At 42.4% G+C, this 125,230-nt stretch overlaps 2 protein-coding genes across 3 annotated transcripts; both read right to left on the bottom strand.

Annotated features, from left to right (window-relative positions):
• Nucleotides 1-10,076: 10,076 nt before the first annotated feature.
• FABP7 (fatty acid binding protein 7) lies at nucleotides 10,077-15,196 on the bottom strand. Its single transcript, XM_060238769.1, has 4 exons — nucleotides 15,072-15,196; nucleotides 13,353-13,525; nucleotides 12,121-12,222; nucleotides 10,077-10,321 (listed from the first exon to the last, which is right to left on the bottom strand). Exons 1-4 carry the CDS (start codon nucleotides 15,142-15,144, stop codon nucleotides 10,271-10,273), a joined length of 399 nt encoding a protein of 132 aa, XP_060094752.1. The 5' UTR covers nucleotides 15,145-15,196; the 3' UTR covers nucleotides 10,077-10,270.
• A 14,288-nt stretch (nucleotides 15,197-29,484) lies between these two features.
• PKIB (cAMP-dependent protein kinase inhibitor beta) lies at nucleotides 29,485-107,929 on the bottom strand. Of its 2 annotated transcripts, XM_060258682.1 has the most exons (4): nucleotides 107,670-107,929; nucleotides 79,077-79,161; nucleotides 30,784-30,961; nucleotides 29,485-29,656 (listed from the first exon to the last, which is right to left on the bottom strand). In XM_060258682.1, the coding sequence occupies exons 3-4, from the start codon at nucleotides 30,932-30,934 to the stop codon at nucleotides 29,574-29,576; spliced, it is 234 nt and encodes a 77-aa protein (XP_060114665.1). In that variant the 5' UTR covers nucleotides 30,935-30,961; nucleotides 79,077-79,161; nucleotides 107,670-107,929; the 3' UTR covers nucleotides 29,485-29,573. The 2 variants fall into 2 exon arrangements, with proteins under 2 accessions (XP_060114665.1, XP_060114664.1); XM_060258681.1 differs by lacking the exon at nucleotides 79,077-79,161 and having other exon boundaries at nucleotides 107,670-107,927.
• Nucleotides 107,930-125,230: the final 17,301 nt, after the last annotated feature.

Genomic DNA, 125,230 nt, shown 5'->3' with positions numbered 1-125,230 from the left:
ATGAAAGAGACGCAGTAATAGCGAACATAGCTCTCTGTTAGTTACAGCATGGAAACGGCTGCACTCAAATAAGACTGCTCTACTGGGCCAAGGGGGCCAACTATATACAGTTCAAGGTTCCCGCGCAAGGACTTCATTGGCTCATTTAAACCAGCAGGGGACCTGTGATTGGAGCAGGGCGGCAGGTATTTGGATCCTGCTGCCCATTGATCCTGGTTCCCCAAGCTCAAGCCTAAAGGCTCCAATAAGCCAGGCAGGAACGCAGTAGTCTATCAGTGCACATACATAACAATACAATTTAAGCTTTCATATAAGACTTGGAGAAGTCTTTGTCTCCTTGAGCAGCTTGGCGAATGCATTTGAAATTAAAATAGTTTTCTTTCCACCTCTCGCTTCCTCCTCCCTCCCCCATCTGTTTCCTTCTTTCCTGTCTTGCAGCTCTCAAACATCTGATGTTCATGTCTTGCAGCTCTTGAACATCTGACATGTATTCTGTGTGGCTCTTACTTTAAGCAAGTTTGGCCACCACTGTTCTGGCTATTTTAGACTCAAAGAATTATACTCTTCCCAACTAATTCATTCTGATAAAACGATGAGACCCTGTATGTGGGTACAGCTCTAGGGCTTCTAAATTACTCCCAATAACATTCCCTCCCAAAAAACACCCCTTGAAAAGTTCAAATTTAGAACACTGTAGATGTATACTCCACCCTTCTCTCTGAATCAGAGGTTGTTTTCGCACTTACCTTATTCCGGAGTGATGTCCCTCTTCACCGCGCAGCGTCTGCACGGATTTCGCACTACTTGCTCCGCAGAAGCTGGAAGTCCCGCGGCTTTTGCGTCGCAAATGTAAACTGCCAAAAACCAGTTTACATTTGCGACGCAAAAGCCGTGGGACTTCCGGCTTCTGCGGAGCAAGTAGTGCAAAATCCGCGCAGACGCTGCACGGTGAAGAGGGACGTCGCTCCAGAATAAGGTAAGTGCGAAAACAACCAGAGTCTCAGAGTGGCTTACAATCCCCTTTATCTTTTCCCCCTACAGCAGACACCCTGTGAGGTGGGTGAGGCTGAGAGAGCTTTCACAGAAGTTGCCCTTTCAAGGACATCTCTTGCGAGAGCTATGGCTAACCCAAGACCATTCCAGCAGCTGCAAGTGGAGGAGTGGGGAATCAAACCCAGTTCTCCTAGATAAGAATCCGCACACTTAACCACTACACCAAATTGGCTCTCTTTAGCAGTAAGCAATATTTAGCTTTTCATCAATTCACTAGATACGTTATTCAACTTAATCAGCATCTCAATATATTTTAAAGTGTAGTTCACTTTATGCCTTTGCATATAGAAGATACCACACTAAGTAGTTATGCACATATACATACAAAGAGATAAATATAATATGGCTTGCATATATGGGACAAAGGATCTTGTCAGGTCTTGGAAGCTAAACAGGACTGGTTAGTATTTGGATGGGAGACCACCAGGAATTACACACACATAGGACAAATATCAAATAGCAGAATACAAGCATTTTGGAAGCAAAGCAACCTCAAGGGTGAAAAGGGACTTTCTACAGGTCACAACCATTGATTATCTTAATGTTCTGTTTATTTTTGTAACTTATCAGCTTCTGTGGGGGAGGGGGAGAGTTGGACTCTTCTGTCCTTAACAGCTGCACAACAGACAGTAATGTAGCAAGTGAAGCTGCTCCTGACACTTCCTCACCAATGTCCAGTAAAACTTCATCAGATAATATTTTACATACAGATTCTACTTTTAAAGATGTAGCAACCCTTCCAGAAAGTTGACAACTAAACTGAAGTGCTGGGAGTAGTTCTGATGCAATGTAAGAAATTTAGAAGTTAGTCAGATCAGTAGTGTTGCTTAATTCTTATAAGTGTTAATTTTTTTGTGTGCAATATATAACTTTCCATGCAACAGATGTAGTATCCCTTGTCTTGTTTATAGAAGTTTATGCATCTTCAAATGTAAATCAGTTGGACTAAGTTTTCTCTGCCATAAAATATTCCGAAAGACAGCACAAGTAGCAATATTCCTCGTCCCTTGATGGTCAGGGTTGTTGTTTACATTTGAGGAGATGTCAGTTATTTTGTTGGATTGTTGCTATATGTGACGTATGTAGGTAAAAAAAGAAGAGAACAATTTAAGTATGTTTACAATATGTATGAAAAATATCAAATAATAGAAGAGTATGTACTGTCAAATATTTATTTGTTTAATCTCAGTATATATGTCACAGTCTATTCCAACCATTTTTTCTCTCTTTCCCAAATTCCCACCTTGAAAGTATTGTCTTTTTCTTCCACTTGGTATCACGATAAATCAGTTACCATGGAAATTAACACCACTCGAATGATGGCTTTTCCATGGAGATGAAGTTTTTTTAAAAAAAAAAAGTTGTTCTCACATCTTTCAGAATGGGAAGTCTGGGAAAGGCAGTCATCCACAAACCAGACAGCAGTGATGTGTGCTGTATTAATGGATTACAGACACAATGTGTGTTACTATACTGCAGCCATGAAACATTGCAAGCTCTGTAGAGAAGTATTATGGGGTTACACAAATAGGCTACAGTCTTGCAAATATTCACACACATACATCACACTTCTACATTTGTACCAATGCAGCAGCTTCTGAAAGCAAGTGTTGGCAGGGCTTTCTGCACCACCATTGTGCATAGTTTCTGGGCACTTAAGTGCTGATCCCCAAGAATGCTTTCCCACTGCATCAGCACTAGTCCAGCTCCCAGGGCACATCTTTCTTCAAATATGGCACTGGTTGGGCTGAGTTAGGGGAGTAGTTTGAGAAGGCTTATGGCAAATCTCTTGCATGTAAAAAGCGTTCCTATAGCACCTCAGAATGATGAAAGTGCCTTATCTCAGAAATCTTTACAACTTAGGTAGTATTATTATCCCCATGTTGCAGATGGGGAAGGAAATGAAACTGGCCATTAGAGTTACCAGGTGAGTTAGCTGAGGTGAAATTTGAAGCAGAATCTTCCTAGCTGATAGAACTTAAGTATAAGCAATCTGCACAATACAGTTAACTGTGTGACACATGATAGACCCATCTTACACTTGTGAGATTAAACCTATTTAATTGGTGTAGTGAGAAGTACACTCAAGTCACAGTCAACTTATGGTAAACCCCACAGGGTTTTCAAGGCAACATTCAGAGGTGGTTTGCCATTGCCTGTTGCAGCAACCCTGAACTTCCTTTAATTGGTAGACTAACTTAAGTGTTTTAAACTTAGAAGTGTAAGCAAACTTCCTTGAGTTCAAATATTGCCAAAGAACTCTATTTATTTTGAAATCTTACTTGAGCGTAATATCTTTGTAAGGGAGCTGTGTACTGCCTTTCCCACCCCCCCACCCCACTTTTCTTTTCCTTCTACCCACCCTCCTCAGCCACGCAATGTGGCGGCGGTGGCAGCTGTGTTAAGTTGGCTGTGGCAGCCAGCCAGCAAAGAACCTCCCTTTACATGCAGTGGCCTCTTTAGCTTTCTTTACGTATGACTGTGCGTGAAAGCAGTAGGGGCCACTGCATATATTGAGATCCATGTACATCTTTCATATCAACAACTAGACTTTTTCCTTGTATTGAAATGGCAGGCTGCACGGAGATAGGGAAGCCTATATGGCTTGGGACCTGTCTACCTGAAGGACCGTCTTTCCCCGCACGTTCCCCAGAGAGTACTGAGGTCGGGAACACAAAATCTCCTTACTATCCCTGGGCCGAAGGAAGCCCGTTTGAAATCCACCAGAGAAAGGGCTTTCTCTGTTATGGCCCCTACATGGTGGAATCAGCTGCCGGAAGAGGTGAGGGCCCTGCGGGACCTTGTACAGTTCCGCAGGGCCTGTAAGACGACCCTCTTCCGGCTAGCCTATACCTAGCTTGAGAATTTTAATGTAACTTGCCGGATTTCTTTCTTTTATATACAGTTGAAATATTTATTAATATTTATTAATATTTATTGATAACCATGGTTTTATCTGTTTTTATCTGTTTTAAATGCTGATCCCTTTATATGTTTAAATACTGTAATTTTGTTGGATCTATCACTGGAAGCCGCCCTCAGCCACTTGTGGGAAGGGCGGGATATAAATCCCAAATAAATAAAAAATAAATAAATAAATAAATAAATAAATACATAAACCTAATAGACTCCTATGCCATATGTATACACACCTATATGAATAAGTGGAACAGGACTCTGGTAATGCTCTGGTGGTGGGCAGGACTGGGCCCTTTACCAGGCAGGACTGGGCCCTTAATCTGTAGAAAACCCATGGCAAAAATTCATTGCCTTGTTAAAAAAAAGACTTACTGAAAATTTAAAATCTCAGATTGATTCATATGGTAACCTCTGTACATTATTATATGGATCACCTGTGTTTTTCACAGTTGTAAATACAGTACTATGTATCTTATTTTGTTCACGTTTTGTAGGCCTTAGAATGTGACTTAAGTTTAGCAAATATATATTATTACTGGTTTGTAGGTTCCTGAATATTTCATGGCTGTTTTATGTCAGCTTTCCAAAACAATCCCTTTGCTTAAGTTTAGAAAAAAGAATCAGAAAAAACTAGGAAAGTTTTCTGACAGAATTTTTGTTAAATTTTAGGACTTCTAAATATGTCCAGTAGATGGCCAATGAAAAAGCAGAGACCAGATACAATAAGTTTACCATTCTACCATCAATGAAGGTTCTACAAAGTTTGGCAGTCCTACTCATTATTAAAGAATGTAAAGACACAGAGCAAGACTACTTGTTCCTTCTATGACAGGAGCTCACAATTTCCTTTAACAGTGAAAACTAACTGTGAGAAGGGGAAGAGAGGGTTGACTTCAGATTGGGGCACAGGGGGAAATAAAATTCTCTGAACTCACACACACACACACACACAAACACATTTGAAAAGAGTAAGAGTTCAGTAGCACCTTGAAGACTAACAAAATTTGTGGTAGGGTATGAGCTTTGTGAATTAGGGTAATTTCTGGTAGGGTATGAGTTTATTTAATTTATATGCAGAGTACATCATGCGGAATGCTGGCACAAACTGGAATTAAGATTGTTGGGAAAAACATCAACAATCTCAGATATGCAGATGACACAACTCTAATGGCAGAAAGTGAGGAGGACCTAAAGAACTTCTTGTTGAGGGTGAAAGAGGAGAGCACAAAACTAGGTAGGCTTCCCAACCCCCCAACCCCCGCTTTGCCGGGAGACTTCTGGGTTCGCAGCTTCATCCCCCGGTCTCCAGAAATCGGGAAGCGGGGGTGGGTGGGGGGGGGGGGGAGAACATACCTGTAGGGTTCATGTTGGTGTAGAGCTCCTGAGCAGTTTGTAAAATGTCTGCCCCTTTAAGTCTGGGCAGGAAGGAGGAAACAGGAAGGGCTTCGGAGAACGGCCCCTCCCTTTCTTTGCTTTCGTTTTCACAGCAAGAGTTCTCCAGAAGAAGATCTGTTAAGTATTTGTGTGTGTGAGAGAGGGAGGGGGGATTCCCTGGTATGGAGGCCCTCCCCCCCTTTAGAAAGCGTGTGGGGGGGAGGGAAATGTCTACTAGGCACTCTATTATTCCCTATGGAGAACAATTCCCATAGGGAATAATAGGGAATTGATCCATGGGTATTGGGGGCTCTGGGGGGGCTATTTTTTGAGGTAGAGGCACCAAATTTTTAGTATAGCATCTAGTGCCTCTCCCCAAAATACCCCCCAAGTTTCAAAACGATTGGACCAGAGGGTCCAATTCTATGAGCCCCAAAAGATGGTGTCCCTATCCTTAATTATTTCCTATGGAAGAAAGGCATTTAAAAAGGTGAGCTGTCCCTTTAAATGTGATGGCCAGAACTCCCTTGGAGTTCAATTATGCTTGTCACATCCTTGTTCCTGGCTCCACCTTCAATGTCTCCTGGCTCCACCCCCTAAGTCTCCTGGCTCTGCCCCCAAAGTCCCCAGATTTTTCTTTAATTGGACTTGGCAACCCTAAAACTAGGCTTGAAACTCAACATCAAAAAAACTAAGATCATGGCATCCGGCCCCTCACACCTTGAAGGGGAAGACATGTAAGTAGTGATAGACTTCATATTTCTGGGATCCAAGATCACTGCAGATGGTGAATGTAGCCATGAAATTAAAAGACATTTGCTCCTTGGGAGGACAGCTATGGCAAACCTGAGCAGTATAATAAAAAGTAGAGACATCACCCTGCCATCAAAAGTCCATATAGTCAAAGCGATGGTATTCCCAGTAGTAATGTATGACTGTGAGAGCTGGACCATAAGGAAGGCCGAACGCAGAAGAATAGATTCTTTCGAGCTGTGGTGCTGGAGAAGAATCTTGAGAGTCCCTTGGACTGCAAGAAGATCAAATCAGTCAGTCCTAAGGGAAATCAACCCTGACTGTTCCCTGGAAGGTCAGATGCTGAAGCTGAAGCTCAAATATTTTGGCCACCAAATGAGAAGGGAGCACTCTCTGGAGAAGATCCTGATGCTAGGAAAGACAGAAGGCAAAAGTGGAAAGCGACAGCAAAAGATGAGATGGCTGGACAGCGTTACTGATGTAACTAACACAAATTTGAGCAGGCTTCAGCGGATGGTGGAAGACAGGAGTGTCTGGCGTGACTTTGTCCTTGAGGTCGCAAAGAGTCAACTCGACTGTGTGACTGAACAACAACAAAAATGAGCTTTTGTGAGTTAGTGACTCATGAAAAGCTCATACTCATGAAAAGCTCTTGCCCATTAGTGACTCACAAACTCATACCCTACCACAAACTTTGTTAGTCTTTAAGGTGCTTCTGGATGCTTACTCTTTTCTACAACTACAGACACACTAACACAATGACCCAGCTTGATCTACACACAAACACAATTATACAGCATGGTGCCTTCTGGGACCATTAGTAGTAGTTGTGGCTGAAGTGTGGGATTGTACTATACCTATATTTTCTGGAATTAACAATTCAAGGCAGGGGGAGGTGTCCTTCCAGGGAAATGTTAGGGAAATGAGATAACCCAAATTTGGGGGACCTCGGGACTGTTAATTTAAAGAAAATATTGGGAGAAGTATTCATGAATCTTCCACATAACATGTAATTGGGCCCACAGATTTCACAGTCATATATATCTTTGCAGAGTCTGTGACTGCAGTTGGATTTTTCTCCTCCTATAATCACAGAGAGGGCTATAGGTTCCCCTAGTCTATACAGTTCAGGTTACATTATCTCAATATGGTTGTGCAGCCACAAACAAAACCAGATGGAAGAATTTGACAGCATATGGTATTGGTAATGGCTTTTAGAACTGAATTTATTTTTTCCTTATATTTTGAATTGTATTAGCATTTTGTTTCCAAAGATGAGTTATGAATATAAGTAAGTTCCAACATTTAATTTTAATATGAATCCCATATAAATAATTTGTCATAATCAATCTGTTATGTATTATCTGTTCATGGAGTCATTTGATGAATATCTTATACCCGAGAGCCCAATCAGAAATAATGATGTCACTTAAGATATATGAGAATAAAATAACAAACTGTAAAATCAGTAATTTATATGTGGTTTGTTGACTTTGGCATAAGGCTGCCAATCCCAATAGGGGGAAAGGGATCCCCTGGTTTGGATGCCCTCCTCCTACTTCAGTGTTATCGGAAAGCAGGGAGAGGGGGGATGTCTTCTGGGCACTCCATTATTCTCTATAGAGATCTATCTATCTATCTATCTATCTATCTATCTATCTATCTATCTATCTATCTATCTATCTATCTATCTATCTATCTATCTATCTATCTATCTATCTACTATCATCTGTCTATTTATCTATCATCCTCTGTCTGTCTGTCTATCAGCTATAAAAGCAAGTGTCCTGATTGACTCACCAATGGCCAGCCCAAACCCCTGGTTGCAGAAACCCAAAATTTGGGGAGTGCTTTCCTTCTGTGATGTAAGCACCCATTAAGAAGGGGTTTTTAGAAATTCTACCCCTAAAGGGATGAAAAGAGGTAAAATTTCTTTTTGCATAGCAGTGAAGATGTGTTTTGTGGCTGGCAGGCTGCTGCCTGCTTGCACACCCTCTCTTTGATTGCTCAGCTGTGGAGCTGTGTGTTCTGAAGTAAAAATTAGTTAACAGAGACTGTAGACAGTTGAACAGGTGTCCTGACTGACTCATCAACACCCAGCCCAAACCCCTGGACCTACGCAATAACATTGCTACTGCTGCTGCGAAGGAAATATGGATGCCAATTCCAGTTTGGGAAATTCCTGGAGATTTGAGGGGTGTAGCATGGAGATGGTGGGGTTTGCAGAGGGGTGGGACCTTAGACAGATACAGTGCCATAATCTCCAACCTCCAAACCAGCCACTTCCTCCTGGGGAACCATTGTTGCCACTCCAGGTAAGGGCTGGAGATCACTCAGAATTACAACTGCTCTCCAGATGACAGAGATCAGCTTCCCTGGAGAAAATAGCTGCTTTGCAGGCTGGTCTCCTTGTCATTATACCCTGCTGAGGCTGCTTCCCTCCTGCTTTGGTCCACACTGTGATTTCAGACTACTCAGACTTTCAGCCTAACATACTTCACAGGGATGTTGTGCAGACCAAAAGGGGAAGTCAGCTCTAAAGGCATTTTTCATAACAGTCAGTATGGTGATTGAGTTTATAAATCTTCCAAAAACAAAATGCCCTTCCTACCTAAAACAAACACAAAATTTTAAAGGTAGTTAAATGCCATAGCAAATCATGGGTTTCAGGCTAGTAGAGTGTAATGGAGAATCAATCCATGGGGATCTGGGGCTCTGAGAAGGTTGTTTTTTGAGGGAGACACACCAAATTTACAGCATCACATCTGGTGCCACTCCTCAAAAAAACATCCCAAGTTTCAAAAAGAGGGTCCAATTCTATTAGCCCCAAAAGAAGGTACCCCATCCTCCATTGTTTCCAACAGAGAGTAGGCATTTTAAAAGGAGTTTGGTTCCCTTAAATGTGATGGCCAGAACTCCCTTTGGAGCTCAATCATGCTTGTCACAACCTTGGTTCTGGCTCCACCCCCAAAGTCCTCAGATGTTTCCTGAATTGGACCTGGCAGCCCTACTTTGGCATTCCCTAATAATCAATGTTTCTTTTAAAAACAGACATGTCTTTTAGAGGGCAGAGTAAGAGAGGGGTTTTATCAGTGGCAGGATGACCTACCTTTGCAGACACATAGTGGGAATTAAAATGGCTTCTTGTCTCCCCCAAAACCATTGTGAGTGAGGTCTGTGCAAGTGCCTTCCCCATATTATCAAGGAAGCTCCCAGGAAGCAGTATTACATTTATGCATTAGTCCTGGACCTGCCAGAAGAAGAAACTGACTGAAGTTTCCCTTCAGCCAAGACAAAAGGTCTTGTGGATCTCCTTATGTGCTTAGTGTTTTTGCTCAGCCACTGAGGACATACTCTGTAACGATCTATAATCAGTTGTTTCCCTGGAGCAGTCATACAAGAGGACCCTGCAGAGGCTTTCATCATGTTCTCAGCACTTTGGGGGTATGCAGCAGCCTATACATGTTTCATCTGCTGGATGCTTCCTAGGAGCTACCAAGTATGAAGATTCTAGGACAGTCATGGATGTCAGTGCTTCTGTTAGCATAATTGTTGCTACCACCTGCCAGTACAGGGAGTTATAAGTATAGGGCAGGGTGAGGAGAAAGGCAGGGTGTGGAGAGAAGGAGACAAAGGAAGGGATTGAGGTCTGAGAAAGAGAATGTGTGTAGCATGATGTATGAGGGTCAGGGAGATGTAGGAGTTCATGTATTGTAGGAGTTCATGTGAGAGAATATGTATGCATGAAAGAGATGGATGTGTTGAGGGGAACAGAGAGGGAGAGGTGCTTAACTTGTAGTTAGTTGTTTACTGTGACTACTGCTTATTGAGTATTGAGACAGTTTGTATTGAACCACAGTACCAGTTTGTATTGAACCACAGTACCATTCATACAAACCCAGAATGTTTTAATTTCACTTTGTTTTCAGTTTTGTAAAATGTCAACCATTATTTATGTATATTTAAGCAAACATGGAAGTATTTCAGAGATTTATTGCAAAGTTTTACTTGTCACAATTTACATAAACACAGGTTTGCCAATATGATGGCATAAAACTATCATGCTGTTTTCCTTCCATGTAAGCAATGTTCATTTCAGAGATAGTCAACTGCAGACAACTCTTTACTCCTTCCAGAAGAATTAAAAACCCAGATAGGGTATTGTCAAGTTCTATGCCTTTTCATAGTGGCGGACAGCAACAATATCGCCAAAGGTGAGGGTCTGCAAGTTCAAGAAGAAATTGAATAATTAGGATAATTTTGAGCAATTGGACATGACACAAAGCTCTTTACAGATTCTACAATGCTTCAGTAAGACACTGCTGTGGACTTTAGCTTCTGTTGCACAATCTGGCATGGGCTACAGAATTTATGCAGTATCATGTCAAGTAGCTAAAGTTTGTCAACACTGCAACTGCTATTAGCAGAGCCTGCCTACTATCTACCATTTTTAGCATTCACTGTACATAACTTTGGAATTTTCATATCCAGGTATGACGAGCCCTGAAGCAAGAATAAAGGTGAAGACAGATAGAACTAATTGTTGTTATATCAGTTCTTCAGTTTAGAGCGATCCTGGCTTTGTAGTTTGCCTTATTATATAACAGCAGACTAGTCCTGCAATCAGTCTTGCCCTTTTCTTGTGATTTGTAAATATTTTAGAATATATATAGAATGATGTACATATAAATTTACTGTCACCTTATGAAATATAAGGTTGTTTTTTTAATTGCTCTGGGGATTGGGGGAAATCTGTTGTGGATATCACAAGTGTTTGCCAATAGGCACTCACTACAGCCAGCTTTTCCTCAGTTTAAACTGAACCACCTCACAGTATTTCCCATAGTGTGCTGGGGGCAGAAAAAAAGTATATTCATACTGAATGTATTGAGGTTGTTTTTAACATTGATTTTTACCTTAATGAGAATAAACTTAATTTGCATAAGTTCCTAATTTGCATAATATACTCATTAAGAAATTTTTATAGCTTTTTGGTTATATAATTTTGAAATTTTAGTTCATTATGGATGGGGCACAAAAATTATTTGCAAACATATTCTCATTTACTACTACTGTAGATTACCCATAGCTATCATATATTCATTGTTGGCTGTAACACATTAACACAATTGCATACCTTAAGGCAACTGGAAATTGGCCTGATCATGTACTAAAATGATTGGAAAATGATGTGGATAGGAAAAGCTACCACCTTTTGGTCATTTTTAATAGTAGATATTATGGCTTGGATCCAAAAGAGATTTCTGCAGGTGAAGGGATTTCCATCTGCAGAACAGAACCTCCCTGCCTCTATTCTCCTGCTTCCCAAATGTTGCCCCTGTGGGAAATGGGATGCCTAGAAACAACATGGGTTGGGAGGGGGGGTGTTGTTAGTGAAAATTGCCTTTTGTGTTTGTAGAAATCTCTCTGTTGGATCCAGGCCAATCCACCTGTATTAAAATAAGACACTGAAGTATGTGGAAGCTTTGCTCGTTGTACATTGCATAGTTATTTCATCAGCATAGGGCATAATCAATCAATTGTTAGTATAGTGAAAGACATAGAATTCCTTGAACCAACTGAAGTTTAGATTTTGAAAGAAAATGAGAGACATGTAAGTTTCAAGGGAAACCCAAGGGCAGGAGGGACATATGGAATAAGAGAAAGATACTTTATAGATTTTTCAGGGATATATTATGAAATCTCATTTGTTCATTCATCTTAAGTCTGAAGAATAAAGGATAAGATTGCTGCAAGAGAACCAAGTTAAGATGAAAATGTGGTTGCTTTACAGTATTCCCAAGTATGGCGAGCCTGGCAATCAGAGTTTGCACTTTTCCTGGTTTTGCTAATTTTAACAGAGCAGTGGTGCTGTAAAATAGACTCTTCAGATACTTGTCTTTTTTAATATAGGGGAGAAAATTCTAAAATATTTGTGACAAACCCCATAAATACTTTCTAATGTTATACAGCATGTGTGCATATGACCTCAAAAACAAAACAAAAGCTTTCTGCACATACCATGACCATTTTGCCATCTTTAATTTCTCTAACAAACTTTGTTTCTTTTCCATCCCATTTTTGTACATGAACTAGTTTATCTCCATCCAGGGTCACAACAGACTGTGGGCAGAAAAGCAACAAGTGAACACAAAGACAGTTGCATTTGAAATTTGTTATATAAATATAAACAAATATAAATATAACAAATAAAATCATATATATATATATATAATTATTCTTGTATGGGTAGCCGGATGGAATAAAGTATGTATTGTATTATTAATTCCATTGTCATAGTTGCCGTAGGGTGTTTGAATTCCAGCATCCTGCCATAAACACACTTATTAATAGATTCCATGCTCAGCAATAAACTTTCACACTAGAATTTTGTTAGCTACATAAGGGAGAAGAAGGGGTTCCATAGGGCATGATGAATCATTTGTTAAGGTCTAGTGAAAGACACAGAATTCCTTGAACTGATTAAGGTTTATATTTTGAAAGTAAATGAGCAACACAATATAAGCTTTAAGGGAAACCTGGACCTGAGCCAAGGAATTTCTGGAAGGGACCTAGGACATACTAGTGTACTGAGGATTTTGGAACTATTATGGAAATATAGTGGGCATAGAGGAGTCCAGGTTTTTCCCAGCTGTTGCTGTTTCCACCTCCACCTGGAAGCCTCTGGCACTCTGAAAGTGCAATCCTAAACAGAATTACACTCGTCTAAATCCATTGACTTCAAGGGTCTCAGAAGACTGTAACTCTGCTTACCAAGACAGCTCAAGATACCCAGAGCTTGTAAGCTAAGCTGTATCAGTACTGGTTAATACTTGGATGGGAGACCACTAAGAAACTCCAGGGCCATTCCACAAAGGCAGATAATTGCAAACCAACTGTTAGTCTCTTGCCTTGAAAACTTTATGGAGTCACCATAAATTGGTTGTGACTGGTTGGCACATTACACACACACTCATACACTCATATAACACTGCTTATAATGGCACTCTAAGGGAGTGATCTTAAGCAAATCTAAGAAGTAAGTTCCATATTAGTTAATGGGGTTTATGCCCAAGATTACAAAATTGTTCCTTGAGCATACTGAATAATCTGAAATCAGCCCTTTTCTTCCTTTTCCCCTCTATTTACTTAAGTCCCTCTTCAGTGACAGAAGACAAAATTTTCTCTCACTCAATCACAAACCTGTTATCTTTTCAGTGATACTGCTGCCACATAGGCTGTCACTTACTTACTTTGCAGTTCCTATCATCTGCTGTAGTTTCATCAAATTCTTCACCAAGTTTGAAGCTGATTTCTGTATTCTTGAATGTGCTCTGGGTTCTAATCACCACTTTGTTTTCCTCCTGACTGATGATGACAGTTGGTTTGGTAACATTCCCCACTTGGCGAGTAGCAAAGCCAACTCCTAGTTTTTTAAACAAATAATTATTGCAACTGGCTGATATAATTAATTAATTAAGAATATTTCTATGCTGCTTCTCCAGAGTCCTGCTTGAAGTAGCAAAGACCAGACAGACAGACAGACAGACAGACAGATAGATGATTGATAGATAGATAGATAGATAGATAGATAGATAGATAGATAGATAGATAGATAGATAGATAGATAGTCTTTTGGCTATAAAAGGTAAAGAAAGGTGTTCCTACGCCTATTCAAACAATGGTATTTCATTTAAGAAGAAAGATGGCACTTACGGTAATTTTATTTTATTTACATCCCACCTTTTTATGCACATGCTTAAGGCAACTAAGACAGCAATCCTAAACAGGACTACTCTGAATTCTATTACCATTTATTCAATGTGGCTTACTCCCAGAAAACTGTTGTTAGAATTGCACTGTAAAAGAATCAGCATTCAAAAGAAAAATTATCATAGTAAATGTAACAATGTTACATATGCTCCCTCTCATGGGAGAAAATCTACCTGAACCCAATGGGGCTTGCCTCCACTTGACTATAAAAAGAATCAGGTTATGTCCAATGTTATTCTTTTGCTCAGTCATCTACATGTATACTTTTCTGACCACATGAGATTCCCCTCCTCCTTACTTAAGTAACTCACCCAATTGCAAGTAATGAAGGTACAGAGGCACTGGAGATGCATGCTATTACTTTGTCTTCTGGGGAGTCAGCTACGCTTTTGCTAGTAGTCGACAATTTTGTGTTATTCAGCCCACATTTGTACCTGCCTTTGTTGTTGTGCCGAATATAATTTCTTTCCCATAAACACAAGGGTACAACCATTCCCAGTCACTTACAGAATTGAGGAAAGTGCTATTATTCTCTTTCAGACACCTCCTAAACACACACAGACAGTTCTTTCTATTCTATTATATTGGAAAACTACTTTTATTATATTGGAAAACAACCTGATTTTCAGTTCAGCTGAACTCCAATGCTTGAATTTAAACTGATGGACATTTCAGTCCAATTACTTTCTATGGAAAGTTTCTACAGTGCCTATGAATAAATGAGGTAAGGATCATATTGCCAGACTGTGATTCTTGGAATTATTTTCTGGAAAGAAACTCCGAAATGCTGCAACCTGACCTTAAAATCATTGGCAGGTCAGTCCTAAATGGACTTATCCTGTTCTATTTATCTAAATAGAATCCATGTAAGCACTGATTAAGACCTCAGCCTTAGTTCTATGCTACATTGTTTTAAATTAAACTTGCTTCATAGTAACCACATTTAGGTTCACAACATACATTTGCTCAATTGTAAATGCCTTTATTTAACAGAGTTGTACATCAGCATACACAGATTAAATTACAAAATCTTCTTTGCAACTATATGCACTACTTAACAGATTAAAATGATTTTCTTTTTACTCTCTGTTGCCAATCTGACAACAGTCAGATTAGTCAAACCAACAGAAAATCTCAAACTCTGACCACTGTAACTGCTGAAGAAAAAAACATGATTTTGTGCAGCTCCTTCTACATACCCAGTGCCTTCATGTACTCATCAAAATTCTGGCTTTCAGTCAGCTTCCAGGTAGCACAGAATGCCTCAACCATCTTAGCTGCTGTGAAATAGACAGTGGGAATGAAGCTGGGGAGAGAGAAGTTGCTCCTGGGTTAAAATCCTGCAGCTTCTCACCAGAAAACCTTCTTTAGTGAAAGAAGAGGCAGGCAGTCCAGAAAGAAATTTAAATGGCAAACTCCACCCTAGCCTTTCCATTCCTCCTTTGAAATGAAGGTTGGGGTGTGTGTGAAGATTTTCACTCTGTCTGATGATTGGATCAGGCCACTGGGGTCAACAGAGTGGGTTGGACTAGCTACCCTACTCAGCCTGGGAAATCAGGGGAGGGAGAAGAACAGGCTCTTCTGTGAGTGAGGGGAATGCAAAAATGTGTGAGGGTCTTTTAGGTTCTGTTTGAAAACTTGGCAAGAAACATTGCAGCCTCTAAAGGACAGCTGAACAATGAGACATTCAGATTAGCTTCCGCTGAAACTCTGTGCTGGTGACAATTGCAGAAAGACACTGAAAGTCTTATTATCTGTGTGGGGAAAAATCCAAACTCAAGTATTAACTTCTTATCTCTTAAACAAGAAAGGTATGAAAGAAAAATATAACATTCACAAATCTACCAAAAAAAGTGATATAAATTAATGGGTAGAATTGTATACATTAAATCTAGTTTGTAGAGATGTTTATGGAGATTTATACATTCTGTGTACTCTTATTTGCACTTGTTATGCCATTAAAGGTTTGGAATTCAAATTTGATTTATAATGATTCCTCAGCATCTGCCTCTCTTCCACTCGTGATTCACCAACGGCATTTTTATCATCTGGACCCATGAGAAGAAAGTTTTAAAGAAATTCTGTCAGGACTTCAACAGTTCCCACCCACCAGATGTGTTGGCCATGGCTTTGGAGGCTGTGGCTGGCTGGTTGAAGCAGAGTCAACTGAAACTAAATCCATCAAAGATGGAGGTCCTGTGCCTGAGCTGTGGGGGTTGGTGTTGGGAATGCAACTCCCAATCCTTGAGGGGGAGTTATTAGCACCAACACCAATGGTGAGGAGTTTGAGTGTGATTTTGAATGCCTTGCTTTCAATTAGGGTTGCCAGGTCTGTGTTGGAAAATACCTGGAGACTTTGGGGGTGGATTTTGGAGAGGGCGGGGTTTGGGGAGGGGCCTCAGCATTGCCATGGAGTCCACCCTTCAAAGCAACCATTTTCTCCAGGGGAAATGACCTCTACCAGCTGGAGATTGGTTGTAAAAGCAGATCTCCAGGCCCCACCTGGAGGCTGGCAGACCTACTTTCAATGGAGGCCCAAATTACAAAGGTTGGTAGATCTGCATTTTATCATCTTTGTCAGGTCAGGCATCTGACTCCCTAAGCAGGCTTGTAAGCTTTTAAAATTTTATTTATTTATTTTAGAAAAATTGTGAGGGTACAGAAAAGAAAAGAAGAAAAGGAAAAAATATGGGTTATACAACAAAATTACATTTGCCAAAGACAGTTATGTCGTGCATAATGTATAGGAGACAGAATAATTTCCCTTTCATTCCCTTCATTGTAATTTTAAAGGTATATCTATAAAATCCAGTAATTCTTATTTCTTTTGGGTTATAATTGTTTTGTTTCAAACTTCATAACTAATCTATTTTGATTACACTAGTTTTGTCATTACTTTGTATTCAACATAACATATTTTTGCCACTTCTACATATTCATTACCTTTAACAGATGTAATGTAGTGTGGTGTAAAAGAAAGTCTATTATATAGAGAACCCATTTACCGTATATTCAGGATATTACATTTGGAACAGAGTTTAATTCTGCTTCTATTTCACTGCCATACATTTGTATATAATATTTTTTTCACTTTAAGTTTATCTCCTGCTAGCATAACACATATAATACACACTTCAGCAAATTTATTTTTCCATTCTTCTAAATGTGGACAGATGTCTAGTTTCCATATTGCTTTGTAAATAGTTCTAGCTGCTGCCACCATGTATTTGAATAGTAGCTCTTCTAACATTTTTGGTAATTTGTTAGGCAGAACACCTAACAGCATGCTCTTGGCTTCCGCTGGGAATTTTAATATATTTTTCATTTTTCAAAATGCATTTCTTTCCAATATTTTTTTTGGTTTTTTACAAGTCTGCCACTTATGAAAGGTTTTATCTATTTCTTGATATTTCCAGCATTTTTCTTTGTAATTTTTGTGTGCTTTCTCAATGTCCTTTGGAGTTATATATTATCTGAGAGACATTTTGTGCCAGTTTTCTCTTAGTGTCAGGTTGACTGTAAATTTGATATCTTTTCCCCATCGTCATTTCCATTGTTGCATAGATACCCGTTCTTTAAGGTGTTGTGTCCACTTAATCATACATATTTTTACTTGTTCATCTTCCATTTCTATCTGGAGTAAAATCTATATATCCACTGTAGTAAATACTCTTTTTGTTTTATAATCAGCTGCTCAAATTTAGTTGCATCTCTTAGAATGCCACCTTCAATACTAATGATCTCCTTTAGTCTTGAGACTAATTGACGATATATCAGCCTCTGAATGTTTACACCTTCATCTTTAATATCTTGCCAAGACTTGATTTTCCCCTGAGTATTTATCATTGTTCCATATGTTAAAAAAATCATTTTTATTTCTTGTGTTCTTGTCATAATGAGCTTCTATTGGGGACATAAGCAAAGAGTTTGAGGGGCTCAATAAATTCTGGCATGTAAACCATATTTTCATCACTGATTATGTGACTTCTTTCTTGTGTTATAATCCTTTTAGTAATTACGTAGGCCTTCATCAAGATCTGCTGATTCTAATTTTACTATTTTTTGTCTTGGGCTTGTAATCCAGTTCACTATCCAGAACAAACTTGCTGCTTGGTAATATAATTTTATATTTGGGATTGCTAAACCTCTTCTCTTTTTCTAATCTTGTAATATTTTGAAGCTTATTCTTGGGTCATTGCCATTCCATATAAATTCATTTGTCTTTGCTGCTCTTTCAGTTTTCTGTTTTCTACATATATGGAACAAAAAGTTTTGGTTTTGGCAGCACATTCATTTTGATTACAGAGATTCTTCCCAGCCATGAGATTTTTTTTAGTTTTTTCCATCTTAATAAATCTGCTTTAATTGAATCCCAACTTTTCTAATAGTTATTTTTTTTAAAAAAAATTACAGTTATGCCCAGTCATGTTTATTCTCAAATATTTAATAGTCAGTGGATGTTGAGCACTTTGTGCTCTTTATAGTCTCTTCTTGTTGTTGTGTTAAAAATCTCGGATTCTTGGACTCTCATTTTGAATCTTTGATTCACAGTCTTGGATCCTGATTGTGAAATAACATTGGAACCATTGATGGATGGCCCTGTGGAGCCTTCACCAAGCAAGATATTATCACTTCTACAGAGAACAATTCTCCAGAATGGTCAGATTCCTGGACATTGAGATTACCTGCTCAGTTCCATGATCAAAGGACCCTGTTTTTAGAGTCATGCAGTCAGGGACACCAGGTCTGGTCACATTGTTCTAGAGGTTACTTTGGAACCATGGCTGAAACCAGCTTCCATTCCAGCATCTCAGAACACCCCCCTCCCCCGAGAATATGCATCATATAAATCAGGAGTGTTCATTCTTATTTTCACACCTAACCTCAATTACAGGCCACTGTGTGCAAACTTCTAGATCTCTTTAAAAGGTGTGAAGCACTCCTTCCTGTGTCATCTTTTTATGCCTTTTTGAATTAATGTGTAGGGTGAACAAAGCACATCCCTCAGTTCTAATATGCTACTGCGGAGACCTCATCAAGGTAGAAAGTGATCTTATCAGAGAGTAACTGAGAGCTCACTGCAGGGCAGGAAGGAGTGACTGCACAGAAAACGACTCAATGAACAACACTTACAAGTTAGTGCAACCATATTTTCATTGTCATGGGCACTGTGCAGTCCCACACGTGGGAGAATAGTGAGATACCTTCTTGAGGAAGGTGGGTATGATGCTCTCAATGAAACAATGATTGTAACACCTTTTTTCCAATTGCTTTCTTTACAGCTTCAACCTCCCACAAGCTCTAGTCCAGGCTCTTTACTGGCCCACCCAATCTTGGCACAATGTTTCACAGACATCAAACTTGGAGGACCATGTGGCTGTCCTGCACACTGGTTCAAGGGGTGGGCCTGCCTTCACTGCTGCTGAAAAAGCTTGTACTGGTGGAATGTGCATGTACCTGTATTGGACAAGGAACCTTGGACAGCTCATAGCAGAGCCTGATTAGAGGTACAATCCAAGGAGAAATAGATCTAGAGGAGACTTTGTACCCTTTGTATTCAGAACTGTTTGTAAATGGCCCACTACAAATCCTGTTTGCATAACCATCTGGCCTTGTGAAATTCCTTGAACTCAGTGAAATTCCAGAAGTCTTCATAACATCTTGACACTAGCTGTGTTTACTCCTGAAATATTGGAAGGAAATAGCATTTTCATGAAGAGAGAGAAACATAGATTATTACTCTGATCCAGAGAATGTAATCAATAAATATGTGGATTATTTTAACAGATGGGAGTCATTGGGCATAGAAGGGTGTAACTCTGTTTAGAACTGCACTGTGACCAGAGCCCATCTGATCAATGCAACATGTGCCTTGGTAACATCCAGACTAAAGAGCCCCGTGGCACAGAGTGGTAAAGCTGCAGTACTGCAGTCGGAGCCCTCTGCTCACGACCTGAGTTCGATCCCAGCGGAAGCTGGTTCAGGTAGCCGGCTCCAGGTTGACTCAGCCTTCCATCCTTCTGAGGTTGGTAAAATGAGTACCCAGCTTGCTGGGGGAAAGTGTAGATGACTGGGGAAGGCAATGGCAAACCACCCCGTAAAAAGTCTGCCATGAAAATGTGAAAGCAATGTCACCCCAGCGTTGAAAACGACTAGTGCTTGCACAAGGGACTACCTTTACCTTTTTAACATCCAGATTGAATTACTGCAATGCGCATAACATAGGGCTGTCTTTGAAGACAGTTTATTAAACCCCAGTTTGCTTATTGCACAGAACTGGCTCAACCAGATAGGTGACTTCATTGGGTGCTAGATTTTGAGGCATGCCAAAAAGGCTGGATACTTGCTGAGATGCTTCTCCTGCACAGGCTGCTATGCAGTCAAAGGCTCCAGGCCTCCCTCACTCTTTTGTCAGTATTTTTGAGCCTTGTGACTACAGCAGTAAGCTGAAGGAGAAGGAGAAGGAGGAGGAAGAGAAGAAAGAGGAGGAGAAGGAGGAGGCAGAGAAAGAGGAGGAGGAGGAGGGGCTTGGATTTATACCCTGCCCTTCACTACCCGAAGGAGTCTCTGAGTAGCTTACAATCTTCTTTCCCTTCCTGTTTCCAGAACAGACACCCTGAGAGGTAGATGGGACTGAAAGAGCTCTGACAGAAACTGCTCTTGAGAGAACAGCTTCTGACAGAGTTATGACTGACCTAAGGTCACTCCAGCAGTTGCATGTGGAGGAGTGAGGAATCAAATCCAGTTCTCCCAGCTAAGAGTCCATATACTCAACCACCACACCAAACTGGTTCTCTACAGAGGCCCATGCAATCATTTCCTGTTCCTCTCTTGTAGTTTTCATGAATAGAAGTGCAGGAATACAGAATGGACATGCATCTCTTCCGTCAGACCAACAAGAAGTGGCAGGTCATGGTCAGGCTTGTGTTCATGTGGCACCCACAGCTCTAGTCCAGGCTCTTTACTGGCCAACCCAACCTTCACCAGATCCTGTGCTGCCCTTCCCCGAGGCTCAGTGCTGGGACTGTGGATGGGATTTGTGGTTTGGAGGAACACAGTGCATGGCTGTGCAGAGGGAGCCTTAAGTGAGCTGGGAGCATATTGAAGAGAAGGGGTGAGGTAGAGGCAAGTTGTGAGTAGCTCCAGGCATCTATGCTGGAGGCACATGGCACTGGAGCTGGAATCTGGAGGTACTTGGCATTAAAGCTGCAGCCTGGGTCCCTGTGAGGAAGGCTGGTGGTAAAAGGGACCCAAGGTTGCCAAGAAGAAACCTGGGCAATACAGGCAGAATGTCAGGCAGAGAATCTGGCTGCATGGCGGCTCCTGCTGCTCCCTTCCCTCTCCTGCCACTGAGTAAGTTCCTGCTTGCCTGCCTCCCTTTGGGGGATTTTTTTTTCTTGCCCTGCACAGCTTTTAATACCACATCAATAGCCAGGTTAGTCTGTTGCAGCCAAAAAAAGTCCACTGGCATCTTAAAGACTAACAAATTTATTCTTTGAAAGCCTTTTGTCACTTGGAGCTGCCACCTGAGGAAGGAAGGTCTGACTCACAACAGTTTAATGCTGGAATAATATTTGGAACATTTTTTTTAAGTAATCTTTAGGTATCACCGGACCATAGTTCCTGTAAAGGTAGTCTGGGATGAAGTAAAGAAGCAGGTGATTTAATTTTTTTTTTAAAAAAGAAATGGATATAAAGTGATAGGAAAAGTTTCACTGGGTTACTGTTTGTCAAGAGAGGTTGCCATAATAGGTGTAAGAGCAGGCATAAGAGCAGAGAAATGGCTGGATGGCACATGACCCAGCAACCTTCCTGAAGTTCAGCAGATCTGGTCTAGTAGGTGTCTATTTGGGAGGGTCCCTTCTGTGGGCTGCCTTTATTTACTTGTTGACTACATTTTATCCCATCTTTATTCCAAGGAGCTCAAGACAGCTAGGGACATTTTGGTGTCATTACTTGCCATCCAGTGTTCCCTCTAAGCTGAGTTCATGTGAGCTCACAGTTTTTTAGCCTCTGGCTAATACATTTTTGTCTTAGTTTAGGAAAAAGATCCCAGAGCAAACTAACTTATGCAGTAGCTCACAACATTAATGCCAGTAGCTCATGAAGTAGAATTTTTGTCCATAAGACTCCACAGCTTAGAGGGAGCATTAACATGTGTTAACAGTGCCCTTCTACTATTACATTGGACAAATAGGTTGGTCCCTATGCAAATCTATGAGCACAAATCTGACATCAAATGCAACATTCAGAAACTAGTCAAGGAAACACTGATTTACAAAAAGAAAATTCCAAATAAAGAATGCAATGTGAAAATGCTGACTTAGAACTCATCAAGAAATTAACACTATGTCTTACCCTGGCTTAAACAGAAACTTGGGTTTCCTCAATATAATTTCTAGTAGCTCAACAGAACCTACTTTTTAGAGACTTTAATTGGTTCTTTGTGTGCCTTTACTGATGCTAATTAAGTTCTTTTATGTTTCAGAAGTTCAAATTCCTTCTTTCTTGATTAGTTGCATTTATCCTACTTCATTATACTTTTGTTCATCTATACCCCATGAGAGTGTGGCTGGAACCTCTGACTTCTTTTATCCTCTGTTATGATAGGCTCTGGTGAGCAGCCGTGTTGATCTGAAGCAACAGAAAAAAATTGAGTCCAGTGGCACCTTTTAGACCAACAAAGTTTTATTCAAGGTATAAGCTTTCATGTGCATGCACACTTCTTCAGATACATTGAGCATGCCTGTGGTCTCTGGCTGAAGCCTCCCTTGGGGCCAAGTACAAAATGTTTGGGGTCCCAGACACTCATTAACATCTTGAGCACTCAGATCCAGTTATTGGGAACTAGCCACCACAGACTCCAGGCATTTTGCTTAGCCCATTTCTAAGTAGCCATTCCCCTACTGGATTCACGAGGTAATTACTTCTGTCTGCTGCTGTTCATTCCAGCATCCCCTGCTCTCCATCTCCTCTGCCCTGTGATGCAGCCTACATACCAGCAGTGATCAGGGAAACTGTCAACCCAAAGGAGCTCCCTCCTCCCCTTTGCTAGAGCAGAACAGTGCAGACATTGCAGCCTCAGCCCTCCCAGGTGTGTGGTTAGTAATGGGCAGGAGTGGCCACAGAGCCGCCATCTTCCACAGCGCATTCAAGCAGAGTCCAAACCATGGAACAATCCAAACATTTCATGAATGGGAGTGGCATTCTGAACAAATTCACTCATTCTCTTGTTCTCCTGTGCCTTTGAAAGATGCTCTGACAGGTGGAAGAATTACAGGTACAATGGTCCCTGTCACTAAATGCCCATGCCAGGGACAACTATAGTGTTCAAATGGTTTTCTGTTGAGCAGCCAAGGTACAACAATACAGTTGGCAACCAAATAAGAGAGCAGCTAGATGCACACCAGTCACTGCAGTTGTTGGTCATGTTGTAGACTCAGCTGGTGGTTGGCACTGCTCTGCGAATGGCATCAGTTCTGGTTCTATCCCTGCTGGAGAGCTGTCTGGAAAGAACCAAAGGAGTTGTTGGTGGTGGTGCCAGGGCAATGTGTGAATTGAGGGAGGTGAAGATCCTAAACCCTGCCCCTCCTCTGGAAGGCCCCACCATTTCCCATCCCTGCCTCCTTCACTGGTGCAGCTATTCCACAGCAGGGCTTATCCCCAGAGTAATGTTGGCATATCTCCAATTAAACTGGCATATCTTTGAGATATGCCAACATATCACCACAGAGAATGTGGGTCTTACTGGCTATCTTAAGCTATTTACATACTGTCCTTATAATTGTAAACAGTTGATAGTTATTTTGTCTTCATTTGGTATCTGTTGCTGAGATTATTAAATGAGATGGCGAAGCCAGAAGAAACACTATTAATTGTGCAATTAATACTCCCCCACTCTTCACCAGATCCAGATCCAGTGGGGCAGCCATGCCATCTATAGCAGAAAAACATGAAGGCTTGTGGTACCTTATTAACAGATGTATTGTAGCAGTCAGGTTTCTAGACTTTATTTACCTTTTGAGATTGCAGCCTCACTGTTTGCATTTCCCCATCTATGAACATGTTTGCCTTGACCTGGGTAGTTCAGGCTAGCCCAATCTTGTCAGCTCTTAGCAGCTAAACAGGGTTGGCCCTGGAGAGTATTTGGATGGGAGACCACCAAGGAATAACAGGGTCCTCCCTATGCAGAGGCAGGCAACAGCAAAGCACTTCTGTTGAGCAGCCTGCAGTGGTGATGGAGCCATGCCTCTTGCCTTGAAAACCCTACAAGGTTCCCCTAAATTGGCTGCAATAAAAAAAGGTCTTTATGTCTGTCATCTGATTATATATCTAATTAAGTGGGCTCTAGTCTATGGAAGCCTATGCCACAGTAATCCTGTAAGGTGACACAAGACTCTTGAGTGATTAGAAAGTACTCTGTCCCACAGGGTATTCTGTGCCACATTAAAATTTCTAATAAACTGATAGAATTGGACCTATGGATTATGTGGACAATGAAGCACACTTCTAAAACGAAAAATATAGGGGGGAAATGTTAGAGCCAATTCCTATACAGATCACTGCAAAGGTCAGGAAAAAAATGCATCAGATATTACAAAGGGTCTTTAGGGAGATTTTCCCTTTCTCGTAATAAATTTGAATGACACATGCATATTGTGGCAATTTGAGAGCCAGCATGTTGTATACCCAGCAACTATTACAATTGCTTGGATATTGAAGGTTAAAGTGGGAAAAGATTTAAAGCCTTGAGAATGTTTCCATGATGCAGAACAGAAATTACTTTACAGCCAGAAGCCCTAACCAACAGAATCCCTACTGACCCCAAAAGGTAAAATAATTTCAGTAGTACACACATTCCCCTTTTCCCCAAGCCTATTCCCTCTCTTAAATGTTTGGTTATATCAGAAGAAATTCTTAATGGACTGAGACAAAACTCATTCACAGACAGAAAACTCCCCCACAGTCTTCTCTTTTGCTGGCTCCTGAGAATGTAATCGTTTGCAGAATTATTCCACTTTGAACTTATGGATTTCAGTGAGCATAGACTGGCGTCAGACTGCATAGGATGGCACTAGTAGTTTCTCAGTCCTTCACAGCTACAAGAAAGTTCATCTGTGCTGCACAATTTATTTGTAGGAGGACAATCTTTATCACAGGGCAGGATCTTCATCAGGCCAGGCTACTAGGAACCCAATACCAACAGCTGAAAGGCACAGGTGAAAGTAGAGGACACATACATAGGGGGCAGTCCCCTATACCACCAACTTCACCAAAGGATATTCCCAGTTTCTGACAGTTCATGTTGGCCCCAACAGATGTCTCAATGTTTGATGAAGCTTCTTTTATTGAGCTGAAGAAATGGAATAGTGCATCACAACCATTGGCTTTAATTTACATAGAGTCGCTTTGGGATTTAAACTGTCACCAAAGCAAGCAATTGCTATGAAACATTTATTTATTTATTTAAAACATATTTATGCTGTTATGACAACCTCACTGTCTTAACTTAAACTTCTGAAAATGGCCCACTAGAGGCTTTATAATATTCAAAATTAAAATATTTTATTCAATGTAGAGGGGAAAAGGTCAGGTGAAAGTAGGGATAAAATGTCTGAGGCAAATAACTTAATATTTTCACAAACTGATATAACATAATATTTTCACAAACTACAGTTCATGTTTCCAGAATTTTAAACTTCTCACACAGTCTTAGAATTTTTGAGATGAGATGCTTTGTTTTCAGTGTTTCCTAAACACTCCAATACTTTCTTGAGTTTAACTATCTTTTCAGGTTTCAGAAGGCAGGGTTTCTCTGTCCAGTATCCAAACTCCTTCTCTGAGCATACCAGGAATCACTCCACTCTACAGAGCTATCTCCCTTTCAACTGGGCAGGGAATCTCTTCTGTAACTAGAAGATCTATCCCTTTTCCCTGCCTGAATGGGAATCTTCAGTGATCCACCCACTCCACCTTGCCAGCCTTCCCAGTCCTCTGTCAATATGAAACTGTTTTCAGTCAGAGATGCACTTTGCCCTCAGTCAGAGTTAAACTTTCCACAGTCAGGGCTAAACTCAAACTGAGTTCTCTTCAGCAGTCAGCTCCCAAGTCTTTCTGCATATCTGACACTAACCAATCAATTTCCTTTGAGCAGCCTGTCCCTCAAGGCTCTCTTGCTCTGTAAGACACTAACCCTTTGCAGTCCCATTACATGCTTATAGTCTGCTTATGAGTTTTTAAAGTGCAGCCTGTCACAATTTAGGATGCCCAAGGTGATGAAGAATCAAAACCATTAAAAACAACCTTTTAAATACTTGTGTGTATGAAGTTCCATCCAGTTACAGCTGACTTATGGTGACCCTGTGACATTTTCAAGGCAAGAGACTAACTAAGGTCATTTGCCATTGCCTGCCCTGATTCTCTTGGTGGTCTCCTATCCAAATACTAAGTACCCTGCTTAGCTTCCGAGATCTCATGAGGCCAGGCAAGCCTGGTCCATCCAAGTCAGCAGGCCATCCATGATTAGGTCAACCCCCAACCCAGTCCAGAATGGATTGGTACAAAAGAACATGGGAGATGGCCATATCTACGGTAAAGAAAAAATGAAAAAGGCAAGGGAGGAAGATTTGAGAATGAATTTGAAACTGCACATATCCCAGATCAGATGTCTCTACTGACCTTCAGTCTCCTTGCTGATATACAATGCAAAACTAGGATGTGTCTTACCATATGCCAGTGAGCATACAGTATTGTTATGTTTGTATAAGGCTCTGTGTGGTGCAAGAGGGGGAATGTAGCAGCTATAGTGTTTACACATGTAGCTCCAGTGCAATTCAGTTTCTTAAAGTTCAGCTGTTGAATTCAGCTCCATTCCTTTCAATAGCACTAGCTCTACCGTCTGCCTAATTCACTTCAAATGGGTGCAGTGCCACCTAGTGGCTGCATTAAGCAATATACAGTCTCAGAATGTTTGCTGCAATTGACTGTTTTCATAAGACATACATATACTGTGGAGACAAGAAAATAATGATTATAGTTTTTGTCCAATTATTTCTATATTTTTAGATTTTAAGATCTCATGTCTGTATACTCTGGTTCATAACTTTCAGCATTGAGAAACAGATGCATAAAATATAACTCGGGAGATCAGATGAGCTGGCTAGAGTTTGGCTTTAATTTCTTAGTGTGAAATGCAACCTACTGTTTGCAGTAGGGGCAGCAAGGTGAACTGAATGGACCCACAGCCTGAACACAGCAGTTCTAATGGTATATGGCAAATGGTTTCTGTCCATGTGCATATTGGGGGCAGAATCCATTGCTCAAGCATCACTGTGTAGTGACAGAGAAGAAGGAAGGGCCCCTTGCCACAGGATGGAGCTGGAGGTACGCTGGGGTTGCATGGTGCAGACTTGATATCTGGAGAGGCAACGTGCAGCTGGGGCACAGGCCAGGGCTGTCATAAGGAAGATTCTGCTTCCTTTCCTTCATTTTCAAGCCCAATCATTGTATAATTGCTACATAACCCGTATCTAGGCTTATCCTAGCAGCAGCCAAACTGCCTTTACATCATCACTGGGCAGAGAAGATACGATGTGCCAGGTGTATATACACTGCTGACACACTCCATCTAGTGGCTTTCCCTGGTACAGCCTGTCCTATTTTACCAGCTTGGGAATAAAACCACTGGTAAAAATGATCATTGTGCCCCATCCAAAATATTTTGTTCCTGGGACAATCGCCTCATGGAATAACTATATAAAGCAGATGATAAAAATAATATGTGCAGTGTACTTTAAATTATACAACCTTTATTATAAAACACAGACAGATCAATCCTTTGGTACAGGCAAAATCTATGAGGAAGGAAATGCTTTAACTACAATGACTGTAACAGAACCAGTCATGAATCAGTAACTTCACATTCTACCTCAGATGAAAAACTTGTGTTCTGGGGCCTTGTGAAGAGATAAGTGATTAAAGACACAACTAAGCAAAAGAGATAACAGATTTTTCATGCCAAAATAAACCCAATTTAAAATAATTTACAAATGCCACAACAGTACGTTAAAAACTTCTAGACAAACAAAATACCAAGATCACTTAAGGCTGAATTACACAAAAGCATTGGTGTTGGGGAAGGGGGGGGATATGTCTAAACCTTTATATTTTTCCCTAGCAAAGTACCCTGCCTTTTTTTTTTTAACTCCAAGGAGGAAAATCTCCTCTATGGGGGTAAACAACGTTTTGGGGGCATTTTCATCATTAAAACAGGCCAAGGGAAGGGCTAAATTCTGGCTTCCTCTACTGCATCTCTCCTCCCTGCACCCTGTTCCAGATCAATTTTAAAAAATGGGGAGATTAATCATAGCTATCCTATATAGCATATAGTTTGGCCCAGAAGAGGTAAACTATGAGAAAGGGGAAATCCAGTCATTGCGATTTCATACTCCTAGGTGATCTCAGTGCATCCTGATATTTTGAAAGGATGAGGAAAGAACATTTTTTCATTTTCCTCTGTACACCTTTACATTTCCAGTGAGAGTTCAAGCCTCAGAAGGTCTTCATGAGGTTATAGACAGATGATATTCCATTTCCTTTAAAGATCAAACAACCTGGCCTGGTATAAATACAGTGTGGTCCAGATTCTGTGGAAATAATCTTTGAGGTCTGAGGAAGGGAATAGATAAAAAGAAGTGCCTTTCCAGCCAATAGCATAATAAATGTGCAGTTGGTATGGAAAATCCAGAAGTCTTTCCTCTGTTGCAGGACATCCCATTTTAACAGCTCACAATGTGCAAAATTCTCTTGCTAGGAAGAGATCTCTACCCCCACCCACCCCTCAGCAAGTGCATCTGTCACCACTGTCATTTCTGTGTGGATTGTGGTTAACATGAGAGTCATGGTAACCCACAAGATTCTGCCTATGACATTCCTCCAGCATTAAGCTGGATTCTAACAGTCTTCCCTGCTGGCACATTCCACTGGTGCAAAGAATGGCCTGCTTATGCAAGAGTCTCCTCCACTGGTGTCAGCAGAAAGTTTAAGAGGTAAGCATCCAGCCACAGCAGCGTGGATTGCTATGATCTAGCACACTGCATAATATTCTGGAGTGCTGGGAGGTTTACTGATTGGCATGCTCCTGGTCACTGCACCACTGAAGCAGGGGAGTTCCCATGAAACTCTACATGCAAGTGGTGACCGATACCAAGGCAATGTCCTACCATTCCATGACCTTTTGCCCTTTTTTAAAAAAATTACTTCTTTCTAAAGTGCCTCTTTAAAACTGGAGTTGATGTCTCCCATTATTTATATTTGTTTTTTAAAATGCAGTGAATGTACTCCTCAGCTGCAGCACAGTGAACCGTGCATGCATTTTGGATATTGCCTCTGGATTGGGTTTAATAATGTTTTAAAATCCATTTTTAGTTCTCTTCTGAAAAGGTCCAAGTAGGTGTTTTTTGTTGAGTTGTGCTTATTTATTTACACCATCCAGAAGAATGTGGTGGACAGAAAACAATTCTAAAAACAGATACTTTGCAGATTGTCATTGGCTGCAGTTTGCACACAGATACATTGCTATCTGATGGACTGGGTAACATCATACAGCTTCTCAACCAGTTAATAATATTGAGTCATTCAAAGTCCAGTACAGATTGGGAACGGAATCAGGAGATTGGCACAAGTCAAGCCATCCTTAGACATTAGGAATCCATTCCTTTTCCTTCTGCTTCTTGATTTTTCATTGCAGTGTCAGAGGATGTTTCTCCACCTTCAGCGCCTTCATCTAAAGAGATGTGCATATGAGAAAGAACATATTAAATGCACATGGAATAGCTGGGTCACAACACTCAGATCAACAGTATGGATACAGATAATCTGGGAAGACACATAATAAGGCTCAGATAATGTTAATTTTAGTGCAGGACCACCTCTCTCAAGTATGTTCCAGTGCAGGAGTTGTGTGCCTCTGACCAAAGACTGCTTATAGTGCCCTCATGTAGGCTGGCATGGACTGCCTTAGCCCACTCCCATGCATCCTCCAGGGCAGTGCCCACATTGGTGCAAAAGTTTTCCTGACATAGCCAGAAATGCACCGCTTCATTAGCATTCAGGAAATTAGGTAATGATGAACTTTTCAAGAAGGCTTTTTAGTTGATGTATGATTTTATGTGGAACACCATAACAAACTGCAAGACTATAAAATGTTTGTGTTCTAGTTTCCAATTATTTAAAGTTTTAAATAATTAAACTTTAAACTTGTGTTAGCTGCTTTGAGTCCGCTTGTGGAGGCGAAATGCATCGAGTAAATAATTAAATGTGTAACAGTACAAGTCAAAGCAGAGTCACACCCTTCTAAATCCACTGAAGTCTGCTTAGGATGGCACTGTCAATTATACAATACTTTTGCTGGCCAGAGATATACGGGCTATAAATATATGATCCCTCTTTCCTCCCCAGTGTTTAAACTGCTGTTTTTATCTTTTGTACTTATTTTAAGCTTTGGTTTTAGTTTTAATGATGTATTTTTGTGTTGGCTTAAATGACTTTAAAATATTTTAATTTGTATGTTTTATTAGCCACCTTGGTGGCCCCACGGGGGAAGAAAGGTAAGGTAAAAAATCTTGATAATAATAAATAAATAAATATTAATTAGGCAGTCATTTCACATAATCATAAGTTGGCTGGTAGACTTCATATCAGTGGCGCAATTGCTAAGAAGCATCTTAGCAATCAAAAAGGGCAACTCCTGCTTCTCAAGAATGATCAAGATGGATGAACTAACAAAATTTGTTGTAAGGTATGAGCTTTTGTGACTTGCAAAAACTCATACCCTACCACAAATTTTGTTAGTCTTTAAGGTGCTACTGGACTCTTACTCTTTTTTACTTCACAAGAATGGGTAGGCATTACCTTCTGACATGGATAGTTCAGCTAATTTAAGTGGCAGTTCAGATGTGCCAGCTCCCGCGGCAGAAGAACCCAGGATGTCTGGTAAGGCATTTCGGCGGCCTGCTCTTCCTGATGCTGCAAAATCTGTGATCACAGGCTCCACATCAGTCATTTCTGACTTCTTTCCTCATAGCAACATCTGCCAAAAAGCACACAGAGGTTTTTTTTTTAAAGTCCCCCCATTTCTACAGTCTAGTGTCAGGACATGAAGTAATCCCATTATTTAACAGAATAAGGTAGCTTGTCTTTTGTGCGCTGAAATGTCAGCTGGCGGAGGAAGCGATTAACCAGTTCTTTCTCAGTAAATGTCAGAGGCCTCAATGCACCAATCTTGAAACTTTATCTCAGGAATCTATTTCACCTGTCTTTCTTTACTTCCCCTTTGTATTTTGACCACCAAACATACAAAGTATAATAGAAAAGCCACAACATTAATTAACAGCACAAATAAAGTCACTTGTAGATTTCCCATGAGTCTACTTGGAATGTGCTCTCTCTCTCTCTCTCTCTTACTTTGAGAACAGTTTTGCCAATCCAGAGGGAGGCATTCAACTGTACTGTCTCATCTTAGAGGAGCATTTTCTGCACTGTTTTAGGTTGAAACAAAATCTTCTCAGAATTTAAGATAGCTGCAAAAGAGAGCTTTGTGTTTTTTTTAAAATGCCAAAGATAGTGCTCCAGCTGGGCATTTCAATGCTGAAAAGAAAAAAGTGCACATTTCATGTTACACATATATATAATTAGTGAGATATGGTAGCACATTTTTCAGAAGAAATTTTGAAACAATAATATGAGATACATGTTGCCCTACAACCTAGAAAGTACATTTAAATCATTCAGAACTGGGAAAGAAATTAATACTGTTCTTTTATCACGTAACTGCAGAAAGGATTCCTCCACCACTTTAGGAGGCTGTCACATCACTGCTAGGCTACAAAAGCTCTTCCACAAAGAACCAATAATGCTCAATTGTAGAAACAAAGCTGTGTCAATCAGATCCCATAAAATGCAGCAAAGGATAGAAGGGAGACCAAGTGGAAAACTAGGCATGTGGGTCTGTATGATGGAGGACATGTTGTGAATCTAGGTAATAAATACAAAACTAGATTACTTCTTGCCATTTAACTAGTTTGCTTCCTGTCATTTAACTGATTTAACTGAACCTTTAAAAGGCACTCTCTGCATGTGCCATGCTGTTTCTAATGTTTAATGTCTCATGGGAGAAAGGAACTGAGAGGCTGTAAACAGGATCAGGAAACAGCACAACTCTAATCAGGATTTTCCTTTGCTGGAATGCTGTTAACATTTGTTTGCTGGTGTCATAGTATGCCCCCCCCCCCCGCTTCTGCTTGTCATCTTGTAGTCATGATCTGTTCATTCAATTTGTGGCAGTACTTGTTTCAGTCTTCCTAGTTTTGTCAGCTTAGTTCTTCAGGGTGTTAATTGCTATTTTAACAGATGATTGTTGTTTCACATAATCACTGCCCAATTATGCTGAAAACAAAGTTGCCATCTTTAAATGAATCAAATCAGTCATCACAAGAAAATCTGGTGCACACAGAAGTCACAGTTTCATTTGTTTGGCACTGCAAGGGGCTTCCGCTTTGCCTCATGACCACTAAGAACTTTCTTTTAAAATGGAAACAAAGATTTTCACTGCCAAACTATGTCACAAAAAGTAGACAGTAATGCACCTTTAGTTTTAAGAATGATCAGCTTTTCCATGATATTTTAAAATTATTGTTATTAACAGAGTTATCTTTTGCAGAATATCAAGATTGACATAAACTTTAAAATGACAGGATGCAGCAAAATAAGGAAAAGAATTTTTAAGTCACAGTGTAAGATCTGAAAGCTAGCTTCTGATACTTAATCATGATAAATATCAGAACCTACTTTTCAAATTCTTTTCCCAGTGTGGCAGTTTTTCTTCATTCACTCTCCCTTCCTGCTGTTAATTATTCTTAGAAGTCATAAAGTCCTATTCTATCAAATGCAATTTCATTTTGACCCAGCTGTGGCTCAAATACTTAGGTCAAATACTGGCAGGGCTACAATAAGGGGAGTGAGATCACTTGTTCTTTTTTAGAGATATTGGACGATCTGTCAGCAACTTGTCCTGGCAGCCAGCCTAATTGTGGAAAATGAATCACACTCAGAGCTGAGTTCATTTTATGTAAGTAACACGAGAAACTATGTCTCTTGAGCATCATCATTATGGTACTATCTCAGGATCAAACTCTGTTCATAGTAGATTGAAGTGAAAAAGTTCTTTGATGAAATTTTTGATATATCAGTGCACCAGCTCTCCTTCATTTCAGTGTATTCTTTTTCCCCCCCTCCCTCCCTTCCCTTCCCAGCTCATGGGTATGCAACTGAACTCACAGATGTGCATCAGGGGAACTCACCTAAAAGTGCTCAATCACTCTGTATTGCAAGAGGGGAGAAGGAGCTTCCAGTTTCCCTCACAACCCACTTTCACCAGCAGAAACAGAGGTGGGGAAGGGGATTTCCCCCTTTTCTCTAGCTCTATGTGTCCTTCCTAGGTCACATGGAGACAGGTAACAGAGGCAAAAAGCCCCCCCCCCCTTCATAAACCACAGGCAAAAGCAATGTGGGAGGCAAAGTGGAAGCCCCTTGCAGTGCCAACAAATGAATGCTTTTAAAGTTGAATGCAAGTCCAGTCGTGCATCTGTGACTTTGGATGTGTTGGGTATATTATGTAGATATGTAGGTAAGCTGCAAGTTTAAAGTCCACACACACAAGAATATTTTTCTGTTGGTGGGGGGAGATTTCTGGAGATGCACATTAATAGCTCATTTGGAAAAGGAAATAGTTCCGTTGGAAATGTCATACAGCTCAGTTGCTTTGCCTTTACACAGGATGTGGAATGGAACAGTATTACTACTTGCCATTTTTAGACTGGTCCTTTCTGAAACTTTGCCTCTTTTTTGTAAAGATGTATTTTTCCATGATGCCTCAAAGATAGGTTTAGTTTACATAAGCCAAAGGTAGCTATGCAAGGGCACCATTTCAGCTTTGACTAGGGGTGAGGACAAAGTCTAAAGGCTCATGCTTGGATATATTTGAAATCAAATTGCAATACTTGTTTGGATTGTTTACAGCTCAAAATTATTTCATAATTTAAGCAATCCAAGTCAAACTGTCACCCCTCCCTTATTTTTCCTAACATATTTCTAATATTTCGTATGTATAATAAAGCGCGAAATAGGACTACTTGCTTATAACAATCGCAGCCAGTGCTTACCATCAGTGATATGGCTTCTCTTAATGAATAATCACATTTTGAATATTTTGTTTTACATTGTTTTTAAATATTTTATTGTTGAGTTATTTTTACTTTATTAGCCCTGCTTTGTACAGTTCTAAGAACCAACAGGATTATAGAAACAGCAGTCCTTTTCTGGGACAAACTGTTAGGGTACATGCATAATAATCCACAGCAAACTGGAAACTATGGAGCACAAGTCCAAGCCAAGTCTATCAAATCCTAGCTAGGAAGCCACCTCCTTTTCTAATTTGAGCAATTGCATTTCCTTAAGGCAACACATGCTCACCCCAGAAGATCAAGGAAAATAAGTTTACATGTGGCTTCCTGTCTTGATCCAATAACCCAGTGGGACAATGCCGTTTCCTACCACCTGTTCTAGTCACAGAAACACTGTCATGTTGGCGCTACATATTGTGGAACAGTGACAGCATTGGTAACTGCACAGCAGTATCTCAGTAATTCCTAAGCATTATTGGGCAATATGGCTCAGAAGAGCACAATTATGTACAACATGTTTAGGTGCATTCAGGTGGGCAGCTATGTTGGTCTGAAAAGTAGAACAAAGTTTGAGTCCAGTGGCACCTTTAAGACCAACAAAAATTTTATTCATTTATTTATTATTATTTATTAATTTCATTTATATCCCGCCCTCCCCCACCTCGGCAGGCTCAGGGCGGCTAACAACATTTTATAAAAACATACAGCCACCACCTGCCTTTCCACCTCTTGAGGCTTCAGACTCCACTTGGAAAGGCTTCCTCTTGGGATGGTGTGCCTGTGTCTTTAAGGCTGAATGGGGGCAGGGGGGGAGGAGACAGAACAACATGGCTGCTCCCAGTGGCTGTGAAAGCAGCCCAGACTCTCTGTTGGTTGCACAATCTTTTCAAAGGTCATTTGCATAGGTAAACTTGAACCTTTGGTGGCTCTGTATTTGAAGAAGTTGGAAGTTCAGCAACTTGTGAGTAGAGATGCCGATCCCCAGGTGGGAACACAAAGAGTAACGTGGAAAGGAAAAGAGAAAACAAGCCCTAAGGCATCCACAAAAAACTAGCCTCAATTATGAAAATATAAAGTTTATCAAACAGTTTAAGTAAAAGTGCAAAACATCACCCGGAAACCCAATGTCTTTTCAATTCATAATAGAAGTTCATAGTCTTTATGGTGGAGATCCGGGAAAGAAGTTGGCAAAGCCTTGAATGGAGAGTCCAACGATCCAGAGGTTTCTTTCAACACATGCCGGCGTAGGGACAACTGGCAGCCCAGCACGAGAACGCAACAGGGAGGCACGTATTGCCCTGTTTCACTGAAGGCTTTTACAAACTTCAAAATACATGCAAAAATTTACAAGAGGCACAAAACTCAAACATTCTGCAGAGTACCAATAATCTGGTCTTCATGCCATATTTGTACAAAAGAGCCTTCCATCATGCAAGCTTTGCTTTGAAGTCATATGAAAATGCTGTTTCAGTAATATCTCTATTCCTTTTGGTTAGTTGATTTGATCAGAAAACAGTGACAAGAGCCTGTTGAGACATCTCTGTATAAACAGAGCAACTCAACAAACAGCTACATCCTGCAGGCACAAAACCTTTGTTAAAATGAACAACCCCACAGCAGCCATTCAAGACTGTTTAAATCAGAGCAGATATTAACAAAGACTCTTTTTTTTGTGCTAAATTTCATGATTTGGTTTCTCACATATAGCATGGGTAGTCATCTGATACAATATTACCATATATTCTTCCAATACACAACAGTAATAGTATCTCTGTGCTGTCCTGCTTTAATGGTTTAAATGAAATTATCAACAGAAAAATCTGTCTCACAGCAGGGTGACTCACCATAAAATCTGATTTGAAATGCAACTCTGATTCAAAGTAACCTTATCATTAATGTGTCTATTTGAAGTCTGCCAATTAGACTTAACCATGTCCAGATACACTGATTCTATAAACCTCCTTTGCATCTGGATATTTCTGGGTAGCCTGCGTTACCTATTGCAGCATACTGTGCAAGAGAGGCAGCTCAGACTTGGACTGCTTGCCTTTGAAAGATCAGTTTGCCTTGGAAACATCAGGTTAGCTGGCATTACGTTTCTGCCGGAATTAGGAGCTGAGGGGTAGAAGGGGCCAACTGCAGTCTTTCCCACTCTCCATCATCTCCACCCTCTTCCCATTCCCAAAAATAGCATTGAATCAGGATTTGCCCTGCACTGAAGCAACGCCATATGCATTCTTCATATTCACAGATGAATTCATATTCAATGGGGTAAATTACTTCATTGCTATATATTATATGTTCCAGTAGCAGAAGTTGGAACACTCTGATTATCTTATGAGATTTTATTTAATAATAATATAATAATAATAACGTTTTATTTATATCCCGCCCTCCCCGCCGAGGCAGGCTCAGGGTGGCTAACAACATATCAATACAATAAATTATACAATAGGTATTAAAAACAGCATTTAACCTTAAAACATTCCAGTTTAAATTTAAACATTAAATATTTCTGGTGCTATTTCATCAGTAGATATGATGGCAGATCTCTCTTAAGGCGAATCCATCAATCGTTCAGTCAGGCAAAGGCCATCCTAAAAGGGATGGTCTTGCAGGCCCTGTGAAACTGTTCGAGGCTCTGCAGGGCCCGCGCTTCTTCCGAGAGCTGGTTCCATAGGTGTGGGGCTGTAATAGAGAAGGCTCGTATACGGGTGTTCTGTAGTTTTGCCTTCTTTGGCCCAGGGATGGTCAGTTGGTTCTTCCCCGCTGACCTCAGTGCTCTCTGGGGTTCATATGGGGAGAGACGGTCCCTCAGATAGGCAGGTCCTCGACCATATAGGGCTTTAAAGGTAATAACCAGCACTTTGTAATGAACCCGGTATGTGACCGGCAGCCAGTGCAGTCTGTGCAGCCCCGGCTGTATGTACTCCCACTTCGGGAGCCCTAATAGTAGCCTAGCAACTGCGTTCTGCACCAGCTGCAGCTTCCGGGTTCGGCGCAGAGGCAGCCCCATGTAGAGGGCATTACAGTAATCCAGTCTTGAGGTGACCGCTGCATGAATCACTGTTGCTAGGTCCCGACACTCTAGGAAGGGAGCCAACTGCCTTGCCCGCCTCAGATGAAAGAACGCCGACTTGGCAGTGGCTGCTATCTGGGTCTCCATTGATAGTGAAGGCTCCAGTAGAACTCCCAAGCTCCTGACCCGATGTGCCGCTTTCAGTGGCACTCCGTCAAAAACCGGGAGAGGAATTTCTCTCCCCAGAGCACTGCGACCCATGCAAATGACCTCTGTCTTCATTGGATTCAGCTTCAGCCCACTCAGCCTGAGCCAACTTGCCACAGCCTGCAATGCCAGGTCCAAATTCCCTGGGATGAAGTCAGGCCGGCCATCCATTAGCAGATAGAGCTGGGTGTCATCTGCATATTGATGACACCCAAGCCCATACCTCCGGGCAATCTGGGCAAGGGGGTGCATGTAGATGTTAAATAACATCGGAGAGAGAACTGCTCCCTGAGGCACCCCACAATCTAGTGTGCGCCTCTGGGATAGCTCACTCCCGATTGCCACCCTTTGTCCCCGTCCCTTGAGGAAGGAGGAAAGCCATTGTAAGGCCGACCCCCTAACCCCTACATCAGTGAGGCGGCGGGTCAGTAACTGATGGTTGACCGTATCAAATGCAGCCGACAGGTTTAACAGCATCAGCACCGCCATACCACCTCGATCCAGATGCTGCTGGAGGTCATCTACCAAGGCGACCAGCACTGTCTCCGTCCCACGACCTGGGCGAAAGCCGGACTGGCAAGGGTCAAGGACGGAAGTGTCATCCAGAAAGCTCTGCAACTGCAACGCCACTGCCCTCTCAATAATTTTACCTAAAAACGGTAAATTAGAGACCGGTCAGTAATTTGCCAATTGGCCGGGTCTGCTGTACTTTTTTTCAGGAGGGGACGGACCATCGCCTCTTTCAAGGGTGTTGGAAAACATCCCTCCAAGAGGGATCTATTTATGATGTCCCGTAAAGGACATCTAAGCTCCCTTTGACAAGATTTAATCAGCCAGGAGGGGCAAGGGTCCAAATCGCAAGTTGTTGGGCGTACAGTAGAGAGAATTCCGTTAACTTCCTCCAGGCTGAGTGGGTTGAAGTGATCCAGAACTAAACCAGAAGACAGGCGCGGAGCCTCAAGTTCATGTACTGTATCCAATGTGATAGGCAAGTCCTGGCGGAGCGACAAGATCTTATCTGCAAAAAATCTTGCAAAAGCCTCACAGCCTATCTCTAATTCTCTCACATTTGGTCTGCCTTGAGGCAATGTAGTTAGGTTTCCAATTATTCTAAACAATAGTGCCGGGCACAAATTTGCAGATGCAATCCTAGCCGCAAAGTAATCTTTCTTTGCGGCCTTGACTGCCATCTCATAAGACCTCATAAACATTCTATAGGATATTCTCGTCGCTTCGTCATGAGTATGCCGCCACTGCTGCTCTAGTCGTCTGAGCCCTTGTTTCAGCTGTCGTAACTCCAAGGTGTACCATGGAGCCAGCCTCACACGAGGGCGTCGAGGTGCGATCTCATTGATAGCCCTGGATAGCCGGTTTTGCCAGGCCTCGACCAAGTTATCAAGGGAATCACTAGGGGGCCAGGGATCCTCCAGAGCCATTTGGAACCGTTCCGGGTCCATCAGGCTTTGCGGGCGAGCCAAAATAGGCTCTCCGCCCATACAGGGTTGAGGCGGCATCTCCATATGGGCCTTGAGGGCTAGATGATCCAACCATGGCATCGCTTCTACCGCAATATCATTCACCAAAATCCCGGATGCAAAGATCAGATCTAACATGTGCCCTGCCTGATGCGTAGGAGTTGTAACAAATTGAGAGAGTCCCAGTGTCGCCATGGAAGACACTAGACCCATCACCTGGTTGGAGGCCATGTCATCGGCATGGACATTGAAATCACTCAGGACCATAAGCCCTGGGTATTCCAACGCCCAGCCTGCCACTGCCTCCATCAGGGATGGTAAGGCGCTGGCTGGTGCATTAGGCGGACGGTACACCAGCCAGATCGCCAACCCCTCTCCGACATCCCACGCCAGACTGACACACTCAATGCCATCGATCACTGGGGCCGGGAGAGCCCGGAAGGAGTAACCCTCCTGTATGAATAACGCCACCCACCCGCCCGCTAGTCTGCGATTGGTGGAAGACCGAGTAACCCGGGGGGGGGGTCATCTGGGAGAGAGCCACCATCTCCCCATCTCGCACCCAGGTCTCGGTCACGCAAGCCAGGTCCACGTCCTGCCAAAGCAGGAACTCCCTAAGGATCGAGGTCTTATTATTTACGGACCTGGCATTGCATAACACCAATGACGGAGACGGGCAATTCCTCTTGGCCCCACTACCTGTCACCGTTGGGATGGGAAGTAGACTGGAAGGAGGTCAAGCACTGTTTTGTCTCCGCCTCCTTCCCTTATAATGCAGTCTATTCCATTTAAACACTTCTGCCTAGCATAAGCCTATGGACAGTCAATTGAAAGGTTCCTGAAGAGTGTATGGGCAAGGTGCATGGAAGGGTCCCATGCTTCAGACTGAATCCAAAAGTGCAAGAAGTATAACAAACAAAATTCTACTTTTTCTCACTCTAGCTGGGACCCGGGCCAGTTGATGCAAGGAAGGGGAGATGAAACGGAGAAAACATTGGGGCCTCCAGTTTACCAATGTTCACTTCTTCTCAGAGACTGCGCTCTTTGAGAAATTCTACAAATTTCATTTTCCCAATTAAGGGTTCTCATTGAAAATTTTCACGGATAGAAGTTCTTCTGAGAATGGAACACGACTTACTTGCTCCCCTCCCCCACTGCATCCTGTGGCTCCTGAAATGCTGCCCCTGGGGAACAGGGGCCCACAGGAACAACCTGGAAGGATTCAGAGGTCTGCAGCAATAATCGTTCCCCTTCCATCAGGAGAACTCCTCTGCAGGATTAAACTACAGTGAAGATGTCAACAGTGGATACTAAATAATTGGGATGCATTTTCTTCAAACACTTCAAAGAAAATAACAAACTTTGGAGAATACTTCACAGTGGCCAGGAGAATGTTCCCAGAAGTTGGATGGACATATGAAGCTGCCTTATACTGAATCAGACCCTTGGTCCATCAAAGTCAGTATTGTTTGCTCAGACTGGCAGCGGCTCTCCAGGGTCTCAAGCTGAGGTTTTTCACACCTATTTGCCTGGACCCTTTTTTGGAGATGCCAGGGATTGAACCTGGGACCTTCTGCTTACCAAGCAGATGCTCTACCACTGAGTTACCGTCCATCCCCAATCACTTTGGCCTGTCAACTTCAACCAGGCCAAAACTTCTAGGAGTAATTACTGTGCATATTGGAGTCACTATGTTGCAGGTCTCCAAGTCCTTACCAGCAGCCACTGGGTTGCTTTCACATTCACTATTGAGTCTGGAATTGTCCATCTGGATAATGTAATTAACAATTTGTTCCATTCTAGTGTTTCCCTTTTCTTCTCCTATTTTTCAATTCTGATTTCTTGTGATAATCTGAAACATGTGAAATATTATTGCAACTCCAGGCTGTCTCATATAGATAGTCAAAACAGGTTCTCAGGGCTTTTGTTGTCACTTTAAATGTTCTCCTTTTTCCCTCTAGAGTCAGTAATTACTTTCCACTCTGTTCCACCACCAGCCATGGCATTCACAGATCAATTGTTAATTCCATTTTGGAAGCGAAATTAAGCAGTACTTTTGGTGTGCCCACAAAGTCACTTACATTCACCTAATTTTATTTTTATGATTGTTATAACACTATTACAATAACAAATAAAATAAAAATAATGAACAGCATCTTTGTCCAAAAATGGAAAAGTGGAACTGCAAAATGATTTGTGAATGCCACAACCAGCCTTGAAGAGAACGGTAAAGAGTTAATTGGAACAAAGGAACAAATGGGAAATTGCAGGGAGAAGCCAGAACTGTGCAGGAAAAGATTTATTTCTGACTAAACATAAAGCCTTCTCCACAAGGATGAGCTAGATTTTTACGGAGAAGGTAGTGCTACATTAAATGCTTTTTGAAACCCCAGTTTAAATTACACTTGCAGCTATGTTGGCCAATATCCAGGTGGGGTCTGGAGCTCTCTTCTGACAATCAAGATCAGTTCCTCTGGAGATAATGGCTGCTTTGGAGGGTGGACTCTATGGCATTGTACTCTGCTGAGGTCCCTCCCCTCTCCAAATCCCGCCTTCTCCAGGCTCCACCAAAATCTCCAGGTATTTCTCTACTCAGAGCTGGCAACCCCTCCTTCTAACTGCTTGTGAGAAAGGGATGACAGAGTAGCACAAAAGTGCCCTAGTAATGAAGCAAGGTGCACGAAAACTCATGATAGTTCCAATCCATGTGTCACATCCATGAGGATTTGGGATGATTCACTGTGGAGAGGTCATTTTTCTAGCACCCCTACAGCAACTATAACACATTCTTCAATTTAGAGATGAAATATGGTAATACTCCTCTGTTTTCTTCTGTGCTTGGAAGGGAATCATCATCAACATGATATATTACCTGAAGATATTTTTTTGGCCATGACACTGAATTGTTTGGAATATGTACTTATGGACCCTTTGTAATATCTGCTTTCTGGAGACTGATATAAAGTGAACAGGGCTTCTGAACCATTTAGAAATGATATGTATATCACATTGCTTAAATGCATTTCTGTTTGAAGCAGATCATTACCATATTATTATAACTTATTTGTATACTGTTGAGAATCTGCAACATAACTTAGTCCACTTTTTCAGTTTCAGCTTGGAATTTTCAAACACATGGGAAAAGAGGACGAGGATTGATCTATTTGTTCTTTTTTCTTATTGTAGCTGGGAGAGTTGCATGGGGGGCTGTCTTCTTTCTCATTTCTCTCCATTTTCTGACTGAACTTTTTCTGCCTACACTAGAAAAGTGCTTGAAGAGAAAATTATTTCTTACCTCTCTGTAACACATCTATAGCCTTTCTTCTGCCTATGAAAACATATATGTTTATCTATTTATCCCCCAGGTAAATCCAAATATCTCTTGCGGTTGCCTTTAGAAACTCAAGTCTCGTATTTACATTACCATGAGCCTGCTGAGCTATTTATTGCAGAAGTTTGGTGTGCTATTTATGCCTAATTATTTTAATGACAATATCTTTCTTCCTTTCCTGTCATTAAAATAATTCCACCTTTTAATTTTGCTTATTAGGTTTCTTTTGACTTCCATAATTATATTTTGCCTCTCTGCTCCATCTGTATTTATAAGTGCTACTCTCCTCCATTCCTTCTCATTCTTCGTTTCCCTCTTTCAAGCCTTCAGACCATTTGCAGTGAATTGTACCTCCACTGCTTCACACATATTGCCCCTATATTTCTTTCAAATTAACTTGTCAATGTTGTTTGCCTAGCCTTACAGCTTCATTTTTTACAAAGCAGATAAGAACCATCTTAATTATCCTTACAGATGTAAGGATTTATACCTTCTTCTTCAGAAAATGCCTGTTGTGTAACCCACTGATAAAATGGTATAGCCTTATATAAAAATAAAGCCTGGATCATATGCATTGTGATCTTTGAAGGACACTGGATGAGGAAAATAAATTGCAGATAAATGTGCACTCTTAGAGATGAAAATATGTATAGTTATCATTGATTTAGTGCTCAGCGCATTCATGTGATTTAAATATAGTTTCATATTTTTAATGTATGTATTTTTGATGGAATTTTAGTTAGAAGGTGCAAAGATGAAAGTTTGTGAGATACCAAGTTATTAAATAAATATTATTTAATAACAAAAGGGGACCCTATTGTGAAAATCTTATTTGCCACATGGGTTCATAACAGTACAGGAGAGATGATCCTTCAGCCATGTGGGCCCAAATCCATGAAAGGTTCTAAAGGAAAGCACCAGCCCCTTGAATTGGAGCTGGCCAGAAATAAGCAGCCAGTGAAAAGACAACAGGCACAGCCTGACAGCCAAAGGCTGCCACATTTTGCACCAGTTGAAGTTTCTGGCTTATTATTAGATAATAATGTTATTAGATCTGTCGGCTGCATTTGATACGGTCGACCATCGGCTACTGATCCACCGCCTCGCCGACATTGGGGTTAGGGGGTCCGCTTTACAATGGCTCTCCTCCTTCCTCATGGGTTGGGGACAAAGGGTGGCGATTGGGGGTGAACGATCCCAGAGGCGCACACTAGATTGCGGGGTGCCTCAGGGACCAGTCCTCTCCCCGATGTTATTTAACATCTATATGTGCCCCCTTGCCCAGATTGCCAGGAGGTTTGGGCTGGGTTGCCATCAATATGCAGATGACACCCAGCTCTATCTGCTAATGGACGGCCAGCCCGCCTCCGCCCCGGGAAACCTGGATCGGGCGTTACGGGCTATCGCAACGTGGCTTAGACTGAGTGGGCTGAAGTTAAACCCGGCAAAGACAGAGGTTCTCTGTGTGGGTCGCGGCGCTCCAGGAGGGGAAATATCTCTCCCGACCTTCGACGGTGTGCAGCTAAAGGCGGCGCAGCGGGTGAAGAGTCTGGGTGTCTTGCTGGAGCTTTCATTATCAATGGAGGCCCAGATAACAGCCACTGCCAGGTCAGCATTCTTCCATCTGAGGCGGGCGAGGCAGTTGGTCCCTTTCCTGGAGCGTCGGGACCTAGCAACGGTGATCCATGCGACGGTCACCTCACGATTGGACTACTGTAACGCCCTCTACATGGGGCTGCCTCTGTGCCGGACCCGGAAGTTACAACTAGTGCAGAACGCGGCGGCCAGGCTTTTGCTTGGTCTCCCAAGATGGGAACATATACGGCCGGGGCTACGCGAGCTGCACTGGTTACCGATTGTATACCAGGTCTAGTACAAAGTGCTGGTTATTACCTTTAAAGCCCTATATGGCCGAGGACCGGCCTACCTGAAGGACCGTCTCTCCCCGTATGAGCCCCAGAGAGCACTGAGGTCAGTAGGAAAAAACAGACTGACTACCCCTGGGCCAAGAGAAATTAAATTACAGAACACTCGCACACGGGCCTTTTCGGCTGCGGCCCCATATCTTTGGAACCAACTCCCACAGGAGGTGCGGGCCCTGCGGAACCTTGATCAGTTCCACAGGGCCTGCAAGACCACCCTCTTTAAATTAGCTTTTATGAACAGCTGAATTATAATTCTACAACGAAGAAATATCCGCCATCAGCATTAACTAGAATATAGCGTCAATGATAATGTTATGGTTTGCTTTAATTAATGCTCTAACTGGTTTTTAAGGTTAAATTAATGCTCAATTTTAATGTTCTTAATGTAATTGTTTTATTAATGTACCATTGGTCATTGTGTTGTTTATTACTGTTCTATTTATTAATGGACCATTGGTCATTGTGTTGTTAGCCGCCCTGAGCCTGCTTCGGCGGGGGAGGGTGGGATACAAATAAAATTTTACTTACTTACTTACTTAATTATCATGCTCCATGCACATCACATCACAGTAATTTAGCCTTAAGGTTATCATAGCATTAGTGTTTCCAGGCCTGTGCCTAGCAATCTTAGGAGCCTCTGGGTATAGAGCATGGGGGGAGTATTGTTTAATGCAGTGATATCACTTCCATGTAAAGACTTGGAAGTGACATCACTATGTCAAGTGACACTCTGAAATTTCCCCATCTCTATGGTAAAGACTTCAGAGTTTAGGCGAATTCTTGAAGAGTTGCTTGCAATTATATCACTTCCAGATCTTCGTGTGGAAATGACTGCCACATTGCACAATGTTTTTCCTTCCCATTTTCCCTCGCTACTCCATTCAGGGAGTTTGGCACAAAGTCTGGGCAGGAGTCTTCCCACCATCAGCAGGGAACTGACAAGCCTACATAGCATGGATCAGCATGGCCAGTTCATATGTCTGTAGGAATGGGAACAAGCTAAATGATGTTAAGACAAACATTTTTTGATACCATATTAATCTGCTTTTCTTAAAAAGAAGTCTGGATCTAATAGAACTCATCTGGCCAGGAATGCAGATACAGCAGGTGGCTGGAAAGGCTTGCTCTGCAATTTCAATTCTGCTTGCGGATCTCATACAATACAAATCAATATATCCAACTACAAGCCTGCCTGATTAGTCTCTAATGAGAGGATAAAGTGAGAGTTCACAGAATGCATCAGGAGCTCTACATTAAAGGCATAAAGATACCAGCATGCACCTATAAGTTCAATTTCTTTAGAAGTATCTCCTTTCGAGCTCTGATTTTAGGATTTTTGAAGATAAAGTTTAATTAGCCAACTGTGCCTCTGCTAACAGAGGGCACAATTATTGCTCAGTGATTGGATATGAACTTGTTTTCTTTCCTCCCAGCTATTACACCTCTGATCTTTAACACCTTCTCTGTAAACCATGGATAAACCATGTATTTATTTCTCTAAAATATGTATATTTTTACTTTTTGATCCATATTTACTGAAGTGGATAACGATAATTTTGCACAACAGCATAAAAGTCAAGTACTAAAAGTTAACAAATCATAAGAGAATTAAGCAGAATCACCTCAGACAGCTATCCAGTCAGACCTCCGGAATTAGGACAGAAGAATCAGACAAGGCTCAAAAGCCTCTTTTAAACACCACATTTTTATTGTTCTTTCCAAAGAACAGCAGAAAAAGGAACAGATTCCTCCAGGGAGGTTGTTCTATAACTGTGGTGGTACAACTGTTGAAAAAAAGCCCTAACATGTGATTCACTCCTTAGCTTCTGGTGATGAAGGGACACCTGTCAGGCAGGTGCATAGGAAAGAAAGCTGTCTGGAAGATAACTTCCCTGAAGGTCAAAAACAGGGTTTTGAATTGGACCTAAAGCCAATAAGTAACCAATAGAGTTGGTGCAATATTGGACAGGCACTCCATTTTGCAAGCTCTCATCTGAAACCCATAATTGGCCATTGCAATCTGTGACAAATAAAGATTGCCTCCAAGTTTTCCCCCTTCTATAAGTTTCTAGAGTGCAATACAATGCTAATGTATGGGAAAGCAGGCAGATATGAGCTAGTAACATTCATAAATGTAACTATAAGACAGCACTAATGTAGTTAGCTACTGAAGAATATACATGTGATTAATTATGTGAAACAGTGGGTTTTTAATTATTGATTTAAGTTAGTCTGACTCTGATGCGGAGTTGGTTTAGTCATTCAGTAACAGGAGAACATAAAGACATTGGGTGAAGATTTGGGAAGTGAAAATGAGAATAGCTCTTGTGGTATCTGTCTGTTCTGTTTTGTCAGCTGTTTATGCTCCCCAAAAGTATGATATAAGCTAGAAACGAGATGTGGGTTTTGTAGTTCCCCTCCCTATACTAATTTTAAAAACTCTACTTTAAAAGAAAATAGAAAAGATAAAGCATGTTTGTCTTTCCTTTGTCTTTTTTCATTTCTGTGGCTGTCTAAAAGCAAAGCAAAGACTTATAGTACCATGAGTTTGTTATTCTCAGTCTAAATGGTTGAAGATAAACTAAAAAAAAAATCTAAATAAAAACAGCTTTTATGTTGCTCCTGCTCATCCACAGAGATATTTGGTTGGAAACATGTTTGTGGTTTTTTAGTTTTAGTTTTGTCATGCTAGGGCATATTGGTAGTCTAGCCAGTCAAATAACATATTGTACATCATTGTCTGCTTTTAGATTCTCCAGCAGAAATGCAATACTGTTGCAACATTACAATAAATGAAGATTTGCCATTCATTTCTATATGAGTAATAATGTACTCAAAGAGAATTATGGACAGAACCATCCTAGATGCTTCTCTGGAGAATTGGATTTCAACATGTTGGTTACATCCCACAACCAAGTCACGACTTTGCACCAGATGGATCACTCTAAGGTGCCATACCAATCTTTTAGGAGAGACAGAAGAGTGGATAAATTATGACCACCATACAGACAAAAGGACAAACACATTCATTTGCCACAGATTCTTCCCCCCCAAAAAAATACAAGGAAACATAAACTTGATCCTCCACTAAAATCTAATGAAATCTGGGACTTAAAAATCCTACTAAATGTTGCATCTTATATTAAATAGTGGTCCACAAATCTTTTGATACTTAAATCCAGTGACTGGAGCTGAAAATGGACTTGACTGATCTTTCTACAAACCTGAAAATGACCTCAGTTTTGCAGAAAAAAAAGTGAAATCTAAACAAAATATACTGAGGAGTTTAAAAAATCCAAAAAGGATAAAAGGCACACCTGGAGCTTTAAAAAATTGATTCTGTAAGTGGCTGTTGCTAGGCAACCACAGTATTCCAGGTAGAGTTTTTGTGAGTAAAAAGGCAGGAAGATTGGACAGGGCCCTTTCCAGGCCTACTTTGGTCTTAGAATAAGGAGGCCAATCCCCAGGGAACAGGGGAGCCCCTGGTTTTGGGGGCTTCCCCCCCAACACCAGCCAGTTGGTAGGTGGGGAAGCCCTACTCCCGACAGTCCTCCATGGCCCCTGCTCTTTGTGAGCAAGGCACTGACTGCTTTTGCCTTCCAAGTGCCCAGTGGGGGCTTCAAAAACAGGAACACCCAGTCAGAATGAGGCATAAGCTGCCTGCTTTTGCCTTCCAAGCACCCGATCAAGGCTTAGAAGACAGGAGCATAAGGCACCTGCTTCTCATCCACAACTATTTAAAGCAAAGGTCCCTTTAACTGGCTGGGGAAACCAAAGGGGGAAAAGTGTGCACTGCATTCCCAGAGTGATTATGTCATTCTGCATGATGTCATCATGTTGAGGACAGGCCTGCCCTCTCCCAGAATGTCTCCCAAATTCCTGCGCTGTGGGGAGGTTGGGACCTGGCAACCTGGCCTTAGAAGGAAGATTCATTGGGGCCAAGCTTGACTCAGTTTTCCAGGTCCAGGTTGGGAAATTCCTGAAGATTTTGTACTGCAGTCAGAGGAGTAGAGGGTTTGGGGAAGGGAGATGTCTCAGCACAGAGTCTACCCTCCAAAGCAGCCATTTTCTCCAGGGGGGAAGATCTCTGTTGTCGGGAGTTCAGTTGTAATTCTGGGAGATTTCCAGGTCCTAACTGGAGGCTGGCAACCCTAGTTCACAGCAGCCTCTGAGTGACTTGATACCACATAATCTGCACAACTCAACTAGGCCTGGCTGCTTGCTATTGTTCTACAGCAGCTACCCTATGAAAGCTGGTGTGGTTTAGCGGATACAACTTCAGAATAGAACAGAGAGAAGCTGCTTTGATCTCCATTCTGGAGAAAGGCTGTAGTTTTCCTAGGAAGAGGCTAGGGGAGACAGAAAACTGAAGACAGCTTAAATAAAAGTAGATTGGGTAGGAAGGAGACAGTGGTGCAAATTCCAGGTTGGTCAGATCCTGGAGATTTGAGGGGTGCAGCCTGGGGAGGGAACTTCAGAACGATATAATGCCATAGACCCCAAAGCAGCCATCTGATCCTGGGGAACAAGCGCCAACCTCTAGATGAGGACCGGAAATCGCATGGAATTTTAATGGATCTCCAGATGACAGTGATCCCCTGAAGAAAATTGCTACTTTAGAGGGTGGATGTTGAGGTCACTTCCCTTCCCAAACCTCAACCTCCCAAGGCTCCACCCCCAAATCTCCAAGAATTTTTCAGCCTGGAGTTGGTAACCCTAAGGGGAACTGATCTCTGTAGTTGGGGGATCTGTTGTGATTCCTGGAGAGCTACTGCCATCAGGGGGCAGGAGAAGCAGGTGGGCAGTGTAGAACACTGCTACCACCACTGCTGCTGTGGGAGGAGGAAGGAAGCAGGCAGGAGGTCAGGAGAGTGATGGACAGTAGAAAGGGAGAGTGATGTGGTGGGGGCAAAAAGAGAGAAAGAGTGATGAGGTGGGAAAGAATGAGTGATGACGTGGGGAAGCAGAAGAAGGAAGAGAGTGATGGAGCAGAAAGAGAGGGAAAGTGATAGGCACACAGGAGAAAGAGTAAGAAAAGTGGTGGGAGAGAGAGACTGAGATAAGTAGGGGGAGAAGGGAGGAAGCAAAGTGGGGAGAACGGGATAGTTATTCTTTCAAGTTTCTTTCAGGTCCCCACTTGTATGTGCATAATGTTCAATGCAAGACAGAAATCTTATGCCATTTAATGTGTGCATCATAAGGAACATTTAAACAGAAGCACCACCTCCTATCATTGAACATCACCGTTCTTTGTTGTTGGGAAGGTTATTATATTAAGACCTATCATAAGGGATCTGGAAGAACAGTGACTACAAATAAATATCAGGTTGTGCCTGTAGAAATTTCCCCATCTAGTAACACCATTATCAAAACCACAATATGGAATCTGAAAGCAAGGGGGTGCAGTTGGGCCTTGAATATAAAGACCTTGGTTCCAGTTTCAGATCACTGAAAAATCCCACGATAGTCGATCTTACAGTCTGACTTAGTTCTTATGGATTGGGGCGGGAGGGAGAGGGATAATCCAATTTATGCCATCTCCAGCTCTATTTCTCATGCCTGAACATCTTTCTCAAAGCAATTTGCACTGAAACAAAATGTAAATCTTGCCAAGAAACATGAGAAACCAGCCAAGAGTTAACCAAATTTCACAGTAAAACCCAGCAGGTTTCAGTGATCCAACCATGCAAATGCTCTCCAAATGCCTGCTTTCTGAAGGTGGATATGAAATAGGGAGCCCCAGTTTCAGTATATCTGCTTGTAACATCTGATTTGTAATAAGGACTTACAAGAACATTATTCAGGCATTGCCTTATCGCCCATTTCAAAAGGCAAGTTGTCATAAATTAGCATAGTCCTGAGTAATTTTTGCTGCAGATTTAGCTATCTTTCAATCCATTTGGGAGATGAGCTTCATTTATTTTTGATGTATAGTTAAAATATGAAGTATAGAAAGAACTAGGAAAACCAGTGTCTGGGGAGGTGGGGAGAGGGAGATAATTTCATAGTGAATAATAGAAAAATCATACTGAATTACAGAATTACAAGCCTGCAGCACTCCAGTATCAAATGGTGGGTTCTACCAGCATGTGGCATTCAACTCTCACCTGTGACATGCCCCCCACTCCTGGCTGCTTGGCCATCTAGGGTAGGGGTGTCAAACATATGGCTCATGAGCCTGATCCGGCCCCCAAAGGGCTTCAACCAGGCCTGACAGCAAGCAGCCATCATCTGCTTCCTTCTCCCTTGCCTGCTTCTTTCAGTCACCATTTTTATTTCTGTCCTGTGACAAGGCAGTTGAGCAAACCAGCCTTTTGCTCTTTCCTTCCTCCCCTCCCTCTTCCCAGAGGGAGGAGGAGCCTCAGCCAATGGAGGAGCTTGGCTCTGTAGCTCCACTGTGTGATTAAATTTGGCAGGCTCAATCAATCACACTGCAGAGCTACTGAGCCAAGCCTCTCTTCCTTCTAGTGGTTGAGCTCCTTCCCTTCCTTGCCTCCTGGGGGAGGAGGGAAAGAGAGACAGCTTCCTTTGCCCAGTTCCCTTGATCCCACTGGAGAGATACAAAGAAAGCAGCTTTAAGACCAGCAACGGTTTTAGTCAAGCTATGAGTTTTTGCCTTGCTACAGAGAGACAGATAGAGTATGCATGTGTTTTGCTGGGCTTGCTGTGGATGCAACTGAGTTTGCCTCCACTTTTATTCATGCTCTCATGATCCACTGCCAGGACTGAGTGTGTGTGTCCAGAACAAGTTTACCCAGCACATTTCCTTTTATTTTTCTTACACATTTTCCTTTGATTGATTGGGGATTTTGAACTTAAAACTTCTCAGATAGTAGGCTGGTACTGACCACTGTACATGTCTGTCTCTCTGTTCCTGCACTGCCTTATAAGAGCTGCAGTTATTTTGCATCTACGCTTTATCCCCAGCAAGCTGGGTACTTATTTTACCAACCTTGGAAGGATGGAAGGTTGAGTCAACCTTGAGCCAGTTACCTGAACCCAGCTTCTGCTGGAATCAAACTCAGGTTGTGAGTAGAGCTTGAAAATATTGGACTTATATCCCGCCCTCCACTCCGAAGAGCGGCTCACAATCTCCTTTACCTTCCTCCCCCACAACAGACACCCTGTGAGGTGGGTGGGGCTGGAGAGGGCTCTCACAGCAGCTGCCCCTTTCAAGGACAACCTCTGCCAGAGCTATGGCTGACCCAAGGCCATTCCAACAGGTGCAAGTGGAGGAGTGGGGAATCAAACCCGGTTCTCCCAGATAAGAGTCCGCACACTTAACCACTACACCAAACTGGGTCTCCAGTTTGGACTTCAGTACTGCAGCTTACCACTCTGCACTACAAGACTCCTACAAGCACATTACTGTATCCTAAATTGGAACTCAAATACACTCAGGTTCCAAGAGTACACATAAGAAACAGCTTGAGGCTTTCCTTAGTGTCTTTAGTTGACATCATTTACTTCAGTGTAATTTTATGCTATCATTTATTGACTTTTTGGTGCATAATTGCCCTTTATCATAGAAAATTATGGAGGTAACCAGGCCTCAGATTCAGTGGGAGTGCACAAGAGCACAGCTCCTGAACCTTTCTGAGAGTTCCACCTCCTTGTCCATTGAATAGTATGTGCAGCTGCATAACAATCCCTGGATGAGCTCCACCACCTATTTTTCTACAAAATGGCCACTGGAGGTAACATACAATGGCTGTAAAAAGGGCTCATGAATACGTCAAGTATATTTCTCTTGTACAATCAGTGAGCGTGATATCCGGGCCAGGTGATGTGCTTTCCAATCTCTTCCCTATCTTTAACAGATGCTGACAAATCATACAAGTATGTCATGCTTAGGTGTAGCCATTGTTTTAATTTTTCATATTTTCTCTCTCTCTGGGGCCTAATGCTGATTTTTCTCTTGGCAAACAACCAATGTCTTCTACCTTAATTTACTGATTCCTGTTCAAGTGACACATCTTAAATGTACACATGCTGGATGTCATTTGTGTGTTCATTTAAGCTTAGTTCATACACTGAAGTTAAATCTTCAATGACTCTCTATGTTGGTTTCCCAGTTTTGAATTGCAAAGAAAGTGGGGTTTTGAATTGCAAAGAAAGTGGCGACCAAGGAGAAGGTTGCAAGCCTTCACAGTGATACTATAATGCTCTAAATTTCCCCTTCCAAAGCAGTTTTCCCTTTTGATAACAAGCACGGCTATACACAACATACTGCTACACATAATGCATAGTTACTCTCTAGCCATTTCAAAAGACAGGTATGTTCCATCTGGCTGAGCAGAAACAGCTAAATAAACTTGTTCTCCCTGTTCAGCCAGATGAAACAATGGAGGGGCTACATGCTAATTCATATCATTCATGATTTAATATATGTACTTATGGACAAGATCAAGAACACAGTGCCAATGTGTGCATTTGAATGTTTTTTTTTCAAAAGAAGTTTTATTACAAAGTGACAATCTCCAGAGTACCTTTATGGTGATTAAAGTAACTATCTACTGATTTTTAATGTAACTACTATAAACAGTAAAAACTAATTAAAGACAATACAATAAAAAAGAAAAGAAAAAAATATTGGTCCAGAAGTTTACGCATGAGTGGGTATAGACTGTTTTTTAGGGGGTGAAATTTCAACTGGTTTTGTTTCTGCTCTGAGGAAGATTCTCAGAGATATTTGTTTTAAGGAATGCTGTTCCCCCATGTTATGAAAAGAACACATTAATTTTAAAAGGCAGTGTTCAACTGAACAAATTCCATTCTCATACTTTATTTTATCATGCTGTTTCTAAGAACCAATCACTTATTGCCTTTAGCAGCTGTTTATAAAATTCTTCATCAGTAAATACAAATCATGAAGAAAAAGCTTTGCCAAACTGTGCCTGACAAAGATTATTATACAAGAAACATGTTGGTCTTTAAGATGCTGTAAGAGTCTTATTAATTTTCCTCTCAGATATGAACTCCCCATAAATATATCCACATTAAACACAAAACCAAAAATGAAAGAATAGAAAATACAGTTAACAGAAGGAGCTTCTTCAATTTTGTGAAACTTGTTTCTGCTGAAAATGGTGGTGTGGATACATCATGGTATCACCAGTTATAAAATCAGAAGTCTCATTTCCATGGTCTCCAGTATGCACAACTGGAAGGCCTGTGCCAGGGATGGGGATTTTTTTTAAAGAAAAATGACCACTGGGCTGACAGCATGGTGTCACTTTTGGGAAAAACCCACAAGCAACATCAGTCCTCTCTATGAATCATCAGAAATGGTATGGTTTTACCATAATTTCTGGTAATTCCTAGAGAGGTGTGACATAACTTCTGAGTTTGCTGAAAATGCTGTCGCACTGGTGCTGATGGCTGCCACCCCCATGACCCCATCCCCTGGTGTCCTGCTGGCAACCCTACTGGTAGAGGTCTTCCACATCTTTTAAATATGATATGCCAGCAACTGAATTTGGGACTATCATCAACCAAGGCAGATAATCTACCACTGAAGCACAGCCTGTTTCCTGTGTAGCTACACATGCTTACTTAGCATAGCCCTGGCCCAACAGCCATTATGTGCCTTTCCACCTCAGAAGGCCCAGAAGAAGCTTGGAAACTTGGAAAGTGTGTGTGCCCTGAAATCTCAGTAGGAACAAGGTGAAATAGGGGCAGGGCAAGCCAGCAGGGGCATGTGGCTGTTCCTGGTAAATCTTTAAAGCTGTAAGAAAGGAAGAGAAGCCAGCACAGTCCCTCCACTTGTTTTGCATTCCTTTCAGAAGCCTTTTGCATAATAGAGTAAACTAGAACCTTTTGTTTCCTGTGTTATTCTGAAGACGTTGGTGGAAATACAGCAGATGGTTACATTCTCCAACTCCTGTGAGTAAATTGTCCCAGTGAGATCACAAAATTGTGTGCTCGCAAACTGCATTCATTTTGGCTGCTTTGTGACTGTGTGTAGGTGTGTTCACTTTCCTTTAGTGGAAGTGCAGCCAGCTGCTGGGTGACAAGGAAATAAAGACTATATTCAGGGGAACAGCACGGCTGCATTTTTATTTATTTTAGGGAATGGCTCCACCCCAAAGCCCCAGGTATTTTCTGAGTTGGACTTGACAACCCTAATTTGGGTGCATTTCTAGTGCAAATATAGCTTATATTCTATTTAAGAGGAATCACCATGACAACCCTTACGTCACCTTGCACTTTGCACCTAGTATAAATTGGCAAAAATCTCAAAATCCTACCTTTATGCGCATTATACTCTATGAGGGCTACAATGACTATAAAATTCTTCAGTGGATGGGGAAAAACATGTGTATATACATATTTTAAATGTTCTATGTTAAAATTATGCATCAAAGGAAATTGTGGGAAATATTAACAGAAAATCATGGTGAAAAGAATAGATTGCAAATTATACACCCATTTTGCCAGTCCCTGGATTCCTCCCATTGCAGAATTGCAGAAATACATTGGATTGGATCCAGCAGTACATCAGTGGAAGGTGCCATAATCGGAAACCACTCCTTAGTAGTCCTTCCTGCCTCAGAAAAGTTTAGTTGCAGTATTGCAAGTTATGCTAGTTAAGAGTGGGCCGTAATAAGGGCATGGGGTGGTGGTGGAATTGTTGCCTTCCTGGAATCAAGAGGAATTACAGGGTGACTTTGTCTCCCTCCCCACATTAGCTGTAGGTCTACATGGGTCCTGCAGCCCCAAGAACAAACTTTTCTGGGGTTAGAAAGTACTGCTGAGGAAATAGGAAAAACGCATAACCATAACCAGTAAGAAAGATGACTCATTTGAAATGTGGCGTTGGAGGAGAGCTTTACAGATACTGCAGACTGCCAAAAAGACCAATAAATTGGTTCTAGACCAAATCAAACCTGAACTCTCCCTAGAAGCTAAAATGACTCAACTGAGGCTATCATATTTTGGTCACATTATGAGAAAAGAGTCTTTGGAAAAAGATAATAATGCTAGGAAAAGTTGAAGACAGCAGGGAAAGAGGAAGACCCAACCGGAGATAGATTGATTCAATCAAGAAAGTCATGGCCTTTGGTTTGCAAGACCTGACAAGGCTGTTAACCACAGCACATTTCGGAGAATGTTAATTCACAGGGTAACCATAAGTCGAAAGTGACTTGATGGGACTTAACACACACACACCACTGATGCCTTCTGTTCATGGATCACTGGGTTTCATTACATTTACACTAGACTCCAAAGGTTAAGAGTCTCCTGCAGGCATCCAAAATACCAAGGACTTCAACATGAACATATTTACCAGCAAGAAAGTCCTACTACTAAACTTAATAGACCACGCTGCTGAGTAAACACATTGAAGATTGGATTAAGTAAATTGTATATTTAGAATATTACAAAAGTATTTGCCAGACAACACTTAGGTAATGTCCAAGCAGCCAGCTGCTGAGCACTCACTTCATAGTTAAATTACTGTCAACAGATAGATATGGACATTTATTTTAAATTCCAAAAATAAATGTCAGATTCATTTGCCTATATAAACACTAAACAGCAAACATAAAGGAAAAGTAATAAACCATAGACCTCTAAGATAATATATGGAAGGCCCATTTCCCAGAAAAACTACAACTCTTGGCCAACCTCACACCAGTGTCCTTGTGTCTGACAAAGGGAAACTGCCACATTTTAAAACCTAAACTGGGTAATTAAAAATGCTATTAAGACCTGGCTCACTGTGTGGCAGGACAACGCACTGTTCCCCCTTTCCATGTCTTTTCAAATGCTAAAATGGCTGTGTCCCCCCACCCGCAGGCATTTCTGTGCTTAAAAAGGTGGTGGTGGTGGTGTGCTTTGTCCTGTTATGCTACAGGAACAAAAAAGGACTGGATCCCCCCCATGGCAAATGCAATATCTACCATGTAGTGGACTTTTCCCATCATATTAGACCTGCTGTCAGGTGTTGGTGCCAACACAGAGACCGATTTCCCACTCACCTTACGCCGCTCTGATGCTCCTCTTTTCAGCACGGCATCCTTTTGATTTCCCACTATCTGCCCTGGGGCTTCAGCAAAGATCGGCGGTTTTTCATGGCAAAGAGAAACTGGTTTTTATGCCGATCTTTGCTGAAGCCCCAGGGCAGATAGTGGGAAATCGGAAGGACGCCGCGCTGAAAAGAGGAACGTCAGAGCAGCATAGGGTGAGTGTGAAATCAGTCAGATTGTTTTTGGGGATAATTCTAACCTGTCCCACCCCAAAAAGGTTCTCCATTGACTTTAGTGAGCATTAAATTAGCCACTCGTGCCTCCTTTTTTCTCCTTTAAAGTCATTTTGGGGTCATGCCTTCTGGATGCTTAATACTCAGCAAATTTTGGTATGTCCAAATAATACATCAGCGAAATGGATTCAGTTTTCATTAGAAGCTCATACCCACAATATGCTTTCCTTTGTGGAAGTCTCAGAAATGAACATTTTTGCAAATACCACATCTGCACAACTGCATGCTCAGCATGCCATTCCATTTGTGGACCAGACTTTGCATTTTTAGTCCCTAGTGAATTAATGGGTAATAAATCATTTCTTCTCTCAGTGCCCAGTTTGCTGTATTATTCCAGTGCTAGTGAAATTAAGTTTATGGTCCTTATATCAAGCCCAGCTTGGAACTAAACACCACATATCTGTTATCTACGGAAATCCAAAATGTCTGTTTCTATAGAACTTATACCTACTCCTGTACCTAGCTAAGTGTTACAGTCACTGGCTTGTATCCAATCATTAGGGCATGGAACCTTTCCTGCATTCCTCTCCATACCTGCAACCTCTACTAACCTTTGGAAAGATCATTCCTGATGTCTCAATGTTCATGTAGAAGAGCAGTCATATGGGTTAGTAGGCTAGAGTATGCAGGGACAAGGGGATTAAATCAATTGCTTACTTCAGAGAAGCTACATTTGCAGAAGAGAAATGAACAGCTATTTCACTCCCTTGCTCTTCCTCAAGATAGTCCTCCACATGGATCCCGCAGTGCCGGGAATGTTCTTTCCAGGGGTAGGAAGAGAGAGAAATGCAAGAAAACTCTTGAGTTCTGTTAATGGAGTGGTGGGATACAGGCCACTGGAGGCCAAAGAGATGACAACCACCTATATTTGGTATTTGCTATAAGTAATTAACATCTTTGTATATGATATTAACAACTATTATTTCATCTCTCATTTAAAAGCAAATAAACAGACGATAATCCTTAGTCATAGTCCAAAGCAACTCAAAACAGCTTTATGTCTGAGTACAGTTTTCAACCCAAGTCTACTCCATTTAAGAGCAACACTCTTACTGTTGTACCATGCTGACTCTCCTAATAACAGGGCTTATCCTGGCAAGCTCCTGGCATGTGTTGCCACATTTATAGTGCCATCCTTAGTAGAATTACACCCTTCTAAACCCATGGACTTAAACAGACTAAGGTGTGACACTGCAGAGGATGGCACTGTAAAGTTGTCATCCCCCAATCCATAGCTCTTCTGTTGATAATCAGCAATAGTATGAACAGGTCAGGCTGCAGCAGATGCTGGCATGCAGAAGCAGTTTACAAGGCATGAAGAATCTTGAAGTAGAATGCCTTGTTCACAGTCATCTTTGTAGTTTTCTTCAAATCTTACCTCCACCTCTTGAAGTCACTCCACCTGCACACAAACCTAACTACTACCCCAGCTGACAACATGTTCTGCAGCCTTCTGAATGTAACTGAGTCATATTGACAGTATGTCATCCTTCATAACTCCTTGGAGAAATCAGACCTCAGCAAAATGGACAGAAACAGCATCTCACAATATCTTGGATCAAAGAGAAGTCATATGTGTCAAAATTAAAATGGATTTTTGCTATCATCTTTAAGCATTTTGTAAGCCTAAATCCCAAGAAATTAGTTAATAGAGGAATTTCATTTATTTTCAGTAAGTTATGACTTACAATCATAGAAAACTACAGGTTCACAAACATTCCATGAATATCAATATTATTCTTTCTGAAGGATGGATTGACATCCTCTTTTGAGATTCTTCTTTAAAAAGCGCACAATTCCATTCTAGAATTCCACTAGCATTTACAGGGAGCCAAGAGGCCTGGCTGATGGAATTAAGATGGGGAAGAATGCTCAGTCACAAAGCTTACTAGGTGACCTTGGGTAAAAGTTATCTTTCTTTCTCAGCCTGTTCTATCTCAAACGTTTCTTGTATCCATAAAACAGTAGGTGAGGGTATGCTGTTCAGCTCTCCTTGGGAAAGGGCCAGGATAGAAATTAATATACTCAACAAACCCTATTTGCAGCTAGCATATCTAGTTTATCAGTAGTCCTCTTAGTTATTTTCTTGTAGCCTGATATTGGGGCATACCAGTAGAGAGAAAGGGCAACTATGGCGAGAGTAGTTTGATGTTCTGCTGGGTTGTTGGCCTAAGCAGTTTGGGTGTTCTGAAGAAGCCAATCAGGGCAGTCAGAAAAATCATCTATATTTCATACTTAGTATAATTGGAGCACAGCATGATCTGTCTCACAATGCACATCATTTTGGGGCATTTATTGTTAGAATGAGATTGCAACTGGCGCATAATAGAGAAAGGTGAGCATATCCTATTTCTAGAAAATGCTACTGTACGTGTGTGCCACACATTGCTCTGTGCCCAGTTGTAGCTACACATAACTTCAGGATTGTTGTGGCAATTGAACTTATTTTTGCATCGAGTAAAGCGGCTTGTGCCGAAGGAATGCGCCATACTTGGCAGAACAGATCCACATAATAGTACAATCATATGCATTCCTGCAAGCAGCTCTAAAACAAAGTCCAGCATACAGGGTAAACAGTACATGAAAAACCAAAGTATAGTTGCATAACTGCAGGATAAACTAACTCCTTTCTTCAAAGAAAGAGCTTTTTATGAAACAAGCTGGCATCAAATATAACTAGCCAGTCTGATTGGACAAGTGTAATTCATCTCCACAATTTTGCGTTCTTGGTGACAGCTAATTTCATCCGAAGAAGCAGACTCTAGTCCATGAAAATTTATGCCAGAGTAAAATGTTGCTGGTCTTTCAGAGGGTCACAACACCGCTGTTTATTTTTGTTGCAACAGACTAACATGGATACCCCTCTGGAATTAACAGCATATCAACTGATACCCTTGTTACATTATAACTGTCATCATTGCTGATCAGATGAGCAAGAGCCTGCTCAAATCTGTTAGAAGATATGCTGCACGCATTCAGATATGTAAGCTATATATATAGCCTATGCCACTTGCACAATATGGTTCACCTGCCCTACCCACAGAATCAGATGCTGCAGTGGACAGTATTAACAGGTAAGATATTTATACATCCAGATAATTTTAGCCTTATGATTCTGAAGTATGTTGATTTTTTTTTACAAATGAAAAACTCTTTGGTATTATACATACACAAACAACTGTATAATAAAGAAAGCAGACAACAAACTACTCAGTGGTGAAGAGAAAAGATATTAACCAGAGATGTTTGCTTTGGGAAAAGGTATATTTATGAGCCCATAAAGCTGGCCTCCTCATTAGAAAGGATGAGAAATAGATCAAGGGAGTTGACAATACCTTACATTGTATCAACTAAGAGAATAGAAGCACTGCATTGGCAGTGTGTGGGCTTTCTTAATAATATATTATTAATGCACTCCAAAAACTCTCTGATGTATGGTGATACGTTTAGCAACACTAATCTGGTGCATAGTGAATTTAGGACACTTCACTGTGCCTGCATCACAGACCCTTTAAGGAATCTTTTTTATCTGTTGACAGCAGCTTCACCCATGATGGTACCTCTGTCAAAAAAAAAAGCATGCAAGATCACAGTCTCTCCAACTAGGACATATCTATGCTCCCATGGTAAGAACATCCTAGTTATTTTCTTTATGGAAGACATGTCAGATCCTTCACTGCAGAGAGTACCAGAGAAACAAACATATTTTGCAAATTATTTGTGCTTTCTGTTTACTGCACAAGTATGATATCCAGACTTGTTCTTCTAGATTGGCAGGCTGATATTGTAGAGGAAGTTAAATTACTCACCTTAAGTGACATGGCTTTATCATTCACAAATTCAGTTAAGAATCTGGAGATTCTACTGGATTCAGCTTTCTGCTGGAAAAGCTAGAAATCAAGAGGCTAAAAGTACCTTTTCTCAATTTCATACAGCTTGGAAATTATCCCCTTGTTTAGACTTGGCCAACCCAGCCATATTTAATCCATGCTACCTTCTTTGTGGCCACTTATATTCCATGGAATGTGCATCGCCCAAAATTAGAAAACTCCTAAAACTGCAGGGTTTCAGAGATTCTGCAAGGCAGAGCTTTTCCAGTATGCTTTTGGTAGTTTGTGATGGGGGTCAGTTATTATGACTGGGAACTGGCTCACTCTGTTCTTTTTATTTGAACTGTATTTTTCTGAAATAAGACTGTAGCTGGTTTTCATTATGAAGGTTGTTCTGCATCCCTCAGATTGGGAGAAAAGCATGATATAAATGAATTTAAGAAATTGTTCTGGACATGAGATAGCTATAGTTCCCAATTCCTGACACATTAGGGTGTTTTTCCCATCTAGAAGTTATAACATGATGTATAGTTTGTGTGTGATCTAATTCTGTGGACCAGTGGAACTACAAGCGAATATCTAGGGTGATAATTTTTACCCTGTCCTGTTCATTTACAATTCAAATTTCATGGAAGTGAGGGGAATAGTGAAATTCTCTGTACCATATGAACAAATACTAGAGGTGAACATCTTCTTATGCAGCTGTATGCTACTTAGTAAATGGTTGTCTGCAGGGCTTTTTTTGTGCCAGAGCCCACAGGACCAGGTTGGCCAGGGCTCCAGCTGGCCCGACCCACCATGTGGCAGCCACATGCTCCCAGGCCTGGCAGTGTGGCCTAATATGCAAATGAGCTCCTGCTGGGCTTTTCCTACAAAAAAGGACTGGCTTTCTGGAAATGTTGTCACCCTCCAGGGCAGGCCTGGAGATCTCCTGGAATTACAATTAATCTCCAGACTACAGAGGTCAGTTCTTCTGAAGAAAATGACTGCATGAGGGCTAACTCTATGGAACCTATACTCACCATGGTCCCGCCCCTTCCTAGGCTCAACTCCCAAATCTCCAGGAGAGCCAGTTTGTAGTGGTTAAGTGCACGCACTCTTATCTGGGAGAACCAGATTTGATTCCCCACTCCTCCACTTGCAGCTGCTGGAATGGCCTTGGGTTAGCCACAGCTCTTGTAGAAGTTGTCCTTGAAAGGGCAGCTGCTGTGAGTGTCAGTATTGGAAATAATATCTGATAAGGCATAAGGCAATGCAATCTGACAGCTGTTGTCAAATAGCTGTCAAGTAGATGGACTGAAGATGATCTGGCCTATGCAAACTGGTTCTGGCCAGATAGATGAGGTAACCAGGTAAAGAGTGCAGGACTGACTCAGCATGACTCAGCTGTTACCTCATTGGTTCAGCAATTAACTGCAAATGTATATAACTGAACTGTGCTTAACCAACTATTCCCTCTCACTATTATTGATTGTCCGGCGGTGCATTTTGTTGGAGAGCTGTATATATTTGTATAATAAACCTTGTAAATAGTTTAAGTAGCACAGTGTGGAGTGGACTGTGTTGAACTATTTCTTCATCGAGTGCACTGGCAAGGGCAAACACAGGCAGTTCGCAAATCTACTACTTTCCACACCCTCACTCAGCCCCACCACCTCACAAGGTGTCTGTTGTGGGGGAAGGAGACAAAGGAGATTGTAAGTGACTCTGAGACTCTGATTCAGAGAGAAGGGCGGGGTATAAATCTGTGGTCTTCTTTCCCATCCCAACCCAGAATCCAGCAGAAGCACAAGTGATAAATGCCTTATCTTGGGGAATTCACCGTGCCAGCTCTTTCAACTAGGGTTGCCGACTGTTATGGAATATTCATGGCAATTTGGGAGTGGTGCTTAGGGAAGAGAGAGGGCTGTATGCAGAGTACTGTCCAAAGCTACTATTTACTTCAGGGAACTAATCTCTATAATATGGAGATCAGCTGTAATTCCATAAAAATTCAAGCCCCCACCTGAAGGCTAGTAGCCCTAACTTCAAGTGAAGTACCATCAGTCAAACTGGACTGCATCCAAGCAACGTGGGGATAGGATGGAGGGACAACCAAGCTCCACTTACCCATGTCAGATTTTGCACATAAGGCTGAGAACAACAGAGCTGTCATTTTATTAACCTTGGACATCTTTTTGCTCACAGCAAATAAGACGTTGGGAGGGAGGCTTTATCGCAGTCTCAGATCAACTCAAGAATATTAAACTGGCTGATAATGTTAATATTATTCTCAGATTATAGTGCTATTCAATATTAATCAATCTGATCCATAATCCTCTCAAGCATACATAACAATTCCATTGTAACAATTCCATGATCTCTCTAAACACGGAAATTAAATCTGAAATTACTTGGGAGTGTATGTGTGTGGGGGGATACTACACAAATAGGCCTTGCTAAAGAAATCTAGAAAAGATGCAGCTTGGTGAGCCATTTTTTTCCTTTTTATTCTCTGAATACATTAGTTTTGTCAATCAGACCTGAAAGCCATTATTCATGCATCACTTTTGGCAGCCATCAAATAGCTCTATGAGTCATTCTTATGTTCCTGTACATTCCTCAATATTACACACTAAATGCATAACACACACAGGAGGAAGTGCACATGTCCTGCAGGCAGGGCTAGATGTAAGGCTCCAGGAGTACCAAGAAGCCTGATTTGTAGTGATCACAGTAAACTTAGAAAACTTATACACTTCAGAATTCTATACTAGCAGTTTATCTTAGGTATATGCTCAAACAGCTTTTTTCTTCCTTGGCTTATGAAAAATCAAGACTACTTCACATGTTAGAAGATTAGAAGGAAAATGTATAAGATGCAAACACATCATTTTAAAACTGTGTGTACATACTGATAGGAACTACATTTAGCGCTTCCTCTGTGTTGTTCCATGGGCAACAACTTCAGGATGCTTGTGAGAGAAGTGTGCTCTAACCTTCATGCAGCATAAGGAGTCGTTTATGTCTTTACAACTGCTCTCTAAATGGCAGAGATCAGCTCCCCTTGTTGGGGGGGAGTCAATGACTTCACTTGGGTGAATGGGAAAACAACAAGGGTGGTGGATACTTGCCCAGAGCCTCCTTCTAGAGCCTATTGTGTTTTTCTTCACAATGACCCTTACTCCTAATTATATAATCTATCAACTTGGGTTTGACCTTGAGTTTTACTTACAATAATATTTTGAAGTCTGCTTGGCTTTAATCCTGTTTGTTAAACTACAGAAAACCCTCCTTCCCACCCCAAACTTGAGATCTATATAGGCAAGCTTGGTGTCAAATCATGGCCTCAGAAGTTTACAAAGTAACTTAGTTTCAGTCCTCATTTATATTGGAGATGGCTGAAATGATGCTCAGATCTTGAGACTCTCTCAGAAAAATACATCAAAATGCTTGACTAATATCAATGAAGTCTCCTCCCAAGCTCCAGAGAGTCCTAAAAGTCCTCATTCATTGTCCACTATTTATTTGAGAGGTTGGCACTAGCTTTATGACTTCTAGCAGAAACAATAATGAACAACCATGACAGAGGTTTATAAAAATATTCACAGATTGGCGAGAGTGGACAGAGAGAACTTTTTATCCCTTTCCCAAAATACCAGAACTCAAAGGAATTTGCTGCCAAAGGATGTAGTGATGGCCACAGGTACATATAGCCTTAAAAGGGGATTGATTAGACAGATTCGTGGGAGATAGATCCATCAGTAGCTAGCTACTGGCCATTGTGACCAAGAGAGTCTTCATGTTCAGAGGTAGTAAAACTCTGAATATCAGTGACAGGAGTCAACATCAAGGGATGGCCTTAGACTCTATGCCCCATTTGTTGGACCTCTGGAGGAACTGGTTGGCCACTGTGTGAGGCAGGATAGTGGACTTCATGGATCACTGGTGCAATCTAGCAGGGTTCCTTATGTTCTTAACAAGAAACTGGAACTTTAAATGTGATCTAAAAATCACAGGGCACTTCCACCAGCAGAAAATAAGAGGACAGATTTTTCTGACTGAAGTGAAGCTATCCCTTCCATTTGCCCCCATGCTGTTCTTGAGGATCTCCTTTCCCTACTTGAACAGAATTTGGGGGAGCCTTTATCTCCACTGCAAACTGCAGACAGTGAAAGAAAAGGGATAGGATTAGTTGTGATGGAATACACGACCATCCTGAGCCGACAGAAGGTCCGGTTCCACCGGAAACTGGTAGAAGACCCCCCTCGCCAGTTGAAGCAGGATCGGGAACCAGTTCTGCCAAGGCCACCAAGGTATCACCAGGATGCAGCATGGTCTCTCTCTTGCGATCTTGTTGACAACTCTTGTCAGCAGTGGCAGAGGTGGGAACGGATATAGGAACCGACCTTCCCACGGGAACAACAGACCGTCTGCCAATGACTCTGGATCCGTGCCCCCTCTGGAGCAAAACAGAGGACACTTCCGGTTTCTGGCTGTGGTGAACACATCCACCTGAGGGTACCCCCAGAGTTGAAACACAGGTTGAAGGAAGCTCCACTGTATCACCCACTCGTGAGGGGAAGCTGCACCCCTGCTCAACGAGTCTGCTTGCAAATTGAGCACGCCTGGGAGGTGTACACCCTTCACAAAGATGTCGTGTTCCAGGCACTCCGACTACAGTTCCAGTGCCAGCGCACAGAGCCGTCGAGAAACTGTCCCGCCCTGCCTGTTGATATAACACAGGGCAATAGTATTGTCTGTTAACAGGGCAAAAACCTTCCCCGCCACCATGGAGCAGAGAGACCGAAGAGCAAAATGAACTGCCAGCAGTTCCAGGTAATTTATATGACAGTGAGTCAATTGTGAAGGCCAAGGGCCCCCCCCCACACACAGAGAGTCCATGTGAGCCCCCCTTCCCCACATAGACGCATCTGTGGTGATTGTCACTGTTGTCGCAGGTAGGTGGAAGGGAGCTCCCTGACATATGTTGTCCTTTGATTTCCACCACTCCAGTGTTCGGAGTGTCACAGTTGGAATTACAAACCTCTTCCGAGGCGAGTCTCTTAAGGGTCGAATCTGTCGAAGAAACCACAGTTACAGGCCTCTCATCCTCAACTTCGCAAATAGCAGCATGCTTGTAGTCGCCGCCGTCAGCCCCAGCATCCGCTGCAGTTGCTGAGCCATGCCCCACTTCCGACTCTGTAAAAGCTTGACCAGGTTGATGATGTCCATCGCTCTCTGCTGAGGCAGAAAGGCACAGTGAAGGTTCATATCCAGCAAAGCCCCTATGACCTGAACTGTCCTTGATGGGAATAAGATGTGACTTTTCCAACTTGACCCAAGGTGTGAAGAAGACAAGGAGTGGTGGCAATATGGTTGGATAAACTTTCTTTCGACTCTCTGCCACAATCGTCGATGTATGGAAAGACGACTATCCCCTGAAGTTGGAGATGAGCAGCCACAACACTCATCATCTTGGTGAACACCTGAGGTGCAGTGGACAGACTGAACGGAAGGGCTTTGAACTGGAAGTGGTGGGAACATACTGCAAACCGAAGGAAATGCCTGAAAGCAGGATGGATGTTGACGTTGCCATTCAGTCCCCTTGGTTGATGAGGGGCAGAATTGTTTGCAGAGTGGACATTCTGAACTTCTGGTACAGAATAAACTTGTTCAGATTCCGAAGGTTCATGATTGGTCTCAGACCCCCATCCCTTTTGGGAACCAGGAAATAACGAGAGTAGAAGCCTCTCGTTCTGGCCTCCACCGGAACCCATTCTATGGCTTGTTTCTGTAGGAGGTTGCTCACCTCCACCAGCAGAGGTGGGGAAGGGGGTGTGGTGATTACCACGGATTGGTTCAGAATCTGAGCGAAGTCTATTTTGTAGCCTTCCGCGATGATGGAAAGAGCCCACCTGTCTGTAGAGATGGACTCCCAGGCCTGAAGGAATGGGCTGAGGCAGATAGAAGAAGTGGGGGCGGTGACGCATGCTACCAGAAAGTCAAAGGCCCTGCTTTTGCGGGCAAGCATCCTTAGACTTGCCAGTGGTCTGAGCTGCAGCGTAGTGGTTTCTATTGTTCCCTCTGTATGGGGACCTACTCTCAGGTTGGGCAGATCGAGGCCTCCACTATTGCTCTGGGGAGAATTTTTGGTATGGTTTCTTGGACCAGGGTTTATGCCACTGTTTTGGTTTAGTGGCCCTGGAAGAAACCGGGACACCCAGGTTCCTTGATGTTTTTATGATCTTATCCATCTCCTGAAGAGCATTGTCCGTGGTCGAGCTGAAGAGCCCTTCTCCCTTGAAGGGCAGATCTTCAACGAAGGCCCTGGTGTCCTGCTGAAGAGCCGCTGATCTAAGCCAGGAGTGGCGGCAAAGGCAGACAGCTGATGTGATTGTCTTCGCTGACACATCTACCATGTGCTTTGCTGCAGCTAGTTGTTGCTTGGCTACAGCAAAGCCTTCCTTCTGAAGCTTCTTCACAGCAGACCTCTTCTCCTCACTTAGGGAAGACAGGAGGGGGGTGAGTTGTTCCCACACCGAGTATTGGTATCTAGCCATGCACGCAGCATAGTTAGATACCTTAACCCCCAGCGCTCCAGCTGAATAAAACTTCCTTCCCACATTATCCAGCTTCTTTCCCTCCTTGTCCGGTGGGGAGGAGTGCGTCTTGCGAGCCTTCGTTGAGGAGGATACGACCACCGAGTTTGGCTTCGGGTGAGTGAAAAGGAATTTGGCACCAGCCTCTTGGACGCGGTACATGTGGTCCAATCTCTGGGATGACACAGGTGTAGAAGCCGGCTTTGCCCAGGGCTCCTTCACTGCCTGTAGGATGACTTTCGTAACAGGCAAGGCAATCGCCATCGACGTATCCCGCTGCATGATGTTGAATACGGTATCGTCTACGACGGGTTGCAGTTGTGTCACCGAGAGGGAGAACGCCATCCTCTTCACCAGGTCCCCATACGACTTTAGATCCTTCGATGGCGAAATGGGAAGATCCTCAGCTGTATGTGACACTGGCAAAGACTCCAAAGCCCTGTCTGGCTTGTCGGTACTGACCTCGGAATCTGACGATGAGGACTCCCTCCTTATCGAGTGTTCGGAAAGCCGCGTCTTCTCCCATCGGTACCGACGGGCCCGATGCCATCTTCTGAGGATGAAGTGCTGATTCCACCAACGCGGCCGAAAGTCTCGCCGCATGATTCTTGCGCGTCTGTTTCAAAAAACTCAGGCAGTGCAAGCAAGAATCAACACGATGTCCCTTGCCCAAACACAGGAGACAGAGGAGGAGTGGCCGTCAGGAGGGGCAATCTTCTTTCCACAGGAACAGCACCTCTTAAAAAAACCCCAACGCCTTTCCATAGACGCTAAGAAAAAACCCACACAGCAAGGGGGGAAAAACGGGGGAAAAACAGGGCCCCGAAAGGCAAAGTCCAACAAATTTTTTTTAACAGCACTGTCTAAACAATTAACTAACTAACTATACTAAGAAAACAACAAACGGGCTATATACAACAAGAAGAAATACTTGACCGACCAGGGACATGAAAGGAGATCCTCTCAGTGCAGCGGTCAGAAAGGAACTGGTGGGATCCTCACACTGGTGCCAGCGAGCATGTGTACTGGGATGCCTGCGCATGCCTGCTGGTGCTGAGCGCAAAAAAATCCCAGGCTTTTTAGGTACCGATTTGGGGATCGGTGCAGGCGTTCTATCCCATGAGTGTGAAGCACAGAGATCACGAAGAAGATCCAGCTGCACCCATAACAAGCCCAATGAATCTCTCTCTCTCTCTCTCTCTGCAGCAAGCCGAAAAGCTCATACCTTCAATGAAAAGTTGCTAGTCTTAAAAGTGCTTTCTTTGTATTTCTCCTGATGGTGAGGACTGGGCAAAGGAAGCTGGAGCTCTTTTCTTCCTTCCCCAGGTGACGAGGAGAGGGAGGAGCCTCAGCCACTAAGGAAGAGAGGCTTAGATTAGTGAATCTGCAGTGTGATTGATTGAGCCTGGCAAACTCAACACTGTAGAGCCAAGCTCCCTCATTGGCTGAGGCTCCTCCTCTTGCCTCCTTCCTTTGGGAAAAGGGAGGGGGAAGAGGGAAAGAGCAGGGAGAGGCTGCTTTGCTGGCTGGCTGGCCGATCGGGGGAGAAACACAAAATGGCGACCGAACACAGCAGGCAAGAGAGAAGGAAGCAAACAATGGCCAATTGCTGGAGGGCCTGGTTGGAGCCCTTTGGGGGGGAACAATGGATGTGGCCGGCGTGCTGTGTGTTTGACACCCCTGGTATAGGATGTCCATCATGGAATGTTTCCAAAGTCCCCATTAGTTCGACATTTTTCTCCATGTATCTTCTGTTACATGCACAAAGTATTGTCAAACCTTCCTCTTTACCCAAAGATACCAAAGTCCTTCTTTATATCCTCTGCAAACTTTTTTGTCTGAGACTTTGTACATCCAATAGTACTGAAGAGCTGGAAAGTAATTCTGATTCACAGGATCCTGTGACTGAGTAGTTTGATTTTTCAAAGTGAGTAATCTAATTCTCCTTATTGAGGTAAAGTCATCATGAGAGGAATTCAAAGTGTCAAACATTATGATTGTTAGTTAACAAAATGGAATACTTGTTGACTCCTCTACCCACAAAACTGGTTTTTTCCTCCAGAAGCTCATAAAATAGATTAAACTGGCAATTAAAAGCACCAATCATATTAAAGCTTTCCATCCAAATTAACACACACACACTAAATACCCCAAGGAAATCTAAGATAGTAGAAGAGGTAATATATCTAACTATCTTGAGGTGAAGTTAAGCATCAAGATTCTTTTAAAATAAACATATATGTTTGTATTTTATAGGCTCTCTATCCTTAGAAGGCAAGGATTCCACATAATATAGAAAAGAAATCAAGTGGCCATGTAATTACATTTCAAGATCAGATTTCTAGATAAACAGGTTTCCTACCTGTAACTGATGATCTTCGAGTGGTCATCTGTGCAGTCACACTGATGGGAGAGGCGCCGGCGCCGATCACGATCGGTAACTTCAAAGCCGCGGATTTCCGCGCCCTCGTCCCGGTGCGCATGCGCAGGCACCCCCTCCTCTGCGCATGCCCAACGGGACGGGAGCGGACATCCCGCCAGTTCCTTCTGACCGCTGCAGGAGCCCTGGAGACGGACCCGCAGCAGTGGGGAAGGTGGGCGGGTAGTGTGACTGCACAGATGACCACTCGAAGATCATCAGTTACAGGTAGGAAACCTGTTTATCTTCTTCGTGGTCTCTGTGCATCACACTGATGGGAGAATAGCAAGCTCACCACATACCTGGAGGAGGGTTGCGTGGTCCGTCAATAGGCGAGCGACTGCAGAACTGCACTGCCCACCGACGAACTCTGTCTCCACTGAAGGTCCAACGCATAGTGTTTGATGAACGTATGCGGGGAGGACCAGGTGGCTGCTTTGCAAATGTCTCGCAAGGGCACCCCTTTCATGAATGCAGTTGAGGTGGCCATTGCCCTTGTGGAGTGAGCTCTGATAGGCCCTGGCAGAGGCCGTTTCCGTAGCAAGTAGCACAACTTAATTGTCTCTGTTAACCACTTGGAGAGTCTCTGTGAGGAGATCCTCTGCCCTATAGAGGCTGTGGCATACGAGACGAAGAGCCTGGAGTCCTTGCGCACAGGTCTAACCCTGTGCAGATAGAAGGAGAGTGCCTGTTTCACGTCAAGGGCGTGAAGGCGTCTTTCCGAATCCGTAGCTGGGTTCGGGAAATAGACTGGCAGATAAATTTCTTTGTTTAGATGTAAGGCAGACACTACCTTCGGTAGGAAGGTCACATCTGGTCGTAGGCGCACCCCTTCTGGGCTGATCTGTAGGTAGGGGTGGTCACATCGCAAAGCCGCCAGTTCTCCCACCCGGCGTGCTGAGGTGATGGCCACCAGGAATGCCGCTTTCCATGAGAGTAGCTGCAGGGAACACGTGGCCATAGGTTCGAAGGGCTTCCCCATGAGAGCCTCCAAAACTCCCGGTAGGTCCCAGGAAGGCGTAGGAGCCCGGACAGAGGGGTACAGCCGCACCAGCCCTTTTAGGAAGCTCTTAGTAGTAGGGTGAGCAAACACCGATCGGCCTTCAACATGTTCGTGATTGGCTGAAATGGCCGCCAGGTACACTTTAATGGAGGAAACTGCCAGTCCCTTGTCCAGCAGGGAGAGCAAGAAGTCGAGGATGCTAGGAAGGCCCGCCTTTCTTGCGTCTCTGCCCCCTTCTGAGGCAAATTTTGCGAATTGAGCCCATTTGTAGGCGTAGGATTTTCTTGTCGACTCCTTCCTGCAGTTGAGGATGACATGTTGCACCCTCTCTGACAGCTCGCTCATCCGAGCTTCCACGCCGTCAATTTCAGATGCGGGACGTCGTGGTGGACTATCCTGCCCTGCTGGGAGGAAAGTAGATCCGGCGCCCCTGGAAAGTGGTGAAACTTGCCCTTGGACAGCTGCAGCACGGGGGCGAACCAGTGTTGCCTGGGCCACCAGGGGGTGATCAGAATGCCCCGCGGACGCTCTGTGTACAGTTTCTGCACCACCTGTGTGATGAGCGGGATCGGGGGGAACAGATAGAGGTGAAGGCGGTCCCAACGAAGCAGAAGGCCATCCCCCAACGACAAGGGATCTCTCCCTCCCCGGCAACAAAAGCTCTTGCACTTTCTGTTGTCGCGGGTGGCGAAGACATCTATCTCCGGAGTCCCCCACTCCTGGAAGACCGGCTGGAGGAAGGTCCAGTTCAGTTCCCATTCGTGCAGGGACGCCCCTCCCCTGCTGAGAAAGTCCACGCATACATTTTGCTCGCCCGGGAGATGAGCTGCGATGAGGTAAGTGTTCATCTCCATGCAGATCTGCCATACCTGCAACGCTAGAAAACACAACTTGCGAGACACCGTGCCGCCCTGCCTGTTGATATAGGCCAGCGCTGTGGTGTTGTCTGTCAGCAGTGGCCTGAAGGAAAGGATGGCATGATGAATCGCCAGAAGTTCTAGGAAGTTGATATGATATTGTAGGTGGTCCCTGGGCCATCTGTTGCCCACACAAAGACCGTTGACGTGTGCACCCCATCCCCATAGGGATGCGTCTGTGGTCAGAGTCATTGTCGGCCGTGGCCTGTGGAACGGCGCCCCTTGTAACAGATTGTGTTTGTGACACCACCACGTCAGTGACGCCAAAATCTCCTGAGGGATGGAAAACCTGCGTCGTGGAGAGTCTACCCCGCAACGGAAGCGTCTCAGGAACCACTACTGGAGACTTCTCATGTGTAGCCTGGCGAACGTCAGCACCGCAGTAGTGGCTGCCATTAGTCCCAGTAGCCGCAGAATCTGGAGAGCAGTTACAGTTTGGCTGGACTGGAACGTGTATACCAAGTCCATAATGTCCTTTGCCCTTTTCTCCAGCAGGAATGCTTTGCACTGCCATGTGTCCAGAATCGCCTCAATGAATTGGATCCTTTGGGATGGATGGAGGAAGGACTTCTTCATATTCACCCGCAACCCCAACTGCTGGAGGAGGTTCAGGGTGGTGGAGATATGCTGTAGGAGGTTGAGTTCGGACCCGGCCACCAGCAGCCAGTCGTCGATGTACGGGTATATTGCTATGCCCTGCAACCTGAGGTGGGCCGCCACCACTATCATAATCTTTGTGAACACCCTTGGAGCTGTCAACAAGCCGAAGGGGAGTGCACGGTATTGAAAATGCGAAGTCCCAATGGCGAACCTTAGAAATTTCCTGTGAGCCGGATGGATGCTTACGTGAAAATAAGCATCCTGGAGGTCTAATGTGGCCATCCAATCTCCAGGGTTTAGCAGAGGGAGTATGTTGGATAGGGACGTCATACGGAATTTTTGGTGTGGTATAAAGTCGTTGAGTCCCCGAAGGTCCATTATGGGCCGCAGGCCCCCATCCCGCTTGGGGACAGTAAAATAGCGGGAGTAGAACCCCAGCCGTACTTGGTCTGGCGGGACCGGTTCTATGGCCTTCTTCTCGAGCAAAGTCCTCACTTCCTCTTGGAGGGTGGAAGACGGGGTAGTGTAGACGAATGTTGGAACCTTTGGTTCCTGTTGAAATTCGATTAGATAGCCCAGCCGGACTATCGACAGCACCCAGTGGTCTGTTGTTATGGATGACCATGCTCGGAAAAAGGGCCACAGGCGGGTATGGTCTGAAGAATTGGTGGGGGTGTAATAAGGGGAGGGGGGGCAGTCAAAGGCCCTGTTTGGCCGGCCTGTTCCCCTTTTGCCTGGAGGACTGGGAGGAGGTAGGCGAATATTTGGCCTTTGTGCCGTACTGGGACTTGGTGAATGGGGCCGTGGTCTTGGGCCTCCATTGTTGGTCCCCAGATTGCTTCTGGAAGGGTTTCTTGCTCCACGTTTTCGACCATGGACGCTTGGTTTGCTGCCTGGACGATGCTGGGACCCCCAGGTTTCTGGAGGTACGGATGCTTTTGTCCATGTCTTGGAGCACCGTATCGGTGGTGGCACTGAATAGCCCCTTTCCGTCGAAAGGTAAGTCTTCGACGTATGCCTGGGTGTCTGTCTGTAGAGCTGTGGATCTCAGCCACGAGTGTCTCCGAAGAGTCACAGCCGACGTAAGGGTCTTGGCGCCTATGTCCCCCGCATGCTTTGCAGAGTTTAGCTGCTGTTTGGCTAATGCCATACCCTCGCTCTGGATTTTCCTTAGGGCGTTCTTGGATTGTTCTGGAAGCCCCGGAAGTAGCGTGGATACACGGTCCCATAGGGCGTATTGATAGCGCCCCATGCAGGCAGCGTAGTTGGCTACTTTCAGGCCCAGCGCTCCTGCTGTGTAGAATCTTCGTCCCAGACCATCTAGCTTCTTACCCTCCTTGTCTGGAGGGGTGGCGTGGGTCTTTCTGGCCTTGGAGGATGACGCCACAACTACTGAATTTGGCCTAGGGTGGTTAAAGAGAAAGTCCGCTGAGGACTCTTGAATACGGTACATGTGATCAAGCCTCCGCGATGTAATAGGAGTGGAGGCAGGCTTGTCCCATGAAGCTTTCCATTGACCATGGTCAATGGAAGCGCTACGGCCGTCGATGTATCCATCTGAACGATGTCGAATACGCTATCGGTAACGACAGGCACAGGCTGAATAGTCGACAAAGATATGGACTAAGCCATCCTCTTTATCAGCTCTCCGTAGGATTTCAAGTCCTCCGAAGGGGAGATAGGTTGGTCTTCTCCGACCTTGGTGGGGGGAGATAGCTCCTCTGAGGACAGCTGCTCCTCTTGCATCGAGCCCTCCGAGGATCTCGGTGAGCGCTCCGGGGACTCCGACTGGTCCGATTGAGTGGGTCGACCTCGAATCGGTTCCGGGGTTACAATCTCTTCAGTGGGAGGAGACTTCTTCCTTTTCACTGGTTCCTCGATCGGAGGCTTCGACATCGATGCCGATGGCTTGCATTTCGGGGGACGGTATGATGTCCTCGAACGATATGATGCTTCCGAACGTTGGTACCATTTGGACTGACGAGGAGGGAACCAGGGAAACATGGATGGCATCGGGCAGGACCCGTAGAGATACTGCCATTGCCTTTGGTCCCATGACAGCGGTGGCGGTGTTCTCTGTCGTGGGGAAACCTCTCGGTGCCTCCTAGGAGATCGGTCCTCCGCGGATCTCTCCTTCGATGATCGACGATCCCGTCGATACCGAGGGCTCCAGGATCGGTCCCTTTGGGAGGTCTTCGGCTGGTCCAGCTGTGGCACCCGTCTCAGCGTCAGAGGGGAGACTCTCTGTGCGCTGTGGGATCGCTCCCAACAAGCCATCTCCGATCGATCCCGAGAGCTGTCCTTCTCCTCCTGAGTGAGGTCCGAAGGGCTGTCGTCTCTCACCGAGCGCTGCGCCGATTCCAGATCTCGGTCGGAGTCGGACGAGATCGCTATCTGCGTCGGCATCGATTCGAGCGCTGGTAAGTTCGGTCGATGGCGCAGAGAGGCCAGCAGTTTCAAGGGTGGCAGGACCGGAGTTGTTAGGTCGGGCAGCGATGTTGGGGACGAATTCGCAACGACCCTCTTGTGCTTCTACTTGTCGGACTTTTTCTTCGACCCCGCAGAAGCTCCTTTATCCTCCTTGGACCTCTTCGCTGGCGTAGAGGTCTCCGATAACGAAGCCGAGCCCACTCTTTTCAGGAGGCGATCGGCGTCGATGGAGGTTTTGTCGGTATCGACCACCGACGTCAAGGATTTTGGTGCGCTTTCTGAGGATGCCATGTTCCTCGGAGACAGCGCCTGTACAACCAAGGCTGCAGCGAGACGAGCTGCTTGGTTTTTCCTGGTTTGTCTGGAAAACCTCGTGCAATGGGTGCAGGAGTCCGGTTTGTGTGTTTCTCCCAGACGCAACAAACAAAGGGTGTGGCCGTCCGGAGGGGCGATTTTGCTGCCACACCGTCTGCACCGCTTAAAGAAGCCCCAGCGCTTTTCCATACGCGAAAGCGTGGGGGTGAGGGGGGGGGAAAGAGGGAAGGGAAGGGAAAGGGTACTAGAGTTAGAGAAAAATAACAAAAGTAACACTCCACCCCACTCACAAAAGACAAAAGAAGGCGATAACGCCAGAAGAATCCGCACTGGAAGAACCAGCAAGGCTGAAGTAAGTAATCCACCGACCGTAGGAAAGATCGACTGATCTCAAAGGCGGTCAGAAAAGAACTGGTGGGATGTCCGCTCCCGTCCCGTTGGGCATGCGCAGAGGAGGGGGTGCCTGCGCATGCGCACCGGGACGAGGGCACGGAAATCCGCGGCTTTGAAGTTACCGATCGTGATCGGCGCCGGCGCCTCTCCCATCAGTGTGATGCACAGAGACCACGAAGAAGATAATTCTGTTTACTGGGAAAATTTGTACAGTTCTATAATATCCTGACCTCTGTAAGCCACTGTTTTTTGGATGACAGCTCTGGACACTTCCAGCAGTGGCAGAGTACTTTGGCTCACTTACGGTAATTATTTTGCTCCCAGCTCACAGATGTAGATGAAGGTCTTAGTTACACTTTAATGATTGCTCACCACAATTAATTTCCCTTCCTCTTCTTAGCATCTGTAAGCATCTATCATAATGCACTTCTGTTTAAAGCACTGGCCTTGGAAAGTCTTCTTGCAAGTGAAATTCCTGCTGAGTGACAGTCTTCCACTTGACATGTAATTAAGAAAGCTGCACTTATCCCTGTAGCAGTGCTTCCATCACTTCAATTTGCAAACAGTTAACAGTGCAAGGGTTTAATTCATCAGAAACACAAGGCTGTCTTCTGCTTTGGTTCACTGCTTCCCACACAGACAGAAAGTGAGCAGAGCAGGGAGGTGGGTGAGTTGATGGGATATTGCTCATTCAAAGCAAACCCATGCACCTCAGTTTTGCTTAATCTTTCTTGAAGCGTGGTTCATTGGTTTGCCATTTTGTGACAGTATTTCCTGAAATATGCTTTGTGTCAGCTTGCTTCCATAATAACACAACTCATTGAGTTTACAGCATGTTCATCTGCTCCAGGCACCTTTTCTCCTGCCTTCTCTTGACAAAAAATAGTTGCACACGAAAACATTTGAGACTGATATGAAGTGGGATGTATGGATCTACTAGCTATGCTAAGAAGGAGATAGCAGAGGAGTCTCTCTGGATTGGAGAGCATGACTTTACTTAGATAACTGCATTATTTTCTCACAAGCAGCACAACATCTGGCTGCTTTGAAGTACTAAGAGATTAGAGGGATGGGTTGAGAACCTGAAGGATGCAGAGATCATAGAGAATTGCATTTATGGTGACCATTTAAACAGATTATGAAAGAAACAGAATGTCTGGGGATAGCAGAATTCATACAAGTAGTGAATACACAAAGTAAGCATGTTAAATTCCAGGTTATATTTCTGTATATCTGAGGGGCTTCTTATCATGTGGGATGCAGAATGTTATGATAATAGCCCAATCTTGTCTGATCTCAGAAGCTAAGCAGGACCACTACTTGGCTGAGGGACCACTAAGGAAAACTCTGCAGAAGAGCACCAGCAAGTCAAATATGGCTTTTAAGTGGGACACAGGTGGGGACCCAGACCCAACATGTGTACTCCACAAAGTGTGAAGGGATCTCACATAAACAGTCACAAATCTCTACTATGATCCCCCAAAGCAATACAGTCACATTATGATATCAGAACAAAGACAAAGCAGAGAGAGCAGAAAGAGTGCTCTCGAATACAAGGAGTGATTTCACAGACTGACAAAGACCACCATAAGGAGGAAAGTATAAAATTCAGAATATTGTGCTACGGACTCATTATAGCCCCAACAATTTACAGTAATTTTACGTTTGTCTATATGGCAGGCCTAGATTCATGTTAGAGAGCCATAATTGCTCTCCTGAATTCCACCCCCATTCTTGCCCTCCACAAACCCCTGTTATCCCAGCATTGGCTTGCCAATCCCCAGGTCCCAGCAGGGTTTCTTCCGCTTTCCCAGTCTCCTTCCCGCCCCCAGTCAGCAGGCCGGCGGGGGGAAGCCCCGCCCCCAAAGCCACCATGTGGTTTTTTCCCTCTCCAGAGGCTCCAGTCTCCGATTGAAAAGGCTTCCTCTTGGGATGGGGTGTCTGTGTTACTTGGAAGAAGTTGGCTGCAATTCATGAGTAGAGAGGCCAATCCCTCACTTCAGAGTCACCAGAAAAGGGGGGGGGGAGAGAGGGGAGGAACGTCTGCTGAGCACTTCATTATTCCCTATGTGGAGATCAATTCTCAAAGGGTATAATGGGAAATTGATCTGGAGGTTTCGGGGGCTCTGGGGGAGCTGTTTTTTGAGATAGAGGCACCAAATTGTCAGTATAGTATCTAGTACCTCTCCCCAAAGTACCCCCCAAGTTTCAAAATGATTGGACAAGGGGGTCCAATTCTATGAGCCCCAAAAGAAGGTGCCCCTATCCTTCATTATTTCCTATGGAAGGAAGACATTTTAAAAGGTGTGCTTTAAATGTAATGGCCAGAACTCAATTATGCTTGTCACACCCTTGTTCCTGGCTCCACCCCCAATGTCTCCTGGCTCCACCCCCAAAGTCTCCTGGCTCCACCCCCAAAGTCCCCAGATATTTCTTGAATTGGACTTGGCAACCCTATCCCAGCACTTCAGGTTGCTTTGGCTTTCATAGGCTTTTAACCCCTGCTGCCCCAGGGAATCTTCCTGACATTTTGAAAACCCAGATGGTAAGCAGTTAACTATCAGCACAAAATGCACAAGGACAGGAAAACAGAATACGCAAGAAAAATAAAGGCAGCTCTGTCAACCTTTAGAGGGAATTTGTGAATAAATTATCTAAGCAATTGTGAGAATCAATGGGGTATTTAAATGGGAAATGGTAGCAAAAGTAAGATATTGTAAGCTAAAATATTACTGAATTTTTATGTCTCTCCACTTTAGAAAAGTGCAATGATTCAGTCTGTCCTATAGTTTGATCACAGTATTTATATAGCTGTGTTTGTTCCCATCATTGTTATCTTTAACAGTAAATATACGATAATGTAAAGTTGTATGATGTGATGTGGCAAGGTAAACATAAAAAGAAAGAACAATAAAGCCATTACTATTAAAACTTCAGTCCAGATGGCTGAGCACATTGCTCTAGCCAACAGCTTTCGAAATGTGATCACTCCTCTAGTCAGTCAGTTGCTAGTGGCGGCATGACCTTCCTCAGCTTATCTCTTGGCTAGAAAGAAAATTCTTCCAGCAACAGCTCTCTGGATAACAGTGCTGAGGGGCAACAACAGGGGATGCTTTGGCCTCCATGTCCTGTCTGTACATCGCCTGGAAGCAACATGATTGTCTATGGGGAACAGAATGTTGGAGTAGATGGACCATTGGTTTGATGTACTGTAGCTGCCCTCATGTTCCAAATATGCACCCTTATATTCCATTGATTGCTACAGTTTCATCAAGCAACTCTCTTTCCATAAGTGTTCAGTTTGCATAAAATCCTCCTTCTAGTCAAACTGTTTACAAAATAAATCTTACAGAGATTAAGTCTGATTTATGTTTGCAAGACCAAGCCCCCTTCTACCATATTTGATCTTCTTGTAACTAAGCAGAGAGGCTGAGTTTAGTGAGCACCACTTGCCTTTGGTTTTAGTTACTCTTGAGGAGGCTCCAAGTGACAATGTTTATATCCCTGAAATAGTGACATGTCCCTTAGTCAGGAACAACTGAGAATTTGTAAAATAAATTTGTCAAAACCTTTCCCCTAACTGTACCATTTTGTCAGATCAGTTTCAAATACTTTCTTTATGTAAAGTCTATTTCACTTAGTCAAGTTTGGGAGACATAAGTGCTGTCATTATCCTAATCAAATACCATAGATTGCATTTTGACATTTCCCCCCTGCCTATTATTATTTATACTTATGCTGAGCTAGGTGCTATACCTATTAAAAATATACATCTCCACTATCTAGTCAACAAGACACTACAAAGAGTATGAAATAGGAAGGAATAGACATTGGGTAGACAGAGGGTTATTAACTTTCTGTAGTCTTTCTTCCCTGTGGTCGATAGTCTCTCTACTTATCACAATGACTGTTAGAATCCTGAGATCCAGCCTCTTTTATGAGATGATTTTGTTCAGGGGTTTATGATATCTCAGTACCATGATTTCTCAACCTAATTTGTAAGGACACTTGACTTTTATGCACACTGCTAAAAATATGACATGATGTATACATGGAGAACAGTTGAGGATTATGGATAAAACATGATTTTACTATTCAATTGTAATGATAAATTTGTCACTGCATATTTTCTTTTGGCATTTACCATTAAAGTAATTTTGGATCAGAGCTTCACAAATAACCATCAATCATCCCCCATCTAGATAGGTAATGGACATATTTATCATCTGCCCTGCTGTTGTCTTGCAGTCTCACCAATGTTTTGAAAAAGATGGATGTTCTCTTTCCCTATCTTGATTTCTAATTATACCTGGCTGCACAAAGCTTCAGCTGAACACAACTATAATGCAAAGAGAAGGACAATGACAGAGACAAGATAAAAAAGAGAATGTTGACTTTTTATGAGTTTTGTATGACAGTGTAAGAAATGGGGTAACAATATATGTTGTAAAGATTGGGAAATGGGGCAGAAAATTATAGATACTACAGTCCCTCTCAGTGAAGCATCTTTTAAGTCCAATCCGTTTCAGTGAAGAGACAAGTGTACACTTTTCTTTCCTGGTGACATTAATAGGATACAAAAAAGCTTAATTCTGGCTGGCCAGAGTCTTCTACTACAGAGAGTTTAAAGGTCTGAATATCATTTTGCTGTTTTCTTTGCTCATTTTAAAGAGGTCTGACCCAAGATCTGTTGTGATAAGAAGAGAATTTATCAGCGAAAGTAAACGCTGAATACAATCGCCAGTTAGCTTCAATGTGTAAATTCAATGAATAACAAGAAAAACAATTTAGGGCTATAATGAAAAGTCTCATTAAGGCTGCATCCATGGGTAGTTAAATATTATCACTGTGCTGAAAGAGTCATTTTCACAAATGGATTTTCTTGTGTATGCAAAGCAACACAATCCAGGAACTGAAGGATGGTTGATGTTGAACAACAACAGCACAGTATCTAGTAATGTGTGGATGTAACCTTAACACAGACATCAGTGTACCTAACAGAAGTGAAGCTGGAAAAAAACACCCTGCCGGTTAACCAGCTTATGAGCCTTGACTGATAGAAATTTAGTTTGAGATCTCTCCAGCAACTCTGCCAGTTATGTTAAACGAGATTTAAGTTGTGTCTCACACACAGCAGAGGGGAGAAGAGAGAATGCTCATCAGTGACTCAGGAGATTTTGCTGTTGGTCCAGGTACAATGTTCTATCCCATCACAAGACATCACTCCTATTGCTGAAAAAAGGTTTCTGGACTGCTTGCTAGGTCAAACAATAACTAAATGGAGTACAGCTATTGGGTGTGTTTTTTCAGGGAAGGAGAGAATATAAGCTACATAAAAGAAACAACAGTGAACAATGCTTTTAGCAAAAAGAAAAGCAGATAAAATACAGGGTCTTTAAGAATTGCCCTCTCCTTTAACAAAAATATAATGTTCCTGGTTTCTAAAAACTTAAAAATGCATACCTTTTTGTTTATCAAATAACTTTTATAATGCAGAAGAATATACATTTTCCAGAAATGAGAACTGCCCTCTTTCTGATTCTTCACTAGGGTTGCCAGGTCTGTGTTAGAAAATACCTGCACACTTTGGGGGTGGATCCAGGAGAAGGTAGTGTTTGGGGAGGGGAGGGACCTCAACATGATACAATGCCACAGAGTCCCACCTTTTAAAGCAGCCATTTTCTCCAGGGGAGCTGATCTCTGCCAGCTGGAGATCAGTTCTAAAAGCAGGCAATCTCAAATATTGATTATATTTCTTTTCAGCAGCTCAGGTCAATGGGTTCATCAGCTGGGACTTTTGGAGAGATTGGGCTTTCCTACAACAACCTATGTGTACAAGCACATTTTAAATCTGAAGATTTTTTGGGAGTGGGAAGCTATAGAGTCTGAAGCTATCATTAGTTCCCTCTTTGCAAGAAAATTGGATTCAGTAATTACATTGGCTTGTTAGCAGAATCATCATTGAACAGGATAATCACCTTTGAACAGGATTTACTTAAAGGAACTTTATTATATACATGGACATCTTTAATTATGTATATGGACATTGTTGAAGTATATTTGTAGAACTGACAGCTTTCTTGACACAATTCTCTATTATATGAATGTTTTGATAGCAGCAATTTGATGCAATATTACGACAGAAATTTTTGGAACACTAGCTTTCAATCTCGCTTGTAACATGGGTATCTATTGCGTTTGCGATAGTGTCTTTCTTTTTTTGCTATTTGTCTCATATCACATTTGCTCCTTCATTTGTGTTTGTATATCCCACCTGGAGGCTGGCAACCCTACTTGAAGAGACAGGGAAGGGCTGGTGACCACTCCAGCAGATCTATTTGGATGAGGGTTACAAGGTCTTGTACTCAAGGAAGAGAACAAGTGGCCCCCTGCTTCTCTTAGGCAACATTAATCCTGCTAGAACCAGCATCCTATGCTCAACTATCAGGAATCTGCATTTTCGCTAAGAGGAGGGATCACTGCTTTCAGTAGAAAAACTGGAGTTATGTTTTGTTTTTCTGCTGTTCTAAATACTATTTTTCTCAAACAAACATAGCCACTGGGACTACTTTTTCAAGGAAGAGAATGTTTTACCCAGTGATAAATGTCACCCCATAACTATTCTTATCTTCATTCCAGTAGACTTACTAGTTGTTATGATTCTCTGTATTCTATCCTTGATTAGACTCCTGGCATGTTTATACATCAGCATCCACTTTACCAATGTAGACAGTGATAAAATGAAAAAGTGGAAGCAAAATATTTCTCCACCTCAACTTTTAACTGCACCTGTTGTGGCCAACAGATTTCAAAGTATATTTGACTATTCAAAATTAACAGGAGAGTGGATGTACAAATGACATGTACTTTTCTTCACTGTGTTTTTTAGAATAAACCCAGACTATTTTTTGTACTTTCATTTGAATGATTAATCTTTGCTGCAGAAGATCACCACAGTAAAACATAAACGAACACCGAAATTCTTAAACAGCCATGAGGCTTGGAACTATAGTTTAACACTGCTCCCCCCCCCCCCCCCCGCCACAAATGGGCACTTTAACAAGCAGTCACCTATCATTGAAATACATCATATTCTCAGTAATTTCTTCTGCTTCTGAAAACTGGTTTATAAAGAATGGAATCTGGTTCAGCCTTTATTTCAGGATTAACTACTAATGTAGCTTCAAAAAGAAAATAAAGAGAGAGAGGCCATCTGTTTCTAATTAAAATGTAGTCCTATTCACTGCCACAGGATATTTGGTTTCCAGTACTCTGTAGCACTCTGCTAAGGTGCTTTGTTCGTATTAATAACTCTAAACTAACAGGATCTCAGAATAAAACGAGTAATCAGAAGCAGACTTGGCTTCATAGGGAGAACTGCAATCATACTGAAGACATGGTAAAGAAACAGTTATTTGTTCAGGACATATATATAAAAAAGGAAGTCCCCTGTGCAAGCACCAGTCGTTTCTGACTCTGGGGTGACGCTGCTTTCACAATGTTTTCATGGCAGACTTTTTACGGGGTGGTTTGCCATTGCCTTCCCCAGTCATCTACACTTTCCCCCAGCAAGCTGGGTACTCATTTTACCAACCTCGGAAGGATGGAAGGCTGAGTCAACCTCGAGCTGGCTACCTGAACCCAGCTTCCGCCAGGATTGAACTGAGGTTGTGAACAGAGCTTAGGACTGCAGTACTGCAGCTTTACCACTCTGCGCCACGGGGCTCTTTCATACATATACACGTAACCTTCAAATCCCTTTAAGTCTTTAAACTTCTCGAAGCAAATAGCTAGGGGTGAAAGGTTTCTAGCCAATGAGAGGAATGTACAAATATCACCTGCCTTGCTATCATGAATATTTGAATGCACAAGAACACCTGTGTATTCAGATGCACAAAAGCCCTCGGGGTGCTTCCTGCGCTTTTATGACACCACAGAGAAGAGCCTTTCACCTATTTACATAACACCAGACAGATCAGTAATAGACACAATCCATCTTTTGAGGCAACTTTAAATAAATCCTAATAGCAGATTAGCAAAAACTCCATCTTCTCTGGAGACTTCATTAGCCTGAGCTTGTGCTGCATTCCCAAGAAATCATTTAGACTGGATGTTAAGAGCAAAGAACAAAAAACCGAGCTTGTGCTGCTGATTTTTTTTATTTGCTCAAAACAGCCCCCCCCCCCCCCAATTCTGGATAATATAAATTTCATAAATAAAAGGCTTTTCAATATAGATAAATAGATAAGGTGCCACTCTACCAGATGAGTTCAGTTATTCAAAAAACCAACAGGATTTGATATTAATATCTCTACATCAGGAGAGAAATGTCTGCAGCTGTTCACACAAGAACAAAAAAGGAAATAAACTCTTCTCATATTATTTGACTCTGGGCATTCCTCTAAGTAAATCTTGCGATTGACAGCAATACCAGAAAAGCCAGCACATACTAGTTACAATGTAAATACAAATGATGGCAGTTTACATTATTCCATAAATGGGCAGAACATGGCTTCTAGGGTTTTGTCAGGTTTGAGAATCATAGCTTCTAATTTTGGAATTTGTTTTGTAAATAAAATGTCCTATCTCATGATTATAAAGACAATTAAGAATGGCTTTATAAATTTTGTCCAAACGTTGGGCCAAAACCAAATACCCATTCCCTCCTCCCCACCAACCCCCCCCCTCATTATTTCTAAATCCAACACATGACTTTGATTTTGAACACTGGGAGTTAGCAACTACACCATTCTTTGTTGTTCCTGTTTGAAAAACTGGCTCATCAGCTGAGTGTGCCTTTGCGACACTTCATACCATAAAAGATCGTTTCCTGATCTGAACACGACAAGGAAACCTGTGATATATGTATAAAAGAAACTTCTTTCAGGCAATAGGTAAATTTTTATGAAAACATTTTCATATTCAATTAAAATTTTCAAATTCAATTAAACAGTGAAATTCAGTTAAACAGTAATCACTTCTAAAATAGTCAATCAACTGTAATATTTGCATCTTAATCCCAAACTTTTTTTCTACTCCGAAGTAAACCCCTGATTTTGGCTGGACTTATTTGCTAAATTGCATTACAGAAAAAAGCAAAATATGAAACTGTGATCAAGTTTGGGTCCACTCTGTAGAGACAAACTATTCATTATGTGCAAATAAAACATGGAAACTGGCTGCAGTTGTCCAGGTTGTGACTCATGCTAGCCTGCAGCAGTAAATAAATTGTCCAGCTCATGAGTCTCATGTTATTTCTGTGTTTGTCATAAGAGGGGGCAGGGAGGAAAACAAGGAAGGTAAGCTTCTTATTGCTAGAACATCTTGGACTGGTAAGTGTACAGAGGAGCCGAATCTTTTGAAACCCACAAAGGGTATAATTGGTATCAGAATTTAGATATTTGGGAAACAAATAGCTATATTAATCAGATATTTTTTAAGTTAGATTGGCATACCTTTCAACACTTAAATATTCTATGAAGATGAGCTTGCCCCCATGTAGGAGGCAGCTGACCTTTTAATCTTATTAATGCAACATTTGTTAGCAAGAGTAAGGGGGGTTGCTTCTTGCAACAGTTGGGGCAAATTTAGCATAGTAAAACTTCTTCTACTGTCCATTTGCTATAATGGCAGGCATCTCCAAACAGGAATATATGTGGTCACAAATGATAAAGATCACTGCCTACAACTGCCAATGTTTCATTCTCAAGATCTGACCCATTTAGCACAGCTACTGTTAAAGCAGGATTTCTGGCTTTGTAAATAATTGTTGTTGCTTCTCTCGATCACTGTTTTTTTTTTTTAAATCATAGCTATAAATTGACCCTAGTTTCACAGTAAAAGCCAAAGAGACAGACTATGCAGCAAATCATTCACTTTTATGGAACGCTGTGATAAATTCACTTTAAAAAAAAAATCATGTTTCACAACAGCTTACTAATTTGATTTTTTTGTGATTCTAATAAAACTAAAATGTTTTTTTTAAAAAACCCTGACAATTATTCAACCAATTAACTGACCGGATATTTTTATTGGTCTAGTGCCCAATCATAGTTATCGTGGGATTTGTGCCAGGTAATCTTGTCTGTATGCCAGATCTGAATGAGGATATCAATCCAGAGGACTACAAGGTTCAATTTCATACCTCCAGCAAGATTTTTCAGTTTTGAAGGAAGAAACAGCATCCCCATTCCTGTTTCAGAACAAAATTTTCAAGTTTGATATAGTATTTTCAAGTTCAGTATGAAAATTTTGGCAATTGAGGAACTAAATTAAATGGATGAAGAAAAAAATGAATGTGAGGGAGAAATTATATTTTAAAATATAATTTTATCAGCCACCATGCTAACCTCGGTCCTCCATTTTTAATTAAAAATGGAAATTGAGAATAAAACAAATCAAAACAGGCAAATGCTTCCTTTTTTAGAATTCCTCCAGTTTTTCCCATCTCATGAGCCTCCATTGACAGGACAGAAATCCCATCAAATATAAAAACAAATAAATAAAGGGGGGGGAGGTAGTCCTCTGTACAAGTACCAGCTTTTTCTGACTCTAGGGTGACATCGCATCACGTTTTCATGGCAGACTTTTTATGGGGTGGTTTGCCATTGGCTTCCCCAGTCATCTACGCTTTCCCCCCAGCAATCTGGGTACTCACTTTACAACCTCAGAAGGATGGAAGGCTGAGTCAACCTTGAGTTAGCTACCTGAATCCAGCTTCCTCCAGGATCAAACTCAGGTCGTGAGGAGAGAACTCGGACTGCAGAATGAAGGACCTTGCAAACTGAAGTTGAGTCATGATTGTTATTAACATAATTGAAGTGTTCACACAAACACTCCAATAAACTCAAGTAAACAATTTATACCTGTAAAAATTAATAAGATTGACATGACTATTTAGCAATGAGAATCTATCAGAACTCTTCTTGATTTATTTGTTGATATCTTATAGCTAGCTATTTTGTTGTCATTTCTCATCCAGCTTTATCAAAAGTGAAAGAACAGACATTTCTTTCCTTTGTAGCAAAAAAAAAAAAAAGTTAACATCCATTTCTACGCACAAGAAAGGGTTCCTCATGGCAAACTGGCACATTGGGCTTTAGAAATGTTTCTTAGTAAGCTGAACCCAAACTACATCTTCAATCAGTTAAATAAAAACTTTCTGCCCCATTCCCCTGAAGTCCACCAATCTCCAGTAAATGCTACTTAGGAAATTGCTAGGAAATATGAGGGGAGAGGTGGCTGCAGTGGAAAGAGGAAAATACTGGAAACTGTCTATTTTGTCTGGATCTAACCCAGTAAGTACTCAGGAAGAGATGGAGTCAAGTCAGGGAAAGGGCCATTTAGCTAATCCATGTTTTGCAGATTTACCTTACTCTTTCTGATTTCCATTCTGTAACAGCATGGTATCATGACAGTACTGACTCTAGATGGTATCCTTAGCACACAATCCTTCACACAGTGATTTCCTTAATACACACACTAAGCAACTCCCATGCTGTGAAGTGTATGGATTTTTTCCTGTGAGCTTCCCTTTTACTGGGCTTCTGCCACTACAAGGTCTGACCCAGTACAGGTAGCACAATATCTCTGCAAATGTAATGGATAACTAGAACCACTTCTAGTATTCTCTGGAACAAGGCAAGTCAGAGGAATGGCAAAATTGACCACACTAGACAACAGGGAACTTTCATTCACCTTCACAGAGAGAAATTTTTGTTTTTTAATGGTAAAGCCTGCTGAATGAGAGCAGTAGCCTTGCATTGACCCATCAGTATAAGTCTATATACTAACCATGTAAGGATTTAATTAGATGCAAAGGCAGGATAACCTGCTAGAATGGAAGTGGTGCCAAACTCTGTACAAGAGAATGCTGAGTGATTTCGAGAGGAAGAAGAAAGACAAGCGGGACAGAATTCTTTTCTGGCCCTTGTATGTGGCCTGAAACCACCACCACCACCACTCCTCAGTGTTTTCATTTGTTTGCAATGCATTTATTTTATTTCCTCCCTGAGTGATTTACTTCTGGCCTCAGAGCCCAGCCAAGAAAGAAGGATTTATGATGGGAAAAGGTTTGAAACATCTACTCACACCCGGTTTACTCTTTAGCAATGAACTGTTTTTGAAAGCATGGGGCTCCTATAAAGCCTATTTTGGCCCTGCACAATCAGGTCATGCTTGCTTGGACTAAACACAGGTGTTATTTAAGCAAAAAGGCAGTATTTAGGTGTTGATAATGTCTGAGCCATTCCTAATGCAGGGATAAAATCCTAATGCACAGCTGATCCAGATGGATAAGGTTTGAAAGGGAAAGGAAAGCCAAGCAGTGCTGCAGTTCAGAAAATTGATTTTCACTTTTATTTGCATCACTCAATGTGCCCATAATCTCTCTCTATAGTAAAATAATAAAGGGTTAAAATCCTGCTTGCTGGGGGAGGAGTGGGAATGTATTTGTCTCACAGAGAAATGGAGTGGGCAGGTTTTATCAGCAAACCAGAGAAGAAAGCATAATTACAACAAGTATTTAAGGTGTTTACTTTTTAAATACAGCCTTTGCACATAAAACATTCCATCAGGGTGTCAACTTCCCTTCTCTAACACCATCAGATAAAAATCACCAGGTATCTAGGAGATATCAAAAGAAACAGATAAACAGCCAGGATTTTCAGGGAGCCAGGGAGATCCACCAAGACAAATTTGATACATTTCTCCAGGCAATCACACAAGCTGGAGCTACACTGTATTTTACTTCAGCTCACTTTTTGATTCAGAACTTTATAAAAGCCATTTTCTAAATCTAATTCTAATCAGCTTGGCTATAACTGCTGTAACAAGGGCTTTAAATTGACCATAAACAAAGGCTAGTGATCAAACAAAAAGCTTCATAGTGGCAGGAATTTATGTAAAGGTAGGTATTATGCACAAAGTGGTAAAGCTGCAAGTACTGCAGTCCTAAGCTCTGCTCACGACATGAGTTTGATCTCAGCGGAAGCTGGGCTTTAGGTAGCCGGCTTGAGGTTGACTCAGCTTTCCATCCTTCTGAGGTCAGCTTGTTGGGGGGAAAGTATAGATGACTGGGGAAGGCAATGGTAAACCACCCTGTAAAAAGTCTGCCGTAAAAATGTTGAGAAAGCAACGTCACCCCAGAGTCAGAAACAACTGGTGCTTGCACAGGGAACTACCTTTACCTTTTTAGGTATTATGCAGGTAAGAAATACATCTTTTCAGATTTTAAAACTCCCCAGGACTCCCACCAGGAAAAATGGTATGTGAATAACTAAGAGGAGAAGTAGAGGCCTACAAGGCAATAAAAGTGCTTAAGATTTCATTGCCATTTTAAAAACCAACATTGACTCAGTCAATAGAAATGCTGTGACATTCTGAGTTATCTGATTATCCAGGGGTTATACAGTGAATTTACATTTTCTTCCCATGGCTGTTCAATACAATGGCTACAGTGAGTGGGTAAACTGTGAATTCTGATTCATGAAACATTGTATTGCCATTTTTAGTTTTAAAAATTTAACAGATTTAACTTCTGTGTAACTTAAAATTAGCTTCCATATTTTCCCCACATCTTGAATCTTCTTCATTACATCTCTTTACTCAATATTTGTGTTTCTGTAGAGTTACATTACAATTTAAATCAGTCTGAAAATTTAATGGTGTAGATGTCTGACAAAGAACTCTGGGAACTGTAATTTGGGGGAATTACTTAGAACTCTATTAAGAATTCTCTCACCCTTTACGGAATTTTAATTCCCAAAGTTCCTTCGTTGGGAGCCATGAGGGTTAAGCAGGTTAGAAACAAATTTTAGTTAATCATGAAAACTTTTGTGGTATGCCAAAGAGTGGCAAGCTGTCTAGTCCTGAATGTCCAGGCTCTTGGGGCTAGTAGATCTTTAAAATAATTAGCAGCGCTTCTGGGACTGGGGGTCAGAGCACAGCCCTTTCTGTAAGGAAAACCTGGTAAAACCAGCTCATAAAGAGCCACAATAAATATTTCTGATGTCCAGAAAATTAAAAAGCTGACCATGCTCATGGTACTTTTCAGTCTCATCAGATCTCAGAAGTAAGGGTGTTCCTGGTCAATATTTAGATGGGAGACCACCAAAGAATACCAGGGTTACTATGCAGAGTAGGGTTGCCAAGTCTAACACAGACAATACCAGGAGACTTTGGGGGTGGGGCTGGGAGACTTTCCCATTCCCTAAAATAAATAAAAATACAGCAGTGCAGTTCCCCTAAATACAGTCTTCATTTTGTCATCCCCCAGCAACTGGCTGCACTTCCACTCTCTCTCTGCCTCTCTCTCCCTCTCTCATACACACACAGATGCACACAGTAGCAAAAATAAACAGTTTTGAAGCATACACTTTGTGGTCTCACTGGGGCAATTTACTCACCATGGGATTTGACAGCTCTATACTCAACTCAGTTCGTCAAACTAACACAGGGAAAACAAAGTTTACTATTTTAATGTGTAAATGGCTTCTTAAGGCACTGTAAAACAAACAGACGTTCTGAGGTCCTTCCCTTCCCTTCCAACAGGCACGTTGTTCTGCAGGCTCGTCCTGCCCCCATTCAGCCTGGCTTTAAGATTTAAAGGCACACACACCTTTCTAGAAGTAAGCTGTTCCAAGCTTTGAAGGCACATTGAGGCTGTTGAGGTGGGGCTGGCTAGCTGACTGGGGGTGGGACAGAGCCTGCCAAACAGGGAGATCCCCCGCTGGGACCTGGGGACTGGCAAACATAATGCAGAGGCAGGCAATAGCAAGCCATCTCTGAATGTCACTAGCCTTGAAAACCTTATGGCAGGGGTATCAAAAGTGTGGTCCGCAAGCCACACTCAGCTCAACCAAGGGCTTTAATCAGGCCCATGGCTGTTTTCTCCCCCTCCTGTCCTCAATCTTTGAAGCTCCAATGCTGCCAAAATTCCCAGCTCCTCCTGCCTTGTCTTTGCTGGCTTCAGAAGGAAACTCTTCTGGGCTTGCAAAGCTGCAAAGAAAATGTGGAGTGGATTTTTCATCAAGGTCTCTGCATCATCAAAGTCTCTTGATTTTGCATCAAGGCTCAAAGACCTTAATGGAAAATCCATTCCACACTTTCCTGGCAACTTTGTGCAGCAATGTATTTCAGTGGAGTGGAGCTCCTTTTACTTTCCAGAGTTTGTTTGGCCAGTTGAAGCTGTTGCTTGCTGGAGTTGTATGCTTTGAGCCACCTTGTCTCTGCTGACTGGACCTAAGTACGGTGCTTAATGAATACTCTAACCTGGAAACCCACAGCCAAAGGGGAATATTGCACCAGAGAGCCATTGCCAATCTGAGTAGCCCTGGAGGGGTGGGGGAGAAGCTTCTAATGCCCAGCCATTTCATGTTTTCCTAGGCTCAGGGCATTTTAGATTTTTAGTTTCTGCTGTGATCCTTGTGCTTTTCTTGATGTTTTATTTTAAAAATTGCAATGCCAAATCTCACTATTCCCCCACCTTTCCATTTTAAACAAAATATTGCAAGAGTTTTAAGCATGTTTGTATTTTAAGTTAAAAAGTCTTTAATTGTTTATAAAGTTTATATCTCTGCTACCTGGCATTACATTTTATGGCATGTGTGGCCTTCCCCCACAACGTCCCATTTTTGTCAAATCTGGCCCTCATAACAGATAAGTTCAAAATCCCTGCCCTATGGAGTCACCATACGTTGGCTGCGATTTGATGGCAAAAGGCAGGGCGGGGTGTGTGTGTATGCACAAAGGACTTATACTTTCAGCCCAGCAGGCCCTCAAAGTGGATAACAATAAAAACGCTACATTAAAGCAGCAACATTAAAAGTAGTAACTAAATAAAACAAAGCTACTAAATAATAACAAAGCCAGAAAGAGTTCTACAGACAATCTTGGTAAAATATTGTTATAACAGTATGGGCATGTAGGCTTTGGTTATTAACTGCAATATTTTTTCCAAGGAAAACTACCACACAAAAAATGCAGTTGGGGAGACATCACAACAAGAAGCCTAGTGTCATTACATAGAACACAGTGAAAGAGGCCCAATGTGACAAGGCCGCACAGCAAGCTTTTATAACAGAGCCCTAAGCAGCATTCTACCTTTCTAAGACCACTGACTTCAGTAGTCTCAGAAGGGTGTAAGTCTGCGTAGGGTTGTGCTATTGTCCTGTAAAATGCTTATAGCATACACTGTAACATCTGCATGAAATGTTGGCATGCCAATGAGTTGTGCTTCAGGAAGCCAATCTGCTAATGTAGTAAAGGCTGATATATGCAGTGAGAACCTCTCCTTTAGCATGATGGCAGTTGTATGGAACACATACACAGATAATTGCTTTATCTGCAGCCTCATCACATTTCAGTCAAACCCTAATGGAAGATTCCTTTCAACATGTAAGATTACCCTTCAATGACATATTGCAAATGTATCTTAGGAGAAAATAATTGCTTCATCCTTTTCAAATTCCAAACTCTACCAAAATAGGATTTATTATTTAATATAAACATAATACAAACAGCCACTAAAATCCAGGAAACAAGTTTGCTGTTAGCCGATCTCTTAAGGTCAAACTTTACATTGCTGTCAGCAGCCTAGAACACACTTGTTCTCTGAGCACCTCAGGTCACAAACAACCAAGTGTATCAAGTACGAAAATATTCCATCTTATTTTATTGTTCCTCTGCTAAAGACTAAAACAGAACCTATAAGATTCCATTTTTTTCATTTTTTAAATAACCAGCAGCAGGGGGTTTTTTGAGCAGAAATGCAGTTCTGACTGGCTTGGCATCAGGGGGTATGGCCTAATATGCAAATGAGTCATTGCTGGGCTTTTTCTGCAAGAAAAGCCCAGACCAGCAGACATACTAAACAATATTTTACATACTTTGTTTCCTTGATTAAGAGATCTACAAAATCAACAGGGCTTATGGGTAGGGTTCCTAGCCTCCCACTTTGGCAAGGTTTTCCCTAATCCTCCCCCACTGTGATGTGCCCAGCATTATTATGTCACTTCCCGGAAGATCCCTTGACCGGAGTCAGTGAAGGCCTGGCAGCCCTAGCTTGTGGAAGTCTACCAGTTTTGTCTTGCTGAACATCTATGATCAATGAGGTGAGAATGGTGTTTGTGCTGGCTTCCCTTAGAACAATGGGGGCGGGGGGGGGGAGGGAATTCCATGACAACAAAAGTCATGCAATATACTGCCACGCTTGAGGACAGAACACTAGTTGCTATATGTGGGAGAAGGCACTACCATTTTACCACCTCCATATTCCCTTGAGAAAACTGTGGACTATTTCTCAGTTATAGACATTCAAATCCATGGTGTTTAAAATGAAACAAGAAGAAGATAATATTAAAGTGGCCACTGGCTGTGATATGGTAAAGAACTCAATAAAACACCTGTGAATAAATATGTCCAAAGACAAAGAAGACACTCTTTCATGACAACTACAAAATGGTTTGGGAAAAAAATTCAAGAAGATGCGAAGAGATGGTCTAATCTAAATCTGTCCTGGCTTGGAAAAATCTCAGCAATAAAAATGAATGTTCTAACCAAAATCAGTGTTTAATTTCAGATGTTACCAATTGAGATAAATGAAAGATTGGCAGACAGATAAATGCTTTCTGATGGACTGTCAAGAAACCAGAAGTCAAATTCAAAGTTTTACGAAATGGGGGGAAAAAGAGAAGACCAAGCAGTCCCTAATATTAAGTTGTATTAACAAGCAGCTTTCCTACTTCAGATTTCTGAGTAGATAAAAAATCCAAATGAAGGACTGATAAAACTAGAGGAAGCAGATTTGCCAGATGGGCTACAAAGACATCTTTGGATCAAAGCATCTGGGAAAAAAAATCTTTAAAAATCATGAGGAATACTGGTCATATTATCAGAGACAGCTTGCTAGAAAACTGGTGGTCACTTAATACAAGAATAAGCCCTCCAAAATCACCTTTAATGTCACCATTAAATGCTTACCATAATAGAATTGAGAGGAAAAATAATGACTTTATAACATATCAGGATATAATCAATAAAATAGGATAATTAAATCTTGGAAAGTAATGAAGAAGGGAAAAGATACAATGGTTAACATATCTCCAATTTTCATTGAGACTTAAAGAAGATAATATTGGCAAGGAAATACACTAAGGAATTTGAAACAATAATATTGAGCAAGAACATCTTTTAGGACACATTTATAAGCTCCTATTACCAATACAACACAGAAACAGAACAAGTCAAGACATGAATGGTGAAACAATCGCAAAACTTTGGGAAGGAGATTCCATTTCAATAATGGGGGAAATTATGGGCAAAAGCCATTAAATTCACAGGAAGCCAAGCACTTAGAGAAAACTGGTACAAAATGTTCTTTTGCTGGTACATCGCACCCAAAGATTGAGAAGATGGATAAAAATTATAAAATCTTGGAAGTGTAATCAGATAAAATGGTGCCTTTTACCATATGTGATGGTAACATGACAAATTTATGGTGTCTGAAAGCCCATTTATTCTTTTATTTCAGAAAAAAATTTAAAGTATTTTGTAACTCTTAACAAGATTAAACAGGAGAACAGCATCTCCATAAATACAATATAAATGTGTAGAATTTGTCTCCGTTTTGCTTTACATGGGATTTTGTGGGTGGGATCTTTCTGGAATGTTTTTAATAGTCTGATTTGTTACAGTGTTCATTTTCATGGAACTCATAACATATATAAATGCTGACACAAATTACTTAGCTATTTCAAAAGGAGTATTAGGAACTCAAATATAAACAAAATTGGAGAATGTTTAATTCCCAAGGCAGCTGTGTTGTGTTAAACAAGCATATATAACTCTAGCTTTGGCTAAAGACAGTGCATAAACCATAGCAGACTGTTATGAAACTCAGTGGAACTTTTCATTTTGTTATGAGAGTAATATGCAATTTATAGTTCAAAGCACATTGATAAAGTAGCAACATCAGTTATTATTTGCAAAGGGATACTAGTTGAGTGCACTCTGCAACACAGTTCAAAAGTAATTAAAACTTTTTCATTTGTTTCCACTTATCTGAAAAGTCAGAGCGAAAGAAAAATGCTTGACATTTTCACAGAAAAAATAAGCTGTTCTTAAATAAGCCAGAACAACTTTTTGTCTGTATGATTACTTGGCACTGTTGAGGAAAAGAGAACACACTTGTGTATTTTTCAGCAGCAGAATTCAAAAGGAATATCATTTCCCATCACTGAAATGTCAGGGTTAAAAAAAAGAGGCAAGTCCTCTTGAATTTCTGCCTGATCAAGAAGCTGTTCTGTTAATTAAAAATTATGTCAAACAAATTTATCATGTGTGGTTGTTCATCCAACAAGAAGAGATAAATTTTTAGTCACCAAAAAATTGTCCCTGAAGAGACTCTGTGTGTGTGTGAATATCCTCCTCAAGTCACAAGCTGACTTATGGTGACCCCATAGGGTTTGGGAAGTAGTAGCAACCTTGGACTCCCTTGGTGGCCTCTCATACAAATACTAACCAGGACCCAACCCTACTTAGATTCAGAGATCTGATGAGATCAGGCTAATCTGGGCTATTCAGTCAGTACACTTGAAGATTACAACTTAATACTTGAAAGAAAATATGTCTGAAGACTCAAAATAAAATCCGTTTCTCAGAAATGCATTGGTCTTGATCTTGTCCATCAGAAGCACAGAAAGCAGTGGTTTTCATACTGTGCATTAGGACCAAAAAGTGGCTCATGATGACTCTGCCTCAGGTGGGTCATGAGGCTAAAAAAGAGAAGGAGGACAGGCTGAGCTAGGAGAGGAGGCTCTGGAAGGCTCACAGTGCAACCCTTATGCCAAGAGACTCCAGTCTAAGCCCACTGAAATCAATGGGCTGGTGTGAGACTGGAGTAACTCTGTGTAGTAATATACAAGTGCAAATTATGGTTTCCCTCTAAGCAAGATGCAACATGACCATTAAATGCAGCCTGTTTCTCTACAATGCTACATGGTCATGAATACTAAACTTGAAAAATAAAATATAAACTTGCTCAGTATTAAAAGATGTGAGATTCCTGCATGTTATATTGGGGAGCGAGGAAGTAATTCACTAGTGGATCTCAAAAAATGCTATATGTTTGCTGGGTCCTGAACACTACAGTAAGTTCAGAAAAGGGTTTCAGTTCAAAAATTTGAGAACCACCCCACCCCCATATGCATGAAGGCAACGAACTGTGCAAGAACAATGAATAGGAGGCCTGTTCACACCTCCCATATCCCCACCCAGTCCATCATTCTCCACTCAGACAAGTCATATAGACTCAGATTTTGCCATTCCTCATAATGGCTTGGTATTCTGAATGGCCTTGCACAGAGGAAGGGGGATGGCAGTGAATAACGATTTTTATAGAACAAAAATGTAAACAAAGGGGAAGGGAGAGAGTTGTGTCGTGCCTTAGAGATATACTTCTGAGAATAGGTGCTGCACCCACAGTGGCCTAAATCAAGCTCATTGTTAGTTTATTGCTGTATTCCAACAGAGTATATAAAACCTGTATTCCCTCTAACTTTACTGTTCAAAGAACTGCTTGAATTTCAAATTGATAAGAGATCAAGTTACAATATCATCACAACTTTTAGAAGGGGAAAAAAATCATTGCGATCAATACTGTGCCATATCCCCCCCTGCTGCTTTTCAAAGGAATGTTTGCCCCAAATCAGAAAAATTCTCTGTACAGAAGCAGGCACATGAAGGTAGATTGTAGATTGGCTTAAAACACCAAAGAAGATTGTGACAATTATATGTGGGGGGAAAACCCTTGTATTTGGGGTGTATTCATTAACTCCAACCAAATTACAATGTATCTTGGGTAGTTAAATCCCCCTCCCCCCCCCAAAAAAAAATCTGTTTTGGGTTATTTTTGTACATGTACACATATGTCTAAGTCAATGTTTTTTACAACACTCAGAGCCTGTTTCATACACAGGCCTTGATACACACTTTTACATGAGGCAGAATGTTCTCTAAGTTTAGATTCTACCCTGCCTTGTGCATATTTAATAACTCTAGTTCTGTGGACTGTTATCAGGTCATAGCATAGCTAAATTTGAGTCCAGTAGCACCTATGAGACCAAAATTTCCTTGTTCTCCCTGATTTCCTTGTTCTCCAAATAAGGTAAGTTCCCAATAAGGTAAGTTGAGGTAAGGTAAGTTGACCCTCCAGAAGGGGAGCCACTTAAACAAACAGCATTTAAAGAGGACTGTATATTTTAATATATATATATCATGAAGATAGAATGCCAGCAGGGGATTGGGGGCTTTCCAGTGTTTTGCACTGAGTGTCACGTGTATGACTATCTGCCCAAAGGACAGAAGTCTTGGGTGTGTGCTCGATGCAAGGAGCTCCTGGTCCTCAGGGAACGAGTTCATACCCTTGAGGCCGAGGTGACTGCCCTGGAGAAGCAGAGACGGTCAGTTAGGCACTTGGGGAAGACTCTCGGGGGCGTATTAGATGAGCCCCGCTCTGAACGTAGCAGTCCCGTTGCTGCCAGAGAGCGAGAGGGTCGAGAGGGAACAGGGCACCGTGCTGAGGACAAGGGGAATGCGCCCTCAGAAGGGACCTCTTCTTCGGTTGGTGAGCGGGAATCCTTTCGCGCCAAGGAACCATCCCTGAGCAGGGGGAGAGGGGGGGGGTTGGTAGTTGGTGATTCGATACTTAGGCAAGTAGACAGCTGGGTGGCGAAACCGCGTACTGACCGTATGGTGACTTGCCTGCCTGGTGCGAAGGTAGCGGACATTACGTGTGTAGTAGATAGACTGATAGACAGTGCTGGGGAGGAGCCTGTGGTCGTGGTGCATGTTCGCACCAACGATGTGGGGAAATGCAGTCGTGAGGTCCTGGAGGAAAAATTTAGGCTGCTAGGTGGGAGACTTAAGGCCAGGACCTCCAAGGTAGCCTTCTCAGAAGTGCTACCTGTTCCACGTGCAGGGCAGGAGAGACAGGCGCAAATTAGAAGTCTCAATGTGCGGATGAGACGATGGTGTAAGGAGGAAGGGTTTAAGTTTGTTAGGCACTGGGATGCTTTCTGGAACAAGCGGGAGCTGTACAAAAGAGACGGTCTCCACTTGTCCCCGGATGGAACCAGGCTGCTGGCGCTTAAAATCAAAAAGGTGGCAGAGCAGTTTTTAAACTAAATCTTGGGGGAAAGCCGACAGGAGATGAAATGTCTCTGGTTCGGGAGGACTCGTCTCAAAGAGATGAAGGGTTAGCTGCTATTTTTCTACCGGGTAACGGACCAGAGTTGTCCACTGTGAAGGCGACAAACAATATGGACTGTCTGCCAGAGTCTCGAGGTGGCAGGAGGAAGGTGGCGGGCCTAGCTCGCCTGGGAAATTATAGATGTTTATATGCAAATGCTAGAAGTGTTCGAAGTAAAATTGGTGAATTGGAATGTTTAGTGTTGGGAGAAAACATAGACATTGTGGGAATTTCAGAAACTTGGTGGAATGAGGAGAATCAGTGGGACATGGTGATTCCTGGATATAAGCTATATCGGAAGGATAGGGAGGGAAGGGTTGGAGGTGGGATGGCTCTGTATGTCAGAGAGGATATACGGTCCAGTAAGACTGAGGTCAGAGAATTAGATTCACTTTTAGAAATGCTTTGGGTTGAAAAAGAGCGCAAAAGGAAATTTAACTATGGGAGTTTGTTATCGCCCACCAAATCAAAAGAGAGAGGACGATTATAATATGATGGAAGGCTTAAAGATAGCGGCTAAACATAAAAACTGTGTCGTAATAGGTGATTTTAACTACCCGCAGATTGATTGGGTCAATATGTGTTCTGGTCGAGAGAAAGAGATTGAGTTTCTTGATGCTCTCAATGACTGTGCTATGGAGCAGATGGTCTCAGAACCTACCAGGGGTGGGGTGATCCTGGATTTGGTCCTAAGTAATGCCCAAGACTTGGTGAGAGATGTAAAAGTGATTGCGCCGCTTGGGAGCAGTGACCATAACGTTATTGATTTCACCGTTTGTATAAATAGGGAGTTGTCCAAAAAGACCGCCACAACCACGTTTAACTTTAAAAGGGGTAAATACACTGAAATGAGGAGGCATGTGAGGAGGAAACTGAAAGGAAAGGTACATACGGTCAAAACCCTTGGGGAAGCTTGGACGCTATTTAAAACTATAATCCTAGAAGCTCAGATAAAATACATACCACAAGTTAGGAAAGGCACAAACAGGCATAAGAAAAGGCCTGCGTGGTTAACAAACAAAGTAATGGAAGCTGTAAAAGGTAAGAAGGACTCCTTTAAGCGGTGGAAAACCAGTCCAAGTGAGATTAGTAAAAGGGAACACAGGCTGTGGCAAATCAAATGCAAGACTGTGATCAGGCAGGCAAAAAGGGACTATGAGGAGCATATTGCAAAAAACATAAAGACCAACAATAAAAATTTCTTCAAATATATTAGAAGTAGGAAACCAGCCAGGGAGGCAGTGGGACCCTTGGATGACCATGGGGTAAAAGGATTACTGAAGGAGGATAGGGAAATGGCTGAGAAGCTAAATGAATTTTTTGCCTCCGTCTTCACTGTGGAAGACGAGAACTTTTTGCCCGCCCCAGAACCACTAATTTTGGAAGGGGTGTTGAAAGACCTGAGTCAGATTGAGGTGACAAAAGAGGAGGTCCTACAACTGATAGACAAATTAAAAACTAATAAGTCACCGCGTCCGGATGGCATACATCCGAGAGTTCTGAAAGAACTCAAAGTTGAACTTGTGGATCTTCTAACAAAAATATGTAATCTTTCATTGAAATCTGCCTCCGTTCCTGAGGACTGGAAGGTAGCAAATGTCACCCCCATCTTTAAAAAGGGTTCCAGAGGAGATCCGGGAAATTACAGGCCAGTCAGTCTGACTTCAATACTGGGAAAGTTGGTAGAAACCATTATCAAGGACAGAATGAGTAGGCACATTGATGAACACGGGTTATTGAGGAAGACTCAGCATGGGTTCTGCAAGGGAAGATCTTGCCTCACTAACCTGTTACATTTCTTGGAGGGGGTGAACAAACATGTGGACAAAGGCGACCCGATAGATGTTGTTTACCTTGACTTCCAGAAAGCTTTTGATAAAGTTCCTCATCAAAGGCTCCTTAGAAAACTTGAGAGTCATGGAGTAAAAGGACAGGTCCTCTTGTGGATCAAAAACTGGCTTAGTAATAGGAAGCAGAGAGTCAGTATAAATGGGCAGTCTTCGCAGTGGAGGACGGTAAGCAGTGGGGTGCCGCAGGGCTCGGTACTGGGTCCTATGCTCTTTAACTTGTTCATAAATGATTTAGAGTTGGGAGTGAGCAGTGAAGCGGCCAAGTTTGCGGATGACACTAAATTGTTCAGGGTGGTGAGAACCAGAGAGGATTGTGAGGAACTCCAAAGGGATCTGTTGAGGCTGGGTGAGTGGGCGTCAACGTGGCAAATGCGGTTCAATGTGGCCAAGTGCAAAGTAATGCATATTGGGGCCAAGAATCCCAGCTACAAATACAAGTTGATGGGGTGTGAACTGGCAGAGACTGACCAAGAGAGAGATCTTGGGGTCGTGGTAGATAACTCACTGAAAATGTCAAGACAGTGTGCGTCTGCAATAAAAAAGGCCAACGCCATGCTGGGAATTATTAGGAAGGGAATTGAAAACAAATCAACCAGTATCATAATGCCCCTTTATAAATCGATGGTGCGGTCTCATTTGGAGTACTGTGTGCAGTTCTGGTCGCCGCACCTCAAAAAGGATATTATAGCATTGGAGAAAGTCCAGAGAAGGGCAACTAGAATGATTAAAGGGCTGGAGCACTTTCCCTATGAAGAAAGGTTGAAACGCTTGGGACTCTTTAGCTTGGAGAAACGTCGACTGCGGGGTGACATGATAGAGGTTTACAAGATAATGCATGGGATGGAGAAAGTAGAGAAAGAAGTACTTTTCTCCCTTTCTCACAATACAAGAACTCGTGGGCATTCGATGAAATTGCTGAGCAGAAAGGTTAAAACGGATAAAAGGAAGTACTTCTTCACCCAAAGGGTGATTAACATGTGGAATTCACTGCCACAGGAGGTGGTGGCGGCCACAAGTATAGCCACCTTCAAGAGGGGTTTAGATAAAAATATGGAGCACAGGTCCATCAGTGGCTATTAGCCACAGTGTATGTGTGTATATAAAATTTTTTGCCACTGTGTGACACAGTGTTGGACTTGATGGGTTGTTGGCCTGATCCAACATGGCTTCTCTTATGTTCTTATGTTCTAAAATTATTTTTGGGGTATGAGCTTTCAAGAATCAAAGTTCTCTCTGTCAGATACAAGTAGGAATGACTATTCCTACTTGTATCCAATGAAAGGAACTTTAACTCTCATATCCCTAAAATCTTCTTGGTCTCTTGCCACTGGACTCAAAGTTCTACTGCATTACCAACACAACACTACCCTCTGAAATGATTAGGTCATGATTCATGAATAGAGGGAGGGACTTATTTCACTAGAGAACTTAATAATGCTTCCCTGGATTAGTGTTTTTCTGAAAACAGCTAATGGGGTATTTTTAACCTCATATCTTCCCATACATTAAATGGTATGGGCAAACCCTACCCCACTCCAGTAGCAAATAAATTGATTTTTTTCTGATGCCTTTTTGTTTATAGAAGGACATATGTTAAATAGTAAACAGCTCTACTCATGGAGTATTATTTATTAACAAGCAGTTGGCAATGTCCAAAAAGGGAGGAGAAAGTCATACACCCATGTTTCTATTTAATGTACAACCATGGTAAAATTACTCCCCAAAACTGAAAAATGGTTTTACAGCAGGTATCCTATTTCTATTTATTTCTTACCATTCTCCCCAATGAAGATCCTGAGTGATTTACATCATTCCCCTCTCAATTTTATCCACACAACAACCCTGTGAAGTAGGTTAGGCTCAGAGTATGTGACTGGCCCATAGGCGTAAACTACATGGGGGCTCGGGGGCTGGAGCCCCCCCTGGATTTTCCTGCAGGGGCTAAGCCCCCGCTGGGCAACCAACACAGGACTTAGGGCTTCAAAGGCATGAATGGGGTGATAAAGGCTATGTGTGATTTTCCCTCTGAGCTGCAAAGTCAGTGGTGTAATGACTTTACAACCTCAGCTTCTTAGAAATACTAATTGAGCTAAAACAGACACAAATGAATTAGAGGGATGTCAATACACATATTAACCAGTGTTGGTAAGCTCTAATTGGGTAAATCAATACATTGGCAGACCTGAGTCAAGAGGGTGAGGAGATCTGGTAACTTTCTTTCCTGGCATAGCTCTCACAGCACACATGAGATACAGAGCTCTCTGAGATCTAGAAAAGTGACTATTTTTTTCATCCATCCACTCAATCTAGAGTGTTGAAGGACTCTTGATATTGTAAGGTAATTGAGATCTGCAAAAGTTTTCACTTGTATCTTTGGATTCTCTGGATTAATTACTAAAGTATTGATATCCAGCACATATCAATCCTTATAAATTTGGTGTCTGTTGGAAAATAAAGCCCGGCTGACTACACCCACTTTTAATGTATCAACAGTCAGACTGCAGGCTCTCTTTGGTGCATTCAAAATACTTGCTTGGTTCCAATTTACATTTGGGGGGAAAAATGACATTGAGTGTGGGTGGACATGAAGATCAGAGGCCTTTAAAATTTTTCTAATAGATTCAGGTGGAGTAGCTATGTTGATCTGAAACAACAGAACAAAATTTGAGGCCAGTGGTACCTTTAAAAACCAAGTTTTATTCTGGGCATCAGCTTTTGTGTGTATGTACACTGTTTCATTTGGATTGCATACATACTTATTTTATCTGACATGAACCCTTTTTTGCTATTAATCATTGATCTTATTTATTGTTTTGCTGCTGTTGTTTTATAATGTGAGCCATCCTGAGCCCATTTTGTGGGTAGGCCAGGATATGTTGAATACATGAAATGAAAGTTTGATTTCTGAGTATAAGTGAAAACTGAATGATTTAGGTATCAACAGCAGCTGTAAACTGTAGCATATACTGAACCCAAAATGTACTTGGTGACAGCCAGTTTGGTGCAGTAGTTAAGTGCGCAGACTCTTATCTGGAAAAACTGGGTTTGATTCCCCACGCCTCCACTTGCAGCTGCTGGAATGGCTTTGGGTCAATCATCACTTTTGTAGGAGTTGTCCTTGAAAGGGCAGCTGCTGTAAGAGCTCTCTTAGTCCAACCTACCTCACAGGGTGTCTGTTGGGGGTGGGGGAGATAAAGGAGATTGTGAGCCACTCTGATTCAGAGTATAGGGTGGGATATAAATCCAATAATAATATCCTCCTCCTCTTCTTTCCTCCTCATCTCAATTTATACCCCATCCTACCCCCTAGCAAAAAAACCCAAAATACCCATGCCTCATGTCAGAGAAATATTTGTGTGTGTGTGTGTGTGTAACCCCAGAAACTCTAGGGTCTAAAAAAATATCAAAAAGTAAGAAGACACTATAAATAAACAACTGCGTTTTTATGTTGCAAATAAATGCTCAAGCAATTTCTTTCATAATGATGCAATTATATTATGATCATCACAAACCAAAATTCATTAAATGACGATAGAAAAATCAAAAAGTTATTTCACACCACTCTTGTAAGGTAGTCCTTTTAGCTTTGGAACCCGTGCTAAAGGCAATTGCTCACACATTACAGTACAACCATTCGTGCAAGCTGCAAAGTAACATTGTATTGTAATGTGTGAGCAATTGCCTTTAGCATGGGTTCCAAAGCTAAAAGAAAAGCGGCCAGTGGAAGGTGAATCAAACACAGAACTGAACCTAGGACCTGTGTAGCCACCGCACCTGTCAGACTTCGGTCTGCTACCCATAGGAAAAATCATATACAAGTGTGGTACTGTCTATGTCTTTCAAGCAAAGGAGAACTGAGACAGTGAACTGTAAAGTACTACCTTACAAGAGTGATGTGAAATAACATTCTGATTTTGAAAGTACTACCTTACAAGAGTGGTGTGAAATAACTTTTTGATTTTTCTATGGACATTTAATGAATTTTGGTTTGTGATTATAATAATATAATTGCATTATTATGAAAGAAATTGCTTAAGCATTTATTTGCAACATAAAAACGCAGTGGTTTATTTATCGTGTTTGCTGGGATCCCCCAGTTTGGAGGCCCTTCCCGTGCTTCAGCGTCATCAGAAAACAGCGAAGGGAAGGGAAATGTTCCCCTAAAGCTTTTCTGTATTGCCTTTTACTGCCAAATTTGTGACCAATAGTTTGTCCTATGCACATGATATGTATATCTGCAGATCCTAAAGTGACTACTCTAAAAGTGAACACAGCAAGACGACCTCTGAGATACCACTATAACCACTGGCCAACTCCCACCTTTTTCTGGGTTTGGCCCGGTCCATGGGCATTGTTGGGGGGAGTGCTCCCTAAATTTATGGGGAGGGAGCTTCTCCATAAATTCATAGGTAGTGATAATGGAGGCCCCTCCCTGTGATGTCACTGTATCAAATGTCTCTGGCTGGGCCCCAGTCCCCACCCTGGGAAATTGAAAAGTCTATGCTGCTGGACTGGCCCAAGGTCACCTAGTAAACTACTATAGCAGAGTGAAATTTTAAACCTAGGTCTCCCAGAACCTAGTCGGATACATTATATCACAATGGCGTGTAATGCAAATGTTAATGAACCAATATTAACAACTGGTTGCAGTAACAACTACACTATTTTATGCAGTATATGGTCAGAAGGCACATGGTGCTACAAGACTGCTGAAGCTAAGCAGGTCTTCTTAACATCTGGACTGGAGATGTCCAGTGATTCTTGTTTGCCATTGTAGAGTGTCATGATAGGAAATGCAATGGAAAACAGAGCTTTAATGCTACTTGAGAATATAAGTCAAATTATTTGGTCATGCTGCTAACCAGTGTTCCCTCTAAGCTGAGTTAGTATGAGCTCACAGGTTTTTTAGCTCCAGCTCACACACTTTTGTTGTAGCTCAGGAAGGATGGCCCCAGAACAAACTAATTTTGCAGTAGCCAGATTGCTTGCTCACAACTTTAATGCCAGTAGCTCACGAGTAGAATTTTTGCTCAGAGGGAACACTGCTGCTAACCCGCCTTTTGCAAAACACAATTACATCACTATAACTAAGTTAGGGAACTAAGCAAGACCACATCAAGGAACTAAGCAAGATCACTTTGAAGAAAAACTTATTATGCAATCCTAAAAAAGTTACACTCTTTTTAGTCCAGAGACTTCAACAGACTCAGGTGGATGTGGCTCTGCTTAGTATGGCACTGCTAGATCGTGGGGCAAATATGCAGTACTTTCCAGAAAGAAAGCTGGTTATGATTAGGCAGAACAGTGTTTCTGTACGACTCGGAAAGTAAACATCTAGGCTATTTGATGGATATGGTCATAAATATTGATAACTTCCCACAATAATAAATACTGTACATGACACATTACATCATGTTTATACAGCTTGACCTCTGAAGTCACATAATTTTCCTCATGGATTTTTCTTTTGCATAGAAATGCAGCAACATGTTTGATAGGGAAGGATAATTTTAAGAGATTACACATTTAGTCTTTAGTACATGTCCCAATTTACCTCAATTTTTTTTTTTAAAATAAGACATTATTTTTAAGTTAAATAATCAAATTTTAATTATTGATTTTTATCTCCTTGTTCATCTGGAACCATACATACAGATCACATGCACCTCTGGGTATCACTGAAGCATGTGAAACGCCTGGCAATAATGTGGCTTTAATACTACCCAATAAAACACACCCCGACTTATAATATAATCAGGGAGAGGGGGGAGGAAGAGAATGCAGGATATTAGGAAAGGTCCTAATTTGAATCATAGAGCACAATGGCTGTGGATATTTTTTAAACATATAATTAGGGATGGGGAAGCTATATAAAAATACAGGACTGTAAATAAACCAAAAAGGCCCTTAAAATACCTTCATGGGGCCTAACGGCGCTATCCTAGGAACAGTTTCCTGGGAGTAAATGTCATGGAATCAACTTGGATAGGCTTCTGAGAAGACCTGCTTGGGATTGTTCTAATACAGGGGTGGCCAAACTTGCTTAATGAAAGAGCCACGTAGAATAAATATCAGATGTTTAAGAGCTGCAAGACATGAACATCAAAAGAAGGAAGGAAGGAAAATAGTTAGAAAAGGGAGATGGATGTGGAAAGAAAGCAACTTTAACTTTAAATGCATTCTCTAAGCTATTGGCTGGCTTGACTTGAAAAAGTGATTTAAAGAGAAAAATGCCTTCTCCAAGCAGGCCAACCAGGCAGTGGGGGCTTTGAGAGCCACACAATATGTGTAAAAGAGCCATATGTGGCTCCTGAGCTGCAGTTTGGCCACTCATGTTCTAATATAATTCACAAGGGTTAGAATGCTGGATTGGATCCCAAAGATTGGCATGTATGGGGGTGGGGGGAGGTAATTTTTACCAGTTCTTCAGCTCCTCCCTTATATCACTCCTAGGGGTTCCCTATCCCACAGGAGCAACATTAGGGATTATTTCAGGTTGCAGCATGAGAGGTTGACAGACAAGGAACTGGAATTTCTACACACACAATTTCTATATCCAGATGGCATCCAACCTGTTGACAGCGATGGAACAGTGGTTAAAGGGACAAAGTGCGGAAGAATCAACCCACTCAAACCCTTGGCACCTTGGAGAATTCCAGAGAAAGGGGGGATTTTCCAGTGGTTTCCCCTCCTATTTCTTGCAGCCCTCTGCATGTTGTTCTAAAGTCTCACTACTGAAGGACCAGCTAAACTAATTCCACTAGTATTTATGACAATCTTCTTCCCTGCTGAACTATCTGTAACTGCCTATTGCCAAAACAGTTATGTCCTTTCCTCTCCCTACCACTTACCTGCTTAAGGAAAGATATCAGCAAATGCCACTGTAGCTTTATTTTCTCTCTACACTACAGAGACTAAAACCTCCTCTGATAATTAGTAGCACCTTTTATTTAAGACAACTATGAATTAAATAGACACAAATGTAGGAGAGTGGTGTGGGAAGGAATTGGATAATTTCTAAGGCAAAAAGTACTAGGAAAACATTGAGGCTCCTCAGCTGAACAAGGTAATGCCAGGATCTCACCGGCAGCAGCAGTCTGTATTTAACACAGCACTGCCTATAGAAGACAGCCAAGAAGGACTTTTCCAGAGCGTTTAGCAGCCTCACAACTTGGTAAAAAACTGGAGGTTAGTGTAGAGAGCAGTGTTTTTAGTCATGCCTGTGGGAGATACAGGTTCAAATTTCAACAATCACAACACAGATTGGTGACTTAATAACAACAACAGTAAATATACTATTATTTTATAATAATTTATTATTTTATCATAATGTGTGAAAAGCTTTGTAAAGTTAACAGTACTAATAGTAGTGTTAGAAAGCTCTGCATGTAGCTTATCTCAGTAAAGCCAAAGCATTTTTATTCCAATTGCAGGGGAGGGGGAAGAGTTCAGAGTGAGAGAGAGAGGTTTGCCTTGTGGGTTGAGGTGAAGTTAGAGCCCAGGACTTCCCAGTTCTCATTCTTAGTCATCACATGCCACATCAGCTGTAGCAACTGATGTTAAGCAAAATTCCACCTTGACACTTGATGTCAATATCCGCATGAACAAAAGTGCCCCTGAGCATGTCTACAGTCTTCTCCCCACAAGTAAGGTTCCCAAGTCAGGGCTTGCCAAACCTGTCATCTTGGAGCAACCATAACACACCCATCAATTTGGAAACCTATCTTACTGGTGAGGGGATAAAACAAAGCAATTCTTTAAAACACACACACACACACACAAGGGGCTAACCCTTTAAGAAAGATTATAGCAGGAGAGGCTGGCAGCTGCCCCGTGGAACTGTGGATCCTGGAACTTTTCTTAGGTGGAATTTCATGGGCAATTATTTTGGGTATTTGCCTTTCGTGCATCCAAAAGTCAAATCAAATACCTGTATTAGTAGCTAGAACCAGCCTACAGTTGAAGATCAAAGTCACGCTAACACCAAAACCTAGGGAGGCTAAATAGCGATTGTAACTTTCCTGCATGCCAAATGTGCCAGAAATCCAGTTCGAGTGCATTTTAAACTGTTTTTCACACTCTCTAAATTAATACTAGAGCCGGCTTTCTGTTTTTCACGAAGACACAGCAACGAAAGGATTGGGTTAACCTATTTTAAGGGGCCCGTATTAGTACACTGAATAAATTTTTCTCGGTTTTCTACCCCACATTAACAACATTCACACGTGCGGATTATCAATCCGAAAGTGGATAAAACGCACGCTGAGCATCGTGAGTGGCTGATCCTATCCACCCCAGGATGGTCTGCAGATACAGGCGGGGGCCCCCACTTACTCCGTCACTGGTTTGCTCTTCTACCACATCCCCCTGCTTTTTTAGAACAATGAACTTCTTCTCCCCCATTTGCGCCAGACGGCTCAAGAAGTATTGCTAATAGGTTGGCACGAGGTAAAACCAGCCAATCATTCTGGAGCACTGGGCAGACGCTTCCTTGCCAGGGCAAGCGCCGGAGATGCCCCAAAGGCGATGAATCACGCGGCGTTCTTCAAAGGCGTTTGCGTTCCACTGGGGATCGCCTCTGTTGCGTAAGCGCAACAACAGACGGGCGGGAGGGAAACCAATTCCCATGGCGCCCTCGCCTGCACGCCTTCAAGTCCGAATCCCTGGCCGGCCAGGAAAAACTTTGCTTTGCCCCAGACCAGAGACCCGCTCCTCCTCCCACCGCGCCGTCCTGTCCAGTCCTGTACCTACCAGTCGCTTCTTCAGGGGCAGGAGGACTTTCCCAGCTTCGGCTCTCTCCGCTCGCCTCACGCGGTCTCAAGCTTCCATTGCTCGCAGTCCGAGCGGGCGAGCTTGCATCCAACAACCAGGAAGGAGCCGCTCATACTGTACCAGCCGCTGACGGTCGGAATGAATGAGGAAGGCGAGGAGGCGGGAACTCGGCCTCAGCGACTTCTTGGAGAGCTCCTATGAGATCCTTCCTGCCAGTCCCCCTTCAGCAAGGGCGGGGGGGGGGGGGCGGGCAGGGATTGCAGATGGTCCTGCTCTGCCGGCTAGACGCGAGATCTTCGGAAGCAAGGGGAGGGGCGAGCTCTTGGTAGAGGGCCTCTTGCCTTGGGTGCGCGTTTTGTTTGGGTCTGCCAACCCTTTCCCTTCTCTTTCCCCTTGTCTTTTCCAGTAGTAAATCCCAGGCTGCTTGTGGGCGGGACCTGGCGAAGGCGCGTTCCTGAGGATTTTAAAACCACACGTTCAACAGAGTCTGCCGCGCTCTCAAGACAACCTACACTGTATCGACACGTATAAACGTAAAACAAAGAGGCATCTTCTTGTTGCACCTTCAAGGTGAGCAAGTATGTTGTGTGAAGCAGAGCCCAGTTAGCTGGATGAAGTATGTCCTCAGGTGGCAGATCCCCTTCCTCCGACTGGTTACAGGAAAAGGTGGGATTGAGAGCCATTGAGAAGTTTGAGGTACGGTAGTATGTTGCTTGCAAGAAAACACCAGTTTAGAATCAGTTTAATCTTAACTGCCGCCTGCAACTAAAGTTCGTATCACTGTGTACTGGGAATAACACCCCCCCCCCCGCGCCTCCCCAATTTCTGAGTGGTTTAAGGAATCTGGATGATCTATTTTCTGACAAACTGGTGAGGATCCTGTTAGACAAATGAAAAGGAGAGAGGAGGGAATCACATTCTGGTTGAGTAGGGGTACTTTTCCTCATTTACCTCAACATAATATTCTATTACTGACGTTAGTATCCTTTGGACAACAAAACACTGGAAATGTATGGTACTTTAAAATATTGGGTTTATTTACAAATATACATGCAGAGAACAAATGGAGCAAACAGTCCTGCGTAGTAGTAGTAGTTGAACAAAGTATATGAGTCCCATAGCACCTTTAATGCCAACAAAGTTATATTCACTGTAATGAGCCTTCATGTGCATGCACACTCTTTCTCAGATACATAAGCTACTTACGGTACATGAGTAGAATTAATGGCGGGTGTGTTAAAAAAGCAGTTTCTGGTTTGTTTGTTTTTTAAGAAAAGAATGAGACAGGTGAGGTAGCTGAATTATCTTGATGTGCAAGAGCTCCTTTCAAGGAGTCTGATGTGGGTTCGCAGATCAACTACTTTACAGATAGATTCAGGTGGGTAGCTGTGTTTTATTCACCTTATGAGCATTCATGTGCACAAGCACACTTCCTCAGTTACATAAGCCCATAGAGATAACAAATCTTTGGTGGGCTTAAAGGTGCCACTGGACTCATACTTTGTTCTCCTTCAGACCAACACCTGAATCTATCTGCAAAATAGTTGATTTACGATCCCACATCAGATTCCTTGAAAGGAGATCTTGCACGTCGAGGTGATTCAGCTAACTCACCTATCTCTCTTTCATTCTCTTTAACCCCTCCCCCCAGAAACTGCTTTTAAAATACATCCTCCATTAATTCTACTCAGTTAAGTGAACTGTCCTTTCAGGAAATATCTGCAATTATTATAAATATTAATATTTAATTCTTTACTCCCAACCAGAGTCACTGTAGAGCAAAGCCATACCGATAGACCCCATTCAGACAGCAAGCACACAACACTATAAAGCTGACCAGCAGAATTGGTGATGGGCAGATTTGATTTAAACTGATGCCCTGGGATAAGCTTTAGTCTTAATTTTTTAAATCTGAAATGGGATTAATAATACACTTTATATAATTATCATAATTTAGGAAGTTTGGGGGGGGTCAAGTTTAAGGCAATTAAATTGAAAAGGCAGTGTAAGTGAATAATTGAGATGAACCAACAAGATCTAAATGTGTGGTCTGTTCCATACTCTTGCATATTCGTTCAGTGATACCCAAACAAAATTCTTTGCTTCCCTCCCATCACCTCTGCTTCTATTATCTCCTTTACTGCCCTCCACAGATCCCTATTTTTTAAAAAAATCATAAACTGTTGGTGATTTACTAAAAAAAAATTATTTTTCCTTGTTCCCAAATGGATGTAATGTCAGAGTTTATATCAGATGTTTAAAAGCCTGTCTTCAGACTTCTGATCCATTTGCTTGTATTTAACCAATATGTTTGGACTACTAGACAATTTAGAAAAAGAAATCTTAAAGCAATGGACATGTTACATAATGTGCTTGGTAGAAGGTAAAGAATGTGGGCATCTCTGGCACAGCTTTCTGCCAAAGAACTGTTTGCAAGACCATAAACCTAACCTAAAGTTTAGATTAGCTTATTTTACAGCCTAATTCCTCAGAGCCAGAGTTCAATGCCACATATTTTCAGCTAAGCATGCATAGGTATGCAGCTTTAATTGCAAAGCAGCTAGAATCTTCTAAGACATTCTGCTTTAATCTAGCAACTCTGAGTGTCAGGGTATTATTAAAGGTAAAAGAGCAGAGCCAATTAAAACAAACTGACAGCTCTAAGAGCAAGAGATTACATTTCCTTTTTTCAAGCTTCTGTTCAAAGTATCCATTTCCAAAATTAGCTCTTTCCTCCTCCCTTCCTTATTCCTTCTGCACATATTTTTGGAAGGATTAGTGTTCAAAAAGGACCAGCATTATAAACCTGCAAGAAAACTAGGACACCTCTTTAAAATTATAATATCTCACACATCACAATTTGACTCACTTAAGCTCTCACAGGGTTTATTGGTTTCATTCCAATCATGATTCACTGAAGTTTGCAAACAAAGGGATTTGATACATTTATATAGCAAGTTACTAGAGATGAACAGACTTCCTTACCACCATTTTTGACATTTCTGCTTCTGTTATTTGACTACCTAATTTCCACAAATTCTCTTATCCCAATCAGATTCTGATGTTCAGTTTCATTGGGAGGGGGGAAATGTAGGAACAGAAATCAGGATGGTAAGGAAAGGAGTTTCTAGAAGCAGCATGATAAACAACTGCGGGTAAGAAACAGAATCTATCAACTAGGACAGCTGCATAATCAACTTATGAAGGAGTTGCAAATAATAGGTTATCCTAACCACACTACAGCACACCTGAGGTATGTGCTGACAAACATACATAATTTCAGCAGTGATCCCAGGGTGGAAGTGCAAATTTTAAGCACATGTATAATCTTCTGACTGAGACTTGGAGAAGTCTCTTCTTCATGGAGAAGGGGGTATGGCGACTACCTGGTCTTAGAAGCAATTATGAAGTGACCACCTCACTTCCTTGGATTTTTTTTTATATACATGTGTCCAAAAGGTAATAAAAAATCTCTATAGCATTTGGTGAGTTGAATATGCAAGTCAGCATTAAGTCTTTATACATGTAAGGACTGAAGTCGGGATAAGTAGAGCCCATTCTGCAGCAGGAAAAAAAACAGTCCTGTTTGCAAGTACATCTTGATGTAGCTTTGATTATTCTCAATTTAGTAACTGGCAGTTGAATATGTGTCTATTGACAAATAGCACATTGAGTCCTAGCTTTCCGCTGGTGGCTCAGTCCCTTTCATTGTTTTCCCCTTTTGGCATCTGAAAAGGCTCTAATAGAGGAACCAGCATGGGGGGAAAGCCACACAGAATGGGAAGCTTTGGTAAGGAGAGAAATCCCTCTTGCCCCAGCAGAAAATTGGTAGAATGCAATCTACTATACTTAGATGATATGAAAGGATATGAAATTATATCTGTTAACGGCCATTCACACATGCAGCTCAATGTGCGGCAGTGGTCATGTAATGATAGTGATCAGCAGGGCTTTTTTTTAGCAGGAACGCATAGGAATGCAGTTCTGGCTGGCTTGATGTCAGGGGGTGTGACCTAACATACAAATGAGTCCCTGCTGGGCTTTTCTACAAAAAAGCCCTGTGTGAAACAATGGTGATATCAGGGGGTGTGGCTTAATAGGCAAATAAGTTCCTGCTGGGCTTTTTCTACAAAAAAAGCACTGGTGATCAGTGAACAAACATGAAAGGAATCTTATACATCAATGGAATTTTTAGCACCTTTGAGATTAAGCTGTATTAGCCAAGGCTGATTTTGGATAATATAAACATTTTGATCAACAAAACACTTTCACATATATTTATTTAAAATCAAAGATTGCCCTGTTCTAAAGGCTCAATATGTGGATTGATACTTCTTTGATCCTCTATTTCTTATGCTATATGGACGAGGATATCATAATGGGAACATAGTTAAAGATGCCACACAGAAATTGGTACCTAGAAATAACTTTATCACCAAAAACATGCCAGAATAGAAGTCTTCCTGACTTTCTTTGGGCAACTATTCCAGAGGAATGATGCCACAACTGGAAATGCTAACAAAATGATTGAGGCCAGTCTAATCAATGTAAATGTGGGACCAATCAATGGAAAATTAAGAAATGATCTAATTTGGAAACAGGTTCATAATGGGACCAGTGCACTTTTAAGTGTATGTATTCTGGATTGCAAAGGGCTCTAAACCAGGCCTGTCAAACTCCCAGCCCATAGGCCACACTGGGCTCCACCCCCCCAGACTTCAATCAGGCCCATCACAATTTTCTCCCTCCCTCCCTCCTGTCCTCACCCTTTGAAGCTCTAAGGCGATGACTTTCCTTCTGCCTTCACTTTGCTGCTACAGCTGAGAGCTCTTCTGGGCTTGCAAAGCTGCAAAGAAAATGCAGAATGGATTTTCTATTAAGGTTTCTGCACCCAGATAGACTATCTGGGACCAGAGACCTTTATGGAAAATCCATGCAACTTCATGCTGCAAAGTATTTCAATGCAGTAGAACTAAAGCTGTTTTATTTTTGCAGCATTTATGCCCATCTCCTTGCTCCTTGCAAATAAAGGATTGATGCTTTGAGCCAGCTTCTTTCTGCTGAATGGATTAAGAACTGATGCCTAGTGAGTACTCTGACCTGGGAACTCCCAACCAATGGGGGATATTACACTGGAGAGCCATTGTCAATCTGATACATCCTACTGTAACCTCCAGACTGAATTACTGTAACATATTTTACAGTAACATCTTTTACAGCAAGTGTTCAACAGTGGAATCAGCTACCAAGGGAAGTGGTGAGCTCCCTCTCACTTGCAGTCTTTAAGCAGCAGCTGGACAAACACTTGTCAGGGATGCTCTAGGCTGATCCTGCATTGAGCAAGGGGCTGGACTAGATGGCCTGTATGGTCCCTTCCAGCTCTGTGATTCTATGATTTTATTGTATGTGGGACTGTTTTTGAAGACACAAGCTTCAATTAGTGTAGTATGTAACAGTCAGACTCCTACCTGGGGTCGGACACTTGGAACGCATAATGCCAGTGCAACTGTAACTGCATTGGTTGCCAGATTGCTTGCAGGTTCAATTCTGATTATGACCTTTAAAGCCCTTCTTTGCATCTCCTGGTATGCTCAGCCTTTTCTTAGTGGTACCCTATTTAGGAAAGTCTGTCTGGCAACAGTCTGATCATAGGCATTCTACGTGGTAGGAGCATCCCTTTGGAATGGCCTCCCAATGTGGGTGTGGTGGGTGCCTTTACTTGCTGCAATGTACTGTACCATCTTTTATGTACCACCCTGTAAAAAGTCTGCCGTGAAAATGTCATGATGTGACATCACCCCAGAGTCAAAAATGACTGGTGCTTGCACAGGGGACTACCTTTACTTTTACTTTATTCACTTTGAACCTTGTGTTGTAATTCTGTGTTGGTCCTGCATCTTCTGCTGTTTGGTTAGCCATCTTGAGTTTGGGGAGATAAGGCAGGGTATAAATATTTAAATAAATAAAAATCATTGTTTTACCCTTCAAAAAAATGGATACAATAAATGCACACTCATCAACAAAGATTCCAGAAAAGGACGAATGCTTCTGCAGCCCTTGATTTTTTGACTAAGTTTTCCTTCCTGTCATGTTTAGTTTGTCTTTTGGCTATTCCTCTGCATAAGTTCTACAACTCTTGAAATTATCTTTCCAGAGGATGAAAGGGGCTGCAGGAACAGAGAGCAACTTTGCAGAGGAAAAAAAACCCACATTCCTTGCACAGAATGGTAAGATCCCTACTGCTAGCCCCAGTACAGTGTAAGAGGGAAAAATACAGACCTGAGATGTCATTTGGTGCCCAGCGACACCAGAAGTGTTATCCATATAATCTTCCTGTGGGGGGGTTTCCGATTTCACTGCAACGACGAACGGACACTTTCTGCGGGGCTCTGCAGAAACGTGCCAGACCACTCAGCTTTGGAGGTCTTCTGAGGTGGGAAGACTTGATAGGGCCCCAGTCAGGGGGTTTCTTAGGCAGGGAATTTTTTGGGGAGATGTGTATTGCAGCACAAGTCACAGGTTGGGCTCCCCCTTTCCTCCCCCAAGCCCAGGCTGAGATGGGCACCATATTGGCGACTAAGATGCGATTGCCGGACAGGAGAGAAGCAGCAAAGATTTTAAAAACAACCAAAAGAGGTCTTCCCCCCCTCTTCTCCTTATCTTTTCTTCGAGTCTCCTCACCCCTTGAGGCTAACCTTTTGGAAGACTGAGACGGATGCAGAGGACAGCAGGGAGGTGAGGAGCGAGGAGGCGGAGAAAAAGGCTACCAGAGAGGAGGTGAAGGCGAGGCGAAGGAGTTAAAAATTAAAACACCCAGTGAAAGTTTCAGAAGAAGTTGAAGAGAGAAGGAGAGGAGCTAAGTGGAACGACTATCGAGATGCCAGAAAGCGAGGAGGCGGAGGGGAAGATCACTGATGACAGAGTAGAAAGTGAGGCGAAGGAGTAGAAGGCTAGAAGAATCTCAGGTGAAGTGGAGGAGAGGAATGGAGTGACAGAGTGGGCTCGGTGTGATCGAACAGACTTTGGACTTGAGTAAGATCAAATTATTATATACTGTCTAATTTGTAAAAGCCTCAGAGAAAGTGGTGGAGAGGAATGGAGCAGTAGTATGGGTTCGGCGTAGTGAAAAAGAAACTGGACTGAGCAAGCTGAAATTATTGAACATAGTTAAAATTGGAGTACTTTTGAGAGTATCTTGAGACCACCTTGATGAATTTTGGCGGAGAGAAGAATGGCAAGTGAGAAGAAGTAAGAAGAAGAGAGAAAGGACTATGCTATGAGATGGAAGTGAGAGTAATGTAAGGAGAAGCTAAGAAGAGAGGAAGACAAGATGGAGAGAAGCGGCTACATATATAATAGAGAGTGAGAGTTTAGGAGTGAGTATGAATGAATGTTTAAGGATACAGTCATATGATTGTGTTGTATGAAGAGAAGCTAATATATAGGCTGAGTTTTGGTTGAAAGGTGTGGCAGTGCGTGTGTGGGGAAGTGCTGGAAGTATGGAGTAGTGAAAGTCTGTAGTAAGGAGATTATGTAAGAGATGAAATTTAGGAATGATGAACTTGAAGTTACGTTGTACTATTAATAGTTTATAAAATTTTTGGACCATAAATCTTGTTTGAGAGATAAGAAGAATTGAAAATATAGTAATTGGGATATGAATACTAATACTAAGGATAAAATGTCAGTCAATACAGTAGCCTCACTAGATGCTCCTGTCAAGTGTGTGTATTGCTATTGATGCTTGTGATTGGCTGCAGAGTTAGACAAAATTGTATCCTCTAACAGGGCAGTATAAGTGTATTAGAAGGCTGTGTTTGTCTTTCCACTCAGTTCACTGGTAGTAATTTTGCTTACAGCACTTCTTTTGCTGGCCTAATGTTACACCATAGTTGGGGTAGGTCTGGGGAATGAGACAGATTATTAGGTCATTCTTCATCTAGATTATAGGCTGTACTACCAGTGGTGCCTAGTTCTTTCTGGCCCCTATTCTGGTAGAATTCTGTCATGACTGCCATTGCACCAGCATGTCATTCTGTCAGTGCCATGCAATGCCAGTATGGTGCCCACTGTGCTGCTTATCTTCAAAATATGATTGTACGGGGGATTTAGTTAATACCCCGTGGCTTGCCACTATCCATCTGCAATAGTAGGACTACAGAACTGTGGAATTATTTTAACTAGATCAGTGCTTAGTGAATATTTATGAATCTGGTCCTGAGCTGAATGATCAGGGGCCATGTGATAGTGATTGTCATTTCCCAGAGTGCCTGCATCCACATGCAAACATGTATTAGTGAACAAGCAATTACAATGTCATTTGGAAGTACAATTAGAGATAAAGACATGCATTTTAAATGATTACAATGATGGAGAGCCAAACAGATCCTTTGATAATTAATATAATCATCACCTCAGCTCAATCTCACAGATATTGCAAGGGATTTTTTTTTTTGCTCTTATTATTTCTATCCTATTGAATTCTGATGAATGTAAAACCAACTGGGATTAATTAGCCACAAGTGTGGCTCTGCAAGCTGAGCATGCTATTAAAAATGGCTGAGTACTGCTTTGATTCTTCTCAATAATAAGAAAGGGTGTCAAATAATCTGAGACAAATGTATTTAAATGTATTCATGAACTCCTTATCATATCTGTGGGTAAAAAGTTTATTAAAAGTCAGAGTCAATTAAACAAATGTGTGTGATTGCCAGATGTGTATGTCCTCAGGTGCTTAGTAATATGTGCGAGAGAGAGGACAACATTATATCCTGAGTTGTTATCAATGCTTAGCAAACTAATATACAGCTGAATCATCTGAGCAATTAAAGTGGACCAATAAGTGGGGTGTGGGGTGGGGTGGAATTCAGTTTTCCCCACAGCAAATGGAAATGTGATGATGCCAAATATAGAACTATAACAAGGGCTAAAACAGTGAAATGTTAAAAGGGAACCTACTTAGAATATATCAACTAAAATATAAATTCTTAGAATTTCCTAGAATCTGTGTACTTTCAACTTTGAGTCTTGCAAACTGAAAAAAAATCTCAGTAGAATGATTTCTTTTTTAAAAAATCCCATTATTATGTATATGTGTTGGAAGAGGTCAAAAATGCAATTCAAGATATTAACTGCAGATATAAAGGATACCATTTATGTGGTTATTTAAAAAAACTCGATATACATGGTATAGATTATTGTTCCGCTGTTGTACATCCAGGGAGACAACTGCAAATATATAACTGGATTGGTATGCAAAACAGTGATGGAAAAGGAGATCCAATTTAAAAAGAACAGTCAGACACACAGGTTAAGCCTAGGTACATCTTCTCAAAAACAAATCCCAGTTTGATTAATGACATTTACTACTAGGTAAGCATGCATAGCCTTGGAGCTATAAACTATTTGTTATTTGTTAAGACTTTGCACCTCAGCTTCTTCAGCTAAATGTACTCACATGACATCTGCAAAGAAATGCAGTCAGGCCTTTCTTGCACTCTGTCTTAGGTGAATGAACAATCATATTTTCTATAGCAGGACATTTATCATGATTTTCTCTGTGCATTGATTCAACAGGTTCTTTATTAATGTTGACAAGGTACTCAAAGGAAAGTAAGTGCATAATCTGCTATGTGCCTTGCAGATATAAATACTGGTCAAAGGTGAACACAGAACACAATGTACGTATCTAAGTAGCTGTGATTTGATCATTGATAAATAATGCTTGGGGATCACACAGAAAAATTCTTACTGGTGAACATACATGAATGGATGCATCCGGGTGAACATTCTGGTGAGAGCAAAAGGTACTAAATTGTGTTTTGTTTTTTGTTTTGTTTTTTTAAATATTTTTTTCTTCTAAAAGACATAGGGTAATTATTTGAACCAGGGCACAGATAGGGAAACATTTAAGAATTCTACTTTAGTACATGGTTACAACCCTTATTCCGAAGTTAACATGAATTCGCATACAATCCTCATGTGATTTTTCTGTATATGTGCATTGAGTAATCCTCATTAAGTTCAGTGCACGAATTTCTAACCATGTGATTGAAACACTACATTTATCCAGGTTCTGATTTTATTTGTAATGTGAATGAACATTGGCTTTTTTTAGGGTTGCTAACGATGAATTGGGAAATTTCTGGAGATACTGGTTGGTGGTGCCTGGGGAAGGTGGGGTTTAGGGAGGGGGAGTGACCTCATTCAGATATAATCCATAGACTCTTCCCTTCATAGCAGCCTTCGCCCCCCCTCGAGAACTGATCTCTGTAGTATGAAGGCTGGCTGTAATTCCAGGAGATCTCTGGGTCCCATCCAGAAGTTAGCAACCCTAGGTTTTTCTTACAAGTAAAAGTACACTACACATGTACATTCAGGATTAGGGTTGTCGGACTCCAGAAGGAGCATGGAGATCTTCCAGACTTACAACTGAACTCCAGGCTACAGAAATCAGTTCCCCTGGGAAGAACTGGCTGCTTTAGAGGGTATACTCTATGACCTTGTACCCCCAGTGCTATTTTTAAAGTGTTCCGTTACCCCAATGAGATCACTTCCCTTCGCAAACCCCACCCTCCTCAGGCTCCACTAACCAGTATCTCCAGGAATTTCCCAACTCATAGTTAGCATCTATCTCAAATCTCCAAGACTTTTCCAACCCAGAGTTGACCACCCTATGAAGGATATATGTACACTGACTGTAAGTTGTGAACAAAGCTTGGAAGTTAAAATTAGAAATAATGGCAACCATTAATGTAAGAATCCTCACTATGAGAATACATTAGGAAATATGTATAGAACAGTCAGTCTTGAGTTCTAGCACACTCCTTTACAAATTAAGCACAGGTGCTAGGCATCTTTTATTATTCATAAAAGCATATTTAATAACATTATTAATCAGCAATTTGAGATAAGTGAAATTTAAAATTCTGTATCAGTGTCATGTGTAATTTAGAAATAGGAATTTGAACACAGAACTAGGCTGTGCCATTACAAAAGGAGGAAATGAACCTTTCTATCCTGCCTCATTGCTGTAAGCTTCTAAAACCCATTCACCTGTAGTATGATTGCTGGGCCAAGAGACATTTATTTCAACAACAGAGGACAGCAAAGTAAGGTAGGGGAAAGATTAGCTGCCCTCATCCACATGTGTGCATACATGTGCATGTGCACACACGCACACACACAAAAAAGTGGACCCCTTGTTTTAGATTCAAATAAGACAAATGAAGAAGAGACATGGCTGTCCCCTTCACCTCTAGTTTGTGGCGCAACACATGGAGCATTGGAAAAGGAGGATTGCTGCAGCTTCCTCTCAACGCATTACAAACCTATTTGAAAATGAATGGGCAAGATGTACAATGATGAAAAATCTGGAAAGCAAGGTACTGAGTGAGTACATTCTCTCCTGAAACAGGGTTTCCCATCCCCCAGGCAGGAAAGGAACTAAAAAAATAGGGGAGGGTGGAGAAGTCTGCATTGAGGACTAGAAAACAGCAGATCTCCAACATGCCCATGTAGAGATCTTAATAAAATAGAGAGCCTGAGGAACACTAAGCAGCAATTGATGTTACCAACAAAATAAATGTAACGGGGAGCATGGTCTCTAAAAGATCTGTAGGAGTTGGCCAAACTGTAAGCATGTTGCTGGGCAACATGAGAGTGTTAAATAAATATGAATGAGCATCCAAAGTGGACCAAGCTGATGCTAGGTCTTAAGGTGTGCCTAGTTATAATAGCCTAAGCTCTGTTAAAAGAGATTGAGGTTATGATCATTCAAAATTGTACATGACCACCAGCTTTTTACAAATCAATGATCTGTTTTCTTCTGTGTAGTAAATGTGCTTTGGATGTCACTTCAATTTTTCCTGTCTTATTCTTTGTACCAACAGCACTGCCATTTGCACTTTGAACAGGGTATCCAAGTAGGTCCGTAGCAGTGTGAGAGTATGGAACATTCTGGTCACTTATCGTGAAGTCTTCCTTCTCTGTGGTCCCAGAGTGGTCCAGTCCTTCCTCCTGGGATCATAGCTCCTCCTCTCCGAAGGCAGGGCTGGCAAACTTGAACTCGGAGGGGGGGTGCTTGTCCCTTGGCGCCCTGTATGTCTTCAAGCTCTTACACCTCCCTGTATATAACTCAAACTATAAAATGGGAGAGAAAACAAGGAAAACACTCTCCTGCCAAAATACTAACCAGAATACTCCCAGCCATCCACTTCCCTATAAGAGTTTACCAACAGCAGGAAAAAAGGATGACTGGCCTTCAGAACCCAGACCAAAGATAGAAGCTGAGGCATATAAGCTGGGTGGGTAGGACTGGACCACTCTGGGACCACAGAGAAGGAAGACTTCACAGTAAGTGAACAGAATCTTCCGTTCTCCAGTGGTCCCAGGTGTGGTCCAGTCCTTCCTCCTGGGACATAAAAAAGCTGTGTCCCAGGGTGGGTCTCCTCAGCTACCTGACTAGGCAGCGTGCTGAAGGACCCTTCTGCCGAAGGCAGCATCAAATGATAATAGGTGTGTCATAATAGGTGATTTTAACTACCCGCAGATTGATTGGGTCAATATGTGTTCTGTTTGGGAGAAAGAGATTGAGTTTCTAGTCACTCTCAATGATTGTGCTAAAGAGCAGATGGTCACAGAACCTACCAGGGGTGGAGCAATCCTGGATTTGGTCCTAAATAATGCCCAAGACCTGGTGAGAGATGCTTGGGAGCAGTGACCCTAATGTTATTGATTTCACCATTTGTATAAATACGGAGTTGCCCCAAAAGACCAACACGACCACTTTTAACTTTAAAAGGGTAAATTCTCTGAGATGAGGAGGTATGTAAAGAGGAAACTGAAAGGAAAGGTAAATAGAGTCAAAACCCTTGGGGAAGAGTGGAGGCTATTTAAAACTACAATCCTAGAAGCTCAGATAAAATATATACCACAAGTCAGGAAAGGCACAAACAGGTATAAGAAAAAGCCTGCATGGTTAACAAACAAAGTAATGGAAGCTGTAAAAGGTAAGAAGGACTCCTTTAAGCAATGGAAATCTAGTCCAAGTGAGGTTAATAAAAGGGAACACAGGCTATGGAAAATCAAATGCAAGACTGTGATCAGGCAGGCAAAAAGGGACTATGAAGAGCATATTGTAAAAAACATAAAGACCAACAATAAAAATTTCTTCAAATATATTAGAAGCAGGAAACCAGCCAGGGAGGCAGTGGGGCCCTTGGATGACCAAGGGGTAAAAGGATTACTGAAGGAGGATAGGGAAATGGCTGAGAAGCTGAATGCATTTTTTGCCTCTGTCTTCACTGTGGAAGATGAGAAGTGTTTGCCCACTCCAGAACCACTAATTTTGGAAGGGGTGTTGAAGGACCTGAGTCAGATTGAGGTGACGAGAGAGGAGGTCCTACAACTGATAGACAAATTAAAAACTAATAAGTCACCAGGTCCGGATGACATACATCCAAGAGTTCTGAAAGAACTTAAAGGTGAACTTGTGGATCTCCTGACAAAAATATGTAATCTTTCATTGAAATCTGCCTCCATTCCTGAGGACTGAAAGGTAGCAAATGTCACCCCCATCTTTAAAAAGGGTTCCAGAGGAGATCCTGGAAATTACAGGCCAGTCGGTCTGACTTCAATACTGGGAAAGTTGGTAGAAACCATTATCAAAGAGAGAATGAGTAGGCACATTGATGAACACAAGTTATTGAGGAAGACTCAGCATGGGTTCTGTAAGGGAAGATCTTGTCTCACTAACCTGTTAGAGTTCTTTGAGAGGGTGAACAAACATGTGGACACAGGGGACCCAATAGATATTGTTTACCTTGACTTCCAGAAAGCTTTTGAAAAAGTTCCTCATCAAAGTCTCCTTAGTAAGCTTGAGAGACATGGAGTAGAAGAAGAAGATGATATTGGATTTATATCCCGCCCTCCACTCTGAAGAGTCTCAGAGCAGCTCACAATCTCCTTTACCTTCCTCCCCAACAGACACCCTATGAGGTGGGTGGGACTGAGAGGGCTCTCACAGCAGCTGCCCTTTCAAGGACAACCTCTGCCAGAGCTATGGCTGACCCAAGGCCATTCCAGCAGCTGCAAGTGGAGGAGTGGGGGAATCAAACCCGGTTCTCCCAGATAAGAGTCCACACATGTAACCACTACACCAAACTGGCTCTCTGAATAAAAGGATAAGTTCTCTTGTGGATCAAAAACTGGATAATTAATAGGAAGCAGAGAGTGAGTATAAATGGGCAATTTTTGCAGTGGAAGATGGTAAGCAGTGGGCTGCTGCAGGGCTCAGTACTGGATCCCATGCTCTTCAACTTGTTCATTAAGGATTTGGAGTTGGGAGTAAGCAGTGAAGTGGCTAAGTTTGCAGATTATACTAAATTGTTCAGGGTGGTGTAAACCAGAGAGGATTGTGAGGCACTCCAAAGGGATCTGTTGAGGCTGGGTGAGTGGGCGTCAACGTGGCAGATGAGGTTCAATGTGGCCAAGTGCAAAGTAATGCACATAGGGGCCAAAAATCCTAGCTATAAATACAAGTTGATGGGATGTGAACTGGCAGAGACTGACCAAGAGAGAGATCTTGGGGTCGTGGTAGATAACTCACTGAAAATGTCAAGACAGTGTGTGATTGCAATAAAAAAGGCCAACACCATGCTGAAATTATTAGGAAGGGAACTGAAAACAAATCAGCCAGTATCATAATGCCCCTGTATAAATCGATGGTGCGGTCTCATTTGGAGTATTGTGTACAATTCTGGTCACCACACTTAAAAAAAGATATAGCATTGGAAAAAATGCAGAAAAGGGCAACTAGAATGATTAAAGGGTTGGAACACTTTCCCCATGAAGAAAGGTTAAAACACTTGGGGCTCTTTAGCTTGGAGAAACGTCGACTGCGGGGTGACATGATAGAGCTTCACAAGATTATGCATGGGATAGAGAAGGTAGAGAAAGAAGTACTTTTCTCCCTTTCTCACAATATAAGAACTAATGGGCATTCAATGAAATTGCTGAGCAGTCGGGTTAGAACTGATAAAAGGAAGTACCATATTTTTGGACCATAAGACACACTCCCCCCCCCAAAAAAAAGTGTGTGGGGGGTGTGCATCTTATGAAGCAAAGATATGTACCTTCCTCCGCGGGGGGGAGCGATCTGCTGCCTCCGCCTCTGATCCCGGCGCTTCCCCCGCGCCTGCCTGCCTGGCTCCAGCTTCTTCCAGCAAGTGCTGGGATTGCTTCACATGGCCCCACCGCAAACCCAGCGCTTCGCGAGCGCTGGCTGTGGAGAGGGCAGCATGCTTCCTCCTTGCCTGCCTGCCTGGCTCCAGCTCTGATGCTTACAGCAAGTGCCAGGATCGCTCCCTCCGCCCTCCGATCCCAGCGCTTGCTTTAAGCATCAGAGCTGGAGCCAGGCAGGCAGGCAAGGAGGAAGCATGCTGCCCTCTCCACAGCCAGCGCTCGCGAAGCGCTGGGTTTGCGGTGGGGCCACGTGGCGCAATCCCAGCACTTGCTGGAAGAAGCTGGAGCCAGGCAGGCAAGCGCGGGGGAAGCGCCGGGATCGGAGTCAGAGGCAGCGGATCGCCCCCCAGGAGGAAGGTGCGTCCTATTGTCCGGAGCGCCTTATGGTGCGAAAAATATGGTACTTCACCCAAAGGGTGATTAACATGCGGAATTCACTGCCACAGGAGGTGGTGGCGGCTACAACCATAGACAGCTTCAAGAGGGGAATAGATAAGCATACTGAGCAGAGGTTCATCAGTGGCTATTAGCCACAGCTTATGTTTTAACTCTCTGTCTGGGGCAGTAATGCTCTGTATTGTGCTGGGGGGGGGCATGCAGTGGCAGGGCTTCTAGTCCCACTGGTGGATCTCTTGATGGCACTTGGAGGTTTTGGCCACTGTGTGACACAGTGTTGGACTGGATGGGCCATTGGCCTGATCCAACATGTCTTCTCTTATGTTCTTAAGCTACCTTGTCAATCCTTTAGTGCTTAGTAAAAGAATGGACTGACTTCCATGTGGCTGTTTTGTAAACTACCTCCCTAGAGGGAAAGGACCAGTAGGCTGCCAAAGTGGTCACACTCCTAAGAGAATGAGCTGTAACCCCCTGAGGAGGTTCCAATCCCTTTGCCTTGTAGGCCTCCACTATGTATCCCCTGAGCCACCTACTAACAGTTGCTGAGGAAATCCTTTGTCCCTTAGAATTCCTGAAGGAGACGAACAGAGACTCAGTGTTACGAAAGTCCCGGGTCCTGTCTAGGTGAAAGCTCAGGGCTCTGCACACATCAAGGCAGTGCCACAACTTTTCCCTATTGTGAGTTGGATTATGGCAAAAGGATGGGAGGATAATGGTTTAGAGAAGGGGCAATGGAACCTAGAATTGATTTTTGGGATAAAGGAAGGATCTGGACGAAGCACCACTTTATCGTGGTGAAAAATGCATAAATCCTTGTGGCTAGATAGGGCCTGGATTTCTGACACTCTGCGTATGGGAATAATGCCTACCAGGAATACCGTCTTAAAGGTGAGCAGTTTTTGATTACTTGATGCCATAGATTCGAAGGGCTTGTGGCATAAGGCATCTAGCCAGGGCTTTTTTTGTAGGAAAAAGCACAGCAGGAACTCATTTGCATATTAGGCCACACCTCCTGATAGCACCATTGCTTCACGCAGGGCTTTTTGTAGAGAAAGCCCAGCAGGAACTCATTTGCATATTATGCCACACCTCCTGATACCAAGCCATCTGGAACTGCGTTCCTGCTCAAAAAAATACCCTGCATCTAGCTCCGTGTTCAAGCTTCATGAAGGAAAGCGGTGCACCTGTGGAGGATTGATCAGAGCAACCACTTTTAGGAACCACCTTATGTGTGGGTGCGAGGCTAAGGAACTACCCTTCCTAGACCCCCTAATAGCTGTGATACCTGCCACCTGCCTACAAAGAGTACTGGTGCTAAGCCCCTTCTCTAAACCAGATTGTAGGAAGGCAAAAATGACCGACACTGGGGCCGTCAGGGGCTTTTTCTTCCTCTTAGCACACTATTCACTAAACACCTGTCAAATGGTGTTATAGACTCTATTGGTGGAAGTCCTTCTGGAAGAGAACATGGTGTCAACGACTGCTTTGGGGTAGCTGAGGCTGTTCAGTTGCTGCCATTCATTCTCCAAGCAGTGAGATTGAGCAGTTCTGGTTAAGGGTGCTTCAGGCCTCCCTGTGAGAGCAAATTCAGCCTCATAGGGAGTCTCCAATGTGGACCTACTGAGAGCACTTGCAGTTCTTGGAACCAGGCTCTCCTGGGCCAGAAAGGGGCCACTACTATCACCTCTGCTTTCTGGTCTTGGATTCTCCGGAGGAATCTTTGGAGGATGTGAAAAGGAGGGAAGGTGTAGAGACGTGTTGGGGGCCAGTCCACGTTGAGGGCATCTATGGCTATGGCTCCTATGCTCCTTGTTCTGGAAATGTACTGGGCCACCTGATGATTTTGGTCTGAAGCGAACAGGTCCACATTCAGGGTCCCGAACCTTCTGCATATCTGGAGA

This window comes from Heteronotia binoei, chromosome 1 (genome assembly GCF_032191835.1).
Source record: "Heteronotia binoei isolate CCM8104 ecotype False Entrance Well chromosome 1, APGP_CSIRO_Hbin_v1, whole genome shotgun sequence".
In the NCBI taxonomy this organism is placed as follows: Eukaryota; Metazoa; Chordata; class Lepidosauria; order Squamata; family Gekkonidae; genus Heteronotia; species Heteronotia binoei.
The sequence above is the reverse complement of the archived record's forward strand: the minus strand, read 5'-3'. Positions and strand labels throughout refer to the sequence as shown.

Bases quoted from the DNA above. Each gene is read 5' to 3' on its own strand.
- FABP7 (XM_060238769.1), bottom strand. From the start codon at position 15,144: ATGGTTGAGGCATTCTGTGCTACCTGGAAGCTGACTGAAAGCCAGAAT. The intron at 12,223-13,352 runs GTAAGTAAGTGA...TTCTGCCCACAG, and splicing joins CAGATGATAGGAACTGCAAA to TCTGTTGTGACCCTGGATGG. The intron at 10,322-12,120 runs GTATGTGCAGAA...TTGAACTTGCAG, and splicing joins AAGATGGCAAAATGGTCATG to ACCCTCACCTTTGGCGATAT.
- PKIB (XM_060258682.1), bottom strand. From the start codon at position 30,934: ATGACTGATGTGGAGCCTGTGATCACAGATTTTGCAGCATCAGGAAGA. The intron at 29,657-30,783 runs GTAATGCCTACC...ACATCTCTTTAG, and splicing joins TGAACTATCCATGTCAGAAG to ATGAAGGCGCTGAAGGTGGA.